General features: G+C 38.8%; 5 protein-coding genes across 10 annotated transcripts in view; 2 read left to right on the forward strand and 3 right to left on the reverse strand.

The window, feature by feature from the left end:
• Positions 1-21,750: 21,750 nt before the first annotated feature.
• RBM46 (RNA binding motif protein 46) lies at positions 21,751-39,528 on the reverse strand. Of its 4 annotated transcripts, none has more exons than XM_021285404.2 (6): positions 39,424-39,528; positions 37,081-37,242; positions 31,739-32,206; positions 29,559-30,341; positions 24,850-24,909; positions 21,751-23,312 (listed from the first exon to the last, which is right to left on the reverse strand). In XM_021285404.2, exons 2-6 carry the CDS (start codon positions 37,229-37,231, stop codon positions 23,287-23,289), a joined length of 1,488 nt encoding a protein of 495 aa, XP_021141079.2. In that variant the 5' UTR covers positions 37,232-37,242; positions 39,424-39,528; the 3' UTR covers positions 21,751-23,286. The 4 variants fall into 4 exon arrangements, with proteins under 4 accessions (XP_021141079.2, XP_064917555.1, XP_021141077.2 ...); XM_065061483.1 differs by lacking the exon at positions 39,424-39,528 and adding an exon at positions 39,322-39,361; XM_021285402.2 differs by lacking the exon at positions 39,424-39,528 and adding an exon at positions 39,076-39,308.
• An 11,422-nt stretch (positions 39,529-50,950) lies between these two features.
• Positions 50,951-54,170, reverse strand: LRAT (lecithin retinol acyltransferase). Its single transcript, XM_065061487.1, has 2 exons — positions 53,574-54,170; positions 50,951-53,022 (listed from the first exon to the last, which is right to left on the reverse strand). The coding sequence occupies exons 1-2, from the start codon at positions 54,114-54,116 to the stop codon at positions 52,870-52,872; spliced, it is 696 nt and encodes a 231-aa protein (XP_064917559.1). The 5' UTR covers positions 54,117-54,170; the 3' UTR covers positions 50,951-52,869.
• A 4,194-nt stretch (positions 54,171-58,364) lies between these two features.
• Positions 58,365-119,926, reverse strand: LOC102087742 (uncharacterized). Of its 3 annotated transcripts, none has more exons than XM_065061485.1 (20): positions 119,708-119,924; positions 119,235-119,335; positions 118,784-118,853; positions 117,832-117,962; positions 116,055-116,143; positions 113,318-113,417; positions 111,892-111,935; positions 110,638-110,715; positions 102,341-102,537; positions 100,008-100,072; positions 97,078-97,184; positions 93,720-93,831; positions 87,201-87,300; positions 77,568-77,607; positions 76,524-76,575; positions 73,351-73,462; positions 67,681-67,764; positions 66,005-66,125; positions 60,977-61,067; positions 58,365-59,902 (listed from the first exon to the last, which is right to left on the reverse strand). In XM_065061485.1, the coding sequence occupies exons 1-20, from the start codon at positions 119,871-119,873 to the stop codon at positions 59,828-59,830; spliced, it is 1,935 nt and encodes a 644-aa protein (XP_064917557.1). In that variant the 5' UTR covers positions 119,874-119,924; the 3' UTR covers positions 58,365-59,827. The 3 variants fall into 3 exon arrangements, 2 of the variants coding, with proteins under 2 accessions (XP_064917557.1, XP_064917556.1); XM_065061484.1 differs by having other exon boundaries at positions 87,201-87,303; XR_010472295.1 differs by lacking the exon at positions 58,365-59,902 and adding an exon at positions 67,031-67,070 and having other exon boundaries at positions 61,037-61,067; positions 87,201-87,303; positions 119,708-119,926.
• Positions 119,927-127,875: 7,949 nt separating this feature from the next.
• Positions 127,876-134,014, forward strand: FGG (fibrinogen gamma chain). Its single transcript, XM_005500849.4, has 10 exons — positions 127,876-128,032; positions 128,119-128,163; positions 128,621-128,804; positions 128,912-129,005; positions 130,089-130,219; positions 130,885-131,018; positions 131,141-131,325; positions 132,151-132,428; positions 132,770-132,939; positions 133,789-134,014. Exons 1-10 carry the CDS (start codon positions 127,958-127,960, stop codon positions 133,801-133,803), a joined length of 1,311 nt encoding a protein of 436 aa, XP_005500906.1. The 5' UTR covers positions 127,876-127,957; the 3' UTR covers positions 133,804-134,014.
• Positions 134,015-139,670: 5,656 nt separating this feature from the next.
• The window catches only part of FGA (fibrinogen alpha chain), a 6,877-nt gene continuing 4,517 nt past the window's right edge, over positions 139,671-142,030 (forward strand). Inside the window, exons 1-2 of the mRNA XM_013372155.3 lie at positions 139,671-139,828; positions 141,566-141,694. Coding sequence (XP_013227609.2) covers positions 139,778-139,828; positions 141,566-141,694 — 180 coding nt within the window. The 5' untranslated portion in view covers positions 139,671-139,777. The remainder of the gene's footprint in view (positions 139,829-141,565; positions 141,695-142,030) is intronic.

The raw sequence follows: 142,030 nt of genomic DNA on the forward strand, positions 1-142,030 counted from the left end.
AGATCATCCTGCCATTGTTTTCCTCAGATTTCCAGTCTTACAGAAAGCTTCAACTGCAGTCCCAGAAGAGGGTCTCTCTCCTCAGAAGGCATTGAGAGATATTACAGGAGAGACTGGACTGTTTTAGCCTTATCTCCCTCAGCAAGTCAGTTTGATGGAGAGTTGCTGAACTTTCTACAACCAGGAGCCCATAGCTAGTTCTCCTTGTGCAAGGAAAAGGTTGTAAAGTCTTTTCTTGCCCCTGTATATGCACAAGATTCAGAACAGCTGATAGGATAAGACACTTACCATTCCTTTCCTGCAACACCAACAGATTTTGCCATCTCTATGTGAGCTGTCTTAGCTTTATAACATTCAGTATTATAATTCTCTGGCAGGTAAAAGATGAGTAAAATGTTAGCATTTATAAATGAGCATTTCCCAGATCACTGTGCCATGAAACAATTACTTAAGCTAACTGGAAAAAAAAATAATGGAAAAGATACCAGTTCAGGTGAACTTAAAAATGAAACAGCTAATGAGTGAAATACAGATCATACAATTATGCTGCAAATGTGTAGTTTTTTTCTCTTGAACCAGTACTTCAAGGGGACAAAAGGCCTTTAAAACTGTGCTAAAAAGCCTCAGAAGAAACTCAGATCTGTTCTAGAGTCAGTTTAGACTCATACTGAGCCTGATGTGAGTTCGCCTGAGCAATTAGCGCAAGACCTGGTTGAGTGGGCAGCTGCCTTGGAGGTCCTACAAGAGTGCAGGCCTGTTAGCGTGCCTTGAAATCAGCTGTCATTGAAATCAGCTGGGTGGAAAGGCCGGCAGATGATAGCTCCGCAGAAACATGCTTGCAGTGTTGGTGCAGAATGGGAGTACTCAGTTCTGACTTGCATTTACAGCCTGGCACCTCTGGCTTGAAGTCAAGCATTTCCCTAACACTTAAGGCCTTGAAATTACCATGCAAAATTGTAGGGCAGTTAGTAAAACTGCTGGAAGAAGTAATGCTGTCAGAACCTTTGAACAGGTTCATCTGTTCTTTTCTCACTCTTCTTCCCATTTTAAAAAGGTTTATGACAAGCAGAGGATGATACTCTTTTGCCTACTGAGTGATCCTACGTATTGAAGCTGTGACTCAATTATCTGTGAAGCTTTTCAGAAATCTTCAGCACTCCAGCAAAATTTAGTGTGGATTAGCTTCCAGCTGAGAAAATAATAGGTGGGAGCTTTGTTCCTTTATATATGGGAGAAAAAATACATCGATACATAAAATAGTAGCAATATTTTTCTGTGTATAAATAATTGCTGATAACAATGTAGAGGAAGAAGCTAATGATTTTGCAACTCAGCCCTGTACCTACAACACTGTGTGCCTAATTTTTTGGCCTTGTTCATATGTTTAGCTTTACTCCTTCAGCCTTGAACCCCTTCTGTTTGCTGAGAACATGGACTAGAAGAGTAGAGAAGGAACTACAGTGAGCATTTTCATCTGAAATCTCATTTCTAGGTTGCTGTAATATTTGCAGCACAGTGACGTTAGAAGGAAAAACAAAAGCCTGGGGTTAAATTCCACGCCATGTTTCAGTATTTTTAAATTACTGAAGATTGAACCCCTAATATAGCCACTGTGAATTACACTGGAAATGAGCAAAACCTGCTATTGCCTTCCCCAGGAATTCAAAGTAATGCCTGTAATGGTTTCACAGTTTTTTGGCTCAAGCTGAGCATGCTTAAAATGACAGTTATGCACCTAGACCTTCTGCAGCTCTAGCCCAGCAGCCCTCTTGCACAGAGCCCTTTGGGGAACTTTGTGGTTACCTCAGGGGTGCACTCCTTTTTTTCTAAGAGAACAGCACTGGGCCAGGTCCTCAGCACCAAAGAAATTGTACGTCCCTGAGGGACCTGCAGAACAAATTAGCCACTGTTGTCAGCTGTGGCTTGGGGCAGAGCAGGATCTGGGCAGGGACCTGGCATGTCCAACACCTCACAGCTGAGCTAAGGGGGAAGCAGAACCCTGTACTGAGCTGCTGTGTGCCTTGAAGAAAAGAAGTCACAAGAGCGTATTTTTTGCTTGCATTTTGGGGATGTATGATGGATATGTGCTGTTGAGAGCTCTGTCAGGTAAGGGAATACTGGTTTTATGTGACTTATTTTTTTTTGAGTAAGCTTTGATGCTTGGTCCTAGCCATATGCTAGTGTATGTTAGGTATCTTTGTTTCTTGTGAGGACTGGGTTTTACTAGTGCTCTAAATCCTATCTGTAGTGTTTACCAGCAAGTCAGTTCTCACTGTTATTGCCAGTGAAGAGCATTTTAAGTGATGTTCTGTCTCACGATATGGTCAAACTGGTGCTTAAATTCTGTTTGCAGAAATTGTGTTGATCAAGGTGATGGGGCAGAAAAATAGAGCTTGTTTGTAGCCAAGTGGTTTGACCACAAGGTACTGGCAGTTTACTTACTACATAAACTGAGAAATATGAATGCAGCTGAGAAAGATGAAATGACCATGTTCTGCCATTTCCTTCCATGGTTGCACTTTTTAAGCGGTTTTCCTAAGCTATTATGCTTGCACCTGAAAAGCTGTGCTCTGATGTGGGAGGTAGCTATATGAAGAGATAAGTCTGAAATGTAGTCCTAGAATATTCCCTTCCGTCAACATCTAGGGCTTCTTTCAGTAGGTGCAGAGAGCTCTGCTGGTGGGAAGGAGAGAAGAAGATAAAACGGTCTGCTCTAATATTTCATCTAACTGGGGGAAACACTGTGGAAAAATAAAGCACCTGTGTAGAGAGTGAAACAACTCACATATTTAGATTCTGAGATGAGGAAATGAATGATATTCATCAACACCCTAGCTGATACTAACACAGTGGGTAGCTGATTACAAGAGGAAGCATTTATGTTAATATCTTACTTTGTGATTCAATTTTCTTTCAGCTTCTACCATCTGTTTTAAAATACATGTTTCTGTTAGGATGCTAATAAGCACACGTGGTTTAATGCTGCATACTAGTCACCAGTAGCTCTCACTGATGTAAATTGTGTTTTGCCTGAAGCTGGTCTGCTAGATCTGGTCCCTGTTTGAATTACAGTTTCTGCTAAATGCTGAAGTGGGGGGAATGTTTACAGAAAGATATGTTCACGTGTCTCTTCTGCTTTATTTGGAAATGGTCCCTTAAAATGTAGCTAAACTTTGTAATGTTTGGAATTGCGTTTGGAGCCAGGGGAGCCCATTTATAGCAGGCACATGTCTGGTTTTCTTCATTACCTGCTGTGTGATAGTTTTCATGACTGAAGGTGGCACTGTTTGGGTATTTCCTTCAGTTATAAGTGGGGTTTATTTAGCTATAACTAAATAGAAGTGTTGCAAAATGGAAAGTTAATTTGTTGGTGTAATGTGAAGTTTCCTCCCAAGCAAGGAAGGAAGTTGGTGGTTTTGAAAAGTTTAATTAAGTGCTTCTGAAAGGGGAGATGGTGAATACTTTGCATTCAGGATTTGTGTGAAACTTTTAATACTTAGAACCTCTGAGAGCTGTGGCACAAAACTAGTCTGACAGTTTTCTGCTCCTCAATAAAAAAGCCTATGTGAACATATGTGTGCGTAAAACATTTATACAACTGTTCAGACCGACGGCATGGAATAGTCAGAGAAAATGAGTAAATGTGGCGTTCTCAGCTCAGCCATAAACCAAAGATTTTTCTTTTGTAGGCACATGGATCACCATGGTTTTCCTTCCAGAGCCCACAGGAAGCAAAGAATGCAGTCAAATGTTGAATTTGGCTGGTTCCTGGGGATCTGTATGACTCACCTCTGCCAAAATTAGCTAAGCTTAATTTGTAGCTTGTTGCTCAGTAAACAAAAGAAAACAAAGAAACAAACCCTAAAAGATCAATCAGGCACCAAGGGATGCTGTTGATTTTGTTTTCTTGATGACAAACTTGAAAATTAATACCACTTACTGATGTTTCTGATAATGTCATAAGATGACATGCAGATGAGCGAGCTGTAGTATTTTGTCTCTCTCCTTGGTCTTGCCTGAGCCTTGCTGCTGCTGAGCAACATGTGAGAACATACAAATCCTACATAGAAGTTAGTGCTGCAGGTTGGACTCCCATCAGAAAATGTGGGTTTGTTATGTAGCAGATGCTGGCCAGTGTAGAAATAGGACTTAAAGTTAACCTTGCCGTTTAAGCTCAGGCTTGGTGCCAAAGATACTATAATCATAGTTCATTTAACGAAATTTAACAAACTTCAATAAATATATATTTTTAATATTAAGATCTTCATTGTAGTTGTTTCCATGTGTAGCTTTTCTTTCTTTGAAGATGGATGTTGAGATATTTTTTTTCATTGAAATGACAGCTGCACTACCCAGGAGAGTTATAACTGGTTTTGTGCTACTGAAAAATAAACACATCTTCCCAAAATAGAGATTTGTTTTCCTAAAAGAGTGACCCTCAACTCAGTTTTAACTTATTTGATTTTGTGGATGGACATTAATACTAAGAAGATGATGAATCCCTCTGGATTTGCATTTTTACATATTTTTAGTACCAAAAAACTTAATCGTTACTAAGTTCATTTTCAGTGTGGTAATAAAACTTAATCAGAAATTACTGTCTTTCACTCTGAATGTTATAAATCACATACAAGTTTTATGTCTTAAACTTATTTGCACAGAGGATTAGACAGGATCTTCTAATCCTCATTCCTTTTCATCTGTTTTATTAATAAACTATAAATACTCATTCTAAGTATGTCATACTTGCCATGGGCTTGATTCCCAAGAGCTGCTGAGTATCTGGGACCACGTGGACCGTCATTCACATCCTGCTCCAGCATCACTCCTGCTTTCTCAGCAGCCTGCTTTAGCCAGGGCTGTTTTGTGCTCCCGTTGGTTATGTGCCATCAGTGTTTTTTCCAAGCAGGCTACCAGCATATGCAACACTTTAGATGTCCATGCTTGACAAGCACCGTGTAGCTGCAGCAGATCTCACAGGGCACCAAGGCTGCAGAGGCGTGCCTGTGCTTAAAATTCTACCTTGTGTGTGTTCCACCAGGCCTTACACATGTGCAAATAGCTGAATGGCTCAGGACGCATTATCTTTTACAATGTAAGATTAAAAAACTGCAAGTTTGTGTCTTGCTGTGTTTTTTAATGCCGGCAGTCTCAGGTAGAGAGGATGGAATGCTCGCATGCGCGAGTCAAGAATGTGGGATATTAACACCAGTATTGAGTGAGACTTGCAATGTAACTACAGCTGAAATTTGTCCACCTGAGGTGTCCCACCTGCCATTTAATAATATATAACGTTGATTAAATTTGAAAGGATCTTGCATTTGCCTTTGGCATAGTCAGGCTTTTGCAGATCATCACTAATAACGCTGCTATGAGGTGAGAGAGACTTTAAATGGATGTGGGTGGGGAAATAGAGGAAGGGGACAACATACTGTGGGCACCTAGTGCAAATGGGACAGTGACAGCGTAAAATTGCTACTGCTGCCTCTGCGATAAATTCATGCAGTCAAGAGGAGTACAGAAACAAGCTGAACAGCATATTTCAGGTAACTCCATCCAAGTAATTTTCCTTTTACGGCTTTTCACAGTCCTACAGTGCAGTGCTATGCCAATAAATGAGATTGATAGCAGGTCTCCTGGAACAAAGGTGCCTCAGCAATTATCCAGGACAGCTTGCCAGTTTTCCTGGGGCCTGCCAGGAGTGGGGTCTGAGCCAGGTGGGACTTCTTTGGTGTGTGCATATATAGATATACTCCAGACCTTGGGGGCTTCTGGCTGTGCAAAGGCAGGGGCATGTACAGTTATGGAGTGGGAAAGTTTGAGGAAGTCATGGAGGAAGAGGATGGCTGGAAGCTGTTTGCACCGATGTGCCATTATCTCCAGTCTGCTCTCGAGTTGTCCCTAAGAAACGGTGAGCCATTGCATGAGATGAGACTAGACAGATGGCATCGCATGAGAAGTTCTGATGGTGGCTGACTGCTCTTTCTTGGGAACAAACTGGAGGGAGTCATGGGCTCCATAAGTCTGAAGAAGAGACCTTGTTGACCAAGGCAGGTTGAGTGAGATGGGACAGGGATCTGTGCGTATGTGTCTCTGCTGCTACATTTGACAGATGGCTCTGCTCAGACAACTCATAAAGACAAAGAGAGATGGTCTTGGAAAGGTGGGAGGAAAACTAGACAGATGAAAACCACCCAGCAAGTTCCGCATTCATCAAACCATGCAATTTTTAACTTTTAGCAACCACCTGAAAGAAAACATTGAAACTCACAGTAACTCTCAAAATGCACTTACTGTGATATTACCTAACTCTTGAGACAGATCCCTCAAATAGTACTAAAATAATACAGAGTACGCTTTGTAGGTCTTGTTAAAAATTTATTATTTGTCTCCTGATTTTTGAGATGCCAAAGTTCCCTGGAGACATACCTACAAGTTTTTCTTTGTAACTAGTGTCAGTAGGAAAACATCACGTAATTGGTTAGTCTGCTGTCGTTTTTTTTTTCTTTTCCTGCTCCAGCAGCCAGAGCTCAAAGAGCATGACAAAAAATTTCAACAAATTAGTGAAAGCTGGTGATGTTGAGGCTTGTATCAGTGATTAATACATTACCAAATACAAAGGTTAGATCTTTCTTTTAGTAAAGCAAGGATGGGGGGTAGAAACTGTGACCTTCATAAACAGCTAAGTAAGTCTGAGACTGGCACTAGGAAAAAACACAGGAGTAAAACTGGCCACGAATAAACCCTGGTGGCAAAATGTGAAAAAGTCCTTACTTGGAAAAGCAAAGCTCTGAGACAAGCCCTTGTCATAGTAACAGGAGCAGCAGTGGTTGTATTCTAAGAGGTGACTTGGTTTGTGGAGGGAATGGAGTTGGGTGCTCTGCTTTCTTCATGAACATCCTAAGAGGGTTCCTGGTCTTCCTAAAAAGAGAAACTTGCACTATGGAAATTCGCAAGTGGTGCTTATTTGAAAACAGCAAAGCACTTCTAATGCAAGTCCAAAATGTTTCAACTATCTCATTTTAACTCCACAGTAAGGGACTGTGAAATTTTCTTTGAGACTTAAACCAATAATTATCCATACAGTACTTAATTATGTATCCAATAAAAAAACCTAATTATCTATGTTAGACTGAGAGTTTTGTAAGTGTCTCCCAGACCACGGCAAGCTGGCCATGCATGATTTCAGGAGATGTACAAAGGACCAAAGAAAAGTAATTTGAACTTGTTTCATTCTAGCTTGTGCCATTGTTGTTGTGTATTTAAAACATTAAATACGTCACAGTCTTTTTTCTTTTCTGGTCATCTGAAACAAAATTTCTTTCATATAACTTGTGAGAGAAGAAACAGGATTTGAACCATGCCCTCTAAATGAAGACTTGTACAATAGTTTCCTACAAATTATAGTGTAGTAAAATGCAATTAATATTTTGATGTGACTCAAAAGTGACCTTTCCCAGTCTCCAACAGCAAGTTTGCTCTCACAAATGTACTGCTCTGGAAAGCTGATGTGTGTGTTGGGCATACTAAAATGAAAAATATGAGCTGGTTTCTCCCCCATGCCCAGTTCTTACTGAACCATCACAAATTCTTACCAAAAAAATGGTGCAGGTCTTCAGGCCTACAGGGTTGAGGTGCACTGCTTGCTGGTGTGTCAGCCTACAAGGACACCCTTGCACCTTTCTGCACTACGTCCTTTGCTGGAAATTAGTCTCCTCCACACAGACACCAACACCACCACATTATCAGCTACTCACCCCAGAGCAGTTAGGTACGGATGCAATCCATAACTTTTTTGATACATTAGGAGGAGCGCACAGATGTGATTTTACATACTGTCCTGATTTTAAAGATTGTGAGACATCCCCCATCCAAGCAACTAAGGGATATTTTTTTTTTTTGGCTTACCTCATATACTTTCTAGTTTCATGGCCTCATTCAAGTTGGACAGGACCTCTGGAGGTCTTTAGTCCAACCCTTGTTCCAGCAAGACCAACAACTAAGCCAGATCAAGCATCAGGGATCTTGTCCAGAGTTTTGAGCATCTGCAAGGACAGAGATTTGATATCCTCTCCAGGCATCCTTGTGCAGGGTTTAAACACCTTCATTGGTGGGGGCAGGGGCGGGGGAGGGGGAGGAGGAGGAGAAGAAATTAATTTCCCTTGCTCCTACCTGTGACCATTGCTTCTAGTACTCTCACCATGTGCTTCTGAGAAGCACCTGACTGTCTTCTCTCCAGCCCCCCGCCATGCTAGACGTAGTGGCAGCCAGACATCAGGTCCTTTTGCAGGCTGAGGATGCTCCTCAGGCATTGTGTGCTCCAGCCCTTGACCTTCACAGTAGCCCTCTACTGAGCTCCCTGTCTTCTGTGCTGGGGGTCACACAGCGGGACACTGTTCCAGGTGCGGCTCTACATGATAAACAGCAGGTGAAAAACACTTTCCTTGACCTTTTGGCTAATTCTTGCCTAACTGCACACGTAGCTGGCCTTCATCATCACAAGGATGTTCTGCTGCCCTGTCTACCTGCCTGCATCCTCTGCAGAGCTGGTCTCCAGCAAATCCCAAGCTGTGCACATAGCCAGTGGTGCTGCAGCCACCCAGAAGGACAGCGGTTGCCTTCCAGGTTAGCATGGAATCCTTTCCCCTACATGCTGGATCGCATTTCGCGTGAGCCACATTTTCATCAGCCATGTGCTACATCACTGTGTAGATAAGATAATTGCGTAACTGTTGCTAAGGATGACACTTGGCAGTGAAGTAGTATTCCAGAGTGACACTGGGTGATTTGGGATGATCCTCTCGCTGGCGTGCTATGTGTAAATAATATGCATTTGACATAGTATTCTTGTATACAGTAATTTGACAGTGTTCCCTCAGTAGATCAAAAACCTGTGACTTAATCCTTTTCCTAACGTAGGAAACATTTGACAAGTTATTGCTAAAGCTGAGTACTATTCATAGGTTGTTTCAGTATTTAGTTCTGAACTCATGGTGACTAATGATGAAAATGATACTGTACAACCATCAGGTATTTTTAAATACTCTCTGGTAGGTCTCTCCTAATGCTTTACTGTGATTTTTTTTTCATGAAGTAAGGACGGGGGAAAGTTTCAAACAGTTTTTTCTTTCCCTTTTTTGGGACAAAAAGCCACCAAAGAGCGTAATTCTAATCCAGTGCCTCTTTAAAAAAAGTTGGATAACAAAATTTCAAAATTGAAATATCAGCTCACTGAAGTCAATGGGATTTTTGACAGCAATTCCTTTCCACCCTTTTTCTGCTGAGGGAAGGAGGTTGAATCACAAATGTGAGTGTGTTGCCCGTGGGGAATTCAGTTTGTTAAAATTCAGTGAAGATCTTCCCTGAGCCAGAACAAGTCCCCGTCTCTCGTTTCAAAGCCTATTTTTTAGCCTATTTTAATTGCATAAATAGATTTAAGTTGTGCAGGTGTGATACCAGACAAATGTCTCCACAGTGGCAATATTATTATACTTAGACTATAAGATGCTTTAACCAGTAACCTTGGCTGTCGCTGCTGCGATGCAGCCAGCAGGCTGGGAGGCCCTCTTCCAATTTCTTTAGCAAGTTAGTGGTTGGTGGGAGGTAGAGAAATACCACAGGACAGACTCTGCCACAGAAAGCAACATTGCTCCCATGTCTATGCCCTTTGCATCTCACGAGTAAACTCCTCCACGCTGCAGTGGCAGCATCTGTCCTCTCCCACAGCTGGAGGCACTTCAAGCTTGAGGAGGGTGGTGGACTGAGAAATGGAGAAGGGAAAAGAAGTGGGCATAGGCTTTGCCCTGCAGGGTACAGCAGCTTGGATAGGTCTCCAGTAATCCATTTATGTCAGACTAAATGAGTATGAAAGGAGGCAAGTTGTTAAAGGGGCACAGAGGTAGGAGTCACCAAGATTACTTGCATCAAAAGGCTGAATTTGCGGGACCTGTGTTACAACCTATAGATCAAATCTTTTTGGCTTGTGTAAGTATTCCTGATGGAATCTGAGGGGCAATAGATGTGGCAGCTGCTGGTGCTGTAGGGGCTGCCCCTTGGGAGCTGCTGCCTCCTCCCTGCCCAGCACAGGCCAGCAGCCTGAGCCCCCACCATGTGCCGCCTTCTTCACATCACAGGCTAATGCAGAATTATAGTTCATTTGTCTGGGCCAATTAAGTCGGATAATTAAAATGGCCTTTTCTTTTTGCCCTCTGTCAGATTAATCTCTTAGCCATGGTGTTGGAATTATGACTTCTTTTATTCATGTTTTAAAAATTCATCTTCTGTGCCTGTGTGCTGAGACCACGGTTCAAAATAACAGCAGTGTAACAAAACAAGCCAAGCTGTTCCTGCACAAGAGAAGCCAGGGGAGTTACTCAAAACGTAGTGAGAACTGATAGGATCTGGCTGCCTTTGTGCCATGAAAGGCATTCTTAATTTCTTTTAAAACTGGAAGTTAGCCAAGTCCCTAACTTTTGAGCATGCTGAAATTTACTGTATGGCTGGAAGGGGAATTTTTGCATGCTTACAGCCCTTTGCTGCCCCTGCGGTTCCCCAGGAAGGCAGGCAGGTGTGCCCGCAGAGCTGCCCGTGGCTGTCCCTGGGACCTGCCAACAGCAGCACCCCCAGCCCCTGCTCAGCAGGGCAGCAACATTCTCTATGGCCCAGGTGTCACCTGCGGTTAGGATGTCACCTGAGTTAGGATGTTGTTGCTGGCACTGTCCTGTCCCTCGGCTTTCCCTGTTGAACTTGTCTTCAACAGCAACAAAAACAAATTCTTCAAGCCAAGCCTTGCTTCTTCCCTCTTCATCTCTTCTCTACCCTGCCTGGATATTTCAGGATACAAAAATGTAAACATGTGTCTGAGGCTTATTAGGTGTGCACATCTTCCAAAACTGGCTGTTATTTTAAGCATTTGACACTGAGTTTTGGCTGTGGAGGTGTTATACTGAATGCAGGCTCTGGTCCATCACAGCTGAAAAAAGCCAAGCCAGACTCAAGACTGATCTTGTTGTCCTTCTGTGATACGCATTCACTTGTAAAAACTGATTAATTAGTTGCAGTACAGAGGCTTTGTTCAGTGAAAATCTATTCTGAAAATCTGTTATCGCAGTGACTGTCTTTGATTATGATGGCATGAATAACTGCTTTGGAAAAAAAAAATTAAGGAATATTAAATAAGAAGCTCATTCACGAGAACCTGTTTCTTGAAAACCTCTAAAATTCTTCACTTATTATCAGGTATTGCAAAGCTGGAGATGAAAGTAACCAACATTAAAGAAATTATAATATCTTTTCATAAAGCTGTAAGTTAATTTAATCAGAGCCTTCATTGTCTCAATAATTGAAACTACCATTAGTTGCCTGTTGTCATAGGCTGATATCAATGACTGTTAGATATTGGTCTCAGTCTGGTACCTTGCATGTACAAGGATTCATCCTGATACCACGTTTTATCTTTCACGTAACTGCTGCTATTAGAGCTATCACTGAGTTTGGCTGCCTTCAAAGCCTGACTTGAGCCGCTGACTTTATTCCCCTGATTTCTACCAGGATTTAGTCTGATAGGGAGAGCGTGGTCATATCAGAAATTCAGTTTAATGAGAACAAGGTTTTGAAAGCAGTGCTGATTGAAAAGGAGAAGTCGTTTTTTTTCCCTTGTCAGGCTTGTGCTCGAGTTCTTCCCAGCTGAGGTGCAGTGTCCCTTTCCAGCACAAGTCAGCACATGGTGTGAAACTTCCAGTACCAAAAGAAACAGGAGTACAAATTTCCAGAAGAACCTAACAGAGAAATCACAAGCAAGCCTCCACTTTTGTCTCCCCATATTAGTTTAATAGCTCAAGACTTTAAGATGTGATTTGGATAAGATTTGATTAAGAACTCGCCTTAATGTTTTGAAGGGATGTTTAAGAAAACCGTGTCTTCATGTTGCTCTCCAAAATATCCACTGGAAAATAAACTTCTCAGTGAGAATTTTTTTTTTAAGTCTGCTTCACCAATACCATTAACATTCTGTGAATTAAATAGTTGTAGATTTATCTCTTGATTACTTATTAAATTACTGCTTAGCCAAATATTCAAATATAGCTTTCATAATCTTTCCTCAAACATTTGTCCCTCCAGAACCACAGTCCCTTTGATGCTTTTCTCTGAGCTCCATGTGAATGTCTTTGTTTTGGATTATTTTTCCCCAGAGGTAATAGTTTTTGTATTTTTCAAGCCAAAAAATCGTGTTATTGTCTGTTCTGGAACTGTACATTTTTCTCATCGATGACTGGGATGTTTCCAGGTTGAGGACATTTTGTAACTCTAATTATGTATTTATTTTCTCATATAGGTCAGGTCTTAAGACACGTGTGCTGGCAAATACACGGATGAAGTATTTCTTCCTGGTTTGGGTTGGTGTTTACTTTAAATGTTAATTGTTTACAGCCCTTTTGTTTCTCCGCTTCCAATTTAGCAGAAAAATTGCAGAGGCTGATCTACCTTGAGGGCTGCTAAGGGCTTTGCTGGCCCTCTGTTATCTCCCTCAGCAGGGGATCTGGGATTATCCCAGCTCCTCCGCACCCTGCCTTTCCTGCAGTCGGATGTTTGAAACCTCTCTCTTCCCGTCTTTGAACTCAATGCCATGAGGGCCTGTGTCTAACAAGGCCCGGGTGGCCTCACCGAATGCCTCTGGGCATCAGGCAAGTCCAAAAAGATTGGAAACTACAAAGGAATGAAAATATAGAGGCAAACAAATACATGTCTTAATGTGTGTTGACATTAATTCGTACACTAAAGCTCTCAGTAATTGGACACGATGCAGGCATGTACATGAAACAGTTTGGAGATGGAGAGCGCTGCTGCCCTGGCCCAGGCAAAGCAAGAGAGTGGCAGAGGCATCGCCAGCATGGCGGGGACAGCTCGGGTGAAACTCAGCGGGATGGGAGGGAAAGCTGCAGGGAAGGAAACAAAATCACCGGTACGCTTCCCCTCTTCCATAATCAAGAAAGATCTTGCCCTAATGTCATAAAACTGTGTCCACTTTTGAAAACTTTGACTGAGTACCACTTAGCCACTGATTATACAAGAACAAAGTTTACAATACCAAAACTAAATAGCCACTTCTTTCTCTTACAAATTCTGTTAGTATGGATGGTCCTTCACAAAAACAGCTCTCTGGAGAAGGGATTCCCAATGTATTTGAAGAGGGCAGCTAATGTGAGCATTGTGGCAACCTGAGTGCCTCCTGGGTTAGGGAACACGTCCTGGGAGCGTCAGCAACGAGCTGGCCTTGTGCGGTCTGCGTCTCTCTGCATCCCGAGCTCAAAAACCTCCTTTCAGAAAGCTGTTCTTCACTTTAAGTTAATTTTAAGTTAATTTTCAGTAGAGATTTTGGCTGCCGTGGCCAGAGTTTGTTTTATACATCCTCCACTCCCTGTATCTCCCAGAACTGACCAGACAATGAACACTGAAAGCTGGTCAGGTGCTCAGTGAATTGTGTTTGCACACGTGAAATGATTCTTCAAAGCTACTGTACTACCACAGCACCTGTTTATTAGATATATTAATATATACTTAACGATCATGTGGAACTATTTTTCCACTGAGTAGGTACCTTCTTGCCAAAGAATTAAAGATGTGGTAGATGCATCAAACTCTCCCTTTGTAAAACAACACCTGTGAAAGATTACTGATCATGAAAAGAACTGAGATTCCATTTGGTACTTGGCAGAAGTCTGTAATGTAAGCTTCCATGACACTGTCACAGGCTCTGTTAAGGATATGAGAACACATAACCAGTGACAGACACAACTGAGCTGGCAGGAGCCTGCGTGCTAGTGATGCAGAATCCATAATCAAAGTAATATTCTGGCACCTTATCTCAAAGGCACCCTTAAATATAGGCATTTTTCTATTTGGAAGTAGTCTCGAAACACACAATAGGAGAATATTTTGATACCAAACAGTGTAACTGAGAGGACTCAGTACTATTTTAATTTAAAAAATCAGAAAATACATGCTTTGGGGGATGTTCTGGGTTTTGGATATTTTTTTTTAAAGACAAAACCATGAGCTGACAAGGAAAAAACAGAAAATAAGTTACCACTTAAATACAGTACTAGACTGAAGCTTATTGTGGAAAAATAATCAGTGACTGAGGTCAGGCTGGATGGGGCTCTGAGCCATCTGATCCAGCTGAAGATGTCCCTGCTCATTGCAGGTGGGGTGGACTAGATGACCTTTAAAGGTCCCTTCCAACCCAAACTATTCTATGATTCTATGACAGAAGAATTTTGAAGCGGAAAAATGCCAAGCAAGGCTCACAAAATTATGAGGTAGCAACGAAACAAGGAGAATCTAAAGAGAGCTGATGAGAAATGCAGTACAGTTTGAGCTATAGCTTGCTGAACTGCCTTGTAAATTAAGCCCAAAAGTGCAAACATACAATATAGGGAAAAAGTTGATCATAGTTCACTTTCAGGAGCTGTAATATATCTGAGTCTTACCCACACCGACTAAGATTGTTTGAATGTATTCTCATTTATAGTCAAACATCTGCTTATCCTAGCATCATGAATTGTAATAATCCAACAAGTTTTTTAAAAGTTATGAAACAGTCCTGCATGTAATGCAATTAAAAATTTCTACTGGTACTTAAGATTCTTATCATTACTCTTCTCATCATCTCTGCAACTTCCTCCCATGCAACAGTAATTAAATTGTTGGTGAGTTTGTATGTTTGGGTTTTTGGGTTTTTCTTGTGTGTGTGTTTTGTTTGTTTGTTTGTTTGTTTTATGAACTGCTAAACTGCCAAGAGCATACTATAATAAATTTCATTTAAAGTGGTATTTTTAAAATGTTTCCCAAAAGTCCTTCATAAACGCTTTCACCAACTTTCAAACAAGATACTGTCATAAAGCTTCCTTGAGTTATACTGTTCCTCCTCTTCAGGATGCTGGTACATTATTCCTTGGTTAGATGCCTCTCCTAGCTCTGCTGGCTCCTGTTTGACAAACAGTGCACAAGGACGTGAGCATAAAATACTGATCTCTTTACAGTGTCTGGAAAAAAAAAAAGCTTTTAAATTACTGCCAGCTGACTTGTAATAGTATAGAGCGAGGAAGGGATGCGGCTGGCTTAGCATCAAAAATGAGAACCTTCAAAATATGTAAAGTGGTTTTTTTTCCAGTTTTCTTCCCTTGGTACAGTATTCTCCATATCCCAGCGGATTGCTGAAAATTTAAAAGAGAATAGCTTAGAAAAAGTCAAGTCATACCTATACAGGAGAGCAGCTTGTTTCCATTATGAATATACTGGTATATCATGCAATAGAAATTGATTTAACAAGCACAAATCCAGTATGAAATGGAAAAACTGCCTTTCAGGCAAATAATTCTAGAGTAGGAGAGCTTACAGTTACTACAGTTCAGCAGACACAGCTTACAGGAGAGCTACAGTTACTACAGTTCAGCAGACACTCTACCACAGCAGGATGCTTGTGCCAGCCTTTCTCAGCCCTTGAAGTAGCTATGCCTGTTTGCTTTTACTGGGGTGTGAAGTTTAGGGGAGGAAAATGGGAAGCAGAGCTTCCGAAAGACTGCAGTGTTGTGCAGAAGCATTTGAGAGTTCAGGAACCTCCTGCCCCAACTGGTGCAGTGTGCACTAGACATCCCTTCCCCCAGCATCAGAAAAGCCTAGATAAGCAGTAGTAGAATTGTTTACAGAAATGACAGGATCTGATGCTCTTAAAAAATTCCTGTTCTACATTAGGATGAAAATATTTCATATTATTAAAATTTTAAATGCACATATTTGTTCAGATGATCCCTGAAAGACTTTGACAGACAGATGGATAAACCATCTTTCTGTGAATGCTTGCATCCACATTTGCCCCCAAACTCCCCAGTGAGAGCACCTTGCTCCAGCTCCTCTCAGAAACCCAAGACCTCTGCTTTGCCAGCAGCTTGGGTCCAGGGCCCCTGCGAATTGGGGGCTGTTGTCCCTCTTCCAGGTCAGATAAACCAACATCAGGGGAGTGAGCTCTGCTAGTGCACAGCTCTCACCAGTTCAGCTGTGGAACAGGACCAGCCAGTGAGCTCTGTTGTGCAGGTTCACCGGGGCTAAATACAGTTGATCTCCACATGCTTCACAGCTCACCGGAGCCCACCTATAGTATTATTCACACAGCTATTCAGTAGTTTCTGAAATATTAGACAAATTTCATGTGAGGTTGTGAAAGAGAAGCAGGAAACTACAGCTGACAGCTATTAATAGCGACAAGCTGTTACCAGTGTGCAGAGCTGGTAGGTAGCTTTGAAAATTTCCGAAGCTCAAAGCGAAAGGAGATATAGAGAGCTTAGGAAATAGCCTCTGCATGTGGATAGGAGAAATCAAGTATTTTTGCAATAAAGTACTGCATCTTTTCAAAGTTAGGAAACCGTGATCCAATTAATGTTGCAAGAGCTGGCACCTTGTGGACTTCGATGCCTTTCTGGAAGATGTGCTTTCATCAGCTGTTCCTTGGCTTGCTCCAGGAGCATGTAATCAAATTCAGTGATGTTTGGACTGCTGGACAAACTGGGTGATACGACTGTTACTTAATCTACCACTTTCACAGCTTAAATCCTTTACTAGGATGAATGGATAAAGTAGTTATGATTTCATGGTAGCTAAAAAAGTATGCTTTTTTTAAGGGAAAATACATAGTGAAAGTTTCATCAAAATATATGCCTTAAAGAGAGTCCAGGTAGCTTGCTTTCATGAATGCTGTTTTAGGTAGTGGAGGTGGATGGTTTTGTTGTTTTGTTTTTTGAGGGTTTTTTTGCACCCCCCCCTTTTTTTTTTATATTTTTCCTAGTTTAGGAAAAAAACCCAAACTTTTAATCAGTATTTCTAAGATCATAGATTTCACTGTAGGACTTCCTGTGTGATAGATGGTCACCACCTCCCCTTAGAAAGCTAGTGCTACAAACGAGTTGTCATCCAACTTCTGACATACCTCTGTTTTCTTTGTAAAAATAATGTCTTAACAACCAAACATCCCCTTGTATTCTTCGAAGAAGTTAAGCTTTAACCTTATTGTCTAAAGCAGGGGTGTCAAACTCATGTAACTACTACATTGATACAGTCCTAAAATTATGTTCGGCCCTTTGAAGGCGACTGCGAGGCTGATGTGGCCCCCAGTGAAAATGAGTTTGACACCCCTGGTTTAAAGCAAGAGAGAACTGAAACTGGGCACTCAGACCTTGTTGTGTGGTCCTCAGTATCTGCATCATCCTGCAGGCATCTTGAGTTGACTTTTCTGCATGCGCCCAAGCCCTCCTTTGCTGTTTCAGTTTCTGGGGAACCTGAACTTCCTCCTCAACCAGAACCTCTTAATTCCTGGAAGATCATGACAGCTTTTTGCTCTGGGCCCAGTTAGACTTTGGGCAGAATAACATCTGTTGGGCATCTTCCTGAGACTGTTTTACCTACATTAAAGGTGCATATGTTAAAGTATGTACTTAAAAATAATACAATGATTATTGCCACTTTTTTCTTAAAATAAAAAAAAAAAAAGGCAGAAGAGGGGATGTCAAAGACCACACCAGTCTGAATCCTCACCACACCAGTCTGAACCCAACCTACTACTCTGTCATCTCTTGGAGTGTGCTGCAAAGTTCTGCCTGTGAAAAAATACTGGGAAATCAGAAGAAACGTTCTTCCCCTCCCCTTGCTGTTGAATCTGTAGAGCAGAGTGAGGAGACATCAGGATTTGGCACAGAAGGACCCTGTTGCTGCAGGAACCAGCTGAGCACTCAGCACAGGTAGGGAAGGTCACACACTGCTGCTTCAGGAATGTTTGCCCATCTCAGGACAGTCCAGGATCCAGGAGTCACATCCTCTTCTCAAACACAAGGGGCACAGATCAGTTTTGGAATGAAGTACAGAGCTGAGATGGAAGCACAGACCCAGGGATAGATAGGAAAATCCAAGGCCATTCTTTCTAAAATAGTTGTTTTGTTGTTGTTTGTTGTTTTTTTTTTTTTTCTTTCTCTTAATTAGAGTAACAACATCAGTATTGCAGCCCAGAGGTAAGCTCCTAAATTGTAAAGGGGTAAGAGTTAAGATGCCTTTTTTGTATTTCCCATTGATTTGATAGGCTCAGAGAACAATTTTGTCACTTGAAATATTTTGACTTCTCCTTAAAAACTGAGTAACTCAGTGAACACCATCCTTCACACTCTTAGACTTTTACTTTGCTTACATACAGAGACATTTCCAGCTTTGACAAAGATAATTTGACTCAATATTTGTTTTTCATACACTAGCGAATACTTCCCTCTGCAGGAAACTGTAAGTGAATTGCAGTGATAGCCTGTGGCAGGGTGGGAAAAAGGTTTAAGGCCTGAAGTGGTAACTCACATAGTTAATTTTACTGACATGGGTACTCACTTCTTGGCAAGCTGCCACAGTGGTATGGTCAAGTTTTACCTTAAGTTTTCCATCCAGCTATGTCCATTTCACATAGATTTTTTTAATTTTTTTTCCCCAATGGATTTTGACAGCAAATAAATAATCCGCCACTATCCACCTGGAATTTTCTAACACAGGTGCTTACAAACAATTCCCTTTTGTCATGTCAGTCATACTCTGACAGGGCTTTCTAAAGGAACTTCCTACCTAAACTGAACTGTACCAAACAGACCAGCCTCCCTGAGCTACAATTGACCTTTGTAGATGCTTGTGGTTCCTGAGCTGCTTAATTTCAATTTCTGATTGGGTCGATTACTTTGGGACAGCCATAAACTTCCATACGTCACTGCTTTCCTCTCCCCTTCTAAAAACGGTAACATTCTGCCTTCTTTCTGAAGCACCACAGGTTTTAAAATGCAGAGTACAATCACCACTGTTTCATATACAAGCCAGTACTGTGCTCAGTGGTTATTACCCTGGATTATTCACCTCTTTCAACTCTAAAGCCGTATCTGGCACCTTAGTTAAAAGCAAGCATCACTGCATTCTCAAAATGTAAGACTGGTTTTGAAGGCTTCTTTTTGAAGTGTCCTGTACTTCTAGAAATTTCACCCACCTTCAAGCAGTATGCACTATTTTCTTTCAATTCCCATGAGCGTGTATTTGCATTCTAGAGTTCTAAAAATTCCACCTGGTTCAAAATGGCTGTGTTGTTCAATTATTCTATGGCTGTTGTTCACATCTTTTTGGGATAAAAAAGCTTCTTTTGAAGAAAAGGACTAGCCTTCCAAACATTAAGCTCTTCTGCAGTAAAGGCCAAAGCTACATCAGTTGGATGGAAGATCATTTAAACAAAAATTAAGCTATTGTTGAGGTATGCTTAGAGAATTCTTGTCAATTAATGCTTCTGCATGGTAGTTTTGTAGTGCATGTATGTTTGGAGAAGGCCTGACCTCATCCTGGTCCCATATGCCTGGTGCCATTCAGTTGGCTTGAGCCACCAATGCTGTTGCCTCTCAGGCTCTGCCCCCTGAGGAGGTCAAGGTTGTTTGTTATTTCGTTAGTAGTGAGGAGGGCAAGTGCTTTTACTCTTTCTGAATCTTAAGCTGAAGTGTTCAGCCACACATAATTGGAATGATCGCAAGCTGTGGTAACTCATAACAGTTTTGTTAGCATTGTGAAAAACTATGAGGGACGGAACTTGAAATTACTGCTCTAAACCTTCCCTTTTCTTGGCCATTTTGGGGTCTACTAGGGCTCTCTCTGCCTGCAAGGAAGTTATATTTAAGACTGCTGGATCATTACTCGTTTACCTTCCTTCACCTGTCCATTAAGTTGAACACTAGATAGCGTGAAGAGATGATGAACTGGTCATTCTTTGTTAAGCATAGCAACTCTCCTAAGAAATTCACTGAAAGGGACGACTTGTAACGACTCATTTTTTGGGGGTTGCTTTTACCTCAAGAGTGCATGTTAGTGCATGTTATCCTACTGATGCCCAGCTGACTTGCTCTTTAATACTGTTTTCTATTTAAAAGAAATTCCCATTAATTTAATAGCTAGTTTCTGTTATTATGTAGGATGCTAGCTCTTGGTGACAAACAGCCTTAGTTCCCCCCACCCCATCTACTGTTTTTTTTTCCCAGGGAAAAAAAAAAAAAAACAACACCAAAAACACACACAAACCCACAAAAACCCCACAAACAAACAAAATTAAAAAAAACAAAACAAATCAGAGTTGGAAGATAGAGGCCACTGCCCATAACACCCTTGCTCCATAACATGGGTTTTATCATGTGTCACCAACCACACGGTAGTAATAACAATGTTTAAAAAGAAAAAAAAAAAAAGAGGGGGGTGGAGGCAGGGGTGAAAAAAGGAAGCCAATGAGAAAGGTAAGTGTAAGAATAAGGATCACCTTTTCTTATTTAGAGGAAGTTTTTAATGCAGTGGGTTAAGCTCAAAGGTACAAAGCTTTGTTTCACTAAAGTCAGTAACCTCTACTTTCAGAGGGACTTCTAGTTTCTATACCAACTATAGAACGGGATCATATATGGATTCACTTTTATGCTATACAACAGTACTGTAAAAAATATGCGACACCATGTTCTCCCTTTGTCACATTTTTAACAATTTTAAGAAGAAATACATGGTGGTGGTTTGTTTTTTGTTGTTTTTTTTTGTTTTGTTTTGTTTTTTTTTTTTAAGGTTAATAAGCTCCAGTGAGACTCTTATAAATATGAAAAATATGCTTGTGATTTTGCACACTGATTAGAGATTTTTAATGATGTGTCCTAAATAAACTTCAAAAACCTGAACTACAGGTACTGAGTGCTACTGCTGCTTCAGCTGCTTATTCCTTACACCTTTGTTCTTATCTGCAAAACAAAGATGAAATTTTGAGAGTTGTATTCGGCGTACATCCACCCAGTACTCATTATACTCAAATGTTTGATCATGGTTTTGTACAGTCACACTTGTTGGGAATACTGAAAATAATTGCCAAGGTACATGCTCTTGTTAATAAGGATGGGAGTTGCTAGTTTGTAACAAAACTGCTTTTTGCACAAGACTGCTTTAAGATGGGAGCAGGGTTAGAAATCTGACCTGGAAGGATGTTAGACAGCTGACAAATACAATCCCACGGCTTTCTACAGTACTGGTCAGTACCTCCCTTTCGTTCACTGGGTAAGCCACCTCTCCCACAGGTATTCATTTTAATGATATGCAATCCTTGTGCAGCTCATCACCCAGTTCCCTCCAGTAGCTAACAATGCCAATTCTACCTAGGTTTGGTTGGCTCAGGTTTTCCTTAAAACTATGACAGAGTATTGTCTTACCAAATCTTTCTTGCACATGCAAAAAGCCTACTGTGTTTTCAAGGTGTCACTAAAGATGTCTATATAAAAAACTTGCAATAAAAAAGTGAGTCTTAATCAAGACACCTGAAAAATAAAAATCAAGATCATTTCAATAGTCTGTAGACTAGAATTCTCAGGCTGCCACTTAGTTTAAACATGAACTAAAGCAACCCCTTGTTCTTTCCTCCAAACAGTTTCTAGGGAAATCATAACAGTTTAGCAACTGTCAAATGTGACAGACACTACTAAGCAAACCACATTTTATAAATGACTCTTCTTTTTTCAAGGTTTAACTAAGCCACCTAATTACCCCTTCTGCTTGCTCAGCAAAGCACCTGCACTGTAGCCCCTGGCCATATCTTGCTAGTAGAGAAAGCAAAGTAAATCCTGTAAAGTAAGTTTGTGAAGGTGCCATGTGTAAAATAAATATTTTCTTTTTACACACACCAAATACTAACAGCATAAATTTAATATAAATGTTAATTCAAGTACAGAAGTCAAACACATGATTTCAACATTAAAAATTACAACACTTAAAACAACTGCTATGTAGCTAATATTAAATGCAAATAAAATTAAACTACTACAACTGCACCTAAATTAACACCAAAAAAGACAATTTCATATGCTGATGAAGTAGGTTAAACTAAAATATGTAATGGACCACAATAGTTGACTGCTTTTAAGAAAAAAATATTCAACTTTATATCTTTCCATTGCATTGTTTTCTGTCTACATAATATTCCATTTTGACAAACACTTTTCAGACACAACAGATTACAACCAATACTTGCATAGGTCAGGTTCTTAGATTCTTAACATATGCTACTTAGCCCATTCCTTGACCAGGAACTGAAACTATACCCCAAATTCAAAAAGAAGGATGATCTACTGTATTAGTTTCAGATTTTTAAAAAAGAAAAAAAAGGCCTTTATTTTTTATCATTCAATAAATAAGGCACTTTCCTGAGAAATGCTAAATAGTCACAATAAAAATAAAGATGTCTCACTCAAAATGAATTACATATACCCGATTTAAAAACTTGAAAACCATTTTCAGTTTAATGCTAAATGATGTTTTTAAGAAGAACATGGCCTGATCAGAAAGTGAGCAAGCTGCTGTTCCACATGGCAAGCATGGGCAAGAGGAAGTGCTGGTTACAACGGACAGCCTGGGTAAGAGTCAGGCCCCTGTGACCATGGATGCACACATGTCCCAGCAGAAAGGTGCTAACAACGCAAAATGCAACTTAGTGAACTGTACATAAAAGTACACATAACTTGTACGTGTCAAGATGTTTTTGTTGCCCATTTTTGTCTCAAAGAATTATCTAAGGTATTGAATCTCTACGTTATCACTACAGCAAGATATCTCATGGAGCCTGATGGTACATCAACATAAAGCCCCTCAAAATACCACTCCTCCATTCATGCAATGTTATACCAGAAACAAAGATTTTATTGGACATGTTCTTCCTATAAGATTTTGCATCAGGTTACAGCAACAAATCTGAGGGTGGTATTTAAGTTTCATAGTATGTATGTTTATGTATGAAAAGGCAGGGTTGACAGGGTGGTGAGTCTTCAGTGTTGCTTTTCTTTTTTTTAAATGTTTGCTTAAGATGCATTAGTTACAACAGAAGCTGTAAAAATTCTGCGTGAAGCTCAAAATACAAGAGTAGGAAGTGTAGCAAATTATTTCAACACTAAAAATAAGACACTGTTGTATAAACTATTACAGGTAATAAAAATCTTTTAAACAAATTATCTTTTCAAAACAAATTTAATCAAGCTAACCAAAACAATTTAACATTCCATGTCACTAATCTTTAAAGTTAAATGTTTAATACACACGTGCCTTGAAGACTTATTCATCAATAAAACATGTAATGTGAATTTCCAGTAATTATGTATCAGTGTGGTATTTTTTTCCTTTCGTGGCAAAATCCAAAGCAACACATTCCAAACTTTTCTTCTTCAGGGCAATTCAAGCCAAATAGGGTGTGCAGTTGGCTGCAGAAAAAGAGGGAGAAGGAGGGAAAAAAGAGAGTTTGGATTTTAGCAAGCATACTACACTACCTATTCCAAGATGGACTTAGCTATTAAAGAACCTAAGATAATGATGTAATGAAAGGATTTACAGTCTTAGGCCAACGCTGTATTCTTCCCTTTCCTTTGCACCCCTAATACTAACTCAAATAATTACAAAATTATTTAGTCAACAATTCAAGCAACATCACAAAGGACATAGTAATAAAGATAAATGAAAAATGAGAACTTACACATCTCAGAGCTTTTTTTTTTCCTAAAAGCCTTATACTTTTAAAGAAACACACATTTTTCAGTAATTAATGTATTTTATCAGTATATACATATTTATAACCACACTTTACAATAATGACCCTTTGTTTCACCCCCACTGAACACAGAATAGTCATGAAGACAACTTCAATGTGCATAATAGATTCTGAGCTGTATTAATTTGTTACTTATACAAATATACATATATATATAGCAACATTCATAATGCATCTTTAAGACTTTACATTGGGGTGTATTACTATTAACCAAGTAACAAATTCTGCCAGCCACACTGCATAAATATGACCCAGCCTCACTATGGTCATCAATGGACTAGAAAAGGGCACTAAATCCAGTCCTGTTTTGAAGTGAATGACTACACTGAAATCAGTCAAGTCATTTCATGGATTAACATAGTCCAACATTGTTGTATTTTTCTTACTGATTTTTCTCCAAGTTCTACACAGGCCCAGATTTAGAAATTGATGTTCCCTGCCCATAAGCAGGAACAACAGAAGAATAACTGCATCTTCAGGACTAATCCTGGGTGACTCAGATTAGAAGCTTCCAGCAATAAAGTTAACACCGAGCATGGATTTAATGTTATTTTCAAATTGCCTTATAAACTTTTAAAAACCAGTCTCACAAAACTCAGAGAAGATGGTAATCCCCATTTTAAAAAATGAAGGGGTCTCAGAAGTGACAGGCATCCACACTTAAATTCAACCATTATAGCGTATTTGAAAAAAAGAGCACATTTCCCCTTGTAGCATAAACTGCAGAAAGTTAAAAATAATATTTTTTGCAAATCAAAGGAGACGTTAGTCTCTTTCTTCTACATTAAACTGCCTACCCAAAGAAATAGTTCAAGCCACCAGTCTAGTTAATGACTCCACTTCTGAACGTTAATTTAAACCCAAGATGGAAGTGCAAATAATACAGAAATTACTGAAAAATGACTTGGAGTCATTTTAGGAGTAAAAACCATAACACTCCTTTGTGCTGCGTAATCCATGTGAGCATCAGAGTAGGTGACCCATCAGCAGGTCTACAGCAGTAGAGCTATGCTCTCCTTTGAAACAAACAAACAAACTGGACAGAGTATTTCTACAAGGCTCCTCAGAGGTGCATGTGAGAAAATAATGTTGAGACCAACTTCTCTAACAAACAGACCAAACAGTGCAGCTAAGACAATGTCTCTGAGGGGGCAAAAACCTGCACCAAACACGATCCTGGGAGGTTCACTCACCTCTACTATCCCACAGTGTTGCATTCAGGGACAGCAAAGTTCTATATGCTTGCTCAGGGGCTGTGATAAAAATGATTATGTGTAAGTCATCTGATATTTAATATTTAAGACTTTTAACTTCATACTGTTAAGGAACATCTGAGCCTTTCTAAAAATCACTAAACCATCCTCCCCCTGCCACAATCAGCACTTATCATCTGTATTTGCTAAACAAAGCCAGCAATTTCTGTATTTTTTTAAAACATCTTACATTTTTTACCTTGCTGTTGCTTGTTCCAGCCGCAATATAGTTAATTTTGATAAAGCAAACCAAGGTAGTGTTGAAGTAAAGAAAACCCTTAGAACAAAATAGTAAAATAAAAAATTTCACTAGAACTGTGACACCCTTACATTTAACATCCAAAATCTAGGACAGCAGTTACTGATATGTTTGTTCCAAGACCCAGACGCTGAGTACAGACTCTTGAACTAGTTTATACAAGTTTTATCCTTGACTTGTAAATTGCTACGGCACGCAGTACGTAAACAAGTGAATTCATACTAGTAAGATATAATGCTTTCTTCACCTGTTTCAGTACACTTTACTATATACATTCTATGTGGTTTACATGCTAAGTTAATTACTAAAATGCATTTCATTGATTCAGAGATTTATCAGTATATTTTTCTTTTAAATACTTTCTCTTAAATATTTTAAAATACCCTCTTCTACCTAAACATTAATTTCTTAAGTTGTGCCTCAGGGAGACACCACATAGAATAGCATGCATGAGTGAACAAAAAAATACCCTGTTGTGGAACACATGCCTAAAACCTGGCAGATCCCTGAAACTGAGGAAACTTTACCCTTCTTCCCTATCACCCTTAAGTCAGACTCAGTAGGGAGAGAACTCCTCAACCTTTGCTACACACAGAGTGTTATCTTAAGAACTATAAAGATGTTCTAACACCTTCTGGTATCTCCTTAAACCAGTGGAATTCCACCAGCAGTAAGAGATAACAAACAAACCCACCCCACTTTCTCAGAATGTTCTGCTTTTTCAAGGTTAATATGTTTACTCTTACTAAAGGAAGGGAGGTGGAAGTTCTCCTACAATTCAGAGCACATCTATGCAACTTCAAGTTCTCATCTATTACTTCAAAGTCATCTGGATGACCCAGCTTGACTCCATAAGCTACAAAACTACATTACTGATGTAAAGCACCTAATGAAAAGTAACACCTCCTATTTTGGGATTGAGTCTGCACCAATACTGCTTCTGGACCAGAGGTGGAATATAGAGACTGTTAATTAGCACAATAATTCAGTCTCCCAATTGGAGCTGCCTCACATCTAGTTAGCCTCCAAGATAGGCAAGAAAAGGAAGACTTACATGTTTTTCTAACTGGGTACCACATGTAACAGGCAAGCACCATTTTGCAAAAAACACTAAGGTGTTGTGCAACTTCTAAAGACACAGACTTATTTGTGTTGGAATGAGATTCAAATTAATGGAAAAGGTACTAATTTCCCCTACAGGGCATTGAGGTTTTCCCCTATTCTGTTCTCTCTGCCTCCCTATTCACCTTCTGGAACTTCAACATGTAGCTCTTCTCCCCTCCTCACAATGGATATCCAGACATGTCATTTCCATATATTTAAACAAGCCTCAGGTTTTTCACTGGCTTGATCTGTTCATGACTTATCTAGTAACATTAAAATATAGTTTATTCATCTTTCAGTGAAATCATAGCTCTCTGAATTTTCTCCAAGCATCATTTTCAAAATATTCAGGTGACACCAAGTGGTTAATTTTTGTACTGCTGTCTGTTCAGGACTACTGTATTCAGTAACAATCAAGTATTCTGTTACGTAAAAATAAATACAGAAATACATATCACCAAGAAAAAGCCAGAGTGTTTTGAGATTATTAATCATAATACTCCAATTTTAAGATTCTATCGAAGCAGCCTTTTCTGATTCACTTGCCTTAGTCTGCTTATATGCTTAAAAAATAAAACAAAACAAAAACAAAAACAAAAACACAATCCATACACATAATAAAAAATCAAGTAGGCAAAAAAATTAAGTTTCCTGTAAGAGAAGTTACTTACCAGGAGGAATTATTCCCTGTGTCATCTTTGTACATGTGTGCTTATAGTAAGTTGCTTCCCAGAAGTAACACACTTGGACTTTTCTCAAAATCACTGCTACTTACAAAAACAAAACAAACCCACACACAACACATGCATCCATGCAGCATCATTCAACATGCCAAGCCATACAACATTCTTCAGTGAGAAGAACTCTGTCACACCTAGCATCTTTTTTTTAGCACCAGATGTTTCTTCAGCACAGTGTATACATTAAGCTGGAACAAAACCAAGTCAAGCCTGAAATAAATCTGCTACAGACTGCATAAAAAAGAAAAAAAATCTCACCATAGCCAAAGTACCAAGAGACTTCCAGAACAAGTGCTAAGTAGCAGTATTAGGAAGAGAAGGATGGAAGTACTGTTTTAGCAGTTTCCTATAACATTTCCAATCCATGCAATAACATTTCCAATCCACCAAAAACAGAAAAGGTGAGAAAAAAAAAAATCAAACAGGTAAGAGAGGGGACCAGAAACGTACTTCCTAAAGCATTTCTTAGGCGCAGAAGCAGTCATCACTAACAGAGGATTCCACTTAGTGTTTCAGTTACTATTTCTGGTTACGTTTCCCTGAAAATTTAGTTTTACTGGGCCAAACTTATTAAGTAATATAATTTTAATAAACACTTATTTATCTGTCCTCATTTCTCCTTTAAAGCTTTAAATCTTGTGGGTGCAGTCCTGGGTCCTGTATGCCTGCACAGCTAATTGGAAAATGATCATTTAGCGTATTGTATGATCTCATTGTCCTTCTCTCCATAATTGCACTATACAGGATAAAAAGTCTGATGCCTCAGACACTACCTGGCCCACACACAACAGATATATTCCACAGAGAACGCCACTCCTTTCAAACCTGGAAGTCCATGGCTTAAGAAGGCAAATATTCTAAACTAGAACATGTAAAAACACTAAGGTCTGCTAATAAACTGAAGTAACAGTTACTGAAGCACAACCTGTTGGAACTTCCTAGATACTGTAAGTAACTTGGAAAGAACTTGCCTACCACCACTCCAGAAACAAAAAATACTCCATCCCAAACAACTCTGGCATAGCTCCAGTTCTAAAAAAAAAAAACAAACCAAAACCCATACACACACACAAAAACAAGAAACAACACACCTTTCTATACACCATTAGATGAGAAACTAGTTTTTGTTATCTGAACAAGCCTATTGTCTCCAACGTAATTCTTCACAGAAAGAAAAAAGAAAAAACATACAAATACACACCTCTGGCTCTAGGATTGATTAGAAACATTTTTTGTAATGATAGAAAAGTACTTACATGGTTCTACAAAAGACAGGCAAAAATTAATTTTACGATACTGATCTAATGCTGAAAGAAACCATGCAATAAATACAAAAGAATGCTACTCAGCAAATTAGAGAAATTACATGATGGTTCACAATACTTGCCAAATTATAAAGATCAGTCCTATTTCATCTTCAAATACACCAGGATATAAAGGCCAGAAAAAAGAGCTAACTAAGCAGAAGAGAAGCTGTTCAAAAGAGCAAGTGGAATAAATTATACAAAGCTTTGCCTGGAAGTATGAGATTTCAAAATCCTTGTAGTATGGGTCTATAACAACAATCAAATGTGAGTACTAAAGAGATTACCAAATCTGAGCCCAAATTCTGATTTCTTTGAGGATGAAATCTGATGAGATGATGACTACAACTACTAATGAAACAACCTGGCACCATAAATCAGTTCTGTGTTCTGAATGTTGTGTGCTGAATGTTCTGAAAAATGCTGGGCAGGAACTACATGGCAAAAGTGTTACATTTTGTATTATTTATGTATTTCACTTTATGGAGCAACAGCAATAACATTGTCAAAACTGCAGTGATCTGTCATCTTAGTCAAGAAAAGAACATGTTTTACCATTGCTTTTTTATAATATTAAAAAAAACCCTTATCTAGTAGTTGAATTCTAATATTAAGAAATGGAACATATATAAATCAAGTTGCTAGATTAGAAACTAACTAAGAATAATTGTATCCCTATTTTCTCCCATTTTCTAGCTAAAAAGAAGAACATTAAATGACAGCACTCTTTACCCAAAGATAATATATGTAAAGGCATGTAATGATACTCTGCTATAGCCTTTAGAATGTCTATAAAGAAGAATCAAAAAAGCTTCTGAAAACTATTTATTCGTCTCCCAAAACTATTTACTCACCTGAACATGGATCTACTGTTTCTGTTTTCCCTATTGATCATAAATCAAGAACACAGCCTTTCAAATACATTTTCAGCACCATAATGATCACACAAATGACCTTATAGCTAAGTAACTTAACATATTATCTGGTTCTTCCTTATAAAGCATTACAGTAGATAGATGAAAGTAAAAATGACCCTAGCATTGCACTGACTACATGTTTACACAGTGGTTTTTTCAGTGCTGTTGCCTGATGGTCCACACTCAGCTGACTATATGAGAAACAATTCTGTAGACTATCTCATAAAGATAGACACAGAAGCTGAGATATATACACAAACAACAATTTTAAAGTAAGTTTTCTAGCTTCAGTTCTTAAGAACTAATTGAAAGTATCTATGCTTACCTAGATGTAGAAGTGTGAACTGTGCTGCCAATTCCTTTGCACCTTCTACTGTTGTACAAAGTTTGTCTGGCATGAAGTAACTCTGGGAACTGTCTGCAATACTAGGAATAAACACCTTGTACACCAGGAGTATTTTCCCATCCTGACTTGTGGTTGAATACAAGTAGTATTCTGGTGGTGCCCAGTTATTTTTATTGCAAAAATAATCCAGATGCATTGCTGCAGAACTGAAGTGACTGGATTTTAAAGAATACACGCTAATTGGAGTAAGCTTTATTCCTGGAAAAAACTGGTATGTACATCTTTCTATTTCAGGAGGGCCTGGACTGTGCTGACCATTAAGACGAACCGAAAGACTTGCTGGTTTCCCTATGGATTTTTGATGACCATCTTCTTTGTTAGGAAACCCTAAGAGATTTTCAGAACCAGGACTTATCTGACCATTGAAGTGTTGCTTCCAAGTACTTTCTTTGTTAACTGGCTTTGCCAGTGTTACTTCAATGCTAGCTCCATCAATGCACTTTCCATTCATTACAGACATAGCAGCAACTGCATCTTCTCGGTGGAAAAAATGAACAAAAGCATAGTCTCTCAGCTTCTTCACACGTTCAACTACTCCTGGCTTGAACTTGTTGAATTCAGCTTTAATTGTTTCTTCTGTAGTAGACATCATTAAATTTCTAACATATAATACTTTAACTCTCTGCATTGTCTCTTCATCAACTTCTTTCTCTGGGTCTGCCCAGTCTACTTGAATAGTATGACCCCAGAGCTGGAATGTTCCTACAGCAAAGAAGCATTATATCAATAAGAAATGTGCAGAGGAAAACAATTCTTATCAACTATCTCTAGAAAAAGCAAACATGATGCATGCCACATGAAAGGGTCTTTTTTTGTTGTCTGCATCTACTTAAGCAAAATATGTAAAATATTACTACTTGAAATTATTAAGGAAAGTAAGAATCTGCAAAAATTCAAAATGTTCTATCTGTACCCTTTGGGTTCATTAAGCACCATAAGCTGTGAAAACAGAGACTTTGTGATTCTGAAACATGTATATACACACATATATAAAGCAATCATAACCAACATATTATTTTTACTAGCTAGTAAACACAGCATCTTTGATAATATCACCACCTCAACACATAAGGTCAGTACCTGTAAAAAGTCATTTAAATGTCTATGCACTGGCACAAGCCTTACTCTATGTTGCAGCAGACACCAAAATCATAAATTTAAAAACCAAATCAAAACAACAAAGCACCTTGTTATCATTTCAAGCCAACATTTTGAGTATTACACAACTAGTTTATTTTACATTCAGTGACCTGGCCACGCTACTCCGATTACTTTGCAAGGCCTATGTAAATCTTAGGTAACACTCCTCCTTTACACTGTGTCGGCGATTAACTCAAGATGCCTAAATCTTAGCCTTAATGCAGGGAGTTTTATCTTTCATTTCAACAAGACCAATGCTGTATTATCTGTTTTAATTACTTTGCTTCTCCAACTATATTGTTTCATTTCCTCCCTATTTATTTTCTCTTCCAGAATTTACCTTTTTAAGTGTACTTTTACCTATTCCCTTCTCTTTCAGTATATTTAATCCCCTCTATTTTCTCTCAAAAGGTATAAAATAAGGTACAAAGAAAAAGTCATCTTCTACTTGTTAAACTCTTAAAATTATTTTCTAGTAGAAAATTAAAGACCTACTTTCAAATGTTTTAAAAATATGAAACAACAATGATAACACTCATGACGCTCAAAGAAAATAAAGGACACATTCCAAATATTGCATTTTTTAAGCTCAGCTTTTAAGAAAATTCACATGCAAATGAAAACTGAATGTGTGCCCAAAGAAAAACATAACTTGGTGTAAATTAGAGAAACTTGTGTTTATAAAACAGATGTCTGCTCTTTCATTCTCAGAAAGGTTTAAATTATTGCTTCTTAAAAAAAAAAAACACACACACACACACAAAAAAAAAAACAAACAAAAACCCCACCCCAAAACAAACAAACAAAACCCACCACACCCATAAAACCCAACCCCAACTCAAACTCAAGAAAAAAATAAAATCCTCCCTTAAAAAAACCAGGGATGATCCACCATTCCAACCCCGCAAAATGGAGACATTCTCCTTCCCAAAACTCCATTTAATTACAAACAGGTTTACCTGGGATAAGCCGCCTTCTAGCCATCGCAGCTGCTCTGTGAGATTCATATTCTACAAATGCAAAGCCACGATTTTTGGTTTTGTCAGTGGCATTTGGATAAACAATGACATCCACCACTCCTTCTGTAACTTTTTTCATTTCATTTAGTATTTCATCTTTCTTCTTTTCTTTTGGAATTGCTCCAATAAAGAGTCTGCAGTTGTCCAGACTTACGCAGACACCAATAAATTTCCCTGGACGAATTTCATAATTATTCAGAAATTTGATGGCTAGCTGGGCTTCCTCTTTAGTAGTGTACATCACAAAAGCATAGCCTCGATTCTCACCACTGAATTCCATCATCAGTCTGAACTCATAGATCTTCCCAGCTCTCTCGAAAACAGGAACTAATTCATCTTCATACATATCACGAGGAATCTTACCCACAAAAACTTCACATCCACGAGGTGGTGGAGGACCTTCCCAACCTTAAAATAAAGTGTCCAACAACAATCTTAGTACAAATGCCAGACAGACACACTTTCCCCCCCCATAATTTGGATGCAGGAGTTATTTGTTTTTACTCCCAATTTAAAACTCATCCACGATTTAATTCTCATTTTTGTTATGTATACATTTAAAATGACACAAGCCCACATTTTGTATTTCTTTTAATTCCATCTTCTGTTTCTTTCTCTGGAATCTTTACAACAACCCACTGAACCTGGTATTATTTAAAATGTTGGTAGGCTTGCTATAAGATATACATTTCAATACTTTTCTGCCCCTTAAAATTGTATGTCAGTTATTAATACGACTGATAGGTGCTAACTGAGAAAGAACTTAAGCTGTATTTTCTACTCTAACATTTTAAAGTTGCAAATGTTTGTCTATACTTCTTGCCCATATTTTAAGAAATTTTGGTCATGGTTCCCAGTACAGTTTTTATTTTTCCTTGTCATAATTCATTTGTTTGAGCTTTGGTTTTGTTTTGCTTTTTGGTTTGGGGAGAGGTTTTTTGTGTTGTGGTTTGGTTTTTTTTGTTGTTTTGTTTTGTTTGTTTTTGTGTTTTTTGTTTGGGGTTTTTTTGTTTGTTTTTTTGTTTTTAATTAGACAGACAAATCACACTCAAGTTTCAAAGGCAGACAGTCAAATCATCACTAACCGCTTTTTCTAAAGCTTTGACAAGCAAGGTTCTCTGCAAGAAAGAACGCAAGTACAAAACTGGTCAAAAAAAAGAACACAAAATGTGGTAAGCAAGTAGTAATATGAAATAAAAAGCATAAAGAGGCAAGATGAAAAAATTACTGCTGACAAGTTAAAAGAAGAAGTTAATTAAATATTTTACTTTGGCTTGAAGTTCAGAATAAATTATATTTAGGTGATTTTGTAATTAACTTTTTTTTTTCCTTCATGTAAGTATCAAAGAGCACATAATTTACTCTACAAATTTTTTTTTAACAAAATTGGGAAATTTTTCCCTTCTCACATAATAAATTTTCATCTATGTGCTGTACACTAAGAACCACATGGAACACAGGAAAGCTACCAAGGCATCAGAATTGACATGCATTTGGAGCCACACTGCCATGGCTGATCTAGGAAAAAGTATGGGTCTGTTCCATGTAACATTTATTATTTTCAGCTTTATAAATATTTATGACCGCTTCAACTGAGGTCTGACTGGATGCAGCAAGTGAGGCAGTTTCCAAGTTAGTACTGCCATCACTCACAAACACCAGTCAGTTGCCCACATTAAAAAAGCATAAACAAACAGTACACCATTTAGGAGCTCCAAAGACAAAAGCAACTGCACACCTTAATCAAGAAAAAAGGAGGCTATTCTTGATTGTGTATGGAAGTCATTAAATTAAATAACAAGGTTCTTGTTTATTAACTAGACAAACATTAACTATCATCCTCAGCCTGATAACTGATTAAACAGTGATTCTCAGCAAGTAAAAGCCATCTACCATTCAAAAAAACCCGCCTTCTAATTTTAAAGCTACAATACTCAGCCTTACAGCAAATTACTGCCAACCGGGAGTAAATTATTACTCCTGATTTAGAAAAAGCCTGGTCTGTGCCACATTTGCCAATAAGCAGCATGTATTTGACAGAGCAAACACGAAGCAGTTCACCAAAAGCACCATTCCTCAAGCAGTTACCAACTGACCAAAGAGTTTCCTTGACTAGATATTCAATCGATCACTGGACGATTATGGGATTCATTTTTTTGCAGCAGTTCAAGTAATCAAACTTCAATCAACGTTACAGTTATAATCCTCTCACTGTTAGTAAGATCCGTGCTGTCTCAAATTTTCTTCCATGTCATTCTAATGACTTGCATACCTAATGACATCATTATGTCATCAGCAATCTAAGCAAATGACCCAAACAAAGCAATGAAATATCACTTTTTTTTTTTTTAAACACTGTACGGATACATTTTCAATGAGTGGCATAATCTGAACAAGAACTGTGCTGCTGCCAATTGAGGTTGAAAAATAGTATCATTTTTATGGTAATTTTGAGCTAAATCAGCTTCTTGCTCTGGACACCTGCCAGTCTGATAAACAAGATGGTAGCAAAAAAAACAGAGCTGACAGTGAAACCTTCTCTTTTGGCAGCAACACAAGCTTATAGAAACCACAACTTAAACAAGCAAAATTCACAATGAAACTCTTCATTTACAAACAGTAATTGCAATTTCTTACAAACTATCTCAAACATTCAAGTCTCAGCTGGCCTAGAAAACCATTTATAGCAACTCAAGGTAATTTCCAGCCTAGGTAAATATAAAAGTACATAAGATTTAAAGGAGAGATATATAATTAATGTCAATGAACAGATTCATGGAAGATACACCTTGTCAAACACATCTACTTTCAGAAAATATTAACAATCTTAATTAATAAAAGTAACTTTGCCAAACAAATACACTTAAAACTGCTTAATGTTCTAATTAAAAATCATAATTGTAAAGTAAAAAAAAAAAAAGTATTAAATAACTTAAAAACAGGCTGAGCCCTCAGAACACAGTCAGCGATGCCCTGCAGTTCTTTTGTCTGTGATTTTCAAAATAATTATACAGGGCTCCATTTGCCTTTTTTATATAGGCTAGTAAAAATATGTATGTAATTTTAGACAGGAAAACCTTCTAAAGAGAAATAATTTGGATGCATCTGTATCTTAAGCTACATATAGCAATGAGCAATACAGTTTATCCTTACGAGCATGACTTACACATATACAGGATCACAGGCCACAAGTGAGAAGGAAGTGAAAGAGTAGCACAAAGATTCTTCCTTCTTTCTGCTTGTGTAAGTGCATAACCTGACTCAAAAAGAAGAGTTCCTGTACTTCATGTGATACAACAAGGACTAACGGCAAAATTCTTGAACATTGATGATGCCAGTGATGACAACGGGAAAACTATTCAAAGTAAAATAAATACTTCATAAAGATTTAAGGCACTTGATTAATTTCATCAGAATAACAAGAAATGTTAAGATAAATGTAACTGACACAGCATTATTACAGAGAATAACTGGTACTAGTTGTTTGATCAATAAAACTTTAAAATACCTATTTCAGACTAAAAGCCCAAATTCAGCAGGAGAGATGCTAACCATTTTAACAAGCTAAGTATAGGAGTAGATAATCCCACCTTTTAGAGTTCTCAAAATCAAAACCCAATACTTTTCTGAAAATGTATCTTAACCAAAGTCATCAAGCTCAACATAATAAATGAGCTGAATGTAAATGTTTAAGATACACAGAAGTTCAAACTAAATGATCTAGAAGCCACTCATTTTCTTAACCTGTGTTAACTCTTGAATAAGGGAATAATGATATCAAAATATAATTAGGAAAAAGAAAATCTACAGAACTGCTTCTCCTATGTCTTTACTCAAAACAATAACAAATTCAATCATTTGTGTTTTATTGATTTATCGCACAAATTTTCAGCCTCTGCAGCACAAGACAAACCCCTTAGTTTCCAGTTTTCATATAAGCATTCATTAAAGTTGAATGATCTTGCAACACCTTCAAATAAAAATACCCTTTATCAGTACTACTTAAAACTAAGAGTAATTTCAATCTATTTCAGAAAGCAAATCAAAAGTGGTGAACAAAGGCTTTTCCTTGTACTACCTATGTTACTCATTTTCTCTTAACTAAATCTCCAGCACCAGTTTCATTGAAAGTATTTTATCAGGGGATAGGGCTATTTCAAGAGATTTATTATTTTTAAGTTACTTAATCACAGTATCAGACATGTTTTTGAAATAGCATTTAATACACAAGAAAAAATTAAGTCTTCCAATGCAGTAAGATCCTGAAAATCCAGTACTGCTGTTTCCAAATTACAAAGTACATACTCCATATACTGCAGGACTTAGTTCTACATTTTTTGTCACTTACTTTAGTGGAAATATAATTTAGCATACAGAAAAACATTTTAGTGACAAAGTTTGTCTTCACTACAGCATTAACTTTCCAGTTCAAGGGTGTAAGTCTCCCATTTGTACCATGACAATGAATCCCAAACCACTATAAATTAACCAAGGAGATGAAAATGTAGTTTTTATAGCATCAATACAATCTCACTTATTCTCTAGGACTTTTATCAACTGTTATTTTTTATTTACACATGGATACATACTCAACAATTTCTGTTTTCTAGTGTATTAAGTGAAAGAACAAGAACACACGAACAATAAACTCTGTACTTCACTGTTAAAAACACATCCAAAGAATGATAAAAGTGGCAGAAGATCAGCATTTATCATTTTTTTCTTCTCAGAATGAAGGTTGGGGTGGGGTTAATCTTAGACATGAAGAACAGATTAGTCAACTCTGAAAACAAAATAAATTAGATTATCTTCACTGATGCTACCTGAAAGAACAGAGGTTTGTAAAAAACTAATGCTTTGGCCAATGTGAGTGATAAGACAAGAAGTAAAGCATGGTATGCCTGCTATCACCAACTTGTTTGTCCCTTCTGTGCCACTAAAGATTTTCAAGCATGTTCTCAGTCATATGGAACACACTCGGTATTTCCAACTCCACATTTATTTTGCTGTCAACTTTAGCTGTTTCTAAAGCTGTGATTTCTTAAATCCACCAAGAGCTAATGTTCAACATAGTCTAGCACAAGAAACCTTAAACTGCTTGGAACTGTGAAACATATGAGGATCCTGGTATATGTTTGGTTTCTTACAGTCTTTCCTTAAGTATCTGCTACTGGTCACTGTCAAGATATGGGACATGAGGCAACACAAATTTTCAGTCTGATTCAGTATAGTTCTACTTACAGAAAATAAAACTCCAAATTCATAATCTGAAAAGTGCTTACCTGGTGGAGGACCACCAAATTTTCTTTGCCCATTTTCTTGAACCAAGCTATATCCAGTCTTCTCCATCAGGGCCAGTAAAGCAGCTTCATTCTGAGTGCCACTTCGGATTTTGCCACATCCATTTGCTGCACCTTTACTTTCCTCATGCATATCTGCAATAGCTTCAACATAACATTGCAAATAATTCAATTCAGATCATTCTAAGTTGTTGTAAGTATACATAAGCTACAACTGTAGTTTGTTCTTTAATGTCCCTTATGTTTTCAGCTTGCTTTGTCCTCAGGATCAGGCTCCAATAAATAATGTCCTGAAATCTCAGCAGTTTATTTTTTTCCCAGAAAAACAGTTAAAACCAGCTTCAATTTCACATAAATGTTTCTTGCCAGCTCACTATTATTTGCTGAACAATTAAGCTTCCTAGTTGAGGCCTCAACTAATAAAGTATCTGGAAAGCAGAGAATAAAGGCAACTGAATTAAGGACAGTAAAGAGTGCATAAGCATTCACATGTCTGTCTCTTCATTAGATGTTCATTACTCAAGGTCCCAAGAAACCAATTATCTCAAACACTGCAGTAAGCTCAAACCTGTTGCACTGAACTGAACACTGCCAAAATGGAGGGGAGTTCAAAACCAGTTACATCCTTTTTATTCACTCTGAAGCTACCTTCTCATCTTCAGCTGGTCACTTCTCCTGCTTTTGTACAAACTAAACTATTATTTTTAGCTTGATTATCCAAATGAGCACTGTTACCTACACACATTATTTATTTTACCTGACAGCTGACTATGTAACTCTCTACCACTACCAGAAACAACAATTAGTAAAAATAAAGCCATACATAGTAGTTAATGTAACAAATGTTATCCCCCACATCTTTATCTATGAAGGCTTTCAAATGATTTCTGGTCACATTAAGCAAGCTTTTGCTTACATATGCAAAATGTTCACCAGCTCTATGTCTGATAGACCTTCTATTCTTCAATTACATGTTCTACTGAAAATACTTTTCAAAAACCTGAAGTTTCTCTAAAGATTATACACTATATTTATGGAGTGATTGAGGCCCTCTCACTGCCACATTCATGCATGTTATGCAATATTACTGTCCAAAGGTGGACTTCCTCCACAATAGCTTAGCCATTTCAAATATGGTTTGAATCAAAGTAATAATGAAACTGTTCTACAGTGCATTTTCACAAGGGTCTTCATATGACACTATAATTTACTCTACACATCCCTTAATTAGAACGGTGACAGAATAAACACAACTCCAATTTTTTCCATCCTAGAAAAAGAAGAGTTTTGGTGGAGATATATGTATTTTGTCTTTTCTATCAGGATGGTATTCATTTTGTGGCAGAAATCCAAGCAACCACCACTCCAGTGAAGTTACATTTACACGACACCCATTGCTGGTCTCTAAACAAGCCAATCCCTAAACTCCTGGCTTCATCAAAATGAGATTCCAGAAAGAAAGCGGGGGAGAGTACAAAGAGATTCCTGACAGACAACAGCAGTAAAAGCATCACTCCTATCTGCCACAAATGGTGTCTCATCTCCCTTCAGCAAGTGAACTACATGTACTGTTTTTCACAGCCTACAAGTTGCATGGTCATTCCGTCATCAATCTCTTGCAGTTTTGGGCCTAACCAGATACAGAAGTAGACAAAAACAAAGCTGGGGCAAGGAAGACCTATAAATTAATCTTCCCTTTGTCTCACTGAGTTCAAACATCCAGCCAAGAAGAACACTATCTGTAAGAGCTGCAAGTGGATACCAGATTAAAATCGTGGGAGTTGATGAGTGGGCCCACAGTGCTCCCAGAGAGGCAAAGAGGCACTGAAGAGTTCGGGCAAGAAAACAGCAAGAGGAACCAAGTGAGCCACAGGCAGGCCCAAGGATAAAAACACCACCTGTGGAGGCAAGAGTCACCTGGGGCAGGGAGAGGAAAGAAAAAAAAAAAAAAGAGAGAAACAGTAGCCCCGGAAATACCCTGCGCTACTCTTGCCGGCTTGCACATTGACGAGGGCATCCGCACTGGCCCCATCTCCTCACGCCCTCGTCCCTCACACTGCCTCCGCCTTTCCCCACAGCACAGCAAGGGTCCGAATCCGCCGCTGTCCCCAGGGAGAAGAGGCCGCGGCACGACCCCCAGCCCTGCCTTAGGCGCTCGGCACCACTCCGGCAGCGCGGAGCGCAGAAAACAACTCCAGCCGACCCCTCCGCCAGCCACCTCACCCGCCTGGCCCCGCCGCCACGGCTTTCCCTCGCTCTGCCCCAGCCCAGCCAATCACCGGGCGGCCAGGGTGGGCACGAGCATAATTGACAGGCAACACCAACCAATCACAGCGAGGCAAAAGGCCGTGCCCGGCACGCGAGCTCTTTTAAAACAGGCGGCCGTTAGGCAGAGGGCTCCTGCCGGGGCGCGTGCGGCGGCTGCGCGGGCTGGGGCGGTGGCTGGAGCCGTGTGACCGCTCTGAGGGCGGGGGTGGGGGTGGTGCTGCCACCTCAGGCCCCTCCTGAGGAAGGGCTGGTGTCCACCCCTTCCGCACCGCCTGCCCGCGCCCTCCTTCACTCCGTCCTTCGGAAAGGAGAGCAAGCTGTAAGCTCGCCGTTAGCGTTTCAGAACTTGGCCGCGATTTTTTGTGTGTGTGTCTTTCAGCTTACATCTGCTGTTAAAAGCTGTATTTCGGACTTCAGGCTGTGCTGTGAGGTGCGTTTTTACTTCACAGAGCGTTTAGGTGCAAGTCCATGTTGACTGGTAACCCCTGGATGAAATTGGGCTGGTTTTGATCCCTACTGTTTTAGCTACTCTTTCAGTTTGTTGGAAATGAACCATGTTTGCTTAGTAACAGCCACAGCCAAAATACCTCTGGCAAAGATTTCTTGCCCTCCCTCTTCCTAAGATTTAAATGCTCAACTGTGCTTACTAATAAGGCAGAGAATCTCAGAAATTTTAATTTGGGAACATGCAAATTCATCAGTATTATGAATATGTTACAGAGCTTTTAGCAGTCTAGTTTCAAATATGCCCTGCCATAAAATGGTCACACCACTATTTTAGACATTTACCTATTCAGGCTTATTTCTCAAAGAGAAAGCTTATTATACTTTTATTAATAATGGCATAATACCATAATTTAAAAGTTCTGAATGGCCAACAAACCAAAGCTATTGCCTTGAAGATTAGATGTCACCAGTTGTTCATTTCAGGTGTCTGTGTGGTTTTTGACCACATCTAAATGAGGGCAATTAATGTTTTAATTCCTCTTTCTAGGAGTCACAACTGTTCACAGCAAAGGGACAGTTTCTCATAGTTGTAATTTCTTTCACTCTCCCCATATGTATATAAATACCATTCATCCCAAGTTAATCCCGTATTTCAATTCACTTATTTATAATTAAGATTTACTGAAGGATGGGAAGAAGACCAGGGCCAGAATGATGTTTAGTATTAATCAGCATATTTAGTTTTTACTACTTCATTGAATCAGTACCTTAGTACTTAACTGCTTTTTGGATTATTTTACTTATTTTAGGATTATTTTACAAGAGTTACAGTATAATTTGCAAAAAGCATTTGGCACAAATTCTGGTTAGAAAATTACTTTAAATTGCAAGTAATGTGCTATTTGCCCTAAAGCTTTATACAGTTCCTCTTAATACTGAGTTAGTTTCCTCACTAATGTCTTTTTGAAACTGCCACAAATCTGATGGATGAGGAATGAGGGCAGTTCTGCCAGGATTACGACATTTATTCCTTTGGCTGAATTTGAAAATGTGAAGGATGTATTTTTCTTACACGTTTTATTTTATAGCACTGCACCAGATGGTTGCATTTCTTTTCCTGTTAAGTTATTTTAGGTAGCTCTGAGACAGAAGTCTTTGATTTTTATTTTTTTTTTTTATTTTTTTTTTTAACTTCTGTTTCACTGGAATGCTAGCAAGCCCCATCATATATATTCCTGGAGTGGGCTATTACTGCAGTTGTAATATGCTTTAATAAAAGCATAAGCTTTTTTTTTTTTTGTCAGTGTAAATTTTGCTATGGCCTGGAGCAGGAAAAGAGGGTGTGTAGTATTTCTGCACTCTGACGGGTTTGATATGTAGGTAGTGGAAATACGTTAAAAGGAAGCAGACATCCTTTGAAGTTTAGACAAAGGTCTCTGTAAGAAAACCTAGACATAATATGATTGTAAATCTAGTTATAGTAAGCTGTCTAGAAATACTTAATCAATCAGTCCATTTTATTTGGGGTTTCAGTTTATCAAGTAGCTGCAATGCCTGTTTCAGTAGGATTCTCCTTACAAGGCATCCTGGTGCCCAAAGGCTCTTTTCTTGTGAAAGGTGCTGTTCATTCTTGTTCAGCTTTCTGCCTTGAAAGAAATGAAATCATTTTTTAATTATAAAATTACAAAATCTGATATTTTTGGAATAAGCATTTGAGGGAAGAAAATATTAATTGTAGAGAAAACATAATACAGAATTGCCTTTTTTTTGTAAACTACTTTGAGGCACGTGCCACGTGATTTTAACATGCAGATATGCAATGAATATAAAAAAATAGATCCTGAAGCATGTTCTGTCTTCACTTAGATGCATATGTATATCAAGAATTTTATTGATGTAAACTGAATTAAATCAATATTGCTGAGTGCAGAGTGATGTAAAATGTACATAACAAGGTATGTAAAATCTCTCTGCTTGTTTTTTCCCTCGGGACCTCCAGAACTGTTATTTGCTTCCTCAGTAACTCACTCTTAAAAACCTGGGCCCTGTGTCACAAAGCCATACCTTTAATCACGGAGCAAAACCGGCTGTTTTCTGGCAATACAGCTAACCCCCTGAGGGAAGGAGCAGATGGGAATTGCTGAAAAAAGCAATGCCACAAAGGGTTGGTAGAAGAAGTGGTGAAGGTCAGGGAATAGATGGGAAGAAAGGATGTGAAGGTGGGAAGATGGAGAATCCTGTCCTGAGTACTGTGGTCTTTTGGTGCTCCCCTGGTACAGAATACTTGCCCCATCTGCTTTTTAGGCAAACGCTTTAAATTAGTGCTGAAATGGCACCATATGCTTCACACATTTGTACAAAGGCAATTAAAGAGTTTTGGTGGTTTTAGTGCTTCTGAAAGTGACTCCTGCCCCAACAACCTTGTAACCAAAGTTTTCCTTCCACAAGAATGTGAAGCGCAAATACCTATGGAGTGGGTTTCCTTCTGTCACACGGCTGGTGTCTCAGTCCTTGCTGGAGAGCTTGGAAAGATCGGAGACAGTTCCTTCTCAGTCACTGCTCATTTTTTTTTTTTTTTTTTTATTTCTCTGCAGCTATTGTCAGAAAATACCTGAATTTATGGTAGCTTCTGTGAAAGCCTTAGAGACTATTTCTGCATTGGACCCAAACAGGCATCAGACATCAAACTGTAAAGACTCTGGTCGTGCCTGACCTGACCCAGACATTAACTAGAAGTTTACCAGAGAAGCTAAAGGTTTTTATATCACATTACCCGTTGATTATTTCATAACTCTGGAAATAAATCACATTGAGTGCAACAGTGGAGAACAAGGTTTAATTTTTACTTTTCCTAATTTAAATATTTTAAACACCTTAATTGTAGTTTGAGAAGTTCAAAGAGTCTACTTTCTTTGGGCTGTTCCTACTTGACTTTGAATTACAGCTTATTCTGAGAATCTAAAGGGCATCAATTTATCAAGGCCACATCCTTTTAATTTATAATCCAGCTGCTGTGAGCTGCTAACTAGCTTTTAAGTCAGGAAACTCTGGACTGTCAATGCCAATTACAGTTAAACAACTTATGATGCTTCTGTGTAATTTTCTTTGTATTTTTCCTGAGGCTTTAAGGGTATAGTGCTGTGCTTGGAGACACAATTAATAAAGTCTGAAGCCATGTAACCTGTGTTTTTGTGTGTTTTCTTTCATTTAGATATATACATATTTTTATATATACTTGTATATTATACACACATGGAATCCCATGACTTATCTTTGGGGTTTCTTACAGTATTCATTAAGTACAACTAACAGGATTATTTTTAAATGCTTTTCTGTATCTAGCTACTGTTTATCTTACAAAGCTTAGTGACACAACCAAAACTGCCATGAAAAACTAAAACAAGAACCACCACTACATTGTGGGCAACTATAAACAAAATTGGGGTCAGGCAGTTTGACTTTTCCATCCTGATTTCTTGTTAGATGCTACAACAGTGAAACAGGAGTTCAAAAATCAACATTTCTAAACCTACTGAGCAGTTCTGTGAACTTAGAAAACATCTGATTTACTCATTTTTTTTAAATGCAAGTTTCACAGTTCACTGATCCCAGTTTGCTGGAGATCTGCACAGTGCAGTTTTCTGCAAGTACCAGAGCCACTAGGTGGGAGTATGTTATCTTGAAAGAAAGTTTGTCAGGCCCGGCTGTCTTTATTGTGGAGGAGATGCTGCAACACCATCCACACCATGTCGAGTTGGTGATCAAATTGGGATATTTTCCATGCTCGTGTCCACAATGGGACGCTGGGGAGACACTGCCCTGCCTGCCTCGTTGCTCCTTCAGCCCAGGAGGATTTGAGCGGGAGCAGAGACAAAGGCTTACTGGGAGTTACACCTCCAAAAAGCAGATCTGGAATCCAGACAAGGACCACAAGCACTCTACATAATCTAGTTATGTAGAAATTCCCAAGGCTAAAAAAGATTCAGAAAATCACCTTACTAAGATACAAGCTAATAATTAAAAAAAAAAAAAAAAAAAAAGCCTCATTATATCAGAAGTGAGGCATTTGTCAGAGAGAGAACATACAGGTGACAGATATAGAAAGGGCCTTTTGAGGAAGATGAGACCAGAGCAAAAACATTTGGTTTTTTTTCTGCAATATTCAGTACAAAAGTGATAGAGAAGTTTTCAATGTAAACCCATTATTTCTGCAGAAAATACATCCTCACACTAGTCCTAAACTGGGGGGTCAGTGAAAGGAATTTTAGGACTGATGAGTAAACTTAAGTAACAAACTGATAAGGCTGGGTGTAGTCAAGTCTAAAGAAACTCCAGGATGGTATTGCTGGACTTGAGAGGTGTAACACGTAATAAATTTCTGAGGGTGGCCATGGCACTAGAAGGATGGTGCCAAATGAGCAACTTTCAGAAGAATTTCAGCACAAATTTGCAGAAGCTGCAAAAAATCCGACTTTCACACCAGGAGTATCTGAAAGTTGTAAGGCTATAAGTGGAAAAAAAATGACCACAAAATGATTATTCATTGTTCCCTGTAGTACAAGAAGGGAAGGGACAGCTAATGTAAGAATCAGGCAGATAATTAAAAAAAAAAAAAAGCTCTTTTTCATATGCCATAATTAATTTTGCCATAGAACCTTATGGTGGTCAGACAGATAAGCTAGAAAGGGCGTAAGACAAGTTCACATAGGGTTAAGAGTATTAAACATAATGAAATTAATGCAAGTTTTAAAGCTGGAAGCTTGTGAATTGTTGCTTATGGAAATTTTCGATAATATATCAAGACTCTGTCAGTACCTGTACCCTGTCCTCAAGTGCTCACTGTTGCTCCTTGGAGGAGAATGATACGGGGCTAAACTGACCTTCAGATATTGCAAAGTTCATTCCTGTGTTCCTATGGTGCTGAAAAATTGACCTTCGTCTATAAGCTAAAGTCTTTCAAAGGTGGTTAAGTTGTTAACAGTGTCTGGTTGGCTTGCTCCAGCTCTGAATTGAGAGTCCAGTTTTCCTAAAGATGAATGAGAGTAGGTGTGTTCACAGAGAAAGATCTCAGAAGCCAGCTGAAGAGTGCCTTGCCTGGACCAGCAAAAAAACAAGGTAGGAACACTGGTGGCAGCACAGAAGCAACCATCGCTAGGCAGCTGTCTGAATAGATTTGAAGAACTACAAACAATTTAAAAAGCTGCACATTTTATGTCCTGTAAGATTCTTCAGATCATAATTCACTGTAAAGTTAATAGTGATTTGGGTTCGTTTCTGAACATTGTTATTAAATTTCCACAGGTACAAGATTTTGGGGACCTCAGGAAACCGGTGGGAATACTTCATGCTTAATCTTGGTCTCTGTGAACACAGTGACAAAGCTCCTGTTGATTTTAGCTGGAAGAAACATTAACCTAGTGATGCTGTTGCAACAAATAAGATTGCAGTACTACATACTTAATTATTAAGAACCTGTCCTGGTGGGAATATTTTTAAATATGCAGTGTTACTAAAGTGATTTTTTTTTAAGTAACTTTCTTTTATTAGCATCAAATGGTTTCTGCATAAACAGATGTCTTGCTCACATCCTGTGTTCCCTTCCTGCTCACATTATACAGCGAGCTCACAATTTATGTCACAAATCCAGTCTCTTTCCCATACGGACAGACCGTTGTTGCAAGCACAAATTTGTATTTAATTGCAGGATTCAGCACTGTCTGTAAGAGAGCTTTTAACACAAGCATTCCCTGAACTGAAAAATGCAAACTAGAAAGTTACTGAGGGAAAGTAATTTCTATAAGTGGTTTGGTTGGATATTTTAAGTTTGCTTATTAAAAAAAAAAATTAAAAAACTCCTCTTTGCAAGTCATAAAAACCTCATTATCATTTTGAAACACATTTCATGTCTATGCCTCAGGTCTACTGCCTATGTAATTCCCAGTGCTTTAACAGTATTAGAGTTACTGGAATTGCTCAAAGACATCAGAAATAGAAATGTTCCATTCCTCACTGGAGTTTCAGTTTATTAGCCAAGCAGAATTACTGCTTTCTCCAGGCGAGTTTTTGAAAAGACATTCCCAGTCTATACCTTATCTGTCAATACATGATCAAATTGTCATTCTAAAATAGTACTTGTACAACAGAGTGCTTCTTTCTTATATATTGTGTGACCAAACCTACTTGCTGTCGGAAATTGGGAGTAAAAACTACAGGAAAATAAAAAGCTGACTTTATAATGCGACTGCAGTGCTAAATGGCTGATGTACTGGATGAAGAGATGTTACTTTTACCTCTATTTGTCAAGGCCACAGCCGTTTATTACACATTTGGATTTCCAGAGGAGCTGAGTTTTGTGGGCATCCTGAGGCTCTCGAAAGACTGAGGAATGGGACATGGCAACATGACTGTGGATATCACGGTCTATATATTCATGTATGCTTCAGGCATTGCAGCCTTACGCGCTCACCAGTCTGAGGTGGTTCTCAGCCCCGAGTGATGCCTTCAGGCTCCTCTTCCAAAGGCTGGGAAGAGTTAGATACTTTGGGAAGGACTCCTCAGGAACCAGCAAAGCTGGAACTTCTGTAAAGTGGGTTAAAGGAGGTTTGGGATGGAATTTAAACAGTCTGGGGCATATCTGCATGATTCAGAGCTCTTGCTTTAAGTGAGTTGGTATGACTACAAAACGGGACAGGATCACAAGGTTCTATCTGCTCAGGTTCCAAACGCAATAGCTGTGATAGCATGGTGCAGAACCAAACAGCCTCCTTGCCCAAGGGCTACATGTAGTTCTGTTTTTCACAGCTATGCTATTTCTGGAGGGAACCAAGTCATTGTTGGCTCCAGGCTACTTACACTGTGCCCTACCACCTCATTTAGAGAGAAGCTAAATGGATGTGGTTGAAACCAGGTGCGTTCCTCCTCCCAAGTATTCATTTGGGGCTACATACAATCTCGTTTGCAAACAGAAACAGCAGAAGTTATGCTGTTTAATATCTAATTCCAATCTTTCCAGGGGGACTGCAGGACACCTCTCATTATTTTCACACCCATATTTCTTCACTGTTGATTAGAATTAATTACTAGCTTTTTACCTACTGTGTGGCAGTAGCAGATCCACCCCTCCCTGTATTTCTGTGCAGTACTAAATGGAAATGTGCAGGTAATTTCTGCAAAACTGCAAGGAACACAGGTGCAGATCTCAGGCCTGAGAATATGCAGAAGATAAGGTGGCTTGGCAAGTTTAGCGGAGTACAACCCTTCATTTGTGTGTATTCTTAATTATATAAAATAATATACCTCCCTAGCCTCACAGAAAACTCTGGTTTCACAGGCAGGGAAGTTGCCTTCTGGTAAGGAACCATGCATTTTATTTATTTGGTATGTCCAATGAAAGGCACCCACAACATTATGCAAATATTAACCAAGTCTTGCAGCTGGCCAGAAAACAGAGGGAACAGTGTTTTCTCAGTTAAGAAATAGAAAATAATTTTAAAAGAGAAACTGTAGGCAATAGTTAGAGAGCTACAACAGGTACCTGCTTTAACTAAAAGTGTTTGCTTTAACTAAAACAACACTGCAACAAAGCAGCAAACCTTTGATCTAACACAATGGTTTCTCCCTTGTTTTTACCTGAAAGCTTTCTGAACGGCTGCGGTTTGTGTTGTATCACAGTCAGAAATGTCCTTATCTTAGCATTTCTAGTTCCTGGCTGCACGTAGGGATCTGATTCCACTCAGCACCTCACTGGGGCCCATAGACTATGAGATGTGATAACCCCATTTCAAGGGGGAAAATACACAGAGCCCAGACAGAGCCTGTTCCAACATAGAGTGGCTGGAGAGCCATTTTCTCTTTGCCACAGATGTTTCCCAACTTTATATATATATTAAAAACAAATCAAAACAAACAAACAAAAACCCCCAAACAAAACAAAAACAAATAAGCAAACAAACCCCAAACACACACACACAAACACACCACTGTCCTAACCATGAGATAAAATTAGAAAAGGTGAAGGCCACCTCATAGCCTTATCCAAAGTATGGTGAGTCTCCTGCAGGATGGACTGGGAAGGTCCAAGGAACAGGTGTCCCAAATCCCCAGGAATGCTGTAACCATCACATTTTTGCACTCCTTATGAAATGATATTGCTATTTCGATTCAAAGTGCCACTCAATCAGGAAGGGACTCAAAGATTTGGGTGACAATGGGGATGTCTACCTTAAAATTTTGGCCAGGTTAGTCAGCTAAACAAGGTCACAGAATAGGTTTATGCATTTGTACATGGTTATGCATGTTTGCATGATGCCAGTTGCAGACCCTGGTAACTAGTGCTCTCTTGAGTGTGCCTTGGGATGAGGCAGCCCAGGGAATTCTACCAAGAACTACTAGAAGTGAAGCTTGGCTGTAGTAGTGAGGGAGTTCAGCTGTACAGACATGAGTCACAGTGTACCACCACCTAGGCAGAAGATGGAGCCCAGCCCATTTACTAGGTCAGATTACAGCCTGTGGCATTAATGGCATGCCCCTCAATTTAAGGGAAGGCAAGTTAATTGACTTAATCTCAGCCCTAACATGCAAGCCCATGTCATGCCCCCTGAACGCCAACTGGGGACTGGAGTGCAGACACATGACCATGCCCAGTATGCTCAACTAAGCAGCATCCAAGTCTTCATGGGCACACACTTTTCTCTTCAAGCTCTGACCGGTCCTTCAGCCTGTTTAATTTGCCCTGGGTTTGCAAGTAAAAGAAACCTACCTTACCTACCTCCCGCACTTCCACTGCCTCCTGCAGACCAAGCACCTAGTGGCAGGCGTTGAGATGTCGTTGTAGGGTACTAGGCAGCTGATTTGCTCCAAATAGCACTGTAGCAGAACAGCCACTGACGGTTTCCTAATTCATAGATATGCTGTAGAGAAGAGACACCTACTAAAACAAGGTCACAGAGCTAAATAATGTTGCCTAATAAAGAGGGAAAACATTAAAAAGCTACAGAACATCTCTCAGAAAGTTTACTACGCTATTAAACACAGAAATGGTAAATATAAATCACCAGTTTTGTCCCAGATGGAACTGTGGTACTGCAATCAAAGTAATTCTGATTTAAGTCTTCTGAAGAACACCCCACTTTCCCCCCTTCTACCACAGTCTCCACTCACGACCATATCCTAAACATTCCCTTGACTTCAAAAGCAAAGCTAAGTCACAAACCACAGCACAGAATCAATTTTTAAGGAATTATGCCAAAAATAGCCCTCAAATGCTTTTAGTGATCTATTCCTACAGCAGAGGAGACAGTTTATTTAACCAGCACAACATTCTGAGATTCCTGTAAGGCTTACAGGAGAGTGTAATGCACTAGAGCAAAGAGCTTCAAAACTAAGTTTCTGTGTCTTCATTTCCCATCAGTAAACCCATTCATGACAGTGAAGTGTTCAGAGGAAACAGTTCCTAAGCTATTACAAAGCATAAAGAGCAAGTGGCTCCAAGAGTCACTGGAGACTTTTTTTTTTTTTTATTCAGTGGATAAAAGAGATGCTATTCAAGACTGCCCTAACACAGCTCTGTATCCTTCAGTGGTGTGTGACGCTTTATTTAATGTGAGAACACGCAATAAATATTACACCACCATACCATTTCTAGAGATCACAGTTCTAATGTTTCTTATTGCTGCAGCCTGCTTTCTAAAACCTGTCTGGTTGATGTCAAGTCACACACAAGTTTAATTCCCTCTTCCCCACCCCCTCAGACTTTAACAAGTATTGCTATGATTTTGTTTTCATTAAAAGACTGGATGGTATTTATATGTAGCATTCTCCTTCAGCACAGGAGGACCCAAAGGTGAAATCAAGCAGCATATGACTGTTCACTACAAAATGAGTAATCGCTTATGTTGAAAGCTAAAATAAATACAAATAGAAAGGTCAGTGTTCTAATGTCTTCATTTAGCAACTTATCTTTTTTTTTTTTTCTTTTAAACACAGGTTTTGTAAAAACATTTCAAGCCTCGTGAACGCTTATTTTATTTTTGTTTTCTTTGGAAAGCCTAAAGTGAAACATCTATCCTTTCAACTTAACGTCTTTGCTACTTGCCTTTCCCAGTGGCACAGGGGTGATGGTTATACTCTCTGTTACATATCCTGGTTTAACCACACAACTTTTCAAAACAGCTCCACCACTAAAATGAACTACAGCTCTAGATTTACACTCCCCATCACCATCACTTAGAGTTACCGATGAACTATTTCACTTCTAAGCACACACATTTCCAAACAGCTGAACTGCTCCACAGTTTTCTGTGTTATTATAACTAGCTCCTTCATTTCAATGGCATCGCAGTTGAGCTCGGGTCTGAAATGCAATGCTCCACCTAGGGCAAGTGCTTATTTTTACTCATGTAATTACAGAAAAAAAAATAGTTGACACTGACATTTACCAAAATATTTCAGAGCACAAACACGACCTGAGCTAAACACGAGAACTCATGCCTGCTAGTCTTGTTTCTCCCCTTGGAGTATGACTGATTTGGCATACCTGACTTTAACAAAATTTCCAGATCTCTGCTAGAATTATAGTTGGTAAGAAAAAACTCCTAAATGAGCAACTGAATATCTCTACTTATGCCCATGTTACTACTTGTCTCTGATGACAGAATACAGCAGGGCATTCTAGACCATTTCATAATATTTTGTAAGTGTAAAATTTTACACTTTGCAGGAAAATTCTGTACTAATACAGCTGGAAGTCTGCAAGGAACTGATTTCATTTCTTCATAGGCAACCCTATGGACATCCCAGTTTAGTCCCCCAGTTTAATCTGGATGCTTCTTGCTCAACTGCATTAGCAAAGCAGGAGCATTGGTCCTTTGCTATTGAAGCTAGAGCAGGAACATTTCTCTGCCTTCCAAAAATCCCACTTATGATTTGGTTACTGGTCATGACCCCATTGTTTATTGTATAAGTGTATTATAAGAATTACTGGAATTCTTATAAATCCCAAGTAAATAAAGGGGAAAAGAAAAGCCCACCTGTAATCAGACACCATGTAACTGGATGTTAATGGACTGTTCAGTGCCCTACTGGGATATGTTAGAGAAACGTTATAGCATAATACTCAATTTCAGGAGGCCATCAGACATTTTTAAATGAATAAATTCTATTTATATAATTACAGTAATGAGTACAGTTCATACTTTATGCACAGGAAGTAAAAAAAAACACACTGGAATTTATGTAAATATTACTGATGTGTACACTATGAAAAAGCAATTCATGTTAATTAAAAAACACCTTAATTTTAAAAGTTTACCAGAAACAGTTACACAGAGCATTGCAATCTTTGAAAGGAGAACAGAAGTTGTTTACGAGGGTCCAAGAGTCATTGATATCCAGCTGCTTTGGAGCTGGGCTGCAGACTGAACACGTACTAAAAGCAGGGCTGAAATCCCCTCTCGGTTGATGGCAGCAGTGGCCATGCTGCCATTTCCTATGGGCCTGGAATTTCACCCCAGTCTTTACATTCTTTGTCAGTTACACTGGAGCAGCCAAATAGAGTCAGTTTGCGAACCCAGTCTTCAAGCAGTTGTAAGGTCTAGGGGAAGGTGAAGGGGGTTTATAGCACAGTTAAAATTAGTCTCTCTAAAAATGGGGAAAAAAGTGGCCACTTCACCAGCAGAGCTGATGAGACAGGATACTGAACACCACTCATAGAAAGAAGCAAATTTAAGGTTTAGTCCTTGGTGAAGACACCATGGTATTCACCTTTGACTAGAAAGAAAGGCAAGCATAGTGCGTGAACGTGTAAGTGCATGTATCACATGCAAGGCATTCCAGGAATTGAACAATTTCTCTACATACATCAAGACATAATAGCAAAGCAAATAATAGCCAAGCTTTTTAGCACTCAATCAATTGGCTAGATGAACTAGATTTCAAATCCAACTTTACACATTCTTGATACACAGAAAGGCTTCAGCTTTGAAGATGAATCATTTTTAGCACCAACTGTTGGCTTGCAAGTGAATTCACAAGAGGTGAGCATAGAAAGACAGGTCGTCTTTCACAGAGAGACATCTTGTTTTAAGGCAATATCCTAAATGACAATACAGCCACTAGGTAAACTGCTCCAATGATCCCTGAAGTTTTATGGCACCCACACTGGGTCCCATTGCAGAGACATTGGTGTCTGTCCTCCTCCCTGCCATGTTGTCATGGTTTAAGGCAAGGCGGCAATAAAGGCACTGGAATGCCGGAAGTTTCTGATATTTCTGTGTGACGAGATGTCATAAAGTAAGCTAGTTTCTCCTGTGTCCCCTAAAACTCTCTGTAGCCATTTATATTAGCTATACTGACGTCTGTCGGTAGCAAGGAGAATGCTGAGGAATCGCTGTCTTTCCTTATCACTAACCAGATTTAAAAGTTGTTCAATACAGTAGCAAGTGTTTATGCAATTAATACAAACGAGAGATTTGTGTTGTTTTCCCAGAAGGGAAATGACTGTAGCCAATCCAGACAGATGTGCTCCTACAGCACACAGCACCCAGCCTAGGGTTGTTTTTTCTTCTTTGCTGTCAAGAAGAGTAAGTTTACATCTATCTCCAATAAAGAATACTCCAGGAACGGAGACAGTAACTTCTGAATATACATTATCTGTATCAAAGGAAAATGTAAGTAGTTTGCTTTCGATATCCATCACTTTGTGGAACTCCATCCATTTTTATTAATAGTCATGACACCAGGATATGCAGCTAAGAAACTGAACATGATATTACCAGAATCACTTACAGCTGAAGACAGGGAGCAGAACTGTAAATAATGAAAAAATAGGGTTGTGATAAAGTGTGTTAAAATGTACCAGCTGAGATTTTCAGGAAATCTATTATTTGGCTTACACAGTAAGCTATGCCTTGTGCACTATGTTCTAGACAAAGTTGTATTTAAAAACTGCACACAAGGTTAAGAAACTTTACGTGACACCGATGAATAATCTGTGCTTTCATAAATACGGTAGTATACATCCTATATACAGACGCTGGTTGTGAGCCTCCAGGAAGGCTGTTAGCCAGCCATCCACAGAAAAAAGGGAATAAAGATAGTTGGGAGAGTGGTGGAGGGTGCCAAACCCAGGCAGACTATTGATGCTAATCCCACAAGCACTGAAGCAAGAACACTCCTCTGGTCTCGAATAATCATCTTCACAGTCTCACAGAACTGGAGAGAGAAAAAAAAAGAGAGAGATCAGGGTTAAAGAGGAAAGCTTTAACCGGACCCGGTCTCTCTGTTACAGACCAGCAGCTACTCGCCCAGCTTTCACACGGGGTCTCTGGAGCGCAGAGCGCGTCTGGCACTGCCTCACCACCTGAGCGGTAGCCCCAGCACTGCCTGCGGCTCCGGCTTAACGAGGAGCTTCCATGCACTTTAAGAGCGTGTTAATTGTTTTAGGAATTCAGCCCCACTTCCCCCAACACCTGAAGCCAACAGCGGCCCGGCTACCCGCGTTCCGAGCAGCTCCGCGCCTGCGGCAGTGCCCGCTGCGGGGAGAACGCCCGCCAGCTCCAGCCGGGGGTGACGGGCGGTACCGGGCAGCAGCTCCCGAGGCCCGTGGCGGCGGCTGACCCGGTTCCGCGGAGCGGAGTTCCAGCGGGGCCACCGCCGGCGGGAAGGGCAGCACCGCGCCGGCCGCCGCCTCTCCCGGCAGCTGCGCGCAGTCCCGGCGGAGCAGGTCCCCGCGGGGCTGCCCAGCGCCGACGGCCGGGCCGTACCTTGTCGGTCTGGAAGCTGACCGGGGCTCCGTATCGGCAGTAGGTGACGAAGTGCTCGCAATTGTTCCAGAGCAGGCTGTAGGCAGTGGCGCCCACCAGCTTCTCCGCCCGGCGGGCCGCCTCCTCGCTGCTCAGCACCTGGTCCTCGAAGAGCCGGTCCATGTGGTTGACCAGGATGCTGCCGCCGTAGGCGAAGTCCTCCACCGTGTCCACGCGGATGCTGGCCGTTTTGGTGATGACGCCCAGGATGAGCCGCTTGTTGGTCACCACCTGCTGTATCTGCCGGCGGTCGCCGGTGAAGGCGGGCAGGATGTCGGGCATCAGGTGGGCGACGCGATTCTCTCCCAGGTAGATACCGAAGTGGATGAAGAGGGTGCGGGGCACCTCCAGCAGGTCGCCCCGCTTGAAGCAGCTGGTGTCGTAGTAGCCGGGGGCCGCCGGCAGCGGTTCCCCGCCGGAGCCCGCGGGCAGGGGCCGAACGTTGACGAGGAGCATCAGCTTCTCCAGCAGCAGCGAGGCCGCCTGCGGAACCGGGTTCTTCATGGTCGGCGGGGGGAGTCCTCGCTGTCGCCGAGCAACCCCCACCGCCCGGCCCCGCTTTTCTAGGCTACCGGGCGGGGCGGGGCGGGCACCCGGGCCAGCCCACCGGGCGAGCAGCGAACGCCCGCCCCGAGGATCGGCCGGGCTTTATTGGGGAGCGCGGCGGGTGCACAGAGCCGGCCCCGGCGGTCCCCGGCCCCCAGCATGGCGCGGTGCCTGCAACCCGGACCTCGGAGCCGAGTACCACCCGCAGCTCTCCCCCGCTACCCCCCAAACAGCACAGCGGAGGGCACGCGGGGCTGCAGCAGCAGCTTCGTTCACCTTTCCCGCCGATGGGACCTCAGGGGGTCTGGGCGCCCGCCCCCGCAGGCGCCCTGGTGCCCCGCCAATGGGGCCGGCGGCGACCGGCTCGGCGGCGGGTGAGGGGAGCGGAGCGGAGCGGTGGCCCCGGAGCGCGCCTTTCTTCCTCGGAAGAAAACAGGTCTCCAAGGGAGAGAGGGAAGTCACATTTTTAAATAAACTCTCCTGAAAGGTCCGCCAGCTAAGAAAGAGTGGGAAAATGCGGAGAGGCATTCCCGTGCGTTTTGGTCCATGCTAATCCATTATGTAAATGGCCAAATCTTGGCAACAGAGCCCACAAAAGAGCAGCAGTCAGGCCAACAAAGCCGCCCCGTCTGAGGCTAGTAAGTTTCAGTGGCCGAGCAAATTCCTGCTCCCTCAGGACTGCGGAATGATGGATGGGGCAGACATTCATCTTACCTGGAAGATGACAGGGCCCGGAGAGTGGCAGGGGAGGGGGCGCCTGCCCGCCACCCTCACTCCCCGCCGCCGTGGCTGGAGCCTTTCACCGAGTCCCCGCCACCGCCGCCTCGCCCCGACCCGCTGCCATTGACTTTTGTTCGTGCTCCAGCCCTGTCGCTCCGGCTGCAGGGGGAAGCTTTTGCCTCTGTGAGAAACTCTGCGCGGGCGGCGGGGGGAAAGCAAGAGAAATGCTGGAGAAGTAGCTTGTTAAGAGCATCTTCCCCCAAGCCCAGGCTATACAGCTGCCGGCGTGACTGATCTGTCTTCTTGAAGGTTAGGGACACTCGGGCAAACACCGCAAGGTATACACGATGCCATGTACAAAGAAGGGAAGGCAAAAAGAGGAGCGCTAGTGTGCAACAGCTTGGCGCCTCTCCACAGGCAAACCGTGCTGAAACACCAAGTTATTTTTTCCCTCCTCAGTCACTTGAAGCCTGAGAGCCTATGGATCAAGAGTAAGATTGCTAGACCACCCTCGAGCTGTAGAACCCCTTTAGTCACACCAACAAACAAGAGAAAAGGTTCACCATCCCTTTTCTTTCCATCAAGGAACAGCTATGTTATTAATAAAAAGGCAAAGGGGGGTGTGAAAGACCCCACAGGTGAGAGCCTGCTACCACCACGGACGCTGAACCAAGGTTCAGGCAGGATCTTGTGCACAGGAAAGATAAGGCTTATCGATGACTCAAAGTAAATTTTCCACATCTCAGTGAAGAAAGTATTTCAGGGCAGCCAGTTACCTTACTGCTTCCCGACAAGAAAAGACGGCTAGTGTTGCCCTCCTGTTTCTTCCTGCTCGGAGCAGAGAGAGCAGCTTCATGGGGAACTGAATATTATTGTCACGTTGCTTCATCTGCAAAGAGAGATGCCCACAGTAACCTCTTGTTTGGTCACTGATTACAGGCCAGAGCCCCAGGACTTCTTACCAGAGTGATCAGGCACTTGGCATTTTCTCTGGAGAGTCTTAGACAAATTTTTACGCAACAGAGGCTTAGCCCTCTTGAGCCCCCACTTCAAATCGCATCACTTACAAAAGAGAAAATACCCTGTAGATGTGGATCATGATGCTGGTAGGAGCCCTGTGGATTAGCCACCAGCTACACATAATTATGTAATTAAACCAGCATCTTTTCAAACCCAGATGTTTAAATATATTTCGAAAGTTTGAAGCTTTTGCTTATGCTTACTAGTAAATAAAAACAGGGCAAGGGGGAAGCTTTTCCTCATTTTAAACTAGTGAATTATTTTTAAAAGGACAGGGGGGAAAGATTAAAACCCCTCACTGTGATAAATGGTCTCACCCATTTGGCGATGGTCACAGCAGCAGTGAGAACACTGTGCCACAGCCAGAAGAGTAAAGACTCTACAGAAAGTCCTAGCACAGAAAGGTTCCTGTCACCCTCCTGTGAGGATAAGCAGGAGGGTGACATCCAAAGACCCCCTGCCCCCATTCTTCCTGCCAAGAGAATGTCCGTATGATCTTTGTTGAAATAGGTTAGAGATGCTTTCATCCCACCGTTGATTTCCCTCCCCTGCTCAACGGAAGGTAGAGAAATTCAGCTGAACTCCCTGGCAGAAACAGACATTTCCCAATGTGATCTTTTACTTTAAGGCATCCTTTGTTTGCTTTCTTAATGCCAGTTAGCTTTAATCCCCAAATCACCAGGGTCCATTTCAAGTGAATCCGGAAAGGAAACCAAGATGAAACCAAAGAAGAAGAACTGCCACAAGGAGGAGACTCAAAGTCTTATGGCATGGGAGGGTTTCAAAGAAGTAAGGTGAGAGGTGAGGCATTTCGTCAGTTCAATTTCCACATACCTGAGGCACTAAGGAGTCTCCTCTTTGGCCTCTCTCACAACCACTCGCTCACTTTCAGGTCCGGAAACCCCAATGGAACAAGCACAAAAGGCATCATACATCAGACAGGCCTGTGAGACAGCATCACTCCTCCAGCCAACGCACAGACCCAGTGGCAGCAACTGAAACCTGCCCAAGTAATTGCTTTGCCGCTACCTTGCGACTGTCCTGCGTGTTAGTGCGTGCAAAGTGCTTAATACAACGTATTAAAGTCATTTTGGAATGAAACCATCCAGATCCTTGAAGAGCAATCGGGAATCCAACATTTTCTGCTTTCAGACCTTAAGGGCTGCACTTTCAACCTGCCAAGATACAGCACAAAATTTAAAAGGTATATTTAAAATTGTTTTTCTTCTGATTTGAGGGGGAACCCCCCCCCTCCCATATTTTAGTGGAAAAATGGCTTCATTGGAGATGGCTAAATTGAAAATATACTTTGTGCCTCCGTCTGGCACATCCTTTATCTTGAGTCAATTCTGTATAATAACTTTTGTACCTTTAATACACAAGTTGCAGTGGGAAAATCACTTTGAAATATTAAATAGTAAACACTGAGAAAGTATTTGTTTGGACTGTTAGCTGCTATAGAATAATTTTATTAGAAAACCCAGGATTTATTTCTGAGAGTTAGGTGAGACGCAGTCAGAAATCTGCGAGACCTAAGAGCACACAGCCTTTGTTTTGTAGTGCAGATGAGCCACAGCACAAAAACTTCCCAGGTAAGAGCCGGTTTCCATTACACTGAAACTCTTATATTAGATGGAACCTTATTTTATACACTAGGCATTACTATCTCCATCCTGACCTCACAGCTAACACAGTAGGGAAAAAGCAGGAAAGAAAGGCAATTAGAAGGCTAAGTTCTTGCCTATATGAGGAACAGCTCTGCTGTAATAAGCAGGCAAAATGCATTTTTCAACTGACTGAAGTTAAATCGTAGCTGATTTCATACATGCTCACCTTCAAGTACAATTTACATTTTACCAAACCTTCCTCAGTTACTCAACCTCTACCACAGATGAAGAAATAAATGCAGCTTTAACAAGCTTTCGGGTCATCTGGGGTTGCTGGAGCAAGTAGAGGTTCATGAATTCAAAACATGTTAAGGAGGTTAAACAGAATAAAATCTCTGGATAGGGATTTTTGGAGGCTACACTTTGTGAGAAAAGTATCTGAAAAGTAATGCCACTTAGTTTAAGCTGGTACACTGAAAGAAATGATGGATAGAAAGCACGTTTGTGAAGGATGGTCTCACAGCATCCGAAAGGGCAATTCCAGAGATAAAAAAATAACGCCTTTGTATTCCCATATCCAATCCATTTGAACACTGTACCGTTGTTTTCAGCAGATTACAGGTCCCATTGTAGAGCTGTAAATGACCAGCCCTCTAGAAAATGGTATCACTTACTTTTTCAGTCTTTGTATTTAACAAAGAGTAGGGACAGAAGAGACAAAATCTGAAGGAAGAAGGGAACCAGCACAACAATGCACAAAATTGCAGGCAAGTGAAACAACCCCAAAACAAAGAACCTTCGAACTAAGTATCACTCTCTTCCAGCAGAAGAAGCAACAGAAATGACTAAAACACATTGATACTTCATAAATGTTCACTTTTATTCAAAAAATATTGCATACACATTTACAGAGTCACTTAAGCAGTGTATTGAGTGAACTGCAAGTATTTACTGTAGCCTTTTTATCCTTGTAGGTTTGCTACTGAGGTCTATCACTTTTTCATTTCCTCTCAATACCTTTGTCTGTTTTGCTAAACTAACAGGCTTTCAAATTATTAACAAGAGTTTTATAATGAAGAATGACTTAAACATAATAGAACCAGCATGCCATTTTCCCTTTGAGGTTAATAAGTTGGATATTTTTTCTGCAATGAATATTAGCTAATTTTTTACAACTAGATTGAATCAAGCAGTATACACAGACAGTACTTACACCCGCTAAGACAATAATATGCTTAGATGTATAAAGTGTTCACTTACGATACCTTCAAGTCGAACGAACAAAACCACAGAAAAGGTGGGAACAATTCATTGTATCATCCTCATTAGTAAGCAAGAGGCTAGGAAATTCATAATAGTGGTAGCACAGATTGAGACTTAGGAACAACTAACAGTTTTGGTGACAATTACAAAATAATTATTTTCAGCATTTTATCTGATATTAGTAATGTGTCATTTTGTCAGCACTAAACAATTAATACAATCTCCCCAAGATAAAGATTCATTTCTGAATATGAAATGCCTGAACATGCAGAGTGATATTTATATGGCTTCTGCAGAGGAAATACAGACAGTTATGAGGACAGGAGAGAGTGGAAATTCTGGCCTAATCTTCAAATTTATTCCTATGCCAAAACATATGACTTAGTAGTCAGTACTTTCAACTGATGGGTTAATTAGTAAGAGATGTTGGAAACTGTAATAATGAAGTATGTCATTAACTGGACAAAGTGCTAGAAGTTGGGTGGATCACCACCAAAGGTCAGCATTTACTACCAGCGACTCTATAACATTAACAATTATTACTTTATTGTCCAACAGGGAAAACTGTTTCCCAGTACCAGGCAGTGCTGACTTCATACCGATGCACAGCAGGTTACCCAGCATCGCTCTATGCACAGGACGGACAGAGCTGACAGGAGCTCAACTACATCAGTCCATTTTATTTTTTCAAATGAAGACTGAGAGAAGGAAAAGGGAGATGGACTGAACAGGAAGTAATTTTCATCTTGGAACAAAGATTATCTTGTCTTACAATTAAATGTTATGTTGGAATTTGATTAATTCTATTTTACAGGAAATAAATTAATTCTTCATCCAATGTAGTAACTATACAGGAAATGTTATCAGTCACAGACAAAGCTATTAGTCTGGTATTACTCAAAACATTTGCTAATCTCTGCCATACAGTTAAGCCTCTGATAACTGTCACTAATTTCTACTCTTTAAAAAAAAAAAAAATCTCACCCAAGAAGCCAGTTCTTGTTTATAACATGTTTTTATATACCACTCAGTGTTAAAAGCCTGTGTATTAGACACCTGTTACTCTATCAGTGATTTCAAATCAGGAACATTTTTAATCTGGAAATCCAAGAGCATCTGTCCAAGTGCTTTGCCCTGTAAGAAAAAAAAAACCCAAACCAACATTTCATTTTACTATCTAAATATACTACCTTTGTAAATTAAGTTTTTAAAAATAGTTTAATAAGGATTTTTTTCCTATAATTAGTGTAGGAATTCAGTATGTTTCTAAAGTTTTATGGTTATTTATCTCTACATATACTCAAGCCTTGGCCTGTAGGTTATCCAAAGTTTTATTTACCTTTTCCATTTATTTGGCTTTCTCACTTGTGAATCAATGTAATTAAATAAGGAAAACATACGGTTGAGTTTTCAAACATCTAACCATGATCAGATTGAATAGTTTCTTCAATTTATTTGAAATCTAGTGCTAGAATCAATTTATTTTGGGTTCAGTTCTGCCACCTGATTCATACACAGCATGATCTTATTTTGTGAACAGTCTTCTTCACTATGCTGAGATTATTTGTACATGTAAGCATTTCTCAGCCTGTGTGCTGTAGCCGCATAATTGCCACATTAAGGGACCTTGTCTTCAGGTTTAGACATTTCAAATATTTAATACTCAAATTGTACACTCGCAAAAACCATTAGTTTCAGATTCACATAATGTGATCAACACACAAGATCTCCTATCCCTCTGTTTTTCTTCTTCCAGATTTATATTAATTTTCAGTATTTTAACTGTACGAGTCATAGGTTAAGAAAAAGAAGTTGCTGTACAGTTAATTTTCCTAAATGTACTAGGAAAAACTCAATCAGAATTGTCTAGTAAATCTGCATTCTCCAAAACATGACAGCCCTTCTGAGAAGCTAATTTTGCTGGTGCATCTAAAAACACAGGCAGCACACCATAAAGAGCATAACTGATTTGAGGACTCTCTTAATAGCTTCTTGTAAACATCTTTTTCACCAAATACTCTAAATTAACTTTCTACTTCCCCATGTTGTTTTCAAACCTTAAACCATTAAGCAGATAATGTATATTTTAACAGGAAATTAAAAGGAACTAAAGAGTCAAAATCAAAAGTTTACAGTTGGCTATAAAAGGAGTGAGTAGTACATAGTTATAGAAGATAACTACATTGAAATAAATGCTTTGATACATGCCTGTGGGTCACTTCTTAGGGATGCTAGGCCACCACCACCAAGGGAATTCTTCAGAACAAAATTTAATCCATGGATTCCTGGCAACTCATACCTGTAAAATAAAAACTAGATATTACTTCTCACAAGATTTTGAAAGAAACACTTGTACAGAATACCAAAACAAAAGACACCAAACAAAACAAACAAAAAACCAACCAACCCAACACCTTCACGCTTGTGATAGCATCACTTACTGCTGAGTCAAGCCTAAAAGCTAACTGAACACTAACCCATGGCCTTCTTGTTTCTTCCCCATACTCCAAATCAACAGTCTTTAACAGTTTCAAAGTTGGATCATAAAGTAACCACATTCCTCTTATTCGACTGCAAAACTCATTAATTTCTAATGAGGTTGTTTTCTACATACTTTTTTTCTTAAGAGTTAAAGCACCATAAGCAACAGGTTCAAGATCCAACATGAACTCAGAGAGCACAGTGGGCAGAGGGAAGTATTTTTAGTATTTCCTAGTTCTGATAATGAAAAATAGTATCACTTCATCCCTTGAACTCACTTTTGCTAACAAAGTCCACCAGCTAATTGGGAAGGTACACTCTTCATTACTGAGAGATAACTATGAGTCACTGGATCAAAATCTTATGACCAACTGTGGATAATTTTATAACAAATGAAAAGTAGAGCTACATTTCAATTCTTTCTTGGAGCCATGTGCATTGTTCAGATAAAATTTTATTTTAGTCTGACAGACATATTTTTCTGCTCCATTACCACTGTAAGCATTTTTCCATCCTTGCTTTTGACTGGTACAGTTCCAGTTTGGAAACATTTGTAGAAGTTTGGAAAATGGCTGTTTTCCCTAATGAAGTTGTTTCAAATTCCATAAATAGATCTATAGCATATTTCCATTTGCCTCTCCTTGCACAATTTTTCAGTGTTTTGTCATCTTCCTTGTATTCTTATTTATTCTTGGTTTTGCTTGCCTTCAATATTTTCTTTGTCTAATGTCATGATAGCTTTCATTTTTTCTGTAAGAAAGGATTTAGTCAGAACATCAGTAAGACATGAGGAACGACAGAGAAAGACGGTATCCCACTCTTGCTCCATCTCCAGATGTTTGATGGCTGCAGTTTAAATCATGCTTCCTCTACCACCACCTATTTTCCTTTAGTCATCTATGTGACTTTCATCTGTTTGGGAAGGATTCTTCAAATCTGTCTTAAACAGCTGTAATTTCTTGCAGCGCTCTTGTACTGCCCATTTTGTCACTTTAAGGTTTCACTTTTTTACCACCTTTTCAACACTGTGAAAATTATGGCTGTTGCTGATATTTACAGCCCTGTATGCCCTTGTATCTTGGGCATATGGCCTTTAATGGAAGGAGATGTGGCCAGCCCACGATTCTGGTGAGCAGCCTGGCAAATGTTTTAGTTCTCATTATGCTCTTGCAAGCAGAGGTCATGGAGTATCTGCACTTGTCTCCCAGGAAAAGGAGTTTTCACCATTCCTTCTACTCTTTCGTTACCACACTCTACTGTTAACATTATTAGTTGTTATTAAGAAGAAAATTGGTGTTAGCATTCTGTTGACCTCCCTTGAAAACTAGTTGCTAGGCAACATTATCACACTTAAAGACAAATCCATTGGTAAGGCAGGAATGTTTGATTAATCCAACAGTGCTCTAACAGACAATAGGAATATGAATGATAAAGCAATTTCCACAACAAGTCATCTACATAATTTACTACATTTAATAGCATAATCAATCACATAGCAGATCAGAGGACTCCACAAAATTTTCAACTATGAAACTCAATATAAATTGCCAATAACTATGTATCATGAGAACTAGAAGTCTACCAAAGCACTGCACCGTAAATTTTACTCTGAAAAACTGGTAAAGACTTCCAGGCAGCAAGTGATTTCACGATTGGCAGGTATCTCCACAAGAACTAGACTAATGGAATATGTATTCCAAAAGCTATTAATAACACCTCAGCTCTCAAATGAAGTTTAATGAAAAAAAAGTCAATCATTTAAACAAATCAGGAGAGAAGTTGAAAAGCAGACAAAAGCTGAAGCAAATGAAAAAAAGAGTGGAAGAATTTTGTTTCACTTTCTGCAGTGATTCTGCAGAGAGAGTATGTAATAAAAGCAACAGATTTTAATTTGGAACGTCACAGAATGGCACTTGCACTTCAAGTACTTTGAGGAAATATTTACAGTGAGATACTCTAGCTAAACCGAGATTACAAAATAATATACAGAGGTCAGCATTTTCAATATTTTAAGTCCTGTTTGAAGCATCTGAGCATCCAAAATATTTCTGCATAAAAAATGCACTCCCACAGTAAAACAAAACAAAACAAAACACTGTAACCACCATCATAGTCTTAAAGCAGCAAGAGTAGATCAACCAAAATGTTGGTATGCATTTACCCAGCATAATTAAACAATTTAAGTTTAATTAACTGAGGGCTAAAGGAAGAAAATACTACCTAATTGTACAACTCAATCAAAACCTTTAAGAGCTGCTGTTAAAAAGCACAGAAAACAAATAAACCCTTCAAAGAATACTAAGTCTGTGACAGAAACCAATAAAACAAGGAAAATTCACTGTTCTAGCTGAACTCCTATGATGATGCACAATGGGGTGCCGGCTTAACTACTTCTTTTGAAGTGCTTGCCGTACATATTCAAAGAAGTCAGGTTTTTCCGGTGAATTTCCTGCTAAAATGCATGGAAATTATAATGGTACAAATAATGTTTAGTGCATTTAAATAAAAAGATAGGATTCCTCCCATCAGTGAACTCAGTTCATAGGCTAAAAGAGATGTCTGCATATGAGATATACTGTAGAGAGAAGTATTTTTTCCCCTCATAATAAATATACATACATACATATATACAAAAAACCCCAGCAATCTAGAAGCACCAGTATCCACATTTCTTGTTCTTCAGCTCTTAGTAAAAATATCCCACAAGAAGAAATGAGCTGTAATATTTTTACGCCTGAGCAATGAAATGCTCTCAAAGCATAAATAAGATAACTGTATTTCAGAACATGAAACCGACCAGTTGTCACAGGGTAATTTTACTATCCTTCTTAAATGACTGACCCACTAAATGACAAGTCCTTATTCCGTATCTTATCAGAAGTCAATTGTATACAAAACACCACACAAATAACCTAGTATAAATACCACAGAGGGCAGAATGGATAACGGAAAAAAAATAATTGTATCTTCCACATGCAGTACGGTCCAGCTACTCATCTTACAACTGCATTGATGCTATTTTTAATGGTGGTACCAGTGAAAATTCAAGAGACTGACATCTCTTTCTAAACTTTGAGCAATTTCTCTCTGAATGCTGCTAACTCTCCCTCACCCTCACTTAATTGCTCTGACCTTCCATGGTGAGCTTGTGCATCACTCCTATGCCGAAGAAGAATTGTGATTAACTGTTAAGAATGTGCTCTACATGGGGGGAATGATACCACACGGGTTTGAAGTTTTGGGGTACGAGGGGAAGATTTGAAAGACCATGTTTTGTTACTATGTTACCTGAAAATCTGTAAGTTTGAGTTCTCACTGTTCTCTACCAAAAATAATCCTACCTTTTCTCTGTTTAGTACGCCTATTTAATAGTTTTAATGAAAAAGAATGAGAGGCGACTGGGCTGACAATCTTTGTAGTGAGGCAAAGCCATGGTTGGTGTTAGTAGCAAAACTAATACATGATTTTTAACTACTCACATTTTAAATAAAGGAAATTAAGGAAAATGAAAGAGTAAGACAGCTCTTTTTATGGCAGCGAAAACTAAAAATAAACAAGTAATTTAAAAAGAAACTATAGAATCTGAAGCACATGAGCCTAATCCTTATAATCCTAAATATTTCCACAAAAGGATTTACTTTTTTTCCCCAGAAGTTTTTCAGTTCACTCACAGAGCTCCATTATCACATCATTAAAGGAAGCCAAACCCAGGAACAGATAATCTAATTAATCAAAATAAATTGGCTTCATCCAGACACAGCAAATTTCAACCCTTATTTATGAACATAAACAGCATTAAAGAACCCAATAAATCAATTTCTAGAAGTATCATTAGGAGGCGTGACTTTTTTTATTTCTTCCCTTCTCTGCTCTGTTTCAGAGGAAATTAAATTACATTTCTTAATATCAGAATTTTTTAGACACACAGATTTGTTAGCACTTATGAAACAGTGTGTGAGATCTGCACTGAGCCGCTTATGAAGACAAAGAACAGCACTTACAACTCAAAAAGCAGGAGTTAAAATAATTTCAAGTTTGCCCTGAGCTTTGAGCCGCACCTTTCTGAATCAAGCTCTTAGAACAAAAAGACAACAGTTCATCCTTATTTTTTAAATGGTGGTGGTTTTTTTTTTTCCCTTTAAATTCTGTCTTGATGCATGTGCTGAAAAACTGGGTGAGAGCAGGGTACTCAAAGGAATACGTTAGAGAAAGTGACTGAACTTCTTGCTGAGACAGTGATAGGATGAGGCATGTTTTTGATGGGAGATGAGGAAAGTTTGGGCTCCAGTCCATACTGGCTGTGTGCATGTCTTTGAGGTTGTGTTTTAGGGACTTCAGACTCCCAGTTCTGAAGCTCTGAGGCTTGGGAAGCTTCAGTTACTAAGCCTTCTGCAGTCCAAATGCTTCAAAAACACTGGGAAGATACATTTCTCAGAGTAGAAGTTATTTCTATTTTGTAGAGACTTTGTTCTGTACTGAGCAAAACAAACAAACAGCCCCAACGCTAATATGCTAATTCTGAACATTCAAATGTTTTCACTGAACGGATTCACTACCTTTGACCACCTTCAGGAGATGTACAAGTTCATGTTCTTTTTCAATGACTGTTGCTCAAGTTGTTATTAAAAAAGTAGAAAAAGATACATAAAAAATACTGAATACAGTACACACAGGTTTGCAATTTTTATGTTAACATACTTTCAATACCATCAGGTATCTACCATATAACTATGGACTGAGCAGCAAGCTACTCACCTTGTGACTAGTTCTTCATGTTTTTCTCGCTCTAGAAGGTGCTGGAAGTAATCTTCCAAGGCTTGAGCAGTTAAAGTCTTCTTTAGGTATGGATAGTAGAGGGGATGCCGTGCTATCACACCTGTTAGGTATAACAGTTGTTAGTTGAAATAGAAGCTATATTTGTATTTATCCTTTCAAAACTGGTTTGAGATCCTCCTCTTAAACTGTACATATGGATCCACTTTAATGAGCTCCTGAATGAAAAAGCTATGGTATGACAGCGTTCCCTCTGTCAGCAGAGAGACAGTGTGGAGCATGACATGAAAGAATGCTCCCAGACTAAGTGATTATTGGACTTTTTCTGGTTGCCACTGAAAGATACCTAAAGAACAATAACATCATTGCAACAAACAACCCAAATGCAGTTCTCTTCCTTTAAATGGCTTGCTTTAAATGACATGTAATTGCAATTAACCCTAACAAGGCATGATCAGCAGCTGAAGGTTTGGTCCTTGCCCCACTCCTTGCATAAGATCCTGACGTGTAAGAAATGACAATTACATTTTTATAGCTGAATATATGCTTTCATAAGCTTCAGGTAACTTCAGGCCAAAGCTGACATTCCACAGCAGGATCAGCAAAGCAGATTTGTGTCAGAGGGATCTTTTTATCTGTGGACTTCAAACCTAATTTAGTCTTAGAGGTCAAGTTTGTCATTACTGTTGTTGTTCCTTAATAAAGCAATAGCAACTTTGTATCTGAGGGAGTTCATTAGCTATACATCATGCATGCTTTGGCAATGCTACATTGCAACATTGGTCAACCATAGGGAAAAAAACTATTAAAAAAATCAACCAACCAACAAAAAAAACAAACCAAACCAAAACAAAAAACAAACAAACAAACAAACAAAAATCAACATTCTTTCATTCTTCAACCCAAAAACCAGTTCCACAAACAAGAACACTAAATTCCTAAATATACATGAACAAAATTCATCAGTTTTCACATGACAGCTAATAGCAAATCAAATCCCAAACGCACCTTTAATTCATACTGAGCTTTGAACACCAGACTCTCTCATCTTCCAACAAGTAAGAGAGCCAATTGTTGCATGCAGAAGTAAGGAACAGAAGGAATTATTAAACAATGCAGGAAGCAGCACAATCAATATAAAGAAACTGCACACTGAAATACACCATTTGGATTAACAATATGATAAAAACATTCTCTTACATGCAAGCATAACTTTGGTATTTCCTAACACTGCCAATGTTTCAGCCATGTATATAAAATTAACGTATAGAAATATTATATATGATCAGACATCCAAGAGATTATGTTACATAACACGCACATGAGGGACTGGTGACTAATGTGTAAAGGAAACCTTAAAAAGGCATTTCTTAATTTTGAGGAGCTTGACTTTGCAACCTTAAACAAAGATCTTTCTTTGTAGTATGACATGCAATTATTTTTTCTTAGTACCTCAGACTTCAACAGCTGCCTAACAGAAAACTACAGGTATTTCATTAGTAAAATCCTTGTTTTATATGGATTATTTTGTTTCAGCAGACTATTAAAAATAATCAAATTATGTGAGAGATTAAAAAAAAAAATAAAAAGAGCACTAGATATATAACTCTTGTTTGCAAGTCTTGCATCACTTCAGAAAGCAAGAAAAAAACAAATACCTATGTTTGCAGAGTTGCCTTTGTCTCCACTTCTAGTATAGGCAAGATCTTCTAAGCGATAAGTATGTGGACCACTTGGCAGATCTATAGAATAAAAAAAAAATGAATACATTTTAATGATAGCTACAGGTAACAGTATATTTTTTAAAAGTAACTGTCATTTTATGTCCACAGAAAACAGTCACAATTTAAAATTCCTTTTTCAAGAGAACATGTGTCTCTCAATTTTATATGCACTATTAGAAGTTAGTTATTCAGCTGCACAAAAGAAACTCAAGGTTTGTTTTTCAAATTACTCATTTTGTAAATATCTTAGTACTACATAAGAAAAGGTAATAAATGGTCATAAATGCATGCTCTATAGGAAGCCAATCCTAATTTTTTACTTGTCTGTTTCTAAATATTGGACTTCCAAGCCTTTAGGAACAAAAAGATTGTTGCACTTCACTGAGTAAAGTTCTTAGTAAGTATTATTTTTATCCACTGACATATCAAAAAAAGCAAATCCACCCCTGCTCAAATCCAGAAATTCAATGTTGTGAGATCCGTGCAGTTTATACACAAGGTTTGATGGTTAAGTTATGCAGCACAGACCTCTTGCAACCATCGATTACCGAAGGCAGTAGTAGGCTGTCACCATCTATTATAGTTTCTGTTCCCCAAACTGAGAGATGAAGCGCTCACTTTGCCAGTGAGTTTTAGTTATTTGCTGATAGCAGCATAATACTCAAATTTGAAGCACAGGTTATATCCCAGTTTTTAGGCAGTGAGAATTAAGTAATTTCCAGCCAGTTTTGCTTCTGATCCAACTTCCCTAAGGCTGTATCAGCTCTCCTGGCATCCCTGGCTGTTCAGTCCCCACACCTCTAAGACCCATCTACACCCTGGAGCCACAGGTAGACTTCTCAGCCTTCAGCTGCCCTCCTCTGTCCCCTCTCTTTCTCACCCCCTGCAGACAAGTGGCAGATCTCCCCCCACCTCTGCTCCCCAGATACCAGCAGGGGGAACATTCAGAGCAGGGAAGGGACTTTCTGTCACAGCTTCTGGTGCAACAACTGCTGGTGGCAGCCACAGTAAGCAACTGAAAAATGCCCTATATATATATATATATATATATATATATATATATATATATACATACATACACACACACACACTTCTGTAAAACAGTTCTGCCATGGGCATGTACTTGTCACAGAAAATTTCAGTCTAACGTGTTAACAACTGTTGAACTTAAAAGAAGAAAAAATCAATTATGTTGGACAAACTTCATATTGCGAGACACAATGAAATTTGAAAATGCATCAGTATCTTTTCTGTATTGTTACTGCATCTGCTGAGGATAACAAACTATTGCCCTGTTTTTGTGATTTTGTTTTTAATTTTAAGGAGTAAGAGACCCAATGCTAAAGATGTTATGCTATAAATGCTGGCCAAAGGCAGACTGTATTAAGAAGCTTAACTATATCAATTTAAACTCACCCTCAAGAAACAAATTAATGTTTAAATTATACTTGAAACCAAAATTAACACTGTGGTAAGTCCAAGGATGATTTAAGCTCAACTGCACCTACTATTAAGATATGCACTCCATGAACTGTGTCAGGTGATCAGGTAAACACAGCCACAGCCAAATCATCATTACCTTGAACTCCTTCCTGCCCACAGAGAATTGCTGATTCCTCAGACAGGAGCCAGACTCACCTAAAGAGCTTTAGCAAAGCTGGGTAAGAAAGAAACTGTGTCTACGTCCTGCTGGCTGCAGTATTCACTGTCCCTATCAGAAAGGGAGGCAGCAGTGTATGGCAGTGGCAGCTGAGCAGATCCCAAAAATTCATTTGAGTACGGGGTGGGAGATACTGTGGATGACAAAAATGCCTCACTACAACATGACACGTAGTTTGTATAGTGTATCTTAGTTCATAGTACTTACTTGGCTGAAACACATCAAGCAACACAAGAGTAGCTTTGCTGGCGTATGAGTGGCAATAACAGGGAGAACAATAATGAACAACTGAGGGCTGACTGCAGCAACCTCTTCTACTGGCACAGCTGGATCAGGAGAACATCTACCCGCACCCCAAACAATGTCCCAGTGTTAAACTGCTTTGACTAAGACCTAAACTTTCATAACATGTAGTCTGCTCAAAGATGAGCTGAAAGTGATTACAGTTTACAGAATCACAGAATTGACTGGGTTGTAAAAGACCTCAGAGATCATCGAGTCCAACCCTTGGTCCAACTCTAGTCCGTTTACTAGATCATGGCACTAAGTGCCATGTCCAATCTCAGCTTAAAAACCTCCAGGGATGGCGAGTCCACTACCTCCCTGGGCAGGCCATTCCAATGCCTGACCACTCTCTCTGTAAAGAATTTCTTTCTAATATCCAGCCTAAATTTCCCCTGGCAGAGTTTAAGCCCATTCCCCCTTGTCCTATTGCTAACTGCCTGGGAGAAGAGACCAATCCCCACCTGGCTATAACTTCCCTTCAGGTAGTTCTAGAGAGTGATGAGGTCACCTCTAAGCCTACTCTTCTCCAGACTAAACAACACCAGCTCCCTCAGCCTCTCCTCATAGGTCTTATGTTCAAGGCCCTTCACCAGTCGTGTTGCTCTTCTCTGGACCCGCTCCAGCACTTCAATATCCTTCCTGAACTGAGGGGCCCAGAACTGAACACAATACTCCAGGTGTGGCCTCACCAATGCAGAGCACAGGGGAAGGATCACTTCCCTTGTCCTGCTGACCACGCTGTTTTTGATACAGGACAGGATACCGTTGGCCTTCTTGGCCACCTGGGCACACTGTTGGCTCATGTTGAGCTTCCTGTCAATTAGTACCCCCAGGTCCCTTTCTGTCTGACTGCTCTCCAGCCACTCTGTGCCCAGCCTGTAGCGCTGCAGGGGGTTGTTGTGACCAAAGTGCAGCACCCGGCACTTGGCCTTGTTGAACTTCATCCCATTGGAATCAGCCCATTTTTCCAGTCTATCCAGATCCCTCTGCAGAGCCCTCCTGCCTTCCAGCAGGTCGACACTCCCTCCCAACTTGGTGTCATCAGGAAATTTGCTGATGATGGTCTCAGTCCCCTCATCTAGCACAACAGTTCTTCAACAGTACTAAGTCACAATACCATGAAATTTGAAATGGTGAAAGCATACAATTAAAGAGTTGACGCAGGAGGTGTGTTTTGAGCTTGATGCTCAGAGTCCTTTCCATGTTCACTTCCATGAAAAAATGCAATCAAAAATGTGCCATGAAACTTGGCAGAAAATACTGAAGGGTGTATTTATTTAATTGGGGAATATTATTTTTGATTAAACATCTCAGTTGAGAGAGGATCTGAAAAAGTCCAGCTAAAGCTCATTGCTTGTTTTGGACAAGACTACCACACTTCATACACCACAGAAATCACATTATTTTTAATAATACCATTCAATACAGAATTCAAGAAAAAAATGTAGTGCTTCTTCAAAGGCTGAAGTATGACAATGTTTAAATTGTATAAGCTGTAGAAGTCTTTTCTCCACCAGACATTTTACACAGTCTTTGACAGTCTCCCTTTAAATAGAACCAGCTCAAGACAGTGTTCTGGTGTTCTCATTTATTATTACTCTAATTGATTTATCTTTCATGATCTGTTTATCAGGAAATTGTTTTCATTTAATAAACATCTTAAACAAATCTACGAAAGAATTTCCTTCAAAGCTAAGGCAAATGGTAAATTCAAATGCCACCCTCCCAGAACCACATTTAGCAGCATTTTTGAAATCCATTTTCGCATATTTCTCTTATCTATTCAAAGACAACTAACAGTCCCTCACACTTGAGATAACCATGAAACTAAGAGAAATACTTCTCTCCTTACTAAATGCTGACAGAAAATGTTTTAGCAGAAGTTACTCCCTTTACAGCCTAACTCATTTTCTAGTTCTCCTCCATGCTGTCCATTCATTAAGCCACATTAGTAGGTAAGTCTTCAGTCACATAGAGAAAACATTTCTATTTAGAACTAAGGGCAAAAGTTGAGAGATTCTTCCCAGGGAAAACAATCAGAGGAGCTCTGCTGTCCCTCAAATGTGGGGTTTTGCCTTAATAAAGCCTGAAGAATTCAGTACTTAAATGCTGATGTCAGTCACCTTAGAAAGTTTTCTCAAAGGATAAATGGCAACAGGGAGTCTAATAGCTTTTTGTTTCTCCAGTATTTAGCATTGTAGTCACCTTGGAAAAAAAAATACCAGGACCTTTGCTAACCCCTTTATTAAACAGAACAATTACTTCCTATTCCTTAACCTGTCCCAGTTTGATGGTGCGAAACCCCCACCACCCTCCTGGGAACTCCCAGGCAGCAGAGAGATACTTGCGTGACGTTAGATTTGCAACAGACATAAGAGCTGAAAATATACTTAAGATTTTAACTTGTTTCTGCGTGACACATAAATCACCACATTGAAGAGATGTTTGAATACATGTGGAAAATGAACTCATGCATGGCAATGAGACATCCAGTGTCAGTGACTTTCAAATGGCAACACACAGAGTCATATGTGTATTTCAAAATTTCTCTACAAGATACAGAACACTCCCTATTAGCTTGTAGTTAGTCATTACACTATTCTGTTACCAATTTTGAGAAATACTATTCACTCATGTCTGGAATCCAGAATAAAATTTAACGTATTGGTGCCGTCACAGCACTATTTTTTTTTTGAGTATTCACAAACTTAAATACCCAAATGACTCCTTCAGCATTAGTATTATTTTAGAAATGTTTCTAACAAGTAACCTTTAAGTACAGTCACCTGATTTAGATTTGAAAATATCTATATGCAGATTTAAATTAATTCTCTCATTTCTCTGGTGAGCAGGAATAAGGTAATAAAGACTCTGTCTGGACCAAAAGGGAATGATTAAGTGTCCTGTATGTTAAGAAATATCGTATATAGCTCAGCCATAAAAAATAACATAAAAATTTTCAAATGTCTAACACTTTGAATAATCTGTAGCCTTGTACCTAGCTTCTATGAACAACTCTGATTGAACACTTCTCTTTCATTGCAGACATCCTGACCCACTCCACTCAGCTCACTGGTTTGCCCTTCTCAAGTTTCTTTTTTTCTTTCTTCAGAGAACTTGGTTAGACAAGTCTAACAGCAACACAGGAATTACTCACGCTGGATCATTAGGCTAGTGTGTTTTCTTTAAAAGACTCCAGTTCCAGGTTGCTCCCATTCTTCTTTATTTTTTGAAGGCTGCCATATGAAATAGGGCCAAATTTCAATTATTTAAATGCTAAGCATTCTGTAAGTCTGTCCACCATTCTGAACACAACTACTTGATGTAAGGTAAAACCAACTGTTTCCAGGATTAAGAAAGTAAGATTGCAGTATACTTTGAAACATCTTTCATGCCAGCATTCAACTGTTTTCAGCTGTGCCTAAGATGTTAGTTTTTTTGAATAACAGTTTACTCAACGCTTGTTATAGTCTCAAATGCATTTTATACTGTGTGATGCTAACCTTCTTCCTTCCAAGAAAAGTAGCTTAAGTATTTTGCAATGGATTTAAAAATACCTAGTATAAAGAGGTAAAATATATTTCACAGACAACCTAGCACATGATTTTCCAGGTCAGAAACAGCAAATGATACATTCACAAATAAAAACATGAGCATACCTTTCAGTTCACTGCTGATCTCAGGTGGATCAACTGAAACAACCTCATCTGATGTAAATGTGAGATCTTCCTCAAATGTCTCAACGTGCTGTCCATTTAAAAATAGGTTGATCTGGAAAAAAATGACAATTTTTAAACTATCAAATTAGAAATCCAGTGTGACATGTGAATAAATAAAGCATTTTTCTAATTATTGGTCTGGCACATAACAGCTTTATGAGTAAGGTTCTGGCCCTCCCTTTTAAAAAGTCACAATAACAATAATGATCCATTATACACCTAAAAGAAATCTTTGTGTAGGGAAAAAAAGTGTAAAAAAAATCACATAAATGATCTATCTGGTTAGGTATGTTTTAAAGGAATACAAATCTCTTTCTTTCCAGCTGCCTCTACATACAGCAGCACTATATGGAATTTTGTGTCCCAACTCTTGACAGTTTGATCCCAAAACCTGAAAGCTTCCACCTCTTCCATCATATAAATCCTTTTTACCAAAACAAAGAAATCTGAAAAAGTACATAGCCAAGTCTGCTACTCCATTAGATGACTGGGCTGTTCACTTAAGGTGTAACCAATGGTTTGTCTGGTTAAATCATATAGTAAAATCATGTCTAAAAATTAACTGTATCCATTTTATCTGCATTGGAGGACTCTCAGTATTAAAGACCCAGACATATAACCAGGTTATATCACCACAACAAAACAATACACACCAACTTAACTGCAGCAGTGCTCAGTTGTCAGCAGATTCAAGACAATTCTACTCAGCCCTCTTTCTTAAGATTGTTCTTGGAGAATAGCTAATCGTGACAAATGCCTCCAAAGCTTACACAAGAGGAAGAATTTAAAAAGTAAAAATATTTCAGAAAAGCTGTTCTTGCCTTCAGTAGGTTTGCTAGAATTTTTCTCCCTAGCGAAAGTTTTAGGTTACTTTTTAAACCTGAAAAAAGCATATACAGAAAATAACTACTGTTAGTACTGTAAAACCACTGGTGATCAATGATAAAATCAGGACAATTGTGTAAGAGCAGTAGAAACAACAAATACTGACTCCCAGAAAGGTGTTATCAAACACAAAACAAAGAACCCACTGTGGCAATATTAACATATCTCAAAATCCCCTTACAGAGTTTTTTTTGGTTTAGCTCAAATGCTGAACTAGAGCAACTAGACTCTTTGTAACTGAACTTCTAATCTAGAACAGCAGTCAATTCATACCTTCCTTCCTCTGTAATCTCTAGCTAGACCACTGTTGTTAATACATGGGTAAAACTTCAAATCAAGGACTTGAATCACTTACACCACACTTTTACGTAACCTTTAATATCGCTGCAGTACGACAGTGACAGATCACACGGCATGGCAGTGCATCAGTATATTCATCAGATTAGCTACCTAGAGCAATGACTTTGATTTTCTGTATCGAAAAGAATACATAAGACACTGCTTTCCTTCCCTGCTAAATTAGGTTGCTATTGAATTTCAACAGCATATTACCAAGTCTGGAACACAGTGCTAATTAATAAGTTTACATTTAATTTAACAAACAAAACAGTGGTAGGCTAAACTTCCATAAAGATAATAAATTCATATAAACCCCAGCAAAGACAAGCCATTTGTATAAAGCAAAATGCAACTGACAATAAAAATAAGTACCCGAACTTCTTTAAATGACAAGAAGTGGTGGGCTTCTACACTTTTCAGTTTCTAAACTTAGTTTTAATAACAACTAAGTAGCATCCTCTCTGTAAAATTAATCTTGAGTTATTTCCCACTGATGCAGAGTGCTACTCAAAGAAAAACGCAACAGTGGGCTTATTTGTGCTAAACACCATGTGTAAGTCAAAAATGAAAATGACACAGTCCTTTTTTGAAATGCTCAGAACACTTAAATTGATTACTGATAATCATTTTACAGAGTTGGTTTTTTAAGCAATAGGGTTTTGGCTGGTTGTTTTTGTGGGGGTTGTGTGTTTTTGTTTGTTTGTTTTCCACTCCTCCTTACCTCCCCCATTCACTTGCTGCCTGTGCTCCTAATGCTTCCCTTCACCACCCTGACCAGAAGCCCACCACAGTACCTGTGGTCTAACACAGACCAATGGTCCTGGCCTTTGGCCACTTTCTTGATGGTGAATGAGTGAGTAAACTCTTACTGATGGAGAAGCATCATTATTAGGATGCCTTGGCATGACATACATGCAATAGCTAAAAGTCAATTAAAGGTCTCGGAAAAAGAAGGGCATATATGCAGTTTTGCCTTCAGTCTGCAAAGGATAAATTAAGTATTTGATGGCATTCAAAAAGCAGAGATCAACATTTATAAATCCAAACATTTCATGTTTTCAGTAAAACCAGTTTCTTCAAGTTCGTCATGAAGACTTCAGTCGACACAGAGGTAGATGTGTAGGGCTCTAGCTCAATGTTTCATCTTACTCTGTAATTTCTCACCTAGGACTGCCCAGTCATCTGAACCAGAACTTCTCAGTCTGAAAGAAACTATTGTTATGAACTGAATAAGGCCACAGACATAGATCTCATTCACAGGCTCGTCCATGATACTCATCACTATAGTCTCAAGGGCTTTCATAATCTTACAGTCTTTGCATTATAGGCAAGAGCAGAAATTACTACTCCTATTTTTATAGACAGGGTATTTGGAAGGAAAGGGCCCAACTCTCTCAATGTAAAACCTGTGTGAATCAGAGGAAATTCACTGATTTTAATGTTTATTTCCAGTAGTATATACAAAATGTGGACCCTCCCAAAAGTCAGACGTGTCCAAGTTCACGAGATTAACGTTCAACTCTCTGAACACCCAATTGCCTTCTCTTAAAAGATGGACCATTAACTTTCAAAAATTATATAATTTTCATAAGCGCTCTGTGCAAATACAGTAAAAATAATTCAAATCTATAATTCTAAGAGCCTGAAAAGAGAAGTTCAGTTTTGATGCAAGATATTTCAAAATTCACAGCAATTAAAATGCAAGGTTGGCAAGTTCAATTGTTATAAAACATTCTGTGTGAATAACATTAGTCTCCGAGTAAATATTTTTTAATCAAAGTGAACAGAATGCTTCGCAGTTTTAGGACTCAAAGTCACTGAAAAATGCCAGCAGTATTTTTTAAATTACTTCAACAAGAACAGAGCAGGCTATAAGCAGTCAGTCTTACCTGAACGTTGCTTTTGGGATAATAGAAGAAAAATGGCTTCAGAACTGGAGATCTAGACACACAAAACAACATGCATAAATGCATTTAACCAGAAGTTAGTGAAAATGTTAGATCATACATCTTTAGACTATTCATACAGCAGAAAAACACTTGGGAAATTAAAAGCTATTTAGCCATGATTAGCAATGGTTTTCCAAACTATTTTGGGAAGCCTGAGAAATGTAGAAATTCCTTACATTTCATTATCAAGAAAGTAAGATTTTGTTAAAAAAAAAAAAAGTTTTGTGGGGGAGAGAGTTGCCAGAATACTGGAAAACATTTTCTTGACAAAGAATGTGCTTCATGACATTGAAGTCTATTGCACTGTCATTGGCTTCACATTGATACCTAGGCTAGTTACACAGAGCTATTGGAAATATATCTATAGATTGTTATCCCATTTCCATCTGCAAGACAGACATACCAAAATATTTGTATAGGGACAGCAAAGTTTTAGATGCTCTCAGGAATAAATATGGCAAGGTGAGCATACAAATCACTATCAGATTTTAGCCAGATCTAGAAAATACTGAATCAAACCAGGATTTTTTTTTTAATACACTCAACATTATTCTGTTCAGCTTGCTCATGTAATGGGTTTATACCAACATTTTGTGGGATGTTCTGAGGCATTCAACCTTGCGTTTCTGTGCCCATATTCAAAACTAACAGGCACAAGAGAAATCTGTTCCAGAAATCTGCACATATTGGCATATGCTTGAGTTACTCCCTTGCCATAAAGTCATATTAAAAGTTCTCCCTACAGCTCGTTAAGCAAAGACATGGTTATGAGCTGATCAGAGACTTATGTAACTCTTTAATAACTCAATGAAGAATTTTACTATGCAAACATATCTTGTAGCACTTACTATTATCTTGTTATCAGTTATTAAGCATACTTAAGCAGACTTATTTCTGTGGTTGCTGTGTCAGGGTAGGGAAGCTGGTAATGGTGAGTGGCAGGAACACTACCATTACACTGTACAAGAGCAGGAATTCACTTACACTCTGGGGCGCCCTCCAACAACTCCAGTGAGGCCAGGTGCTGGAAATGGAAATTAAATTCACAAAAAACTGTTAAATCCATCTCCAAAACACTAGAGCTCACAGCTTACTGTAGTTTGAATCATTCCTATCATGTACATTTGACAAATACTGGGAAGTATCTAGCAAATTACATGTTCTCAGAAATTAATAAAACTGAACATTTTATATAATAGCTGAAAAAGAAAACATGGAAAAGGTACTGTGACTTCTAACAAAAAAAAAAATTGTTTCAAAATGTGCAAAGTATAAACTAAATCTTTAGGTTCTTCTCCCGAATATTTTGTATACCAATGCTAGTCAGGCGATATATTTGATAGAAAAAGAACTTAGCTTTGGGGTTTTTGTTACTGTTATTTTATTTACTTTTAAAGAGAGCAGAGAAACAATTGTGACCTGAACCACGGTTTGTTTTAATACTTGTTTAATTTGACTTTGCTTATTAGTTTAACTGTTTCACAATAACTTATATCTTTCTTTTCAGCATTTTCACTGGCTAACTTAGATTTTTTAAGGTGCTGGGTACTGCAGATCCCTTTCTATCTCTTTGATCCACAGGTAATTTAGGGTCTTAGGTGACTGGCATGATCCCAGACTTGCAGTAAGTCAGCATTGTGATTACATTCTTGTTTATTCTCAATATCAGGTTGCCATGCTTTACTATCATTAAATGAACCTGCCCCAGCTCAATATTTCCAAAAGAAACAGTTCTGCCCTCCTCAACATAAGCACAGCGTCTCACCCTTCTTTCTGGCATGGATGGCATACATACATGATACATCTGATCTCCACACAGTATTGCAGGGGAAACAGTAAGGTTCACACATTAAATTAGTCTAGGAATTACAAAGTGTGTTAAGCTGTCCCTTAAAAACAAATGCTGTGGAAAGCTGCCCACATGGTGTATTTACCCAAACTAATTCTGGCTAAAATGGGCTTCATGCTTCCTCCAGGTGTGAAGTATCTCTGTGCTGCAAACAAACTAACAGCCAGGTAATCATGCTGGTGTGGTGCTAAGCTCACGCTGACAACCTCTACTTCTCAGCAGGCTCTTTTAGCTTGGACTCAGTGCCTTGGTAATGTGGACACAACCAGTGGCACCACAGATGGTACAATACAGTCTAGATTACAGAGTCTTGTTATATTCATGTTCATTGGAAGCGATTTCATTGAAATAGTGGCTAACAAGGTGTTTTAATGAAGTTTTTGAAGAGGGATGCTCTTATGCTGTCCTTATCTTGATCACAGAGACACATTTGGAATCAACAAAATTAGCATTCAGTGCACATCTGATTGACTGATTCAAAGATGGTAATTACAGTAAATAAATCTAAAGTTAATGAAGAGGTCTTTTGCCTAAGGCTAGTCCATAATCACTTTGCCAGTTTGGCCATTGTGCTAGTACAGTACTTGCACATTATAACTAATTCACAAGCTAAACAGACTTCACCGACTATATTTTTAGCCAGAGGCTGGGAAAACAACAAACACACACAAACCCACAAACCAATCACCCAACCAACCTTAACACAAGCAAGGTTTAGAAGGTGCCACAGTTGAGAACAATTGCAAGGGATTAGGGGTGTTAGTCTTAACTCCCCCTCTTTCCCAGAAAAAGCCTATGATGTTTTTCAGTACAGGAAAAAAGAATGTCTTTAACAAAATATAAGCCATGAGTAACCACCTCCTTACCCAGTAAGTTCTGCTTCAAAAAATGTGGTAGTGGATAGAATATGAAAGAATCCCTTCCATTAGCGTTAGACAATTTTAAATGATCCAGTCAAGGTTCAGTCCTATATCTACACATATTACCCGAGCACTTGTTCAAGCAGAAAACTGCCATTCAACATGAAAAACAACTGCAGTTATTTTACTGAGTTATGCCGCTAGTTTTATTTAGATTGTTGGGGGAGGAGGCTGGATACGGTAAGTTCATGTTGGAAATACAGGTTCATAAAGTTAGTTAATTTAAATTATCTGTGGATTGCCACATGGCTCACTTCCAGCTAGGCAGCTGAACTGCTCATTAAGGACACCAGATTTTGCTCCAACATCAATTCCAGCTTTCAGAAAGCTCTCAAAGAAAGGTCTCCACTTGCTGGCTCTGGCACAATGGAACGTGGCTCCTACAACAAGGCCACTGTCTAAACACTGACAAGAAAAGAATCCATATAAGAGCAACCATTGCTCACACCTCAAGGTTACGATAACCTGCTACTGTGGCTTGCTATTGCTTGTTTTGCAAAGTTCTCCAGCATGAGCTACCGTAACAGCAGATCTGCCCCTGGAGATACCACAGCTACCCCTGCACATAAATGTAATTGCAGAGCAAAGCTACATCAATATCCCAGTTACAATGCTATTAATTTCTATCTTACGATTATACAATCCATTGTTTATGTTAATGTAAGCCAAAGGGGAGCTCTTGTAAGTATAATTTAATTTTATCTAGATGTAATTCTTATTTAGACTTCAGGCAGAGAAGATGAAGCAAATTTTACATTGATTATGGCTTATAATTAGTGATTTGTTATTTGCATGAAGAGCACACCACCTCATCTCAATCCAGAGCTCAGCTCCCCATCACAGTTCTCCACTAAAACTGAAGGAAGCACAAGTAGGTAACAGTGGGCTTGTCACTGTGGTGTCACTTGTCACCTACTTCTGCTAAGTTGTGATCTCCTTAATGAACTGTGCCCCAAGACAATTTCTTTAAAACTTGTAGTTTTTGACCCTAAATGGTTTGTCCTTTATATTTCCAGTGGCTGAATTAGATTAATAACCTTTTGGTTGAGCTATCTACTACATACTCTAAGAAATGATATATATATAATTATATATAAAAAACAGACATCAAAGAAGTCTACTTCTCAAGGATTATTTAAAGTGATTTAATTATACAAATCTGAAAAACTGATGTTTTATACTTGATTGTTCTTATAATATAGTTGAGCAGAAGTACAAAATACATACAATCTTTGTTTACAGGAGTCAGTTACACATTCTTAATTACCCTATGTCCACTGAATACAGCAGATAGTTTATCTTCTACAATATTATTCTCAAAAAATGGGGACTGCAGTAAACTGTTGGAATGAGGACATTTCTGGAAGTGTCTTCCAACAGGCTTAGGAAATCAGTCATAATATTTACATATACTCAAGCACTTTAAAATCTCAAGTTGTATTAACCAGCTGTCATCTTAGTGTCAAACTCCGGTCATTTTAATGTGAAATAAGGGTCAGCCCATGATTTCAGCTATTAGTAAAACATTTCTTAGCTACTGAACTCCTATTAAACTATAAATGCCAGTTTCCCACAGCAAGGCTTTTCTTGAGCCTCTTCTACACTGCATTTTATTCAGAATAAAATATCTGAATTAAAGAAGACTAAATAAATACACTGCATCAACACATTATTTAAATGGTAACCATATGGCTGACCAGACTGTACATAATGAAGACATTTTCACTGCGTAGTACAAACCTGGTCTGTGATTGCTAACCCTCACCAAGTGAGGGTGAATTTCGACAGACCGGGCAATGCAGAACTGCTGCAGAACTGCGCTGAGCTCCCACAGGCTACTACAGATGGAAAAATCTGAGTCTGTGTGTCTAGAATTCTTCACTGCCAAGTATGGAAATGTTCACATTGCAGAAAGGGCAAATAGCTCCAAAGACCCCCTGCTACTAAGACTGAATGTTACAGACACATTTCAAGTTTTTATTTTTTTTCAGGAAACCATACATGCATAAAACCAAACATCACTAGTTGCTCTTAAACAAAACCCAGGCTATTATCAAAGTGTTGAGAAATAAACAGAAAGTATACTTTTACCAACTGAAAGTTTAAGCAAACAGGTGTTTATTGTAACAAAAAATAAAAGGTTGAATTAGGTGTGTTTGGCTTTTTTTTTTTTTAATAGCTTGTATCACTTTAAGCCCATCAGAAGAGCATAATCTAAATGAAAACTGATCAGGTGTTCAAACTGACAAGCTAAATACCATGCTCGACAGAAGTTAAAGCCTTCTGTTCCAAACAGAAAACAAATAACAAATCACTGCCTAATATACGGCATGTCTATATGCATTAACTTCAAATTCTTCTCTGGGCTTAAGAATATCATCTGCAATTCTAATAATACTTCAGAAAATCTCTGTGGCAGTACACTTATGTCCCCCACTGGTCTTCAACAAAAACAATGTTAATTTTAATAGCATTAGGAAAAAGAGTTAGTGAATTGCTAGGAAAGGCTCAGTCTATTTTCACTCTTGATTATGGAAGCTTTTTAAAAGTTGCCACCTTCCCAAACTTCTCTCTTGCAGGTGCAACTCATTTATATTGCAGAGCACAAACACACATATGCTTCAGCCCATTCCAACATATAAGTGGCATTCCTTTATTTTTTCTTTCTGACACAGAGGACAAGATGTCGTAAGAGACAGGGAATTTCAAATCAGCACAATACCTTGAGATGGTTGTCTTTCTGCTGATTTTCAGAACTAAAAATTTACCATTTTGGGGGCAACAGAGATCAGCACTCTCAGGTCCATCAGAAATTATACAGTGCTCTGCTTTTATGAGGCCCAAATTTTATTATCCTTTATCTATACAAAGAATGTATCATATTAAAAATGTTTTCAAATAATCAAAGCTCCAAAATGAGTCAAAAGTTAAGAAATACTGACATTAAGACTTTAAAGTCACTAGAAGAGCTAAAAAGCACATCTCTGACACTCATCATAAGTCTCTGTGGTGAAGCACTGGGAAGATCACTCCTCAACAAAATTGTTGTAATATGCTTTTTAATACCAGTAAGACAAAAATAAATTCTTTTTCTCCTGTTGCTCCCTGTGAAGTGTGGCAAAACTGTAACTGAAAACTCCCTCAAAAATTTATCAGGCAAAGAGCTCAAAAAATTTTTACTCAAGTGATTTAAATTTAGCCTAAGTGAAAGCCACCAAAACTAGAATTTAATACTGGCTGTTAAAGAAATTCAAATCTCTTTAACCTACAATTAATAATTCTTATATTATGATACTTCTACCAAAATAAAACTGCCTCTCAAATCTAGCTCAGGCCTTCACAAGTAGCAACTAGAAGGCTGAAACAACCTGGTGAAACAACAGTGACAGTGCTTCTGGGTTTCATCTCTAAAGATGCCGCTGATAAACACTAGTACATCTAAAAGCCTAGGCTCCGTGCTGCCACCCTCTCAGATACAGGAGTATTGGAAAACCCCATGGAGCAAGAGGTCTTAGGACTCCCCATCCTTATTCCGAACCATCAAATCTCGTTTCTCTACCCCTCTCCTCCTCTGCTCACCATTCCTGAATTTCAACCAGCTTGGTCACCTTAAATATTGGGAAGTTCCTCTCTAGCATTTCTTACAGGGAAAGCGGAACCAAGCACTCTGGTTCAAGTTCTTTTGTGGTTATGCTTCCTTCCACAATCTCAGGAAACCATCTGCAAAGCAGGCAGAATACTTTCCAATGTCACTAGACATTAGAAAGCTTAATCAATGCTGTTTACACAGCTTGCTAAAAGTTCTTGGATGGCAGGTGCCATACATGAAAATTATTATCAGTACAATAGTCCCCACATCACATAGAGTAACAAACACAAAACTGCTACCAAGGTGAAAGAAGAATATAGTTAAAAACAATATTTCACAATCATTAGATACAGTAAAAGCAGAAGAGCAAAACTCCTTTTTTTTCTTTTTTTTTTTTTTTCTGTTTTTGTCTGATACAGACCAAGTAAAAGTTCTTAGTTAAAGGTCACTCTCAAAAGGGCCAAAAAACCATTAAATAAAGTGTTTCAGCTCAGGTAATATCACCCTAGAACACAACAACTCCTCCTTTCTCCTGCTGCTGGTTATGAAGGATTTATAATTTGTTCCTTCTTTTTGTCAGTTTTTCATTAAAAGAATATACAAAATAAGAAAGAAGGGTTATTTGCAGTCATTCTTATAGTTATTACGTCTTCTCCTGGAAGAGAACTAACACCGGAGAGCTGGGGGGGGGACATGACCAAGCTGGCAACCCTTGAAACACGGGACTTCGCTGCTTGAAGGGTGCCTCTGTGTTCATCAGGAAAAGCCACACGTGCTTAAAACCTCACTTGGTGTGGATCCCCAGAACTGCCATGTCTTTGGCAGAACAAAGCCACACAAGGTTACATTGCACAGAGATCCACAGGGGATGTGCAAAAACACATCTAATAGGCATGTGCCTGTCACATGAGATACAGCAGCCGCAGCTATTTTTGCTCACTGCTCAGCAACAAAAAGTGGTGCAAAACTGTACAGAAAGGGACTTCAGCTGCTCCTTGACCAGAGCATTTACTCAACCCTTCTGTAAGGGTGACCAAACGCTCACAGGGCATGCTTGCTGAAGCTGTTAACATCTTGGAGAAGAGTAATCATTTGCAAAAAGTGAAACAGAGGGGGAGGAAAGAGCTGAGGGAGAAAGGGGTGAGAAATGAACATGAGGTGCTGTGGTTAGGAATTCACGTAGGACAACAACCACCATCTTAGTTCTGGCTTCCATTCCCAAGATCACATATGCATCTATCTGATCACAGTTTTAATTTAAGTCTTGCCTATGGAGCTCTGTGTAGTAAGACAATTGAGCAGGCATTCCTTGTTCTGCTCTTCACAGCAAGTTCTGGTGCCCTACACCACTGTCAGGCACTAAGCATCAATCAGCTGGTTCAGTTATTAGTACATCACTAATTATCATTTGGCACTATTGCACAATTTTTTTAAATTGTTTTGTACCAAGTCTCACTGAAGAAAATATGCCAAGAAAGATGGCTCCTCTTAACCATTGCCCTAAAAGTATTCCACATCAACAAGCAGCCTACTAAGCATTTATTTCCCAAATCTGACCATCTGACCCTTCTCTGCATACATAGAGTTTATCTGTGCAGGTAATATAGAAATCTACCACAGAACAGCAACTGAAAGAAGTGACTACATGAAGCATCTCAATATATCTTCAACAAATCAAAAAAAAAAAAAAAGACTATTTAAGGGGTTGTTCAAGCACTCAGAAGCTTGTCAGTGAACAGCTCTGATACCCTCTCTTACACTAGTAATTTACACCATGGAGGCCAAAAACTTTGTTGCAGTCCTGTACCTAGCAAGCAGAAGTGCTATTTATCACCAGATGCCTCAGATGATTCCAGAAATATGCTCTTTCTCATTGCTGCTCATTAGCAGTGGTTCTGTGAATTGAAACAGATATAACTTTCTAATTTGTTTTTTTTAGGGACTACCTGCTACAGGATGTTCCTTTAGGAAACAAAACTGGCACCCCCACGATCGTCCACGCAGGCTGCCTAACCAGATTCTGCACAGGAACACACCTGTCTCATCACGAAGAGCCCTGGTAACATGAACTGAAAGCCTGCCAGCCACCGTTAGATGTTCACATATTCTGGTAACTCGGTTTCAATAGTGTACATACTCCACTCAACCCAAGTAGTGCAGATTTTTGACTTTTTTCATTCTGTGAAGAATGGTAGTGAAATGAAAAAACTGACACCTTAATAAGTCTAGCACTTTCAGACTTCAAACAAGGCTTATATACACAGCAGTTGCTTTATACAGGAAGAGACACAGATTAAGAATTTGGAGAGACAAGTACATGGTCATTAGCTTCTGATCTTACAAATAAGTAATAATTTTAAAAATCTACCCAGCTTTCATTTGTTTAAAAAGATATTTGCTAGGAGATTGTCTATGCATATATAAAATAAAAAGTAAGTATAGATATCTATTTTCAGGTATGTTAAATAGTCTATTTGAATAATTAAAAAGTAGAAAATAACTATAAATCCTTAACTAATTATACAAATGGTAGTTTGGTCCAACTGTGAAAATACAATCTTTATTTCATTAGAAAAAAACAGCTGTTAGAAGCAACTTGCATCTATGCCAAATGCTGACCTAACGAGCCTTCAGGATTGCAAAATCTTTAAAAATTATCTCAATGAATATTCCCAATTAGTTCTACAAGATCATATCCTATCTTGTAGACAGAAAAAAAGAGGATGACCATACAGTGACCTTGCCTCTATAAACACAACCACTGACCTTGCCTCTATAAACACAACTTAAAAATAAAAAAAGAACAAACCCAACCCACCCTACATTAACTAGATCTCTGCTACCACTGGAAAGACTACAACACAGAATATGCACACTTCTATACAATTTTCAATTAACTGAAAATAAAATGTTTACTAGTTCTTTCACTGCAAGGCAACACCTACCTACCCCTTCATTAATCAGGATTCTAGATTTGCTATGGAAATTGAGAGATTACTCATGTAATTTAATTTTTAAGATCTCAGTATATTCTTCCATAAGATACACAGAAGCCATTGCAAAATATCTGAGCTCTAGTACTCAAAATAAGCTGTCCAAATTTTAAACGGATAAGAGAAATGGGATGAGTATCCATAATGTAAGCAGCAAATCACAACATATGAATGTGCTCCTAACAATTGAAATAGATACAGTGGTGACACTTCAGTGACTTGGAAGCAGAACAGAAGAAAAAAAACAAAACAAAACAAAGAGTTTGCTCAAAATAATCAAATAGCAAGTCCTCCTAGAAAGTGAACAGTATCAAATGACACAAAGAACAGATGTAAAGGCATTTTGGAACAAACATTTGCTAAACAACAGAAGTATAAATAATTTCATGCTAGGTGACCCTAATGCAAATACTTAAAATATACAGTCAAAACTAAGATAGAAATAATTAAATGCCAGTATTTTGACATGACCTCACAAGTAAATTAAATATAAATCTTGCAATAATTGCAGCACACCACAAATTCATACAAAATCAAATGTTAAAGACAGATAAATTTGAGGTTAGACTTAATAGTGCAGGATAATTTAAGCTGAGTAGTTAATATACACTGTGAATAAAGAGTTAGACACAGGTTGTTAGCATTCCCACTGCAATTTCATATTAAAGTTTTGAATTATGTCTGAAAGTTATAATTACCTACACAAGCAGCTACACATTAAACAGAAGTACAGTAGTATCTATAAAAACCCTTTGCAGAAACATCAGATAACTAAGTGCGAAGAGAACCTTCAAAACCCCCAAACTGTACAGCTCTTCATAAACTGTAATGTTATAGGCAGACACTCTCACAAATGTTTGACAGATGAATAAGATTCGTAATGTTTATTGCCAGTGAGGTCTAATAGCATTACTGCGTTTTAATAGCACAGTAAAACAGAATATGACACTGTTGCACATCACTAGAACCATGGGTAGGAAAACAAAGACGAATGAAAACAGGCAGGAATGGGCAGTAGCAGCAACAGCAGGATAAAGAATTTCAAAGGAACAAAAAGGTGGACTTCCAGAACTCTCGTTTTATTATTTTGCTAATGTCTGTAGTTCCCGTTTCTACAATAAATATAAATACCTTTAAAAAAATTACAGTTTCACTACACACAGTGCAATGAAACTGAACACAACTAAGTCTCTGGGTGTTAAGTCATGCCTGGGGAAAAAAAAAAAAGTAACTTTAAAATTCTTAGAAGATGATGTGAATATTTACCCATGCCAGTTCCAGCTGATGCAATCTCTCTGGAGAAGATTTCTACAGCTTCTTTTTGCTTATGGTGTACAGCAAGCCAAATAACAGCTTCCCGAGGACCCTGCTTCAAAGAAGGAGGAATTAGATGAGCTTAGATGCAGACCATCAGTTAAATTTGCCAAAGTGAAAAATAACTGTAGTTCGTCATTCAAGTTAAATCTAATGGAAATGTTTTAGTGCTGACTGCTACAAACTACAATTTCCATTTAGCGAGTTTTCATCCAGCATCACTATAACTTTCTGTTAATGTTTCAAATTTTTTTTTTTACTTTGCTATCATGAAATCAACTATTGGATATTTCAGACTGCTAGGACACTATGCTTCTTCTCCAGCATACTCAATGAATTAAGTACTGTACTTAACAGTACTTCATAAGAATTAACTTCATAAGAAAATAAACACTTGGCTTCATTCTCAGTGGAACTGGCAAACAAACTTTCCTCTTATTTTAAGTGCACTGAGAATATCTGGGGTGTACTTCTCTGATCATCAAGAAGTAAGCAGATCTGCTCACAGAAAATAATTCAAACCTAATCCTTGGGAGTTAAATGGGAGAGTGGAACATGTAAAAGCCACCACATTTCCAGAGAAGAGAGCAGAAACGCCTCTAAAGGTGCGTCCAGGAAGGAACGGATGCTGCTCTTGGCTTACTTAAATCAAATTTAAAAAAAAAAAAAAAAAAAGGAGTTTTACTATAGGATACTAGGGGATTTCTTCCAGTGTTAATGTCCTTTTTTATGTGAACAGGAAAGGATATATTTCATAACAGCATGAAAACATACCAAAGCTTGCGGTGGTGGTTTACTTGGTTGATTGGTTTTGTGTGTGTGCGTGCGTGTGTGCATGCGTGTGTGTTAGTTTGTTATTATTTTGTTGGGGGTTTTGTTTGGCTGGTTTGGGGGTTTTTTGGGTGGTTTTTGTTTGCTTTGGGTTTGGGTTTTGTTGGTTTTGTTGTTGTTCTTTTTATTTGTTTGTTTGGTTTTTGTCACTCTACAGCGCTCAGAAGACTTCGCAACTGTCTAAATGCCCCATCTAAAGAATTCTTGTAGATTTGGTAGCTTTACTAAAAATGTAGGAAAGGAAAATTGAATATATATCTACTTAGGACAGTGAATAGGGCATTGTCCTGGAAAAAAGGAACAATTGGATTTTGGAAGATCCAAGTCCTTCTGAATCTATGCCAGACAACTGCTTTACTAGGAAGTGAATTTACATGACTAAATAACCCATTTTTAGTTTATTCCAACTTTTTTCCTTACATATTATTATTTCTGAAGCATTTAATAGCTTCCCAATTGTTCATAAAATTATGAAGAATACTTAAAAATGTTTTTCCTCCTATTCCAGAACACTTTAACAGATTTTAGCAAAAAGCCTATTTCTTTACAAACACAGAAACCACTGGTATTTCTGAAAGCATCAGAGATTAAATACTCTGCAGATGGGAAGGATACAGATGCTGCTAGAATTCAACATCCCCAACTTCTAAATGCAGGAGCTGAAGTACGGAGCAGAGGGGACATGTTGTTGTCCTCAAATGAATACAGCCATGATGACTCCTTTAAGTCCTCCCTCCTAAAGGAGCTAAGGAATAGCATCATCCTACACAGCACCAAATGTTTCATGACTTAACAAGACAGGGGAATGTTTCTTCATGCAAACATGATCTTTCCTCTAATAGGTAGGAACAGGAGAGCTGTTATATGCAGACAGTTGTTACATGAAAAAAGTCATGACCAAACAAAATCATGTCTCATCCTTCTTGCTGTATATTTTGATGTTCATTTACCACCCAAAGTTGAATGGGTGTCCTTGATTTCAAGAACTAGAAGTCATGTAAAAAACAATTCTAAAATTACCTGAAGCAATTACCAACCTACACAGCTGGCAGTGAAAAATACTTGACTACTATACCTAACAAAATATAAATTTACTCTTAATAATTCTAGTAAATGTAACAATAGCATAACAAAACACACTGACATCCCCTCCTCACCCCCCCCAACTGTAAGACTTGACTAAACATTTAAAACTTTAAAAAAATATTCCCTCCCCCTCCCCCCCCAATAACCTGAAGGAAGTTCATCACAGAATTCCAGAATGTTGGGGATTGGAAGGGACCTCAAAAGATCATCTAGTCCAATCCCCCTGATGGAGCAGGAACACCCAGATGAGGTTACACAGGAAGGTGTCCAGGCGGGTTGGAATGTCTGCACAGAAGGAGACTCTACAACCCCCCTGGGCAGCCTGATCCAGTGTTCTGTTACCCTTACTGAGAAGAATTTTCTTCTCAAATTTAAGTGGAACCTCTTGTGTTCCAGTCCGAACCCATTACCCCTTGTCCTGTCATTGGTTGTCACTGAGAAGAGCCTGGCTCCATCCTCCTGCCACTCACCCTTTACATATCTATAAACATTAATGAGGTCACCCCTCAGTCTCCTCTTCTCCAAGCTCCAGAGCCCCAGCTCCCTCAGCCTTTCCTCACACGGGAGATGCTCCACTCCCTTCAGCATCTTTGTTGCCCTGCACTGGACTCTCTCCAGCAGTTCCCTGTCCTGCTGGAACTGAGGGGCCACAACTGGACACAATATTCCAGGTGTGGTCTCACCAGGGCAGAGTAGAGGGGAAGGAGAACCTCTCTGACCTACTGACCACTCACCTTCTAATACACCCCAGAATGCCATTTGTCTTCCTGGCCACAAGGGCCCAGTGCTGGCTCATGGTCATCCTGCTGTCCACCAGGACCCCCAGGTCCCTTTCCCCTACACTGCTCTCCAACAGGTAATTCCCCAACTTATACTGGAACCAGGGCTTGTTCCTGCCCAGATGCAGGGCTCTAAAGACTCTGAGAACAAATTGGTCCTGGCTGCTCCCAGGGGACACATTTCAATGTTCTCTGTTGTGTTTCAAAACCCTTTAGCAATGATGAAGAGTGTAAGAGAGATTAATGAAAACTAAATAATAATTGCAACAATTTCCGAGAGTTTTACGGAGCAGTTTCTTTTCTGTTTGTGTGGTTTTTGGGGCATCTCTGTGAGGAGTGGACATCTGCATTTAAATCACCTTTTTCTGCTCCGAAGTAAACATGCTGAATTTGAACTCCTAAATTGTCCATCTTCTAACACATCTCCTAACTCTTGTGCTACTTATTTGAATCGCTCGCATTTCTATAAAGCTGCATTCTTAAAAAACATTACATAAACCGCAAATTGAATATTAGCTTCTGAAATACTGATGTCTTGTATATTAGTATCATTTTCCTCTGTGTATACAGTACATTTTTCCCCAAAGCAATACTAGTGAACATGTCAACATTTGAAAATCTCAAGTCAATTTCAGGAATTTAAGTAACTTCAAAAATGCAGGAACATGGCTGTATTTCCTCGTGGCAGCTGCTGAGATGGTGTTTATGATAAAGTTGTAATACACTGCACTAAGCATCCTGGATACTATAAGTGTATCCCAAAGAGACCAGTATGTTAACAGACTACTAAATCCTCTATTCCAACTCAAAACCCCAACACGAACAAGCTCGCTTGTGCCAGCTTTTAGCAAGGGAGGAAAACATCTTGACTTTACAGTTGGTGATCAGCTAAAACTCAATGATACAGAACTTTCTTAGTTTAGTATGCTTAAACCTAAGTCCTAAATATTCAGGAAGTTGAAAGATGCAAACTTGACTCACATTTTTATTAGTTTATCTCAATACCCATGTAGGCAAACCCTAAAACAAAATTTTAGCAGGGCCAAGGTAGGAGAGGCTATATTACTCCATCAGATCAGGTACCACTGAAACGACAGAAATTTCCTCCTATGAATATAGAAACAGATATCCTGATCCAAATAATATAAATAAGAAACCAATCAATTTTCTAATTAAAAATAAGTTTCACTAGATTGTTATAGAAATTGTTGCTATACAAAAAATATGCAGCCATGATTAACAGGAAAAACCCTTGCAGAAAACATACTTATGCACTGACACCTCTTTCCTGGTTCTAAACTGTACCGCGTCTTCAAGTTCTAGGTTTACGTCCATGCCCATAAATGCAAGATACAATGGTATATGAAAATAAGCTGAATCCTGTTCTGAGTGGGTGAATCCAGTGTTAAAAGGGGTATATAGACTATTTGAAAGTAGTTCATCTCACAGTATCATAATTAAAACAAAAATAACAAAGTTCTACTTCATCAAATCTTAATCTGTTATAAATTGGTTAACAAAGGGTTAGCAGAAAACTAAGAGACAGCACATACAGTTTTTACATGGCAAACTCTAATCTGATGTACTATTGATACCTTCCACATGAAACACATCCAGTTATTTCTAAGCCATAAGCTCATTGATGCTGTGATACTGTCATAACCTCTTCTTCCCCCCTCAACAGAAAAACACACAACAGGAGATATTAAAAACTGAACACCACTAAGGCTACTCAGTGCTTATTCAGGTCTCTTTCTTGCTTGTGCTGGGCTGCTGCTGACAAAGCAAGCTACCAGAGGGGCAAGCAACCACCATATAAACAGGCAAGGAAGACTGAAAAAGGAAAGGAGGCAAGTATTTATCGATTTCTCAAGGATACCTTGTATTGTCAGAACAGTCAATAGTCCACACAGTAGCTCAGACTGGGTTAAGCAGTAACCTCACCACTGTTACAGCAAACGCTTTCACACAGTCTGACAGACCTGTGTGAGAACTAGTCCAGACACACCAAACATCTACACTGAGCTCCAAATATTGTTCAACTTGTCTTGGTACTCATATACGTATTTTTAAATTCAGATGGTAGGATCTACAAGACAGGAACTGTTTTCCTTACCTGTTAATATACTGTGTAACATAACATGGCTCTGGTTTTGAACACTTACTTGCAACCCAAATAGCCATGTCTATTATAATTTTATATAGAACAACACAGCATGAAAGAGCATTTAAGAGACTACATTATTCCCACCTGAAGCCTCAATGGGCAGATGTTTTCCTTAGTATTTTATGACTTTGTATTTTAAAAGCAAAAGCAAACTGCACTCCCCACTCTTTTTTCTCAAGCTACTATGGCTGTTATCCAGGTGAAAACTCCTCAGTTAGTGTCTTCAGAACCGCTGGAGGAACCAGGTGAAGGGGAAAGGCAACAGAGCAATTTCCTGTATTTCAGCCTCAGCTCTCACATCCTATTTCAGGCATGAATGGGAAGCACATACAATGGAGATAACACTTTATTTACTTTTAATATAAAAACTAGGAGTTGAGGCTGGAAATATGGAAAATACTACAAACACTCAATTTCATTTAGAAAATTTTATGTACCATAAGCAAGGTAAACCAAACAATAAGGAAGGATAAACTGTTCTTTTTCAAACCATTATTCACTCTATACAATAAGAAATAAAGCTTTCTATTTGACAATTCAATTAAAGAATGTATTACAATGCATAATCATTAGGAGCTGGTATGAACAGAACACAGACAAGCTCAACATCTGTTCCTATGTTTGCAGAATCAAAATTTTGAATCTCAATAACACAATTAACGTTGCAGGGTTCATGGTCCTAAACCAAAAAAGACCAAATTATAAATCTGGTTCCTCAGGAAGCAATTCTTCTTGCTGTGCAGAAAGAAACTGAAGCTCAAGAACTAAAATGAACAACTGTAGATATAACTTGCCCAATTTCTAAGAACACTTAACTTCTATACCAATAAGTTAGCTGTCTTTCTCCACATCACATTCTTGTTTCTTATACATACTAATCGTGGGCATTTTTAAGTGTTGACACTCCTAAGATACAAATCCGAGCTGAGTTTTGCCATGTGTACCTTAAGAGTTTTGCAAGACTGTCACTGACAAAAGAATAACTAGATGCTACTGTTTTGGAACAAACTAAACTGTCTAAATATTTAAAGTGCATGTAAGTGAGGACAAGATTTACAGTCCTTTTCCTTTAAAAAAAGACTTTCATATTCTAGATTAGGAAAACAGACCATGGTTATCACAGCTGCAGTGGCTATGGTCATCATTCATATTCTTACATACGAATATATTAAGTCACAAAATACAATACAAGATTGTTTGACAAACAGCACTCAGGCAGTTTTAACATTGCACAGGCAACAATAATTCCGCTGTCTCATGACTCTGCAGTCTTTATAATGGGGTCTTTTAGAGTTACATCTAATGCAATTTAAGTCTACACCGTAAGAACTTTTCTAAGAACATATTTATTTAGACGAGCAACATTAGAACACACTACAACAACATTTTTTTAAGATTTCATATCAGTGCTTCTGGAAGACCCAACACTGCAAAGACCTTGTCAGTGTTTATTTTGTACAGTAAGTAGTGACACTGAATTCTTTGGAAGATGATAGGGTGAAATTCCCAAGATGATAGCGACTTCCTTTAAAGTTTTGGAAAAGATAACAATATGGAGAGATTAAAAGAGGTCAGTAAAAGTTTAAGAACACTCCACTGAATACTTACACCATCTATACTCCTTCTAGCATGAGGTCCATATGTATCTTCAGACCCTAAAACCTGTATGTTAACTGCACTGTAATCTTCATACCCAAGCTGACTGAAAATAAGACGAGTCCTGCAACAAATGATTTTTTTTTTAATTAGTAAACTGCCTCAAAATGGTTATCTGAAATAGCCCTGTGTGGTCCACACATGTTAGCTCTTTCATGTAAACTGGACTATGAATGCTTTACACTAAACAAATAAATCTGAATACTACAAATCAAGCAATTACTGACAAGGAAGTTATGCTTCTGAATTTAGCCTAGGTTTCAAACTGAGCCTTTTTTTTACTCCAGTTATTTGAAAGATGACAGGAAAAGACAAATAAATGAATTTTAGCTCTTACTTTAATCTTTAATACAAAGACAGCTTGAAATGTAATTACAGTATATGCAGTCTTCCTGGTTTTCATACTCGTAATTCAGTTCTTAATTCTGTGTCTGCTATAAGGCATTGTGCACTACCAATAAGCACATGAAACTACCTCTATTACATCACAGGAACCAATGAAGAAAAATCAAAGTGAAGAAGGAACTTTTACTCAAACCTGAAAGGTATTTATTTTGAATTAGTGAACATACGACTCAAATGCCAAAAAATACTAGATAAAGTTTTAAAGACAACATTTCTTCATTACTCGTGCCTTTCCAGTCTGGCACTGAAATCCCTCAAACTCTTTCTTTAAGGGTATTTCCACCAAAAGCATATTGTGTCAAGAGTGTTGAGTTTGTCCAATCATGATTAATAATAGGGATGAACATTAACTACTTCTCAGACACCATAAAAACACATACTGTTTTAAGAGATCCAGGAATTGATACTTTTTTTTTTTGACAGATATTGAATTGGGATTAAACAGACTATCTGAAACAACTCTTAGAAAATAGTCCAACTCTCTAGCACTAAAACTGAAAATGACCACTATAGTTTTTAAAAAAATAATCATATGAAATCCAAAATTTAAAAAAAAATCCACAATAAAAAAAGTTAGAAAAACTTTAAAATAATCCAATTGTTAACAATAGTCCAACTTATTAATATGTTGCAGATTGGAAAAGTTAAATTCTGAAGCACCTAAGCTGGTTTCCCAATAATCTTCATCTGGCAGCCTTCTAGCTGTATAAAAGATTTTCAGCTGAAACACAGGAACTATGCTAGGATGAGAAGAATATTTTGCATCGATGCAACATTTTGAAGACAGTGGTAATACATCATAATTGTAAATATTAGCACGTTACCTGAAAAATGAGGCTGTGTACACAACTTAAATACAAAATATAGTTTTCTCATTGTAAAGAGATGAAGGTGGTCCACATACCACAAATGAGGCCATCTTTATTTCGATGACCACAGAAAGATACGTGAGAGATAAAATAAGTTACTACAGACACAGTACCTTCTATCTACAAACATTACAGTTAGATAGACTAGAGTTCAAAATACATTCTGTGGGTAATTTTTAGCCCTTTCACGCAAAAACAAAAACAAAAGGACATCAAACACTATTCCCAAGACTTCTTCCCACATGTATTGCCAAACCTCACCTGCTTTCAAAAATGACTAAACAAATGAAGGAGAAGCATGCAATACAGAAGTGAAAGAAATCATATTACAAGCTGCCAAAGCTGCTTAATGTCTTAGGCTGCCAACTAATTCGACCTGTACAACTGAAGCACCTTAAATTTGTGCACCTTATTCTGTACTCGTTGCCATTAGACTACTGGGCACTATTTAATCTGGAACAGACTAGAAGCTGGCAACCTGAAAGATCATGTCCTTACAATTGCAACAAGAATTGCAACAAGAATTGGTGGGAAGATTCAAGTCAGAGCTTCCTAAAGAGCTGTGGTTGCTGGTAGAGCACTCTCTGACAGTGACCAGAATACCTTAGCTCTTATTCTATAGCTGGGTTGACATACACGAAGCTTTTAAACACGCAGAATGAACAATTCCACATACTAAGCTGTTAAAGAATGGGTTTGAGATGGAAAATATATTGATGGGCCATACTGTATGTTGTGATTTTTAATGCAGAGAACTAGCCACAGCTGCTCCAGGTGTGCTTCACGGGCTAGAGCACACTTATCAAGCCAGCTAACCAGCTTCTGGCTGCCTCCCATCAGCCGTCCTCTGAGGATTACTGAGGACAGCACAGCAGGCTGAACTAATTTTCTAGCCATTACAGAGGCAGCAGCACCACAAGCTGTTTCAATCAGACATAAGATACATGTAGTCCAGTCTGAAATAATGTCCAAGAGCAAACATGAGCAGGAAAATATACTATTCTATTTTTTTGCAAAATAATCACCTAGCTTCCAAAAAGATAGCTGTCTGGGAACTTCTGAGTCTTTGTATTTAACAGCTCTTGAAGGATTTTGTTCTTCATTGATTTTCTCAGTAGCTCTTGGACACACACACTTTTAGCGTTTGCACCACCCTGAAGAACGGGATTCCATAGCTAAATTACACATTCTGTATCAGCCCACTCTCATCTGCTCTGCCTCTTGAGGGAAGTCACACAGCTCCTCCTTCACCGCTGTGCTGTACATGGGCACAGGAGCAATAAGTCACTAAGTCCACAGCAAACCTTGCATTTCTGACAGGTGTCCATCCCAGTGTTCTTGCTGCATGGGTCTGTAACAGGATGGAGGATGGGAGGAAGCTATATCTAACATGTGGCACAAAGAGAGAGATATCATAACTAGAAAGACTGGGGCTATTGGAAGAAACTCTCAGACTTCTGTGAAGATACAGAATTATATTTAAGAGGAATTTCGCCTCACCCAAATATACTGGCATGGCAATACGGCTAAAGGTTTTTCAGTCTGAGAATTGTAAAATTGTTCTAGCAAACAAAATCAGTCACATTTTATAAGGTGCTAAGATAATTTTGTTTAAAATACAAACTTGGTAAACTGCCTACATTTCATAGCATCAAGATTTTTGACAGAACAGAAGTTATTTGAAAAAAATCAGTGAAAAGTAGTTTCACATGGTTTTCCCTCTGACACCTAATAAGTTTGAATCTGAATCACAGCATTTCCCTCATCAATTTGTGTTTCTCTCCACTATACAGCCATCTATTTTCAACAACATTTGAGGCCTTTCTTGCTCTGTCAAATGTACCTGAAATGTAGTTGTATGTTGAAAACAGGTCCTAAACAGACTACTTAAGTCTTGAAATGTCCTCCCAGTTGGAATACGGTAATCTTCAAGAGTTCTTACAAGGTTAAAGTGGTTGCTATCGTATGTCAGAGTTCTATTTTCATCATCTCTGAAAACAAAAAGCCAAAACCGCTTCTAAGACTCAAATACTAACCTTTGCAGAATACTTTCCGCAGTGCGTTTTCCTTTCTGTACTGCCTTTGGACCTCCCACTGGACAGACAGCAGTAGCTCTGAAGCCATCAAGATAAGTGGCATTTACCTAACAATAAAGGGATTATGAAATTACATGGGATTCAGTACTGATATGCTATAAATGCTCTCTGACAATCATTATCCATATATTAAGCAGAAGCAGAACAGCAAGAAACCACCATCATTACCAAAATTTACTATTTTATTTAAAATTCAAAATTCTACTGGAGGAATATTCAAATCTGCAAAACTGTGCAACTCTCAATCGCTTCTTATTGTCATCCTTAAATTCTCCTGTAGTTCTTGATTTTGGTACATCGGACACATTCAGATGCCACATAACCTATCACAGCAAAATAGATCAGATATAACTTTCCTACAAGTATTAAAGTAAATGTGGAAATGTGTCACATACACTCATACACAAAAGAACATGCTATAGGTTGCAACATTTGATAAGGATTTTGCTAGACTTCCAGTGCTGCAGCTACTTAATGGTTCTCTAATACAGTAAAAGTAATGACAATTATCCATGGTTATCAGTGGCAGAAAAGCTCTAGTAGATGTATCTAAACTACACCTGATGGGCACTTTCAACATTTATTACCTAAGAGAAAAACAAAAATAAATTGAAGAACCTGGTAAGACACTCAGTATAACTCTCTACAACCGTCAGTGTTTTTTGTACAGTAAATGTTTCAAACATTTTACCCAGTCTGCTTCAAAGTGTCACCAAAAGTGGTGTTTCAGCAGTTTTGAGAAGCTCTTTCATGGATAATGTATTTCTCATTATTTCCCCTGAAATTTGCCTTACATCTCACTTTCTCTGATTGCTGTTTTACTGACTACACTTCAATTTTAATGCAGCAATTATTTTCCTCTACACTTACCGTAGAGTTACTGAAAGATGTAATGCACACTTAAGACGTTTCTAGCTTGTTACAATGCCCATTCACTCACTTCTTATCCAAGTTAAGCATACTATGTTCATTTCCTAAAAATCACTTCTAAAACAGGTATGAAAAGCATATGACCATTTATTGCTAGTGGGCAACTGAACAATTTTTAAAAATTTCACAGGAAGTCTAACTCACATTTCAGATTTTTACACTGATTACTATACAAAACATCAGATGTATTTTTTTAAAAAATGTCCTAAATGCATGCATTCCAAATGTCCTATTTAAGACATAACAATAAATAAATAAGAAATAAATTGAAACTTATTTTTATTGTACTGCTATGTAAAAGACAAACTCTCATTCTGTTTTGTTAATTCTATTTCATGGTTCATCAACTGAAAATCTTAAATCTTAGTTATTTTAGATTTACAGACATATGGAAAGAGAAAAAACTGCAAGAGGACAAGGCTACTGAACAGAACAGTTGCAGAAAGTACGTAATTTTTAGGATTTACTTCCCAATTGACTTCTCTGTCAGTTATACAATGACACCGTAAATCTGATTTTTAAAACTAAACTTAGATATGTGCTTGTAATTTATGTTTTAAGACACTTGTTGATGTTCCAAACACAACAAAAATGTCTTTTCAGATTAAAAAGATGGAGTTATTCCCAGATGCAGACAATGCAGACACAGATCACTTAGAAAAAATGAAATTTGCTGTTCCAGCATTATGTAAAACGAACTCTTGAACTAATAATTAAAATTATGCAGAAAAGCAAAAGCTGATAAGACAATATGATACTGAAATTGCAGGCTACCTATCAAAAAATAAAAATAAAAAAAAAAAAATCAAAGCTTCACTATATTAGATGAAAGTTCAGAAAACATGTTCAGATTACACTCCCACAATACTTTTAAAATATCAAATCCCTTTTTCATAAAGCTGATATGAACGAAATTTCTAGAAAGCTGACAGAAGTGAAAAAACTTAGTAAGTGCATGAGAAAAGTGACCTGTGGTTTAGTACTCAATTCTAAAAATGCTTTGTGAGCATGCTTCAATAACAGAGCCTTCAGAGAACTCTTCTATTCTGACGTTACAACTAACCAAAACCAAGACTGCTTTGATGATCTTATTATTTCTTTGAAATACCGTGTCTTAAAAACTGGAAGTCTATGTTACATAAAACTTGTTTTAAAAATGTCAGAAATATTTTTAAATGCACTAAAAAGTTTCAAGGAAAAATTATGCTCAGGCATACACTATTCTATTTAAACAGAAATATTAGCACAATTCCTTGCTTAGGTTAACTCACTTTTGATACGGTTGTGCTAAGCAGTTAATTTCTGATCTTGACCTTGCTTCTGTAACGATCAGTCTTGCCACTAATTTAAAAAAGAAAAGGATCCAGCACTACTGGTACTTCACCAGAACTGTATTACCTTCGCACCCACTTGGGGAATGGAGGACACTGGAAGAACATAGTAACAAACATAAAACTTCACTATTTAACTAGAAGTGTGGGTTTCTTTCAACAGAATATTTCAGGAGACTATCTGTCTCATTCTTAGAGGCTCTCTTGACAGGTGAAGTTACTCATTAGCTCTCTTTTGAAAATTAGTTGGCAGATAAATTTCACAAAGAAATTTAACAAAATTAACATGTCAGTATAAAAATCAACAAGTATAAAGGTGTTAGTGAGATACGATGTCTTGAAAATTATTATTACTACTATTACTATAAAAGAACCATCCTAGCTTTCTCTGGAGGTTTGTGGATAAGCCTGTTACACAAATTAACGTGTTCTCATGTATCAAATAAGGTTTGTCTTTTTTTCCCCATCTTTCTTTTACTCTTGGTATAGTGAGGATGAGGATTTTACAGTGGTAACAGAAAATTACAGAAACAGAAAATTAGTATTTTCTCCAAAATATAAAGTTTTGTAAATCAAAAATACCTTACACTCCACAGAAAGAGATAATACCTTATAAAACATTGATGGAGGTGATCCTTTTGCTCCGTGAACTTTCACTGCCCCACCATCAAAACCTATAGTGGTTAAAAATCAATACTTAAGCTTCTTCAATATAACTTCAAAGACATTCTTTTGTGATATATATTAACCAAATGCACTTAATTTAAAAGCAAGTCATTGATAGCTGGACTGTCACATAAAGGAGAACCTTTCACGAAACAGTCCTCCTTGCCTCAGCAACATACACAGCAAATTGGTGACCAAATTTATGACTTCAATGAGCCTTTTAATAGAATGCTTGAAATGTTTATTCATATACTTAAAAACCACTTAACACAGAAAGAAGCCTTAGGACTCAAGACTCAATAGTTATTTTCAACTTACTAGCAAGCTATTGCACACACACAGAGCACACAATTTACTGCAGCGGGCTGGAGTGGGATGCAGGCTTTCACTTGCCAAAGAAACACAACCAGAAAGGTGAGAACTTATTTGTCGATCACTTAGCAAGCAAAGGGTTAACTTAATTTTAGCCTTCTTGTCAATAAGGGAAACAGAACAGTCTAAATGGATGTTCCAGGGCAACTACCATGTTGTGTTAGGAATACTAATGCCAAAAAGAAACTGGAGAAAACTGCTGCCATGCCATGAGGGTCAAGCTTAAACTGGAGAAAAATCAAGAGATGCAACTCCCTGAAAACTGGTAGTGCAGGGTCAGCACCTCATGTCAGACAAGCAAGACTACACAATAGCTCACATGTACCTAACCTGCACTTGCAAATATTTAGGAAGCATTTCAAAGCTTTACACAAATACTGTAAAGAGATCAAATCAGAACGTATCCGAAAAAGTGAACGTGACTAGCAGAAACTTCACACATCACTCAAATATCATCACTCCCTTTCCGCAAGATTGAGAAAAGGTTAATTTAACTCGCTCAATACAGAACAATATCCCTACAGTCAGGGTGAAGATCTAGAAGTGTTTCATGTTCCAGGTGAAGGAGTAATAGAAAGAAAAAGCCCTGCAAAACAAAATGCATAGCATCCATTGACAAAAAGAAACAGAAGCACCTCTCCGTTCACACACTGCCAGTAATCCAGCAGGACAATAAAATCAGCAATGTAAACAGCAAAAACAGATAGCTTGCCTGTTTTTACTGGTGTACGTGTCAAAGCACTTCAAACCAAAAATATTTAAGAAATCTGCCCATTTTCCATCTGTTATATTTCTAAAAGGGCTAACTGAAAGTTCATGTGAAAGTTCATTTTAAGTTCAAACATGTCATATCAGGTCATTTGCAAGCTAAAAGTTCATAGGAAGGTTAGGGCTTCCTTTTTTTTTTTTTAAAAAAGACAACCAAAACTACTAGTGGCTAAGAGCAGCAAGCTGGCCTTATCAGTTTGCTATTTGGTTATGCTGCATGAGCAGAAGGTTCACTGTACAATTTTACAGTACTTTTATTACTGAAGCAACATATTTTTGATGCTACAGTGTTTTGAGTTTTAACACAGTAAGTTTTTATTTTGAGCTTTCCATTGTTCTAAGTTTTATAAAGACATAGCATACTGTCACAGATAAGTTCCATTAGAATGAAAAAGGATATCTAACACAGCTGCAGTGAAAAACAAACTTCAAATGACTGCAGCTAAACAATTATTTCAAGTGGCCTTATCCAACCTACAAATCTTCAAATCTGTTAAACCTGGGATTTTTTTGTTTTGCTTTTAAATCTAAATCCAGAATACACGTTACATTCATCTTTAGTCTACTGGCTGAGAGTTTTGAGGATAGCAAATGGACTTTTTCAGAGATTCTCCAGTGGAAATCCTGAACCTAAGCATGCTTCTACCACTTAGGATGATCAACCCAAATGTTTAAGAAAAACACCATTAGCAAGCAGTGCTTTGAAAGACACAGATTTCCATTGTTACTAACATTTTAGATGCTATATGAGAAAGCATGTAAACAACTTGGATATTTTTGAGCAAAGAAACTGAGCTGCAGTTTAAAAAAATACTGAAATCATAGTGGAGCTGTCTCAATGTTACTCACATAGAATTTAGTTTAAAGACTTGGTAGATGCAAGGTGTGCATTAGAAAGAAAAAGGAGTAGTGATCGAAGATTTAAATTAGTCAGTCACCATCATAAATAAGAGTATGATTAAAATTTCTAAAGGATTTTCTAATAGTCCTTGAAAAAAATGTTTACTATAGTATCACACAAAAAAAGAAGTGATTTAACCAGATATATGCAAAGAAAACATGGAAATTAAAGTAACTGCATACGTTGAATAACTCAATTGATTAACACAGATCTCTTAATAGGTAAGAGGACTAACCTGGAATTTCAGTGATGGAAACTTCAGAAAAGTCACATGTGACATCTGGTAAAAGATAACGCTGAGGATTGCCCAATTCATACACCAACTGTTCAGCTACAGTGCCAAAAGAGATTAGTCCCCCTGTGTCTGGTGGCTTGGAAAGAATAAAGTCTCCTTCAGAGGAACATTCTACAATGGGAAAGCCTATGTTGTGCCTAGAAGATAAAAGACATTGAAAAAACCCTATAAATACAAAGGGAAGGTGAAAAGAAAAGTGAGCGACAACATAGCAGAATTTTATGTTTATGACTAATTAAATAAAACAGATCAAGAGTTACAATATATCTGGTTGTTTTTGCAGAAAGATACACAAGGAAAAGCACTGAACAAACTGTTCAGCCAATAAGAGGATGCATTTTATTGCCTGGCAAAGGAACACAGATGTAACAACAAATACCAACAGTAAACAGAAGTGGGGAAGGCAATGGAAAAGGACAGTAAGAGAAATGGTTAAAGTAAAAAAGAAGCTCAAAGCATTAGATGACTATGATTAAAGAGGCGAATTCAGAAGAAAACCCATGACTGTTAATTTTAGCCTAGTTTGGCTACCGCAGCACACACAGCATGAGCAAAGACATGTAAATGTATCCTGCACTCTGGATTTGTAAGAAGGCTCTCAAAGCAGGAAAAACAGACTGTGCTGAAAGCCTCAGAGATGAAGAGCAGTAGGAAACAGAAGTAATCACACCTATTAAGGGCAATTTCACATATTAATAGTAAATTATACACAGAAAAGTTACAATCAGAAAGAGATATGAAAGTCAAGATCTTCAGCACAGAACAATGATAAAAGAGAATGAACAAAATTATGAGGCACAGCAAAAAGAAAAGCAGTAAAACAAAACTGCAGACATGTTCTAAAAAGGTCCTAATAATAAAAGGTGGTGAACATCACCATTCGCATTAAAGTCAATGACCTTCAGGTCATTTGTATACTTAAAAATCAGTCCATCCCTGAAATTAATTATTTTTAGGTGCCAGTGGGAACAACGTGCTGACCATACAACCAAATTGGTTATCAGCAAAGGTTAGATGAACATAGTTTGTATAACATAAATCCACAAATTTTTGAAGGAAGTAAGCAAAGAAACCAGTGAACTCTTAAATGACATTTGTAAAAGTTCATGGGAGTTTGAACAGATTCCTTATCATTGGGAAGCTTCAAACATAACCCCATTATTTAAAAAAAAAGGATTAAGAGACAAGCTGTGTTACCAGAGATCAGCAACTTTAATACTGATAGTGTACAAAACTTGGAAAGTATGGTAGCTGGAGGACACCTAGAAAAGCCCATGACAAATCAGTAAAGATTACACTTCATTGGACTGGTCTTTGAAACTATTTAAACCACAAAACAGATAACAGAAAACCAGAAAAACCAAACAAACCCACCTTGGTGAATAGAGAATTTAGTGGAACTAACAATTTTTTATACAAGTTATTCTAGATTTCTTTTGAAGGGAAGAGAAGAGGGAAAAAGTGGTGGCAAGAAGTATGTAACTAACATTCAACATTTTGAAGTGTGACATAGGAAAAAAAAAAAAAAGGTGACACCCAAAAAACCCCTCAGTTCCTGGTCTTGAACATTACTGTAGGGTAAGAGACTAACATATGTAATCATCCCAAAGAGACAGATACAGGAAGCATAACGATCTGCCCAGTGTTACCCAGCAGTATTTGTGACTGAACAAGGCTAGAATTAATGAACTTTTACCCTTTTGCAGCCACGCGTGAGTGCTTTGACTCCACCATCTACCTGTTGTGTCTTAAAGCAACAACAGCACTGGGTGCCTTGCTAACAGACTCCATGCAGCTTATCTGAATCACCTACCCAAAACTGAAATCACTTCAATCGAGACAGATGACGCAGTGCAGCCCATCCCACTACAGTGACAACTGGTGCCCTTGCTGCAGCCCACTCTGATCCAAGTCATCAGCAAGCAACTCTTATGACACTGTCCTGCACCTACTCCTCAGTGATCTTTGTTTTGAAGGAAGAAGAGGTAAACTGTAGACACACAGCTTTCTACTCTGAACCACTGAGTCTACTAGCATCAATTAAACTTCAGCTTACCCAAGCTCTGGTGTCAAAAGACCCAATCCATTAAAAAACAAAAACCAACAACAATACAGCAAGACAAAGAGAAATTTCACCCCTTAAAATGGTTAAAATCTGGCAAACACTTAAGTAATTAAAAGCAGACTAATCATGGCTGACAGCAGATCAACAGTATCAGTATGAACAACACTTATTCAGGTCTCTTAGTATGAAAAACGAAGGATAGATGCAAATTTTCCTGTTATTTTAAGGCCATCAAAGGTAGAGTATCTTTACGGTGGAATTTTTTATCCTGCCAGTGTAGCTGGAAGGAGATCACACAGGTATAACTGTTCTTCTGGAACGGCTTCTAAATAGTGTCTAAGGTGACTCACTCTTTGGTCATCTCTTTCATTTTTACTCCACTTCAACAGTTTTTGCCTTCCTCGAAGATAAGTGTGAGGGATGTTTCCTCCTCAAGGTCCAACACATCCAATGAACTTTCCTTAATGCTCTGTCAGTTGCAATGTGTCTTCTCCGAGGTCCCATCAGCTCTGAAAGCTTCCCTCACTTCTTAACAGCTCAATACACAGAGATACAATAAACTGAGCAAGAAGCCCTTGGATTCCATCTGTATTTTAAGTGGATGACTGAGAAAATACATAAATCTTATACTACCCCTCAAGAGATGCCAACAGTAACTTACATTAACAAAGGCATGCTTAAGAAAATATATATTTTGTATGTTGCAAAAACCCATTACTTGAAATTAATTTTCAGCTTGGAAACAAACTGGGCTAAGTCACTCCTATGGCACAATTCAGTCAAGTAACAGCTACTCTAGGCTGGCAGTAGAGCTCACTAGCAGCAACAGCTCCCAGAAGGGGAGAATCTAGCACATACCACGGGTACTTTATTCACACCATCACCTTCATCAGCACTTTCACTGAATGAGTAACTCCGCCCAATTCACGAGCAGGTTTTGCTGAATGATTACAGACCATCTGACATCTGCACTGTAACATGACAACTTAATGCTGGCTGTAACCCACAGCCAGCTGCTGTCCTACTCTAACAGGAATTAGAGCTCTGAAATTGAGCCTCCTGCCTGCCAGTGACTTACTCTTAGATTAATTTTTCCATGTAAAATTCTGGTTTTTCTTCAGTTTTGGCTCTCGGAAATGCTACTGTTTATGGGCACAGCACAGGTGACAGCATGAACTGCCTAAGCGGAGATGTTCTCTCTGTCTACTCTGTAACAACGTACTTTTCAACCTCTGTGTAGCCATGAAGATTGCCTTCCTTCTTGTTTTGCTGCATATCTTACACCATTTGGACAACAAAAAAGTAAAATCCATGATCAATACAGGATCCTGTTGGTCTCAGGGAGGACACAGTCTGAGATGAAACAAGTATTTCTTCCCTAATAAGATGGCAAACCCCTCAAGTACCTCATTCTGGTCCCTACTGGAAGATTTGAGGTTACTGGTAACAAAAGTTGGGGCAGTTAGTGCAGTGCATTTACTTGCAGAGGAAGATGCTGCAAAAAAAGAAAACAAAACCCAAAAAATCCACAGCAAAGCATGTGACATGGAAGTGAACCAGGGTCCAAGCAGGCTGTGGTATGAACTTTTAGCTTTACAGCTAATGCAGTTCCCTGGGATGTGACTCAATGAATGTGATGCTGAGGAGACCTCTAAGCCAAGGGGCTAAACTCCCTGGACGTGTATTTTTAGGTTTTTATAACCAATTCAAAACTGCTAATGTGTCAGGCTAGATCAGCACAAACTTAGGAGTAAGCTATATGCATCTCTTTACATGTAGGTATCAATGTGTCTCCAAACTTCAGCCACAATCCCAACTTAGGCAAAATTTATTGATTGCATCACTTATCTCCTCTGACTAGGGCATTTCAGAGCATGCATTGTACATAAACTCTTAAAGCCTAGACAATTTCAGGCCAATCAGACAGGCTGCCTGGTGTTTCAAGCTGCCTGGAACAGTTGGTGCTACACAGAAAAGGCATTCCACATTGCTGATTGGAACTCAGGTGCTGGATTCTGTTCAAGTCCCAAATTAAGCTATCTGGAGCCAGTCCTTAAGAGACTACAACTATTCACTTACCCTTTTTTTTCATCCCAGGCCAGAGGATTATGCAGCCTCAACCACTGTACGTTCTTGGCTTAGGGCAAAATGTCAGTGTTTTATCATCTCCTCAAAACAATTACTCTACTGATCAGTATCAGTTTATTCTCTCCTGCATTTCAAAACAATGTACTACTCACTCACTGGCACTAAATAATAGTAAGAGCCAGCAATGTCTGAGGTTAAAATACAGAGCTGTGCTTTACCAATATAATTTTGGCATCACGGTTCATTTTGACACATTGTGTGAATTCCCTATTGAGTGCTGCACTCTAAACAGAAAGTAGTGATGTCTTATCACTTCTGACCATCTGCTGACATATATTACTACAGAAATAACAGAAAAGGAATAAGTGCCTTTTTTAATAACATTTACTTAAAATCAGTTACTTAAGAATGCTGATTAGTCTTCTATAAACTGTGAACTAATGGTTTCTTGCATTCCCTCTGCTAAGCATCAGAGAATCCACACAAGCGGTGAGTCAAGCAGCCTTCCTCTCTCTGGAAAAGTAAACAGCATCTATTCCCTCTACCTATCTGCCTGCTTTCAGGAAAACTGGACAAAACTTTACAGCTTCAAGATTCCTGTGTTTAAGTCAAACGTATTATGGAGATAGACCCAGAACAATTAAAAAAAAAAAAAAATCCTAGTGCCTTACTTTACCACGACAATAAAGAAAAAGTATAGCTTAGGTTTTAATAACTAACCATTCAATTGCCACGATATACCCATATGAACATTCCTGAGACTTAAAGCACCCTTTTGCAGCAGAATTGAGTTCCCAGAAGCAGTCCACACCAAACCATTCCAGACATTAATAAAAAAAAAAGTTTGAAATCAACCCTAAAAAACTATGTTGGATGAATGAAGTGGGTCCAATCCAGTCCCTGAATAGACAAGTGTTACCATATGCATGGAATGTGAGGTCTGACTCTGACTCAATTTAATTTAAGGTGCTCGTTTATATAGTTAATTATCTTTGCTTATGCATAAAGTGTAGGCAGATAAGGTTTATAAGCCTAAAATTTGATAAATTTTGTTTGTTTGTTTACAAGTTACAAAATACTCACACTCATCAGTCCCTCTTGGCAGTACGCTGACAGCTTCATAAGCAGTCAAAGGCAGAAGAACAATATGGACTACTGTCCTCAGGGAGGAAAAAGAAAAAAATAAAAAAACAAGATCCGAATCTAATCATAACCAAAACTACCTTCTGCAATAAGATGTGAGGAAAAGAGAGATTGCCCTCTAGTGTTTAGCTCCAGGGAACAACATAAATGCTGTGAAAGGTTTTCTTAAACTGTAGCATAAAGGCCCAGTAAACATCTGCAGAGCTGAATGGTTAAGTGGTCTTGGCTGCATGAGCACACTCATGGCAGTGAGAAATTAGTATGTGAAAGACACTTTAACGACAAACACAGAGACCTGACTTGGCTTCTTCCCCCCACATTTACTGACTTTGTTGGACTGGTTTGGATTTAATGTTATGTATCACAAAACTTATTTATTGAGATCTAAATTACACATGCTTACTTTCAGGAGACTGCTGAAAACATAACTTTTCCTAAATGAAGGAGAAATCATTAACAGTAACTTCTGCAAAATCCATCAGAGCTCTGTTGACCTACTGGCAATATGAGCAATGTTGGTGGCAGCAGGTGTTACATGTTTTGGTCATTACTGAAACTATGAATTATCAGATTATTATTGTGCATTATTATGCAATGCATTATCTACATGCATTGAAAACAGATACAGACTGTCTAAATAACAGAAACCTCACCCCATCATGTTTCTTTAACTTAAGGAATCAACAGGTTATTACTAAGCTATCGGACAGAAAATGCATTTTTCTGCAGCCCAAAAGCTTACATGGCATTTCCCCTTCACGCATTTGGACCTAAATATAGTAAAGAGCTAATTATCAAGGGGAAAAAAAAAAAAAAGGCAGCAATGCTCTCCAACAAATTTCCTTGCCTCCTTCTATCCCAAACAGATGTGCTGGACCTCTTTAGTTAGTTAGTCTTCTACTTTTCCTCTCCAAATATAAAACTAAAGCCCACACATCATTTTGGTTTTGACTGGTTTTAGGAGCTTATCATACAGGCTGACATGTAACATGATTTTATTTTAAAAAATTCATTAATTAAATGCCTAAGACTTTTTGAATTTGCAAACAAACCCCCTAGTTTTAAGGCACCACGATTAATTCTTTAGAAGACCTGAAGGTCAATAAATTATTGCTATATTGGCAAAAAGACCATCATGCATGGTTCAGAAGTACACATGCAGATCAATGGGGACAAGGTAACAAAGCAGTATTGGGTGTCAACCTTCTACATATTTTAGTAGTAATTCAAGTCAGCGCCAATCAGCTTTAAGCCAAAGTGATTTTAGACACAGTTATATGATTTTTATTTATATACACACACAAGTATGAGCTATGCATTTACAACGTACATACACTTGTCTGTAAAATTAGCTACTCCTGCTCCTTAACCTACTCAAGCTAACTTTTTTTTTTTTAAACCAGACTGCAATTTCTCACAGAAAAAACCTTAAAGAACCATCAAGCATTTTAATTTTTTTAAAAGTAGTATTCTGTTTAGGTTTTTTTTTTTTTCTTTCATTCTTTTATGAAACAAGGTCTTTTAGATTCAGTTACAGGGGATTTTAAGTTTCATAATACAGCTTAACAAAATCATCAGGAGATATATCAGAATAGGAATAAACTTAGCAGTTTTAAGTTTCCAAACTGAACAGAGTGTCTCGTTACTATAAACCCTCTCATTTGATTTCCCATTGAACACAGAGCGAAGAGCAAGTGCAGTTTGTTCAGGGCCAGTAGCCTTCTAATAGGTGAAATGAACTGTCTGACCCTGTTTCTTTCAATCCCATATGTGCCTACACCTCTAAGTCAGCAGTGTTCAGAAAAGCAGAACAGATCTTCCAGGATCATGGTCTGAATCAGCAACAGCCACTACAAGTAAGAGAAAAAAAGCTCTGCAGCCCTAGGGAACTAACTCAGGAGAGCAGTTTTTCAGATTATGTTGTGCTAGTTCACCCACCTGGACTGGAGGTTGTCCCCAGGGGTCTCCTTCCCAGGATCAACTTGGGAGCAGGAACATACTCCATGAAAGCCACCCTTCCCTCCTGCACCCCTTCCACTGCCCTTCAGCCCTTTCCTCCATCACTTAACGGAAGCTCAGCCCTTCTCATCACATCACAGAATCGCAAAATGTTAGGGATTGGAAGGGACCTCAAAAGATCATCTAGTCCAGTCCCCCCGCCAGAGCAGGAAATGGCACAGGACAAGATTCTTCCCTCTCATCCCAAGGAAAAGACTAATAAACCACAGCCAAAAACCACTCATCCTATGCAAAACATGTTCCCTGACTCTTTTTAAAAACAAATCAGTCAAAAGCAGGCTACATTACTCTTCCCCTGTGGTACTTCTCAGCAGGCAGAAGGACCTCCCTACATGAAAGTCTAATTCAGTAGGTCTGAACACAAGATAACACACGTAACTTTTTGAAAGGACTGACAGCTGAACATTTTTGTGGAGATCAGGTCACACAGCAGGAGAAGACTGCGACACACCTTCATCCCTACCAAAGAAAATGACATAAAATTCGTGACCGAACAGTAGGCAACTCTGATCTAACTGAAGACTTATGAGACAGCATCCACAATATGCATAGTCTTTTCCATTACAATCACACACAAAAGCCAATAAAATCTTTCCAAAAAAAATCAGATGATACAAAAGGAAAAAGAAAAATAATATTTAAAAAAAAAAAAAAAAAAGAAACAAAAGCATCCAAGGGCTAAATATTTTTTTACCTCATCTGCTTATTAAGCTAACGAAGAAAACCCCCAGTTGACCAGAAAGAAAAACTGCAATAGGGAGAACACACTTTGTAGAAAAGCAACATTAAGGTGGAAAAATATCAAGAGGTGCATATTGCCCCCCTCAAAAGCAAAAAGTAGAAGTTTTTGCAACACATATATAGTAGGAAACCTCATCTTTGGCCCACTACAAACATATATGCTGATGTCATGGTTACCTACCAGTCTGGTACTGCATGCCAGTCAGTGAATATTCCACCTGTACATTGAGCACCACATTCAATGAGATGACCTGCAAGGCTAGGAAAATGGCATTCAAATAATTAAATATTCTGTAAAATCGAGTTTCACAAATCCAGCTTTAAAATGTAATAGTACAGTGGAAATAAAGCTAAATAACAGAACATGCTAATTTTTCCCTCACAGGCATCTAATACATTTATAAATTTTGCATTAAACACAACAAGGGATTCTGAAAGATGAATATAAGAAGAGTTGGAAGGAATCACTTATACATGAAAAATGAAGTTAATTTCCTGAAAAAAAATGAAGACCTAAAAGATTATCTGACACCAAAACCAAAGTTTCGTTGGTCATTTAAGAATTCTTGATGTAAATTTAGTATCTTTACAGTATCTGCACTATGTATAACTGTATACGCAAAGCCCATTTTTAATCCAAGAGACACAAGATCTCACTTCCAATGAGAAAGAAAGAATGTATTATGATTATGTATTATGATTTTCAAATCTTTGATTGTGATAGTCCATAAACACTTGGAAAATCATCATCTATCATCCCCAGTTTGGTGGAGCCAGAGTTTCTCTCTGCATTTATATTCAAACAACAGGAGGTCCAAACACACTATTACTAGGTGTACTTGGATTACCTAAGCAGTCACTCATTTTTATAAACTTCAGCACAGTCTGACCTTGCAGAAAGTTGAATTAGGTGACAGAATTTTACTCAATGCTTTCCATATCAGAGTCTTAACTGTAGGACTTACAACTAGGGTTTGAAAACGGGAGTACTGACATGGAGCTTCTGTAAAACCACACAAGGATGCTGACTACTGACTGAATCTCCTTCTGCACATCTTTGAGGATAAAACCTGCCACCATCTCAACCATGGAAACAGTGACGGCCAAACAGAAAAAGCTGGGAATCACTGGTCTGTACTGTAAGATTTCATCTCTTGACATAAAATGGATAGGAAGAGAAAATTAAGCTGATAAATAAAATCACTCACTCCCTTCCTCATTTTGTTATTTTACACTGGGTCTATAATGAAGTTTCTGTGATTTCCATTCCAAATAAGAGAATATTAAGTGAGCCTTAAAAAAGAACCCAAAACGTAACAAAAATCTTCAAATAAATAATTCAATAATATGCAAAATCACCGCTTAAAAAGTTCCTTTATCCTGACACTGTATGATATGAGACATAAATTCACTCATTTCTTCTTATATCATTTACCTTCCTGCAGCTAGCAAGTCAAATTCATCCCTATTCCAGCCAAACTAGAAGAAAAATACAAATACGTTACATATATTAAAGTTTCACACGGTACAGAAAACTGCACATGGTATGTTCATTATTTTGAGTAACAATGCATTGGATGTTTTTACTTAACTGCAGAAGTCTAAAGAACAATAACTGGCAGAAGCTGTACGTTGATTTGAGTTGCTATACAGTAAATCAGCATAAGAGCTCTGACGTATTTCGTTTTTTCTCCTATTAATACACCCAAACATAAATTCTCAGTCATACTGTCTTAAAAAAAACCTGGAAGTGCAATATTCATGTTACTCAAAATTTGCATATCCCAGAGGTTTAAAAGTCTAGCGCCTGTTTTGTGTCAGATAAACAAACCACTACACTTTTTCAGCTTTTGAAAGTTATTACTTCCTGGAGCACTACCAGTCATCCTTAAAAACTGGAAGTATGTTTTCTGTTTAACTAGCAATTATATTTCCCAAGTTCAACACAGTGCAAGTAACATATATACATTGTTTCTTATTTAGAACCTCACAGAAATCTTCCTAAAACTTTTCAATAAATTGGATAATGCCTCTCTGGAGTAAATAATACCCACTGAGAACTATTTTGAGAATGTAAATAGCTAGCAATAAAATAACAACTCATAATGGCAGTTATAAATGGGAAAGTTTAATTCTAGATTAAGTAATGGTTGACAGGCATGAAGTCAGATGAGCATGAAGTTTTAGAAAGGATGTTTCTAACTAGCCACTAACACTTCTGTTTTTTAAATATGCACTAAAAGAAAGCTTCTACATTTCACGGTGTGTGGTCATTCACAAAAATGTATAACATATTCAAAATACTTCAGAAAACCACATATCCTGCTTGTATAACTTGTTGAAATTCAAGGAATTTGAGAAATGTTGTATTGAAACTCAACTACTTAAAATAAAACTGGTTACCCATTCAAAAGGACCAGTGTTTTAGACCACCTCATGTGCCTTCCCTCTCCCCCTCCCAAAAACAAAGTGAGTTCTACTATCACCACCTTGTGGTAAAGAAAGATAGACCTGTTCCTTAACCTTACACACCAGATTTTAAAGAGGAGGGGAAAAAACAAAACAAAACAAAACAAACAACTAAGACTGAAATACTGGTGAAACACAGTAAGACTTCCTTAACTTCACCAAAACACTTTCCAGCTTCATGATAGACAAGTTCATAAACAACCCTGCTGTAAGTGTAGGAAAAGTGGAAGCTGGTAACCTTTCATGCACCTAAGGAAAAAGAGCACTTAAGGCGCTCATTATTTTTAAATTACTAACTACATTTTCATAAGAGAAAAAAAATTGCCTGACAATGGTTACTGAATATTCATTCCCATATGTTCATTATCATACAGAAATTCATTTGTACTTACAGAATGAATGAGTGGTCCTAATACAATCCCACTGTCAACGCATCTACCTGTCACAACAATATCAGCTCCAAGGTCAAGAGCTCTGCTTATTGGTCTTGCACTAAAGATGACAAAACAAAACAGAAAACCTTTTACCTTTTTAAGCATCATCTTAAAAAAAAAAAAAAAAAAAAAAAAAACAACACCAAAACATAAAAATCAGTTCCCTGAAACACACAGGATAAAAATAACTTTAAAATCCTGTAGGAAACCAATTATATCAACTTTAACAACCAATTTGTCATTTTGTATATACAACAGTAGTATTTTAAAAAGCAAACATCAGAACACCCTATCACATTCAGGTACCTAAATCACATAGTTGAAACACTTGTCCTGATGGTCACAGAAACTGTTTTGAACATAGTGCACAGACGTTCACTTCTATTGTCAGTAACAGAAATTATTGTTTTTCAGAAATTCATTATTCTTATTTATTTGCCGATGAGTCTATAAAGACCAATATTCTTCACAAAGAAAACTTGGTGACTCTGCCCTCCAATTTTTAGTCTTTCAGGTCAAATTCTGTAAGTGTTTTTAGAATTTGCAATATCAACCAACTTCAAGAAGAGCACCATGCAGTCATTATTTTCAGAGACTCAGGCAACAGATTTTCCAGGTTTGTTAGGTAAGAGTCAGCCCAGCCAAAATTAGTTGAACCACTTGAGTTCCCATGCATCTGCTGGATTCTTTTCCATGAAAAAGACAGCTTGAAAACACAAACCGTGTAAACCATGTGCATTGAAGAACAAAACCAAGAGCAGTGTTTTACTAGTTTCTATGGACTTTGTCCTGCTTTTGTCAAGAGGTAAGTTAGAAAAAACAGAAGTTCTCTTAGTGATTTAAACACAAAAAGTATGTGTTTTTTTTCCCCACTGCTACATGAACCAAAGGATACTATCTAGAACAACAAGCAGATAAACAGCATACAGAAACAACTTACACCTCTGGGCACAGCGTGAAGTAACAGTCACCGGTAAAAAGCACGAATGGGGCTTCTGCATACATACAAACAGGATACTGACAGAAAAACTGTGTAACTACCTTTAAAAAGCAGTAAATAAAGCCATTTGGCTCTGTTGTTAAAAATGCACATGCACTCAATCTACAGAACTCCTAATAGCCCAAATCAGAAACAGAAGAAACAATACCCCAGTGCAAATTTCTAAGATGTTTACAAACTTGAATCAAAGTGTAAACGTCAGATTTATGGAATTAAAAGTGAGCTATCAACAGAACGTACAGATTTTACCCAATACACTCTGATGTTGACTTCTTTTATATATACAGATTTATCATTTAATTTATGAATAAGCATCCACTGCTGATGCTGTCAAAGAAAAATGTAACTTATGAAAATGACTAGTTTAAGAGGCTGGTAATAGTTGTACATTTCAGTGCAACTGACTTTAAGGAGGCATAAATAAATATCACTTTTATTAGAAAACCAAGAGCAACAGTTCACTGTTCCAACATCCATTAATGAAGCAGAGACGGATGTAACGGATTTTTAAAATGTCTCATCCTCATAGGAGTCTGCTTTTGTGCTCATTGCTTTGATTTGCATTGCTTTTTAAATTCATTAATAAATAATGAATCACCAGAACTGGAATGAACATTTTCTCACCCAAGTCACAAACATTATTTCTTAGATTTCATTTACAGTTGTGCAAATGTTGCAAGTCGAAGTTTAACAAACAGAAAATCCAGCAACAACAGAAAACACTAAAGTAAAATTTTAAAAGACTCATCTATTAAAAGGTTCTTGTTTTACAGAGAAAAATACATGCTGTGTTGAGTACAGCCAGATCCTTTATCTGCCAGAGATGCATTTTTGGAAAGTACAATAATGATGATAAAAGAGAGAGCACAGCAGTTTTTTCCATAAAGGTAAGAAAGGGGAGACTGCGTGCATAAACTTTAGACATACACCAAACAGAAATACAGGAGGGATTATATATATGACATGGAGGATGGAAAAGCAAAACCAGGATCACCATGACCATCAACTGGAAGAGATACTGTCTTTTGGGAACAGCTCACCATTGTCGCATTTCTCAGTCCTTCCCCTTTAATAGACTTGATGGACATTGATCTACCTGAAGAAGTTGATGGTGACAATGAAAATGCAATGGTTCACATACAGGCAGCTAGAATGCCTGCATTTTGAGATTTATGGGAGGCCTTTAATATCATGAAGGAGGCAAGGGAGATCTTTTAAAACAGTGATCCATGCTGGAAAGCCAGCTTCCAAAATCCCAGTGCTACAAAGCCTGACACACAATCCAGTGCAGCCTGGATTGTGCAGCTCCCACCACACTCAGAGCACATCCCAGCACTTTAATTCCTTGGTTGCATCGCTCTAGGGGCAACATCCTAAACAACTGCACCATGCAGCAAAAGGATACTCTGCATATGAAAACAGATTTTTGCAATTGTTATAACTAAACAAACTATTTTGGCTTGAACTAAAACCTGAGGCTTCACAGGAGTTATAATGCTAAGGAGTCACAACTGGCAGGGCTCTAAATTAGAAGTTTATTTACAAGTTACAAACATTTTTCTCCTGGTTGCCTGAATGACATGAAAGTGAACTTTACATACTACGCCGTTCTACTTGCAAAACAACACAATGTCAGGAAAACAACATGTTAAAATTATTTTTCCACAACAAAAACAACTTGCTAAAATAACTCACCCAAGATACACATTCATGCTATGAATATTCTCTGGAAATCGTTTGCCGCTCTCTAAATCAGTGATACCAGCTCCTTTCAGGTTCTCTTTCTGTTAGAAACCAAAGAAAACACCAAATCTGTGAGTATTTTGTAGTATCTACTGTAAGCCTTTTATTAGTATCAGACAACAGATCCCCCTCACAGCAACTCTAATAAAAGAATAATCATTAAAATTAGCAACAATACAAATCAGTTGAATGGCTAAGAGCCCTAGACACACTTTTAGCCATAGTTTTCCAGCACACAGAAAAGTAAGTCAGTCTTTAAAGAATGCAAGTCCATTCACAGATGGCCAACAACAATGTAGTATATTCTCTAGGCTTTTTAAACTGTCTATAACTGCTGTAGGACTGAATAAACCAAACCCTGCAAACAGAAATGTGTCTGTCATAACCACCATGGTGGCGGTGGCCAGAAAGCAAGGCTAATTCTGCAGTTCCAGGTGATACTTAGAAAACGTTGCATATGTACGAGAGGTAGGTTGGGGTGGGTGGTTTTGACCATGCATCAGGCAGCTTGGGAAACCAGTGGATTCAAGGGCCTGTGACTGCACAGAACCGATGCCTAATGCTAGTTACAGGAGGAATCTATCATATAGTGTGGAAAAAAGTCCTTCCTCTTTCAATTAATTTGGTATACTGTGGTAAGGACTGAAATCCTCCAAACCACAAATAACACTTCCTAGTGTAAATTATGATGTTTGGTATCAACAGCGTAAGGTGTCTGTAGACAGTAAAAGCTGTCTCTTTTCTGTTCCTATAATTTATACACTGACAATAGCACAGAAAATAATCCATTTCAGATCAGAAATGTCCATGCCAAGCTTAAATAATGACCATTTCACTGTTGTACCAGTAATGAAATTCTGGACTACTGGTGCTAAAGTAATTTCAGTAGGGCAGTAGTTTCTTGAAATGAAGTCCAAGCACTGCACACAATTTGCAAATAAAGAATCCTGATCATCTTCCACATTCAATAGCATGCAAGAAGTAACCAAGCCTACACAGATAAATAATTTGGCAAGTTACAGGCAGAGATTTAACCATAGTTCAAACCTACCCCCCTCTTAACCACCATCAACGTATAAGCTGTTTTTACAGTATATTTTCAGGTAAGGCAAACACTTTTTGTGGAACTAGACTTCATACACAAAGTGTCATCCTTTAAGTCAAAAAAAGCCATATATTTCATCTCTAGATTTCAAGGATTTTTTAAAATATTAAAACTTAAATCCTCCCACTTAGTTTTACCATACTGGCCACAAACAAAGTACTTAAAAACAGAAAAACAGGTACCTGTAAACAAAATAACAACTACTAAAACGAGTAATGAACATTTGAACACATGGTAACTATATCACATGCAAATTTAAGAGTTTTAACACTCAGGATTATTCATTTTGACAGAAACAGTAAGTAACAGCACATCTTGGCTTCTCCTCAAGAGCAAGGAGACCTTAGGTCAGATTTACAGTTTGCTTCAGAACCGTCAAAAGCAGATCCACAGTCTCAAAAAATTCACCCCCGTCACACATCAAACATAAGATGTGCCCAGAATTGTTTTCACGCATTAAAGAAAAATAAAGAGAATGAAGCAACAATTTTTAGATGCTTTTAACAGTAGAAGGCTACTGCATGAAGATATACAAAATAAATTCCTACAGGACAGTAAATGCCATCTTCATGTCATATAGACTAAAATAATTTCCACAATGCTACTTAAGACAAAGTAAAATACCTCATTCATTAGGTCATCTCCAGCAACAACAGCTATTTTCAAATCAACATCTGCTTTCTTTGCCACCTCCTGAAGGGCAGCTGCACAAGCAAGTGGATTAATTCCACCAGCATTACTGATGACACGAACACCTGAACAAAAAAAGCAAATTAAGTTCAGTAGCATCAGCAGTCACTTGTATTTTAAAAACTTAAAGGGTGCTGAAACGCAAGCAAGATGTCATCTTTGCAAGGTGTCAGATATCTAATCAAATAAGTACTAAAATCACATTAAAATATGAACATTATTTTATCTGTTAAAGGATCGGAGTGAATCAAAGCAAAATTGTTTACAGATACATAAGTGTTATAGATCATTTCTCGTCTTTCTTCTATGCACAGTAGGAAAAAGCAACCAAAAAGACACAAATGATCAGGCAGACAAACAGTATCAAAACAACTACAGGAACAGTATTTGACACAAGTCATTCAAGTATCCATGCCCTCCCAACAATGGTGTTAGCAAGGTACTGGGTACTTTGAAATAATTCCTCTTCTCTCAAGCTCAGAAAGCTGTGAAGCAATATTAATGTAAACAGAAAGTGATCAGAAGTAGTATTCTAAAACTATATGGGAATGTCAAAAAACTTTTAGATTGCATTGAAAATGTTTAGATCTCATGTTTTAATAAAGATCTGTAAAGCGATCTTCCATTCACAAATTAAAGCTACAGAAATAAATACATGTACATATTCATAATTAAAACAAACATTTCAAATTTACACAATGGCACCATCAGATCTGCACTTCACATTTATTAGGATGGGATTTTTGCTGATGTTTAAAACCCCATTCCTAAAGGACAGCAAAATGCTGGGGTAAAAAACATCTGTTTATAGCAACAGTAGCCAAACAAAGCTCATCTAAGCAAGTGAACTTGATTAACATATAAAATCATGCAAAGAGTAGCATACCTTTCCTGTGAATATCATTTATATAAGGAGCCATTGCAGCAGAGACAAAATCTGGAGTGTAACCTAAAACCTGAAAGAATTAAAAGCTGTAACCATTTGTCATGGTTAAGTCAATGCAATCCCTTTTCTTGGTTAACAAAAACGAGTGAACAGGGAACAACTAGATCTTAAAATGTTTGGATAATGTTACAGGAAAGGACACGAATGCTTTCACTAGATGAAACAGACTATATGAAAACAAATGCATAAAGGTGAGAAGTATACAAAACACAGGTGCCCCCAGAACTTGACATGTTTTAACCAGACGCCGAGCGCGATCGGGGCGGGCGGGAGCCGGGGAGGTACCGGAGCCGCCCGTCCCCGGTCAGGCTGCACCCACCCGGCCCGGCCCTCCCGCCGGAGCCCGCCCCGGCACGCTGGGGCTGCGCACCGGCTGCCAGCGGCTACTTACGGGAGACTGGGCTTTGGCGGCCGTCAGCAACGACATGGTGACCTCGGAGAGATAATCGAAGACGAGGAAATCCAGCTTCCCGCCGTACAGCAGCTGCGGCACTGGCGGGGCAGGGGAGAACCCGCCGTTAGCATCGCGGAACCCCCACCCCGCCCCGGGAGCTGCCCTGAGCCGGGGACAGCGCCCGGCGGTCCCGGCCCGCCGCTGGGCAGGGCTGCGGCGAACCAGGCCGTCCCGCCCCTGCTCTCGGTGACGGGCTTGCGGGCGGCCCGTCCCGTCCCGTCCCGTCCCGTCCCGCCCCGCCAGGGCGTGCAGCGGCAGCGCCGGCCCGGCCGCTTGCGCAACGGGGCTGTTCGCGGCGCTACCAGCCGTCGCTCGCCGACACGCTAGGCCTCAGCGCCCCAACGACCGTCCTCGCCGCCCGGCCGGGTTTCCCCGCCTTCCCCGCGGGCAGCCACCGCCCCGCCGCCTACCTGCGGCCGCTGTGTCGCCCCAGAAGCCCGAGGCGCAGCCGATGCGCACCGCGGCGCCTGCTGGGGGCTCGCAGCCGCCGCTGCGCCGCCTGCTCCAGCGGGGCGGGCGGGCAGCAGCCCCCAGGAGCCGCGGACCCCGGCGTCCCAGCAGCGCGGCGCAGCTCATGGTGGCGGCGCGCGGGTTCGCGGGCACCGCCCCTGGCTGAGACCCGGGCCCGCCCCGCGGCCCGCCCCGGCCCGGCCCGGCCCGGCCCAACCCGCGGCAGCGGCCTAACCGTGTCGGGGGTGCGCTGGGAGTGTGTGGGGGTGGCTGCGAGAAACGACGGGAGGAAGTTTCTCAACACGGAGTGTGCTGGAGAACGTGGCAGGAGCTCGGCAGTCCCGTCTGGGCCCCGCTGGGTCGAACGGCTGTGATGGCTCCAGTCCAGGACGGGCCGAAACGGGGCGGCCGGTTTGGTTCTGGTTTTATTCAGGCCCACGCTGGACATGGATCAGTGGCAGGCGGGTTTGTGGCTGCCGCGTCCCTGCGGTGCTGCAGGGCAGGTGAGGGCACCCGTGTCACTACAGAAACACCGTGTGAGGGTTAACCTGAAAAGTGGAAAACCCATTCAGGCCAGTGGTAACATCAAATGCAGGTCAGATACTCTGGTCATGACATTTTTATGAAACATTTCCCTCCTCCCATAAATAAAAAATGCGTGTATTTAAAAATAAGGCTTTCTGTGGAAGCACGTCTCGGTTTTGACAGGAAGGGTTTCTCAGGTCCCAGACTGATTTTCTAGACAGCAAACAAGAGGTAAATGTCACCAAAACAGCAAATTCCCCAGGAGGAACGACTTCCCAGACCCGAAGTCTGAATCGGAGGGCTGGCTTTGAACATCTACACGGACGGCTGAACATATGGAGCAGGAGTAACTACTACTTTTATACAGTCCTAAAATTACTTTCAGCCCTTTGAAGGCAACCACGAGGCTGATGTGCCCGCCGGTGAAAATGGGTTTGACACCCCTGAGTTGTAGAGGGACTTCAGAGTGACTCCCTGTCTACAGAAAATCCACATCATTCATCTGATAAGACAGGACTGTGACTGAGTTTTACATACTGATCTGGTGCAATAACTGCCAGGTCTCCCTTAACACGTACACTTTGATCCTAAGTGGTTTTGAATTATCTCTTGCAGAAGAAACAATAATAAAATGTGGGGTCTTTGTGGGAACACTGAAAATACAACGTTCAGTGCGACATCGACAATGCTAACTGTATCATGACGAGAAGTGGTTTTACTGATGTAAAAAGTCATTATGCTGAAAATATGTAAATAACTACTTTTGGAAATTGCTGATAAAGCGTCCAGTAAGAGTAATTTCTGATTGCAATTAGAAATTATGCAGTTGGGAGAAGACAGAAAATAATCATGCTGTGATCTTAGGATTCAGTTCTTTATTTAGGGAGGTGCGATATTTTCCTATCACAGAAAGACCATAAAGCACCATCTTCTAACCCCAGTGCCTAAAAAGTTATAAACAATTATTGTCCTCAGTGATTAAACAGGCAGAACCAGAGAGGTCACACAGAAAAGTTGGTTCCCTACACATAGAAAGGAACTAACTTTTGATTATTAAATTATTAAAGTATTTAATTATTATGTTGAAAGCACACAGGTTTTGAGTTCCTATAAAAAAGTAAACATCCAAACAATTGGAGGAAAAAAAACCCAAATATGCTGTGTATACATAGCTGACTCCAGATAGCTTTATCCTAAATATACCAATGTATATTTATTGTAGCTCCTTAAGGTAAACTTTGAAGCAAGAACAAGAAATAGCACTGTCTGGTATAAAATACACAGCCATCAGTATAGCCATAAAGACAAACGCTTTCTGTAGTTAAATTTTAAAGTGTCTTCTATGTGTGTTTCAATATGGAATACATTGCAGTAAGATTCCAACATACTGTAACAGCAGGAAACGTGGCTAATCCTCAGCAAGTCTTGCAATGGGCTCAAATGCTGTGGTGAAATTCAAGTGCAGTTTGCTGAGACTCCATAATCAACATGCTGCAGTCCTCACTGATTTCTGTGCTTAAACATATGCAAAATAAATGTTAATCATTAACAAAAATAATCATTATAACCTATGAATGTAAGTAAAATTCCTGCTGAAATGGGTCGGGCCAAGATTTCGTGCTGCGAAACTGAATTTCTAGACATGAGAAGGCAGGGCTGCTCAAACGAAGTGAACCAGAGGTCGGTAGGTGGCTGTATTTCACCACCATCCGCACCTGCCTCACATACCAAACCATCCGTGGCCCCAAGAATTGTCATCTAACTCTGCCAGCATCCCCTGTGCTGCCTGCGCTATGCAGAGAGGCAGATCTGCCCATTTCACTCTGGATGAACAAATGTATTTTATATAAATACACACACGCGTACATTGCTAGGACAGTTTTGGAATCAATAAGGTGCTTTATTATTTTAACTTCTTTCAAATATTTTCATGGCATGGATTTTGAGAGCTCATGATTCTGCGATGGGCTGGTCTTGCTTTGTCTGAAACCATTTTAAGGCCCTTACGGAGCCTCACATACAATTTTAGCAAATTTGCATATGGATGTTTATATGTGTGTGAGAGAATCAATATCCAATGTGTATAAAATATTAAGATACACCTATTAGTTGATCTGCCAAAACATGAGGGAAGGATTTAGGACTGTTTTTATTATTTGCAATGCTGCACTGAAGAGACAAAGGGATCAAAGCCCATGTTCTGTTGATTCCCCCAGAAAATGTGTTTCTTACTCAATTTAGACTTGTCTATAAGTAAGTAGGCTATCTAACAACCTTTTTGAGGCTCCAACAAAATAATCCATTTTAGTGGGAAGAGTAATTTCTATGGTCCATTGTTCCCTACATTTGATTAGACAGATTATTTTCTTAAAATAAAGACTGAGAGTTTTCATCATCCTTATCACTGTATCATGAGCAGTAAGAATTAGCTCAGAACCTGTCATTCCATATGCAAGGTTAGGATTATTTTGATGAAAACAGAAGGAAATTTAGAGATTCTTTTTCCAGGTAGGCTTGGGAAGCAGCGTTATGTGATGGCCAAGTTGTAATTTTGAGATTTGGAGTTTTATGTGACTTAACAGATTTTAGGCAGGGTTTATTGCTCTTTGAGGACATCAGATGGCACTGTGCAGTTGTCAGTGAAGCCCAGAAGGACCTACAATCAGTACCAAGCCTGTGTGAAATTCATACACAGAGGTGCTAGTAAAAAACTTGACTGTGTTTGTGGCCTCTATTGGGGATATGGGTCAACAATAACAGACTGTATAACTTTATCGCATGGTAGGAATTCACATCCGTTGGCTCCATTGCTTAATGTACAACTTTGAAGAATAAGCCAGATTTTTAATCATAAATTGTGAGAAAGAAGGCCAAAAAACCCCAAACCATCTGGCTTTAATTTTTATGTTAGAGAAACGAGACGGTTACAGAGTTTAAAAAACAAACAAACAAACAAAACAAAACCACTAAAAAACAAAAAAAACAAGTTTTTTGCTGTTCATGGTTCAAATGTAGGTCAGTCTGAGATTCAGTTTATTTCAGTGACCCTATACACTTGGATTTACTTTTATTATGCCAGTGGCATTAATATTTCAAACATAGGCCTGTGCTTCCCTCCCTATACACAGATTTGTGCACCAGTATCGAGCACAGATGATGTGTAAAGGAAATGTGAAATTCATTATTCTGCTACCATCATCCTGAATTAATATTGTTCAGAGCTAATCCTGGAAGTCAAGGCAGACAATGCAGAGTACGATTTTCCAAAGCAAATGTACTTTCCATGATTTTTCTAGGATTTTTCTGACAGTTAAGCTTCCTCTGGTTGCTTAAAAAAGTATTTCACGGGCCAGGATTTTATGTGAAATATATTACTTTTTTGCTGTGTTTCCTTTAATGTCACTGGAAATAAATTCCTGTCCAAACCTATAGTATCAGCAGATACCAACAAATATTTTAGTTTATTGAGTAGGCTCTGTTTTGTTTATTGAGGCTCTGCCCTCTCAACTAATTACAAAATATTCAGCAAATATTTGAATATATTACTTATCTCATTCCCACAAATTAGTGCATCTCTTTGTTTAACAGAGTTCACTGCTCTTGCCCTCAAGGTAAAGCATACATTGCAATCTCTTTTGCAGACAGTCTGAAAACCTGCCTTTTCTAAGTGAATCAACAGCTGAAAATGATCTCTGTAAATCAGTAAAGGGAGAGAATTTGCCATGTTGCATCTAATACCCTTATTTAAGACACAAACAACTCAAAGCTCAATAATGATGTTTAACTGATCCCAGTGCATGGTTTGTGGGGTTGTAGTGAGTTTAGTAGTTTTTTAGCATGTGGAAGTATAACATCCCATGCTCTGGGACTCAGAAAAACCTCAGTTGATACAAAGCAATGATATATGTAACCTTCTGAACCTTATTGATTTTGTTCCTTTATATCACATTTCTATTGCTTTTAGAAGATATGTTCTCTACTATTCCGTAAGATTTGAAGGACATTTAAATGAAGTCTGAAATGTATCAAATTAAGCACCAAAAAGAAAAATGACAGGATTTTTAAGTAATAAAGATATAGCTTATTCAAACTATTAAACACTTAGCTCATGGACATGAGGTATTTTCAGAAGTGCTTTAATGATGAGGTACCTTGATTTTTTGCTTTTCGATTGTTGAATACTTTTGAAAATTTATTAGTAATAATATCTGTAATCAAAATAAGACACATTAGCTACATAAAATAATTTGGTTATTCTTTGCAGAAATCAAAGGCTCTTTTACATTGCTGTATTCTGTAGAAAAAGTGCTGGGAAAAATGGCCGCCAGAACGTGAGTCACAGATGAAATTACTTTTAGCAATAATATATCAGTGGAGTTTCCCTGCTTAGATTTAAAAAAATATAATATCCTATAATTATTTAAGAATACATTCTAAAGTATCTTTTCTGCATCTATGTTGTGCATGCCGCAAAATAGCCTGTGAATTCTTTCCCGAATGGAAAGCCCAATTTGACATGAAATACATACATTTAATACTTTTTCTCAGAACCAGAACCATTTCCAGCCTATATTTGAACTGAAGCACAGTGAATATCTGTACTGGTGTCATGAGTGAAAATAAATTAAAGCTTCTTCCATGCAGAGCAACTGAGAGCTGATTTTTGCTGACTCAGGAATCCTCCAGGCAATTCATTTCAGGAAGGGTGAGGAAGAAAACTGTTGCAGAGTGGACTATCCAATTGGCAAAAACGTTGCCATTTAGCTTTTGCCCAAGTTTGGAATATTGAAACAGAAAGAGAAAGATGAGTTGGAAAGCTTCATTTTCACTTTTTTGCTTCTGTTTGTAAAGCAATTGATTTTATAGGACACTAGCAGTATAACTTCAATACTAGACAGCTTTTTAGTCATCTGTTTCTCATCCTAATTATCACTCACTCATTGATTGACCTAGTGAAGGGGATTTTGCCCACTAATCTGTATAGCTTACTAGTAGTACTAGCAGGATAATGCATATTGATAATGGATTGCAAAGCAAAAAAGGCAATTTTTTTCAATATTTACTTTTGAGGGGGTTTTCAACATTTATTTTTGGTATTTATTTTTACATAACAAAATAAACTTCTGGAGTATCTGAAAAAAAATTGCAAGTTCAAGTCAAGTCCACTGAACATTTTCAGTTAAAACAATAACAAAACCCCATTGGAAATGTCAAAATGGATCACCGAACATTTCTGAAATTGTATAGACTGATTTTTTCAAGTTAGATTCTCAAGGCATGTAAGTTTGAGTCATAAGATTAAAATCCAGTTGTTTTTCCATGGCAGTCATTAGAATACTCTGATACTCAGGAACTAATTTACAAGCACAAGCTTTTTTTCTCAGATTGTTATTTCTGAGGGAAGATTTACTGCAAAGGATGAGAAGGTGTTGGATAGTCTCCCAGTGGCTGTTTACCAAAAACACTAATAAAACTGAGTTGAAGAGGCTCTTTTAAACAAATAATGAATCACCTTTACTATCTACTCAAACATAAATTGCAAGAAAAGAGTAAACTGACTTTGAGAACTCTTCCTTCTGTGTGCACTACACAAATCATTCCTCATTTGTTACCAAATCAGCAAACAGACTTCCTGGAAATAAAAAACTGGCCAGAAAATCAACACAGTCAAATTATGTTGGACACATCTGAGGGTACAACTAGGTCTCTAGCACATTTGTTTGGTAAATGGGTCAGCTATTTTGCAGTCAGGACCAACCAAGACAAAAGGGTATGTAAGGGAGGAAAAATACTATGTAGCCATTCCACTAAGAATGCACATTATTTTAAACGCAATGAAAAGCTATAATAAGTTATTTCTAAGGTAAAACCATAGAAGGAAGCAAAGATATAAAAGGATTCATTATTCAAGGCTAAATCATGACCATGTAATCAGTAAAGCAAACAAAAATTTCCTGAGATGTAAATACATCAATTGCTAAGAAGTACAAGAGATTGCAACCAGAAGTACAATTAGGTAACACTTACAAGTGCAGTGTACAGGTATTTCTAATAATTAAAGCAATGTTTAGTATCAATTGCTTCATGAATATAAATCTATACAGTGATAATTTTGTCTAACACATGCATCTTGCTGAAAATTCAGTTTTCCTATTCCTAATCCATTTGTAGGCATAATGATCTGTTTGTTTTACCCACAAAACTAGCCAGTTAACTAGAACAATGAAATTCTATGTATGCATTGGAATTATTTCATTACAGCCATTCTCATGTTTTATTTCTAAAATGTTAGGCTTTTTCTGTCAAGATTAACTAAGCTATTTTTGCCAGTGTTGACTGTTGTCATCTATTGTGACATTCTGAAATTCTTGCCTAGGAACACAAGCCAAATTTTTCCATATTTTGTTACCAAATATTCTTCCAACAGAGTTTCAAGCCTATATGTACTACTGTTAGTGACAAAAGGGAAGGGAGTGTTCTTTATCCCGTTGAAGGATAAGGGATACTTAGATTGTGTTGTGTCGTTCACCTACTGTGCCATGAGCAATACGTGCTCATATGCGCTCTTGAGCATACAGCTGTAGTTGAAACTGGGCCAGTTATTTTACAAAGTTCATACCAGCAACCTACTCATGCTGTATAGTCATATCTAAGGGAATCCTGGTGGTGCACGGCCACTGAAATTGTACCTCCACGATCCTCTGGACCCTGTGTTGTGACGTGCAACCAGTGAAGGAGCAAAGTAATCTCAAGCAACGTGTGAGCAGCTTGGCAAGGAGATTCAGTAGTAGATTCCTGAGTCCATGTTAATAGCATTAATGAAGCAACAGTAGAAAACACAAGAGCAGGTAGACTTTTACCCAGTTTTATTTACTTTATTTTCACTCTTTAGGAAACTGAGTTAACCATGTAACATGTAGAGCCATGTGCTATTGGTATCAGTAAGGACAACAGAAGCACGTTCTGCACATGACTCTTGAAGGTAATTAATGCCAGATTTGGAAGGGTAAACTTCTAGCATTGGTCATCCTTTGGAAAGGACTTTTGGCAGCCTGGCAGCTGCCTCACTGGTCATCAGTACACTTCCTGGAAAGCTGACTCTCCCATGAACAGTACTTCAGCCTCACATAAGTGTCCCACAAATTTGATTTCTAGCATCATAAATGCTCAGATTTGCTTCTGGCCATATGTGTCTTGGTGGGAAACCTTCTGATTGACCAGATGTGACCAGATGAAAAGAGGATATTCTTATTTATTGTTGGGCTATTGGTAATTGTTACATGTAATTCAGACAGTTACTTTGGCTTTTCCATGTGCTGTTTGAGTGAAACTTCTGCCAGCCCCATCCTGAAGCCATGTATGAATTTTCTTACACTAGTGTTCCTAGAAGTAGCATCTCCATGCCTTGTCTCACCTTCCTGCTTTCTCCAAGACCTTCTGGCTGGAGCAGAGATCAAGCAGATAAGTGGGAAGCAGGTTCTGAAAATGGGAGGAGTAAGAGATGAGTGCAAATTCTGGGAATCCACCTCAAGCCCCTACTCCACCTCTTCCCGCCACCTCCCGCTGCCCGCCCCCAGCTCCAGCCTGCTCCCTTAAACTGGAGCTGCCCTGTGCTGGGCTGAACATTTTCGGCTGCTGACTGCAGGACTCGCACCCGGCAGTCGGCAGCGCCTGGTGGGGCAGACATGATGGTGCTGAGGTTACAGAGCTGGGCTCCTCTGGGGTCTCTCCTCTCCCTCCTCTTTTCCACCAGCATGGCGGTAAGTGACAGTGCTAGAAAATGCATCAGCACAGAAAATGCTGTTAGAGAAAGTTAACTGAAAATGGTCTTCTTTCTTCTCTTCAGTACATTGCTACCAGAGAAAACTGCTGCATATTAGATGAACGATTTGTAAGTAGCTGAACAATTTTCTTTTATCTTAAGAGCTTGATTAAAGCTTTCCTATGCTGATTATTAACTACCATTATCACTTGTAGCTTTATTTGAACTTCATTGTTATTTTCTATATGTACTAAATGCACTGTGCTTAAACGTGTTATCTGTTAATAGAGATGTATGCTTGGTAAAAATGCAGGGAAGGCTGCACTGTTGACAAAAGCAGATATCCAGAAGACACTAGAAGTAACAGCATGCATGCTTTTCATGCTATATGTGTGTATGTGCACACAGTGTGAAACTAAACTGACTCTGTACATTCAAATACAGCAGACAAAAATGGCAAACATCTCCCCCTTTTATCCACAGTTATTTGTATAAGCAGTGACTGAAAGTTCCCCTGCCCATATATTCTGCTCTCCTGTTTTTTTTTCTCCTGAGACATTGCCAATTTTTATTCTTTCCTCTTTAGGGTAGCTACTGCCCAACGACCTGTGGCATTGCCGATTTCTTTAATAAATACCATCTCACTATGGATAATGAACTGCAGGAAATGGAGAGAATTTTGCAGCAAATTACTAACTCCACGGGAACAGTAGAACATGTGATTCAACACATCCAAAGCCTCTATCCTCCAGAGAAGCAGACACTACCAAGTGAGAATATAATGATAACTACACAACTGAAAAATGTAGTTTATGTAGTTTTATTGGGTTTTAATTTGCCTGATTGCAATAATTTTACACCTTTGTCTGTTTTACAGATTCAATTGATGGCTTGACTCAAAAGTCCAGGAAAATAATTGAAGAAATTATCAGATATGAAAACACTATTTTGTCTCATGAAAATACTATACAGTACGTATCTTCCACCTTTTATACCACTTGGCAATCCAAATAATTTTCTTTCTGTCCTTTTATTAAGTGCAGCTAAGGCTCCCTCAGAAAGGTTTTTTGTGCTCATGTGGACCATTGTGCCCACACTGTCCTTAGCAGCTGCCTAGCAAGACACAGAAGGATCATGAGGATCTGATATTGCATTCTCTGCTCATCTGAATAAGTCATTAATTATTCAAGAAGTGCAAGATAAGAATGTCAGGAAGCATGACAATATTTTTATTTATGTTTCTTTTGCTGTGCCAGCTACTTCTAAAATTTTTTTCTCGACCTTTGGAGATTTTATTGATATGAGTTTGTGCTGCAATGCAGAGTGTGTGCAATATTTGTACAATCATTCACTCTGTCTAGTTTAGCTGCATATATCCATGAAAATCAGCTCAGTTACATTGATATAAATCATAAGTAATATAAACTCAGGGGTAGTCTTTTGTAAGTTGACACTGAAAATACAACTGAAAACATCATTAACTTTTCTAAATCTTAAGGATATGTTTTATGACCGGAATGTACAAAAATCTCCACTTGTATAACATTATGTCAAAGATGATTTATGCATTCTGACACTTGCAGCAGTTTATTTGCAGCATTTATGTTTCACAAATGCATCCATAATTAAAGAGGAATAATTTATCATTTGCTTCAGGAGAACAGAGGAAAAGTTTAACAGAATCACAGAATGTTAGGGATTGGAAGGGACCTTGAGAGATCATCTAGTCCAATCCCCCTGCTGGAGCAGGAACACCTAGATGAGGTTACATAGGAAGGCGTACATAGAGATATTCATACATTAATTACTGGTTTGAGTTTTGCTGACTAGAGTCAAGTTTTGCAGAAGATTACATTTTGCATAAGGTTAAGCATGTGCTTTCCTACTTCGTATAGTTTCCTCAGCTTTAAATATTGATACTAACAGAGGCACTTCCTGTTAGAGGGGTGCATGTAGCAGCATGCTACACTGGTGGGGCACGTATGCAGGGAAATGTGTGTTACGTATTCAGAAACAGCTGAAACAACAAGCCATTCTTATGTCTCTCTGTCCAGACAGTTGACAGATACACATATATTGAACAGCAACAGGATCATACAGCTGAAAGAGAAGATTGCCCAGCTTGAGTCACACTGTCAGGAGCCATGCAGAGACACGGCTGAAATACAGGAGACAACAGGAAGAGGTGTGCAAAATGCTTCTTGTGTGGTGGAGGGTTAATCCCGTTACAAGTATCACCAGCTGGCATCACAGCGATGAGTTATTTGTAATCTTATGGGCCATAGACTTCTGCAGAGGTATATAAGATTGCATGTTATGAAACCAGGGCTTGAATCAATATAGGTGTTGGGTAGAAGCTCTACAAACAGGGTATTCAAGTGGAACAGAGGTATTGCTTGTTCCATTGACTTTTTTGTCCAACATATGATTATCCCAAAACGTATGCTAAACATGAGGGACATGAGTAGAGTTTCCATGGATTTAGGACAAACAGAAGATAACTCCTTATCACATTTCTACTGAACCATCTGAAAAACATGTTATTATTCCATTAGCTTCAAAAGTGCCGTTTTTGTTGATGTAGATATTAATGCAACTATTATATTTTACATTTCGGTTGCTAAAACTCTACATGAGAGTAAATTCCTCCTCATGTTACATAAGTCCTTTGACCTTTAGTAGGATTTTTATGGCAATTACATTAAAGTATGTGGAGTAAATAGCTAACTGTGCAACAAGGATGTTTAGATGAATTGTATTTCTTGCACTGAAAAAGTTACAATATCAAATAAATGTGAGGGTAGAACTGTACCTAGATTAATAACAATCTTTTTAATATCTTTACTTCAGATTGTCAAGACATTGCAAATAAAGGAGCCAGAAAAAGTGGTCTTTACTTTATCAAGCCTCAAAAAGCCAAGCAGTCATTCCTAGTCTACTGTGAGATTGACTCATATGGCAACGGCTGGACTGTATTACAGAGGGTATGACACTTATGTGTTATTACCATGAGCAAGCTTACTGCATCAGTACAGTTTTTATTTACCTACATAAGATACATATCTTTTTTTGATTTAGGTTTTTGGGTTTTTTTTGTTTTCCCCAGAGACTGGATGGGAGTGAGGACTTCAAGAAAAACTGGGTTCAGTACAAGGAAGGATTTGGACATCTCTCTCCAGATGACACCACTGAGTTCTGGCTGGGCAATGAAAAGATTCATTTAATAACTACACAGTCCACTCTGCCATACACCTTACGAATAGAACTGGAGGACTGGAGTGGCAAAAAAAGGTATTTGCTTGTGATGCTCCTGAAAATGACAGCTTAAAACCTACTGCTTCTACTGCTGCATCAGTTTGTACAGCTCTCTGAAAAAATGATGACCTCTTAGACCTGCTAACATGAATAGGACACTGTTTTGGCTCCTGACCTCAAAGCTATGACAGCAGTCACCCTGTGTGACTTGTTGCGAGATACACATGCATGTCTGAAGGCCACATGCTGGCAACCCTAGTTTAGTTGGCAGAAGGAATTTGTTTCTTCTATTCAAGATTCTTCACATCTTATGCATCTTATTGACTACATGATTGTTTTAGGTCCCTTCCAACTGAACTATTCTATTCTATTCTATTCTACTCTATTCTATTCTATTCTATTCTATTCTATTCTATTCTATTCTATTCTATTCTATTCTATTCTATTCTATTCTATTCTATTCTATTCTATTCTATTCTATATTCCATTCTCCAGGAAGGTTTACCAGCTTTGCTATTTCTTGAGACATCCACTTCTTCCTTCCACCAAGAATTTCCTCATGATCTAAGTAAGCCCAACTATTATGAATGTGGGAGATACATACATGTGCATGTTTATATAATGTAGATCTTTCATACATCACTGAAGAGTAGTAGTCAGAAAACATCTGACACTGGAACACAAATGCTGGTCAATGTGTGTCATTGAACTGAGGCACACAATCATGCAAAACCAATTCCTTTTCAAATGCTAGGATGCCATAAATGCCTTTTTCTGCAGTTCTAACACCTATGTGTTTCTCATTTGCACATGTACTGGGAATGCAGCATGCTGATATTCACCATTCTCCTTTGTTAACAGTACTGCTGACTATGCTGTATTCAAAGTGGGAAGTGAAGAAGACAAGTATCGGCTGACTTATGCCTACTTTATTGGTGGTGAAGCCGGGGATGCCTTTGATGGCTTTCATTTTGGAGATGATCCAAGCGACAAATCCTTTACCTATCATAATGGCATGCGGTTCAGTACCTATGATAATGACAATGATAACTTTGCTGGCAACTGTGCTGAGCAAGATGGATCTGGATGGTGGATGAATAGATGTCATGCTGGCCACCTCAATGGAAAATACTATATAGGTAAAGTACCTTCTAAATACCTATGACCCAGGACACCACATTTCAGTGACAAAGAAAAATAGGTCAGTTCCATTAAGTATGTTTTACTCTCTGGTTTTCTTGAAGCTGGCATAGCGCATTCTTTGCAATAGATGTTAACACCAGCAATAGGAACTTACAGCTGCTCTCCAGCCCAAAGTGGGAGAACTAGTCCTGAGAGAAGCAAACTGGGGGGAGAAAGGCAGTGAGCAAGGCCTGTTAGCATGCTCAGGGATGCTATGGAGGCGTTAGTACCAGGAAAACATATAGACAGATCAACCGTTTTTGAAAGCAACTGTTTTGCTCTAACCTATGTTTTTTAGGTGGTGTGTACACATCGCAAGATGTTGGTCCATCTGGATATGACAATGGCATTATCTGGGCAACCTGGCGTGACCGGTGGTACTCCATGAAGAAAACAGCAATGAAAATCATCCCATTCAACAGACTGTCAGTAGATGGACAGCAGCACAACTTAGGCAACACCAAACAGGTTCGACCACAGGGCTGGGGAGATGTTTAAAATTACAAAAGAACATAGGTATTGTTTCAAACACTGAGCATGGGCAACTGAATAGGACACCGTGTCTTAGAGAAGTTGGCTTTGTTTATGTGTACACACACGCAGGCACGTCGCAAGAAGAGCCAGAGGCCATGAATGCATTTGCAAAGAGCAAGTTTTATTTTAGTTAACTCTCTGCTGGGGGATCTCCGAAGCCACACCTGAGCTCCCAGGCAGAGGTGACACAAGCGGGGACGCAGGCGCTGGCCAGTTCAGCCCTGCTGGAAGATCACTGGGCCTGCTGAACTCGCCTGTATTTCAAGGCTTCAGGCAGGTGCAGCCTCCCGCTCTTTGTCACAACAAAGCAGGAATCTCAGACATAGTGATAAGGTGCCTAGGGTTTCTCACAGGCCTATGTTGTCTAACGCAGAGGTTCTACTCATCAAGCACACAAGGCCCGTAAAACAATTAGTGTGATGTATGTGCTTTTTCTACAGACAGGTGCAAGTCACTTGAGCGTATTTACATTTAACTAACCTCCTCGCCAAATCTTCTGCTATATCCCCATACAGTTTACCATTTTGTCACAGAAATATTTGTACTTCGATTTTAATATACCTTCCATTTTACTATTTCTTTTAACAGATAGATAAATGGATAGTCTTGTGATCAGAAATAATCCCTTGTCTTCATGTATTTTTAAGTGTTACATTTTTAATTTCCAACTAGTATAACTGTGTTTTAACACTATCAACATGTCATCATAGCCTTATGTACTTCTTTCTTTAGAATAATATTAAAATGCACTCTTTTCTTTTTTTTTTTTTTTTTCTGTTTTAGGTTGGAGATTCGTAAAGGGGCAGTTTCACAAAGACTGGTCTGACCAGGGAAACAAATATCTTGTATCTTAGACACTGAACTTACCTGACATTACACAGTTCAGTTTTACTGTAAAACACTGTTGACTGGAAAATGCCCAAGACTCTTCCCTGAGCAGTGCTTAACTCTGTACATGGTTATTATTTTCTGTACAAATTCTCAATAAATTTTTGATTACTACAAAAAATCTGAACTTGTTATCTGTGCTCAGCTGTTGGCCAAACAAAGCAAACTTTATGATGCTTGGAAGGTTACTCTGATCAAACCTGTACAATTCAGTCATTCCTGCGTTGCAGGCCAGTAGTTTCTGCTCTTTGTTTAGAGGCGAGTGTTAGAACTATTTCTCCATAAAATATGGCTTGCTACCAAAAGTTTTCATTCTGTTTTCCGATGAAATTGATACGTGACATGGACCAAAGTACACACCAACTTGAAAGAGGCCTGGTTTACTGCTGAAGGCTACTTAACTGACCTTACCGTGAAATAATGAATACATTTTCAATCAGGATGTGTTAGGAAGTATCCTATCAATGACCAAGAACAAATGTTTTACTCCAAAGCATACATATCAACAGGTTTCTCAAAATAAAAGTTTCATTTGCTATATAGCGCATAGTATTACACTGTACAATCATTACTCCTGAATACCCCTTCTTTGTTCCTAAGTATATAAAATTAATGTAATGTATCTAGTGTCATTATGAGACCAAAAAATGATAAAATTTGCAGCAGAAATTCATTGTATTTTACTTGAATTTTCTTTTTCTAGATCTGGTAGTAATTTTCCGTGTGACCCACATGAGCAAACTCACAGCACAGATCAAGAAGAGCAAAGAGTTTGCGATGCTGTCTGAATGTACTCAGAATATTTGATGAGTGCATTTGAGGGGTGCATTAGCAAAACAAATTAGGTTTGTGGATAAATTTCTCAACAAATAATACACTCTATCTCAAGTTAGTATATAAAGAAGTGAAATACAAAGTGTACCCTGGTTCTTATTTTTAGTTACTAGTGAGAGGCCAGAAGTTCACCTGATATTTCTGAATAGCACATTCAAATGCTTTATTTTAAAGACAGGGAGACATTACACTAGTAAGACAGATCTTAAATGCGGTATATGCTACCTCAACACTTCTCCAGTTTTGGTGCCCAGGTCTCTAGCGAGGCTGCTGCTGGGTCTCTTTCCTTGGGTCTGAGCCTCCACAGCATAAGCTGCTGTACCCCTGTCATTGTTACTCAGGTTGTTTTGACTTAGTTCAAGTTCTACCCTTGGGCCAAAATCTAAGAGGAAGAGAGGCTTCTCAGGAGCAGGTGAGAAGAAGCCATCATAAGCCTAGGGCCAGTGTGAGGTTAACAACTGTTTGGGATGAAGGACAACCTCTCCACACCACTGAACCACTATATTTGCACAGCTCTGTTTCACCCATGCAACCAGTCATGTTGCGTGGCTCACCACCAGCTTTGACACCCAATTCATCACTAGGCAAAGCATTTTATGGGTTGCTCTCCAGAACTAAGATTGGCTTATTCTTACAGTTGATTTATTGGTGTCCTAGTTTTCACAAATAATTTCAACCTCTTTGGAGGGAACCATCTGCTCCAGTGGTCAGGAAGGTCAGAGCTATTGAACCCAATAATCTTGATCTTTCAGAGGAGTCCTATGCCAGAATTCATCAAGGAGTCTACGGGATCCCAGCCTACAGTTATATTCTCTGGGCTCTGAAAGAACACTGGCAAAACTCATATCTTTTGGAGGTCCTTTCTACTGTTTCCAAACCTCTATCAAAGGGGCCTGAAAAGATCTCCTGTTTCTTCTGACTCTTAGGGAGTTAATAATACTCCTGGTATTATTTTTTGCAAGCAAATATGTTGCAATTTGACTTAATGCCCCAATTTCGTACACTGAAAAGTCATATTTCTCTTTTCTACATGAGACTTTATTGTACATGACAGTCAGATCATAGCTATAGTAAAAGTCATCTGTATTTACGTGAGCCTGTCTCCCTCTAAGTTTATAAAAATTTGTCATAGGATTTGGTGGATATAAGTTTGCCTTTCTTTCATACATGTGCTTGCAGTCACTCTTCCAAAGACCACTGTAGCACAAAACCGAGGAACTGGGAACAGAAATACTTTCTCTTCTGTATGCTCACTCCAAAGCAAAACCAACCAACCAAACACAAACAAACAAGCAAAAACAAGCAAACAAACAAAGTCAGAAAAAGTGGATGAGGAAGGGGATAAAGGTAGAATGAGGTGAATAAGGTGGGCAGATTGGAGGGCTTACTGGGTCCCTCAGTGCCTAGGACACTGCATGGGGAAAATGTGGGATCATATGCTGGGGCTGGCTAGTAATGAGAGCTGGAGCTGAAGAAGAATGGAGTCTAAGACAAGGTGTCCAGAAGAGGGACAGGAATGAGCAGGTAAAAGGAGGAGAAGGTACTGCTTGGAACCTGGTGGTAGAGACTGGTGGTAGGAAAGGAGACAGGGACAGTGCTGGGCAAACTAGGGCTGGCTCACATCTAGGGCACACAAACCAGACCTAATCCCAGACTCCCCAACTATTGCTCTGGCAACCTGCCAAGAGCAGGGCAGCTGAAATAGCGAACTGCATTTCTGTCCTTCAATCATGAATTAAAGTTAAATCCAAAGTTTATCTAGCCTTTAGCCTTTCAAACAAACACAGGGAGAAGTGACTGGATGATAGCAACATGAAAACAAAGTTACAGGCTGAAGGTCAGGCCCTAATTCAGCCCTCAACTGGAAGTCCTGAGGAGCCCCTCCTTCACCCCAGCTTCACCCAGCAATCCCCTTCGCATGAAGCAGGAAACCCCTCTTAGCTTACCTAACCTAATGTTTGTGATCAGTTATCAGCTTTTTCCAGTTCCTCTGGCCTTGCTGGGAAGACCAGAGCTTAAGTGTTCTGCATTTGAAGGTCACCAGAGAGCTGTGCTTTCCGTCAGTGTCACAGGAGGCCTGGCACATGCTACTGCCGTGTCCAGTCTTACATTGGTAGCCTCTACCTGGGACATCACCCAGCAAATTGTCACATCCTCTCTTGGCATGACAGCAAAGACAGAAATTCTTCTGCTTGATGTACTCTTACTGGTCTTGATTTTTAAAGCCTATTAAATTACAAAAATAATGTTTGGAGAGATAGAAGATAACAAAACCAAGCTCTTACAATTTAGGAAAAGCCAGAACTGAGGTGACATCACATTTGAATTATGAAGGATGCTTTAGTTGTTGCATAGGTTGTAATGTATGCAGTAAGACCAGGTGGGGCACAGTTGTCTCTTACTTAGAGTTGATACTCTGCAGAATTAGATGCTATGCCTGCCCTCATCACCTGGCTCCTGTAGGACCAGAGGCAAGATGCTCAGGCATCTCAGAGCTGGCTGCTGGATGTTCCTCGTGAGCCCCAGTGCAGACACAGAGCTATAGCCGCTCTCAGTGGGATCTGCACGTATGGTGTGCTCTGAAGACTTGGACTACCAAAACAGTTCCTGTAAATTAATAACTACTTTTTGACTTAATGTTCTCATCTGGTTTCTGCAGCTGTGAAAAGTTGTGCCCAGGGAAGTAATGTTTGCAAGCCACTGAGGCAGCTGAGTGATGAACACCATAGGAATATCCTTGAAACTTTAAATGGTCTGCAGAGCACCATTGTAAAATGAAAAGACAGTACGACCCTGGGCAACTGCTTGCCTGTGGAGCACCATCCATGGTAACTGTGAGGAGGAGGGGGTTTGGTTGAAGGAACATCACATGTGAACCTGTGGTAAAGCAGAGCACATGAATGTATGCACAAGGAGAGCCCATGAAGGTTGTATGAAGGTTGTATGTGCAATTCTTGTGTTCCTGAGCACGGAGGGCCTAAGGTCGTGACCTTTGAGCAGAGTTTTTTATCTATTGTGGAGGCTAAATTAGAGTTTGTTGGCTTGAGTAGGAGATTCTTCATGGACCCCAGTAGATTTGGGGGTCATATTGCTCTGTTCTGTAAAATAATTAATCCTAATCCTGCAAGACTTCCTCTCTTCTTTACCCCCTTTAAGCATTTTATTGTTCTCTGAGCTTTTTATAATTATTTCACTGAACAGCTGCAACATAGCAAACAAAACTGTGTAGGATTTGGATTGGGGAAGCATCACCGGTCTTGCCCCTGCTGAAATTAGCAGCTGAGGATTTCGTTATGTGAGGATATTTACTATCTGCTTTGAGTTCAAAAGCTGCCTTACAGATGTTTAATCAACCAAACAGTACAGCCATGGCTGGCAGATCTTCAAACTGAGCAAAGGTAACATGTGGTCTGTTTGGACATTTGTCACTGAAGTTTGTTGGGCTGTCTTGTTACTGAAATCAGAAGAGGTTTGTTGCACCATAGTATTACTGGCACTGCACAGGGTTCAAAAGAAGACTTTACAAAGCATGCTGCAGAGAATCAAAACAGACAAAACATCTTGTTTCAGACTCTGCAGAGATAGCATTAGGCCATAAATATAATACGTACCCTTCATCATGCAAAACCAGATTCTGAGGGTGTAAGTGTTAATCAACGGCACAAATCAATGTAGCACCATCTTATTAAGCTCTTCCGTTTTCTGCTACCTGAGGATATGACTCACTGTTAGTGAGATGGGTGTAAGTTCCGTTAAGTTTTAGAGGGTTTAGAGAAGCATGAAGTGCAAGGCCAGAAATGGGGTACATGGAGGGTGTTCAGGCCTCCTAAAGGCAGAAAACAAGAGAAGAAGCACAGGAGGGGAGGATAAGAGAGAACCCGAGAGGCTGCTGGAATGGATCCAAAGCTACAATCAGCTATTTTGAATTAAGTACATTGCACAATGCCCGAGTCAGGCTTAAACAAGTCCCTCTAAAACAGAATTTAACATGTTGTAACCTGTAGATGACGGAGAGTTTTGTGAATGTCACGCAGTTTTAAAAAGCCAAGAGAAATCTTTAATTCTTTCAACTGATCAGGCCCACATTTGATCAAGTAAAGGTATTATTGCTCATTCCTGCTCACTGTGGTGGCGACTTTAGAGATGAGCAGCATCTCTCAAGTGTGTTTGACAGACAGGTACAACATTTCCCAGTAAGGTTTGTTATAGAGCTTACAGCAGCAGTACATTATCACCAACTGCCACATACAAACCATACCACTTCTACAAACATGTAGGGAGGCATGACTCCTTAGGAAGATTTAATTGTGCTTAACATATTTTCTGGAACATTTTCAAGTATCACTATGCTGTGGTCTTCATGATTATGCATTCGTTTCAAACAAATCTTGCTTGATAAAAAAATTATACCATTTGTGTAAAAGACATCATTATGTATAACACATTACGCATTATAAAACATCAGTATGGTCCAGCTGTAAAAATGGATGTAAACTGAGCCTGGCAGTCCTCAGGAACGAATTCTGGTTGATGACCACATGGCCACAGATAATCTGTATCAGCCTTTCTCAGACCAGTACTTGCTTTGGCAAGGCTAGTGGATTTCACAGCAGTGGAACACAGTCACACGAAAAGGGCAAACTTCCTTTTCCAGATATCAACTCTCTGATTATGTGAGACAAATGCCTATCACACAGAGTGTGTGTCTTCCAGCAGGTAAGTATTGCTGGATCACACCAGGTCCTGCATACATCTTTGTTGAACAACCAGTTACAAGAAACTAAGCTGTAGATGGATTTTTTTTTCCTGGAATACATGATGTTGCCCTCATGTTAGTGCTGTACAAACTTATCTGGAGCAAATAACATTGGGAACTTTTGCAAGAGGCCTTGTGTAATCACCTAAGGGAGGGGGACATTTGGCATGTTTTGTCTCCAAACAGAAGGGAGCATAATGATTAATCTCAACTTCGCATCAAGGTTTAAATTGCACCAAAAGACTGGTGAACAACATCCTTGCAGTCAGAGTTCTGTTCGCAATTCTCCTGAGGATGATATCAATGAAGATCCTCTGTGTGTTGCTGTGCCTCAACTTGGCCTGGGTATGAGATTGCTTATTTGATTCTTTTCATATCTTTCTGTTTTGGAGAGTGAGCTTTTATTTAGTGTTTGTTCATTATATTTATACATTTTGGCTGTCACTGAGCTCGTAAAATTCAATACACACAGGTATGCTCTGGCTTACTGCAGCCTCTTCACTGCTGTACCGTCATCAGTAGTTCTTGAGTATCCAGCTCTTCAGTTTTGCTTAATTTAGTTTTGCTGAATCTGCCTGGCTTCAGAAGCAGTAAAACAGATACATTAACAGGAGTGCATAGATCCATAGATGATGCTGTAATTGCTAAACCAAACCTACTGAAAGCTAGTGGCTCCAGTCAGTCAGGAATTTTCCTATTTATTAAGGTGAATTCTACTCTCCTTTGGATGGCACTTCGGCAGGGTTTTCCACCTACAAATACAGTACAATTATACATATTAAAAAAACAAGAATCAATTTTTAGATAATGAAGGAGATAGATAGACTCAATTTTCAACTATACTAATATAACCTTGCTATTTTCTCATTGAGGTCTCAGGCTATAATGTTATGATAGATTCTGTATGTCTCTTTGTGACTGTTTTTCTGAGGAATGTGAATGTGTCGACAAATGACAGAAATTGTAGAAAGCAGATGTGACAAAACAGAGGCAGTTGTATTGGTCTGTCAATGCTGAAAGAGCACAGACCACCTAAAAGTAAAGTTTCTATTTGTTATTTTTAAGAGGCACTTGGGCCAGACCCTCAGGATGAATCAAACGAACTGATTTTGGTAATGACATTACAGTTCCCCAGGACCGAGGTTCTGGCCCTGGAGACTAGAATTAGGAAAATTCAGAATTAATCTGCCTCAGAATTAATCATTAATCATCATAACAATTAATCATTAATCTTTAGAAACATTAATTATGCTGCTTTAAAAGGACATAAGGTGTGCAAAGGAGTCCAGTCAGACCTAATTACATCTCAAGCCCTAAAACAGGGCTTTCTTTCATGAAAAAGAAAGCGAGAAGGGGAAAAAAAAAATCCAGTGCTTCACTGAGCAATAACACAGTAGGAAACCTTACAGTGTTTTGGCTTAGAATTAGCTTGCATATATGCACTTTTGCTTCCCAAGTTTGAAGGAAATCTCAGTATATCCACCCATCACTGACATGATTAATTTTATTACAATGCTATTAGCTGTCTTGCTTTTTATGCCAGGCAAAACAGTGCTGCAAGCTTACAATTAACAACTGTGATTAAAATCAGAAACACTAATGGGAGCACTTTCTTAATATATATCTTTAAGCCAGTTTTGTGCAGACTGAAGGTGGTAGAATGAAAATAGAAATTTAGTAGTATTGCAGCAAATGGAAATAGAACATGTTTTTTTTTTAAGCATTGTTTTAACTTATCCTTTTGCAATCTAATTTCAAGTTAATTTTATATTTACACACAGAACACAAGATTTCTGTGGAATTATATTATCATCCTATATCCTGAGTGTCACCGGCTCCCCACATAACAGCATTAATTTTAAAAGATGAAAAGCTTTATTCCAACAAAACAAACAAAATCATATCTTACAAGGAATGTCAGGAATTAAATCCTTGCACTGTTCAGTGTGATGCTTTCCAGATGGCTGTAATTTCCACACATCAGCTACGCCATAGAGTGAGGACATCACAGTTATGTTTCTGTTCTCTTGGCAGCTATTTAGTTAATCTCTGTTTTGCTTTCCTCCCTTTTTCTCCTGGCAGGCACAAGATGGAGAGACCACCTTTGAAAAGGAGGGTGCAGGAGTGCGTGGTCCCAGGATTGTGGAGCACATGTCCCAGTCCACCTGCCAGTATGAGAAGAATTGGCCCTTCTGTGCGGATGATGACTGGGTGAGCAGTGACCTCTGGGGGGGAAAGCAGTGCCCATCAGGAGGGTGCTCATGGACCTCAGGTGGACCACCATGGTGGGTGCTGTGCAGCCAGCATGGGATTGGGCTTTAGGTCTGAGAGAGGACAGGTAACGCTTCATGTCAAGGCAGCCTGGTGAGATCTCCTGTGGGAAAAAAGGAAAGAAAAAATGATGAGAAAAAAAGAGGGAGAGCTTCACAGGGGCGCAGAATCGGAAGAGAAAGTAAATTGGGAGGGGAAAAAAAAAGAAAAAAGAAAAAAAATAATGCTATTCCTCAGAAAAAATAAGAAGGATTTCTTTTCAGAATCTTGGAAATT

Source organism: Columba livia, chromosome 4 (assembly GCF_036013475.1).
Source record: "Columba livia isolate bColLiv1 breed racing homer chromosome 4, bColLiv1.pat.W.v2, whole genome shotgun sequence".
Classification (NCBI taxonomy): Eukaryota; Metazoa; Chordata; class Aves; order Columbiformes; family Columbidae; genus Columba; species Columba livia.

Coding starts and splice junctions, on each gene's coding strand:
- RBM46 (XM_021285402.2), bottom strand. CDS start 39,130: ATGGGGCCAGTGCGGATGCCCTCGTCAATGTGCAAGCCGGCAAGAGTA. Junction 30,342..31,738: donor TAGAAGGCGGCTTATCCCAG/GTAAACCTGTTT, acceptor TCTTTGCTGTAG/GAACATTCCAGCTCTGGGGT. Junction 23,313..24,849: donor AACACTGTGGGATAGTAGAG/GTGAGTGAACCT, acceptor CTTTTTCTGCAG/CCAACTGCACACCCTATTTG.
- LRAT (XM_065061487.1), bottom strand. CDS start 54,116: ATGAAGAACCCGGTTCCGCAGGCGGCCTCGCTGCTGCTGGAGAAGCTG. Junction 53,023..53,573: donor TCAGCTTCCAGACCGACAAG/GTACGGCCCGGC, acceptor TTCTCTCTCCAG/TTCTGTGAGACTGTGAAGAT.
- LOC102087742 (XM_065061484.1), bottom strand. CDS start 119,873: ATGAGCTGCGCCGCGCTGCTGGGACGCCGGGGTCCGCGGCTCCTGGGG. Junction 113,418..116,054: donor AGCATGAATGTGTATCTTGG/GTGAGTTATTTT, acceptor TGTCATCTTTAG/TGCAAGACCAATAAGCAGAG. Junction 87,304..93,719: donor CTAGAAGGAGTATAGATGGT/GTAAGTATTCAG, acceptor CCTTCTTTGAAG/CAGGGTCCTCGGGAAGCTGT.
- FGG (XM_005500849.4), top strand. CDS start 127,958: ATGATGGTGCTGAGGTTACAGAGCTGGGCTCCTCTGGGGTCTCTCCTC. Junction 128,164..128,620: donor GCATATTAGATGAACGATTT/GTAAGTAGCTGA, acceptor TTTCCTCTTTAG/GGTAGCTACTGCCCAACGAC. Junction 129,006..130,088: donor TCTCATGAAAATACTATACA/GTACGTATCTTC, acceptor CTCTCTGTCCAG/ACAGTTGACAGATACACATA.